The sequence below is a fragment of the Schistocerca piceifrons genome, chromosome 7 (genome assembly GCF_021461385.2).
Source record: "Schistocerca piceifrons isolate TAMUIC-IGC-003096 chromosome 7, iqSchPice1.1, whole genome shotgun sequence".
Taxonomy (NCBI): domain Eukaryota; kingdom Metazoa; phylum Arthropoda; class Insecta; order Orthoptera; family Acrididae; genus Schistocerca; species Schistocerca piceifrons.
Window position 1 is genome coordinate 402233184 of NC_060144.1, and position 144179 is coordinate 402377362.

The window sequence follows — 144179 nt, forward strand, 5'->3', positions numbered from 1 at the left end:
AGGCCAAGCACATTTCTGACATATCAGCATAGATGGTAGTGGGAACTTTCATCAACAGTTGGATTGCCAGATTCAGCCACCTGGCCTCCTTAATGTTGGACCAAGGTCGGCTCTTCCAATCTCAACAATTCAGTGACTTATGCCACCTAAGCAGACGCCACCGCTTCCACATAGCCACCTAGCATCATCAATCCAATGGCTTCGTGGAATGATAGCATTCAATGATGAAAGCTGCTCTCACGTGTCACTTAGAATCGAGGGTTGAGACCCGTCAATAGGTTCTTCTGGGCATTCACATGACACATAAAGATGACCTTGATGCATCACTCGCTGAAATGCTATATGGAAAGCCCCTACCTGCTGAATTTGTAGCACATGAAATGCGCTCCCCACAGACCAGGACTTATCAGACTTAGTTGCTCATGTGTGCACACATACACAAAATATCCATGTCCCACCACTTTCCTATTATTTGACACAATTAATGTTTATTCATAACGACCTGACCACATGTTCTCATGTGATGCTACAAATACATGCAATGAAACCCGCCCTACAACTGCCATACCAAGAACCATACTGAGCACTGAAATGCTATACAACACTTTTGATATTGAAATTACTGGAAAGCAAACAACAGTGTTGTGAACCAGCTTAAACTGGTGTGGACTTTAGCGGACCAGTCACAATAGGCACTCCCTGCCCCACCGCTTCCTATGCATCTGTCAGTCAATTTCCAAGTACGTGTGAATCTCCATGATTTTCTGCCTGAAGACATATCTGTCGCATTACTTGATACCGACCTCATGACTTGTGATTACCGCTAACCACACAAACAAGTGGTCGGGTGCAAGCACTGTCATACACAATTTCATGCACACCACTTCTGTCCCATCAGAAGTTGACATGGCAGGACTCACCTCCCATTTTTCAGCAGACAATACACTCATCATCACTGCCACAGCTTACACTGCTGCAGGCCCCACAGCACCTCTTATGGATGCAACAAAGCACAGTAATGCGACCAACATGCCTCACTCTTCAAATAACGGCACCGAGTCAGCAAGAATAAAAGATGCTGCCGAGACCATCCATATCTGCTAACGCTGCGAACTGTAATCCGTTAGTTGCACCCCCAGCGTCGTGCTTTGGGTGTGCCCTGCGGCCCTGGCTGTCTACATGTTTTGCATCGCATCCACTGTCACTCAGGCGCCTACATTACTTCTGACAGATGATGCCTCGCCGCAGCCTCTTCTCACGTGCTCCACACTACGGAAAAGGGGGGGGGGGGGACGTGGGGCTCTGTGACGGCGTAACATCTCTGACTGGAGAAAAGGAAGATTGCTGTTCTGGGAAGTAGTAAGAGTTAGTTTGTTCTGTACACTTGTAACGAATACACAAGTTATGTATATTGTACTCAGCGATAAATAGTGTGTAAATCATATCTCTATGGGGCGTCACTGTTTTGCTGATCTCCGTTACCGTATTTCCCACAGTTCTATGGAACGAAAACTGAATCTAATTTAATCTCGGATCTAAATCTGGAAGGTCGGATGTGAATTTGACCCATCACCCTCCCAGGTGCGAATCCAATGTTTTGACCACTGCGCCACATCATCGGTCCCAGATGCGGAGGAATGTTTATTGTTTACATTGGTGGTTTTATTACATAATATGAGGGCTTTTTAAATACATAAACTGGCACATCAATGACCCCATTTGAATATTTGTCTTTAAGTGACCTTAGCTTCATCTCTCTGTGTGACTTGTTGGAGAAAAATACATTTAAGAGTAGCATTTAAATAATTTGGGGGTAAATTTGATATGATATTCTTTCGTTTACAGGGTGGAATTTAAAAGCAATTTTAGCCATTCATTTGCTTCTTTCACTTTCCAAAACATTCTTAGTAACTTTTTGACACCCCAAATGACTTCTACAAGAAATCCATGTTTTCATTGCCTGTGAAAACAAGGCTGATTATTTTCGCATTCCCTTCCGTGATGTCAGTGGAAATCGATAATTTCGATTACGTGCGGAATTTCCTATCTTTGACGGACGTGATTTGTTGTTACTGCACATTGCACAACAACCATGTTCCTTGGCTGCAGAAAGTTGTTGATGTTTAATGCTTACAGGCAAGTTGGTGTAACATGACTGTAGTATTGCAGTGATGATTCATACATTGTGTCAGACGCTTGAGAAGGATTTTATAAATACAGCGTTCCCCCCTTAGAGTGCACGTACTTGGATGTTGGGTGTGCTGCTGTTCGATATTTGTTTGTGGCGTGTATCACCTTAGTGATGGAATTTCCGCATCTGGGTGAGCAGTGTTCTGAGCTGTCATGTAAGCAGTTAGGTATGTATGGTTTCAGAAATCTATACCTGATTTGTCACGACAGATATTTTCTCTCTGCAGTGTAGAAATGCTTTATTGCTGGTTTTTGTAAATTTCCATATTTTTTGTTTCATTGGTGTAAGCTATATGGATATCATTCACTCTGAAATGGGAAAACTAGAGTCGTAGAGTAATTAATGTTGAGTATCACAGCAGCTGAGAACGAAAAATTTTACTGAAAGCACCTTGAAGTGTGTTTCCAAAGTTTCCTACACTACTTGGTACAGAGTTTGCGTAGATAACATTTGTTAATATTTCTGATGATATGGGCTGTCACTAAATGTTTAAGTCGAAAAGTATGTGTCATTACCGATTACTCTCTCCATAATCTACAGAATATTTTTCAAGTTTGTCACGACTTTCTAGGAAAATAAAAAAGACTTCATTCAAACAGAAACAAACTTCCTTTAATAGTAGTTATAACAGATTAGACCACGGGCAGGTTGCGAGTTAAAATACAAAACTTAAGTTTCAAGAGATTATGTACTAACAACCTTTGAAACAAAGGGCACTGGTTCAAACGCACATTAGTGTACCAAATATACTGACGAAAATAGAAGTTGTTGCAAAATTGTTTGGAAATCAGCTTATAACTTGGTATGTTTACCACTACATTCTTTAAATGATCCTAATTACTTCCTTCTGTAATGTGAATGCACTATTTAAATATTTTAGTTTCCCCACACTGTCACTCCACACTGCAAGTACAGTTTAAAAAGTCCACGGTGAACTTTGCACAAAGAATTGATATGCTGTTCCATTTCAGTACATTATCCACTGTGAATTTTACTTATTCTGGCTTTGTGTCATCCGACCCACAGACTTCCCTATATTTCTGAATGCTTATGCGTAGTCTCTTTAGGGTTTATAATCCCAGTTCATTTTCCGTGAGCCATTGTGCTGTGATGTTTGCAAAAATATGTATTCTTCTTTTGAGTTGTTACACATTTTGATCACTGTTCATTACTGTCATTTCATCCGCATACAATATGTTCTTATCTTTCTCTTCAATATCTATATCACTCAAAAACAGATTAAAGAGCAATGTCCACATTACATAGCTATGGTTTCTGACTGGTATGAGCTCCCTTCAACAACAAATGATTAATTCTCAGCAAAATACGTCAATATAATTAATTCATTTTCTGCAAGTTTTCTTTTTAGCTGCTTAAGGCATAAAATTTAGGGTTTTGTCACAAAGTGATGGCTTCCTAAACCGGTAATTTTCAAAATTAGTGTCTCCATGAAATCTTAAACATCACTGACATGTCTCCAATGTGTGTCTGTCAGTATGCACCTATTGTCAGTATTACATTGTTTCTTAAGGTTCATAGTCTATAAAAGCCTCTACTTGTATTTTTCCTGGACATTCCTCACAACATTGCAGCATACAATCTTTTGATTCCAAACTGTGTACAGTTTTTTTTTTTTTTTCTCAAAACCAGAATTTTACATTTTGATGAATTGCACATACACATATTGAATGTGATCCAGAAGCACCAACTGTAGTGAGAAGTTCAGTTGATTTACATATTGCAATGAACATTTCTTTCAGGTTTCGAAGGAGCAGATGTTTCTGCTTGTGAATCCTTTTCCCATTTATTTTTACTGCAACACAATCATTTTAGCCTGGGCATAAACAAGAAAACTCATCATCTCAAAAAAAGAAAAAAGTGAGGACATTTTGTTTTAGCTTTTTCCATTTTTGGTTTTTCACGTGTTGCTAAAATCCCATCTTCTATCTTTAGTTTCTTAGACAGCTTCTCTGTTTTAGTAGATACAGCAAAATCTTTAGCTTTTTTTCCAGTAGTCCAGCTATTTGTTGCCAGGTTCAAAATTTGAACTTTGTTATAATTTCTTGAAGCCTGAAGCTTAAGTTCTTCAATTAAATTTTTGGCACTCTTCCTTTTGTATTTGAGCAGTATCTATTTGGCTCACACGAGCAACTGTAGCAATTACCTTAGTAATGCTACCTTGGGCTTTCAGAACTTTGCACTTTATATATCCCATCGAACCCATTTTGCTGATCCATTGAACCTTTAATGGTAACTCTCCAAGTGATGATAATGAAGTATTAGCAGTAGAGCAGGCATCAACAACGTCCATGTCTTCAGTGGGATGATTCTTTTTGGGCCACTTCTTGTCTACGTTTGATACAAATTTTCTGACCAGATTTAAAAACATTAGTCAGTAACTTCAACCTGTCAGACATTGTAGTGGTCACTGCTTGGTTATGTGTTTTTCTCTTACAAAATGGGTTGCAGCAAGTCTTCTACAGGAACTGAGATTTTGTCATCAACCAGGCATTATGGTATGGACAAATTTGGGCATCATCAGTAAAATCAAGACCTACATCATAAAAGCTCCTTGACCATTGGTAACATTTCCCTAACTGATTGCAGTTGACTTTTGTCATAATAGAATGGTGATGACTTACGACAGTCAGCTCCATGGTCCACCAAAGTAGCTTGGTGAAGGGGTCTCTTACTTCATTTTATACAATAGTTTATTAACCTATAACAAGCAATTTTTAAAGTTTATGAATATCCGGGTTTGAAGCATTGAAGTTTCAGTCTTGTTTGTAGGCCTATATAAAATATCCAAATTAGGCCATCAAAATATATTATTTTAGTGCTTATCTTCAGCTACAACAATGATTATTGATAATTCAGACACTTAGTACTCAACACCAAAGATTACACCTCACAGCAGACTGACACAGTGAAAATTGCCAATAATGCTATCACTGCTGCGAGGATAGAGCCTTAAAAAATACTGCTGCTTTATAGTGGCTATGGAAACTGAGTGTGACAATGTGTATATGCACCACCATGCATTGTAGGGTTAAAACATTCTGAACAACATAACATTCCACCATGATCGTCTAGATTTTATGACCTTATGAGCATTTGCTGAAGTTTTATTATATTTACATTCTATACTGTAAAATAATGTAAAACACTTATTAGCACAGTTAATTCCCTAAACTTGAGGCAAATCTTATACTATTAAGGCACTACAATTCCACATTTTTTTTTTTTATTTACAACTCCAAATTGTATTAATTAAATTTGATCCACACACAGATGTCATAGGTAGGATTAACCCTCTGAAGTTTTGGTGTGATTTGTTCATATGAAAAGTAGCAGTCAAACCTTTGCTCTCAATATAACTTGATGAATTTTTAGCCACTTTAGAGGCTTGTATCTATATTTAAGTGTGGCTAAATCACAAATTTTTGCCATGGTGTGGTTCAGCATAAAAAGTTGTCAATGTGTGTGAAAGCAAATGGCCAAATGTGTGCTAGAACTTGTATAAAAAAAAAAACCTAGCAAACTTGGCACATTTGCACCTTCATAAATGATGCATAGTTGAGTAGCCTCCCTAAAAATTCAACTGAAGATACTGCACTCAAATATGGTGTATAAGCATGAAAAACCATATAGAACCTTCACACCAAATTTCATTAGATTTGGAGATGGTCATGTGGAGACTCCTTTTAATATTGGTCCCTTTGATGTGGCATGACCCTTTTGGATTTTTGAGGTGGTGTGGTTTTAGTTTTATTTTTCATTGTATTTTTAGTTTTTTTGTATCAGTAGTTGCAGTTGACCAATATAGGTCAAGGGAAATGTCAGATTCCAATTTTGTAGTTATAGCTGTAGATGTTTTGGTGTTTTGATATCGTCAGCTGTGGTTGAGCTGTATAAATCAAGAGAAGTGTCTGATTCCTGTAGATTTTGTTGGTATAGCGGAATGTTGTATCCCCCCCCCCCCCCCCCCCCCAAGTTTTTGTAGCCATGTGTATGTAGTGACGTCATAGATGCTTAGAATAGCCATTTTCGCCATATTGATGACATCATGGGTCAAAGCAGACAGTTGGAATGTGTCAACTGAAATCAGACGAAGAAGTTTCAGTTCTGACACTACCAGTTAATCGGGACACTTGACATGCAAGACTCGTCAAAAGCGAGACACCATCTCATTGTAAAACACAAACATGCAGTAATTTTAAAGTGTGTTTGATAACAACTGGTCAAATTTACGCCTTAGGTGCTGCCGTTAACCACAGGAATCTTATATTCAACAACAAATAAATTTAAATTGAACCTAATAAATTCCCAGTGATGTCTAATGGCACTTGTGTGTTCAAAATGATGAACAAAACATGCAGCTTAAGGTAATTACCAATTAAATCAATCAGTGGTCACACACCAAAATCTGACAGCAAGGTATCCGATATTTAATGAACGCACATGCACTTAGACAAGACCTGAAAGCTTAACAGTTTACAAGAAATTTAAAAAGTGCTTTATTTTGAACCCATATGATTTAAATAAATGCAACTGCATTCGCATGTGAACTAGAGGACTCAGGCTGAGTAAGTGTAATGAGTGAACGGATGTTCAAGCAACATCTGAGTTAATAGCTAGGTGAGGTAAATGCCAACATCCAGTGCAAGCAATTCCACTTCACTGTATAAACAACAGTTAGGGCTTGCTCCACTCAAAGTTACTGCACCAAACAAAAGCAGCTCCCGTCAACACATCGGAAGCAAGTAGAATTAATCCACAAATTTCTCTTACAAATTGCACTGATCAGGCATTCAAACAAAGCACAAACTGGGAGTGTGTTGCAGAATTGTTTTATGAATCACAAAATATAAAACAGAACAGTTGTTAAAAACATAATTATGAAAACCAGAAATACCAAGGGAGGCTGAGTTGCACTGCATACAATTTAACTATCTAAAACATGCTTGTCCGGCCCCATAAAATCAGATGTACACCAGCCAGTAACACGTGGAGCAGAATACACAGCATCATTGGTTAACACCTCTAAAGAGATTGAAAGAATTGGTTGCACAGCAGACTTTCTTACACTAAGGCTACACTGTGCAACACAACATTGTTATTGACTGGGAAAGTTGCAGAATGTGCTCACCCAGAATAAAATCTGGCAGGCTGTTAGAAAATTGAAGTTGATGTCAATGTGAGAGCTGCTACCCCCTCCCCCCTTGAGGATTCCCTCTCTACTATCTGCTGCCCACATGAGCACTGTTATGGTGATAAATGGCAGGGGGCTTACTCCTCGTTCCACTCTGATCAGTCCAAGTCACCGTGGCCAGCACGCTTCATGTGCACCAGAAAGGATTGCGACTATGAACCAGAATATGAGGCCACTTGAACCAATACCAAATGAAATTGCAACCCCACTCCTGGCTCTGCTCTTCGACCAACTTCACAGTTCCACCACCGAACTTCAAGAGAGCAAGGCCCCTGCTGGCATGGCCGTCAGACCGCCAGTTATTCTCTTTGGCCAAAGATGAATACTGTTGAGAATGTGACATGACCTATCAATTTGGGGCATGGCTCATGTAGAGTTTCATTCCTAGTTTCCTTGCTTAATATTGTTTTTAAGATGTTAACATTTTGCTTCCTGATTTTGATTTCTTTGGTGGTTCATTTTGTTTCTGATACTATGTCATTACATCTGCAAAAGCAGATAAGCTCACATGTGACCAAATATTCCTGTTTAACTACATGTGACTCATAGTACAGGGTTGCCACAAGTTCTGGAAATCAGGGAATTTCAAATGTATCAGGGAAATTTGGGAAAAAAACTGGAAAAATATCATTTTTGGCTCAGTAGCATGAAATTGTTTGTTTACTGAGATGTCATGCTTCGAGGCAGGATGGCGTGAGGAGTGGTTTGTTTGGATGTGATTCTCAGAGCTTGTTGATGCAGCGGCCGAAGACAATGGTCGTGTGTACGAGTTGTGTCTGAGTGATTGTGTGAATGTGTGTGTGTGTGTGCTGGCGAGTTGCTACCTATCGTCATTAGTATTGATTCTCAAGAGTATTTGCACAAGTTATCTGTTGCATGGGTGATCATCGCAGTCTCATTTCATCAACATGGTGTCTGTGACACGTGAATTACTGGTTACATGATTGGACTTCCATGACAGGCCAAAACCACAGGCCATTTCTGCGAGTATCTCTAACGGATCAGGCCTGCCGATCTGAAGCCCATAGTTTCCCACTAATGTGCGGGCCCTGTCTGTCTCTATGAGGCATAATGCAGTGGATTTTCGTGGGTTACCCATGGACCCAGGACTGTTGTGCTCCTCGGCAGGCCAGAGGCCGTGGGCGATGGATTTCAGGAATTGCGACTGTCTCACCACAACTACGTTGTACAGTGCGGCGTTTTATAGGCTTTCTATGTATTCTAGTACATTTTGGCATTTCGAAAGTAGTTTATATATTAGAAAGTATGGACGACAAGAAGAAGAAAGTTGTGGCAGTCACTGGCAGATTGTACACTATGCACTCAATGCACTTCCTGAAAGAAAAATTACACAATACCTGTAGAATAATAGACATAACACATTGGGTTATAACCAACAATAACGAACATAGTAGAACCAACATTTTAATTGCGGTCACTTATGGTGTTGGTTTACCCAACTCTTCCCCACCTTATGACGACCCCAGCAAACAAAAAAAGGATGAGAGATATGTACATAGGAACATGGAACGTGCAGTGCCTATCCCAAGATGGAGCCCAACAGCAACTGCTAACACAAGCAAACAACTACGTTATAAATCTATTGGCTCTCCAGGAAATTAGGTGGAAGGGACGTGACACAATGCACTCGAGAAATTTCACAATCTTCTATAGTGGCGGGAGTATGAATACCTTTGATACAGCTTTTGTGGCCTTTAAAGGACTGAAGCATGCTGTAATGCACTTCGAACCAATCAACGAACCAATGTCCATATTAAGATTAAAGGGAAAAGTATTCAGCATAACGATTATAAATGTACATGTACCCACAGAGGAGGCAGATGAACAACAGAAAGATGAGTTTTATAGCAAAGTAGAGGAGTTGTACAATCAGGCTCCTAAACATGATGTTAAGATCTTAATATGAGACTTGAATGTAAAAGTAGGGAAAGAAGAGGCTTATCAGCCAACTATAGGAAGACATAGCTGCCATGAAATATTGAATGATAATGGAATTTGGGTTGTAGATTTTGCTATAAGTAAAAACATGACTCAGCAGTACATGGTTTCCACACAAAAATATACACAAAGAAACATGGATGTCACCAGATGGACAGAGTAGAAATCAGATAGACCATATATTGATTAACAGGAGGCACAGATCAGATGTAATGGATGTTAGGAGCCAATGTAGAGCTGACTGCAGTTCAGACCATAATCTAGTAAGAAGTAAGTACAGGCAAAGGATCTCACTATTGAGTAAACAAAAAGACCACAAACAGAAACGTTTTGACATTATAAAACTAATGTCAGAAGAAATACGGAGAGCATATCAGGCGAAAATAGAAGAGGGGATTAAGAACAATACTGACACATCAAATGAACATATAGAAATAATGTGGAAACAATGTAAGACTGCAATAATTGAGGCAGCTGAGGAGGTTTTGGGACATGTACGGGCTCAAAGGAAGGCAGATTGGTTTGATGAAGAATTTATGAGAAGAATTAAGGAGCGTAACGTAGCACGAATGAAATTATTTCAGAGAAGAACTAGAGCAAATCTGAATGAATATAATGAGAAGTGCCATGTAACTAAGAGGGTTTGCAGAAAGAAGAAAAGAGCACTAGAAAAGAAAAAAAATGGAAGGAAATGGAACAGCTAGGAGAAGAGAAGCAAGTATGTGAAATGTACCAAAAGATTAAAGAAAGAAAGTCTTAGTTTCAAGCCATAGAAAATTTATGTAGAAATAAATAAGGGAATTTGATAGGGGAGAGTAATAAGATACTTGACAGATGGGTAGAATACTTCCAAGAGTTACTGAACCCAGAAGTAGAAGGATTAGAACAAGAAGAACTGGTGGAAATAACTTATTATGGACAAAAGGTCTTAACACCAGAACTCACACTGGAGGAAGTGATACAAGCCACTAAGATCTTAAAAAGTAATAGGGCACTTGGAGCCGATCAGATCCAGGTGGAACTTCTCAAATATGGTGGGGAAGCATTGTGGAAAGCAATACATAAAGTAATACTGAACATCTGGCAGGAAGAGAGCATGCCAATGGAGTGGAAAATGGCTATTATGTGTGCCATACGTAAAAAAGGAGGTAAATTAAACTGACAGAATTACCGAGGAATATCCCTGCTAAATACTACATATAAAGTGTTCTCCAAGATCCTAAGTAGGAGGCTTACTCTCTATGTGGAAGAGAGAATTGGAGACTATCAGAGTGGCTTTAGAAGGAAAAGGTCAACAACTGACCAGATATTCACATTACACATGCTACTTGAAATATGTTATAAACACCAATTACACACACATCAGCTTGATATCGATTTTAAACAAGTCTATGATAGCATCTCAAGAGTGACATTGCAGAATGTGATGGAAGAGGCAGGAATACCGAAGAAGCTTGTTAAACTTACTATGGTGACCCTCAGTGAAACCAACTGTAAAGTAAAAATACAGGACGAAATCTCTAGAGAGTGGAAGTGAAGAAGGGACTGAGACAGGGTGACAATATCGCCTCACTGCTATTCAACCTGCCTAGAAAAAGTCATAAGTCAGATAGAGATAAATAGAGGAGGAACCACTTTTAAGTGTTCACTGCAGTACTTGGCCTTCGCAGATGATGTGGCATTACTCGCACGAAACACCGCTGTGCTAGCAGATGCCTATCAACAACTGGAGAGAGTTGCAAGGGAACTTGGCCTGGTAGTCAATGTCAAAAAGACCAAATATATGGCAATGACCAACCAGCGAAACCTAGCAAATCTCAGGATAGCCGACAAACAGTTTGGAAGGGTGAGAGACTTCAAATACCTCAGATCGACTATCACAGAGACAAATGACATCAGCTAGAATAGCAACAGGCAACAGATGCTACTTTGCCACACTACCCATGCTTAGCAGCTCACTTCTATCACGAAAATCTAAAATCCTTATTTACAAAACAATTATAATACCAGTAGTTATGTATGATGCTGAGACACGGGCCATGACTGCAAATGAGGAAAGGATCCTTAGCATTCGGGGGAGAAAGGTTCTGCGTAAAATATATGGCTCAATATACGATCAAGAAGGTTGGTGCATCTGTACGAATGCAGAAGAAGAACCTGTCATTGTCACTACCGTTAAAACAAGAAGACTGTGATGGGCAGGACACGTGGTCAGAATGGAGGAAAACAGAACATGTAAGAAGATTTTTGATGGCAGGGCTGGAGGCAGACAACAGAAGGGTCGTCCCAGAAAGAGATGGATGGACAGAATTGAAGACGTGAAAAAGCTGTGTGTCAGAGGATGGAGACGGAAAGCCATGGACCAGACGGAATGGCAGGATATTGTGATGCAGGCCAAGGCCCTCCAAGGGCTGTAGAACCGAATATTTGTAATAGTAGTAGTAGTAGTAGTAGTAGTAGTAGTTCCCCAACTTATACATTTCTTTCAGGCGGCCTACTTTTTCTGTGGTTATTTCTGATTGCAGTGAAGGTATTGCGACTCAAACAAAATTCGTAGGCTATTTTTGTCACCAAATGTGTTTTGCTTTATTGAAATGAAATAACATCATTGGTCCTAATGAAACATATATACCATTTGGCTTGCTTTCTCCATCTGAAAGCAGTTCATCACACAAGATGTTGATGTTGGTACTTAAGATGATGGCTCACACCTTTAGAAATACAGAAGTCCTTACATTTTTTGTCAGCTTATGTCTTTCCTTACCCTTGAGGTCCCAAAATTTGTCAGGGAAGATGCTAAAACTTGTCTGGAAATCAGGGGATTTCACTAGGGGAAACTTGTGGCAAACCTGTAGTTATATTAGAACTAATATTACTAATGTTGTTGTTGTCAATAATTGTCTGACTTCGAAAAGTCACCCTTGTTATACAGATATTTTTGTGACAATGTTATACTGTATTAACAGTTCTTCAAAATGTTGACTTGTCTTTGTTCCTTTTCCCATATCGGTACTGAAATCTCGACATATAATAAATATCTCTCCATATTCATTCGTATTAAGTTAGTTGTTCTGTACATACAAAACACTCTTATATGTCATCTGTCACAACACCAGTAATTTCAATCACTGTTCATTACCTATGGATAATCTCACACCTTCACTATTTGCAGTCTTTAGGAATTTTCCTGTTTTAATAGACATTGAAACTCCACAACTTCTGTGTTTAGAACTACAGATGTAAATGGAGAAGATATACTGCTTTATTGTCAGATTACCTATCTGACTTTGAGTTAGCCTATATTCAGTGATTATAAAATATATCTGCTTGTGTTTCACTTATAAATACTTCTATTTTTGTTCTAGGTTCTTGTTACCAATGTACTGGATGTTCTAGTGTAGTTTTTTTGTATAAGTTCCTTTTTGCTGACTCACATGTTTGGAGAGTGTATTCTGTAAGGCTTCCTGGTTTGGATGGTGCTTACATTTGGCTTTTTCAAGTAGAACATCTGATTTTTCATCCCATCAGGCCACACTAGTTTCCATTGTTTCTAATGCATTTGCAGACATCTGTAAATATTCTGCTGAGTGTTACAGACCCTAGCCTGTTTAAATGCAGAACATTCTTTCCTATGCAGTTCTCACATAGAAATTTGTTTTTGTTTATCAGGCAGAGGATACCAAATGATTGCTTAGGGCTTTTAACCCTAGGACGCCCAAGCATTTTGCATTTTTTTCTAACTTGGATGCCTAAGGGGGGGGGGGGGGTTCGGTGAGCCCACAGGTATTAAATAAGTTTACTGACGAAAAATTACAACTTTAAAAATGGTTTATGTATTTTAACTAAGGTATCGGTTTATAAATGTTGTTAATTGTTATAAATATTGGATTGAGTGAATAAAAATTGACATATTACAATACAAAATAAAGATGTGTTCATATACAATAGACTACTCTGAGTCCTCAACTTCAAGGCAAGAGACACTCTTCACAATTTTTTCTGAATGTGTGTTACACACATGTTTATGACAGTGTCCACAATACTATTTTGTTTTACTCAGATAGTTGTACTTCTGCTTCTTTGTTTTAGCTTCTCTTACAAAAATATGGCACTGACCTTTGCCTGCAAGAGGCTGACATGCTTCTGTTGCCACTTCTTTAATTTTCTTTTGTAGAATAGTATCCATTGATGGAACAATTTGGTTAGATAACCCTCTTGCATTGGCACTTCTTTCTTCTACCTGCAATTTCACTAGTTCCATCCCAGCTTGCAGAAGATAAAGTTTCCGTTTGTTGTGTTTCTTTTCATTCCATCTTGGATGTTGCTGGATGAATATGGTGGTTGCATTGATAGCACAAATGTCAATGAGAGAGTAAAATACAGATAGAGGCCATCTCTTTGTTCCGATCTTGCAGGTGTACAGCCGCGCCATTTGATCAATGGTATCAATTCCACCTTTAGTGGAATTATAATATGCATTTACCTTGGTTTTATTCTTTTCTCCTCCAACAGTGCCTTTATCTTGGTGCATTGTTGACAACATCAGTAAGTTTTTACGTGGTTTCGTTTTTGCTATGTAGGACACCGAAGTTACTGGAGGCCTACCTGTTGATGGGTCTGTAACAAGAACATTGATGAATATAGCTCTCGATTTGACGTATTCTTCCTTATGTCTGGAATATGCTTCCTGTTTGACTGGAGAGTTCCTACTGTAGTAGCTTTGTAGTCTTGGTATAACTCTTCCGCCAAATCCACCGATGTGTAGTATTGGTCTGTAGTAATATTTCGACCAGTATTTTTCACAGACGCTACCAGACGTTTGACGACAGCTGCTGAACCCCATTCTTCTTTCGACAAATTCTGAGCAGTACCTGCATAGGGTTCCATATTCAAGACGTATCTGTCAACTGCATCGGACATCATGCATATAAGGATGCCGTACTTGCCCGGTTTATCCTTCATAAATACTTTGAAGGGGCAGTGCCCTCTAAACAAGCTGAGCATTTCATCAATGGTGAGGTGGACCCCCGGTTTATACAGTGGTGGAAACCTATCATTCACTTTGTTGAAAACATCACGGATTGCTGTGAACTTGTCTGCTTCCCTTCTTAGCTGGCTGGTACTTTTGTCATCAAACCTTATGATTGCAATAAGTTCCTTGAAACGTTCTCATGCCATAATACCCTTGTAAAATGGCTGACCCATTAGGTCTGACCAAAGATCGTGTACACTGACAGAATTGTCCTTATTTGCCCCCATAAATATCAGGATTCCTATAAAGGCATACAATTCTTTCTCTTTAGTCAAATTAACATTTCGCCTAACTGCCTCTTCATTTGAATGTTATACTATAACATCTATGATGCCAGGCGTAAGAAGCAACTTCAAGGCTTCTCCAAGTGAATGGCAAACACCATCTGGAGTTACTCCTGCCTGCTCCCTTACTATATTGGCAACAGACCTCCGAGGAATTCTAGGGTGTGTGATTACGTACCTTCTTCCAGACTTGGCCACAATAACATCCTGATGGTCACTGCCTGAAGCTGCGCTATCTTCATCTTCTCTAACATCCACATCACTTTCCCGATCTGAATCATACTCCATAATACCATCCTCATGTTAACTTTCACTCCCCGAGTCAGAATCTTCATTTAATATTTCATTCAGAACACTTTCTAAAGACGAGTCACGTATTCTTTTAGTCATTTCTAAGTCTGGGTGGGGACAGTATGGAACTGCACTAACTCACTGCAAGTTTACAAGATAAATAACAGCTGACTGACATCAACAATCACTTCCTCTGAAAGTAAACCGATTGTTGTGAATATCAAGGAGACCAACCAACAAGAAACTAACTTGCATTGTTGTTGAGATGAGAAATACGAAATCCTACTAAGGGAAATTTTCTATAGCATGGAAGCCTAAGGGGGGGAGGGGGTGTTGTTGGACCCATAATAAGTTTATTTATTTTTTCTTTCAAAGCAGGAATTTTCTGTAAAATATATTGACACTAACGTTTCATAAAGTAGCCAACAAACAATAATTCAAAGGGAATATGTAGTATGAAAGTTCCTTGGGCAAAAGCAGGAGACATAAAAAAATTGTGGGTTCAGCGACGCCCCCCTCCCCCCCCCCCCCCCCCAGGCGTCCTAGGGTTACGTGAAATAAAAGCTTTTATAAAGACAGTTCTTCACTGATTTGGCCCATCTGTGGTGTAATGGATACTAAATCCAAATGTTTGTGTTTCAATCACATGTTGGTCCTATGATTTTTTTTCCCCACCTTATGACTTCTTTCACCTTTGGCAATGATTCATTGATAGGAAAAATGGCAATTTGCGCCATAAACTGGAGTCCTTGTTAAACTGTCTCCTCCATGGCTGTCTGGTTCAGTCACTTCAAAGACCAAAGGAATGCAAGGACATACCAAGTTCAATAGAACCGTGCTTAGTAAAATACTATAATATTCAAATCAACTTTCTCTTTCACAAAAAATTTACCTTTTTACAAATTAATGAAATGATTTATGTTGACCAAAGATTTTTGATATAAGGAGTCATACTCATTCTGTTAATTACATTGTCAAAGAAGATGAAGGAGCTTAAAAGGTTTAGGGCATCCTCCTGCTCTTCTGACGGGAAACTGTGCTCAAAGGCAGATAAACCAACAGTGGTCAAAAGCATGAGGTTTTATTATGGAAACCACTGCTCTAAAGGTGCATGAAGTGTAATTTGTCCGTAGAACACTTAGTCATCCAGGAATGGAAGACCACAACAGACTAGTCAAAAGGCTAATGACTTAAATGTGGAGAAATGATTGAAATGACATAAGTTAAAAGTAATGTACAAGCACACAGCAGAAGCTAAACAAACTCGTCAGAGGCAATGCAAATAAAGTGTTTATTTATCAAAATTACTTTAAGCTTTATAGAAGGCAGTACACTGAGGCCTACATGCTATAATAGCTGAAACTGGAAACTACTAGCTCAGTAGCTGTTTTTCATACATTCTTTCTCTGACCTCTGTGAGAGCTTTAAGTAGCCATACCAGCTTTTGTTTGTCTAGAAAAATGGTCTTTGTTGAGTACATGAACCAAGTCACTCAGCCAGTTACATTTATAATTGTTGTGACAGTGCCACGAGATTTAAAAGTGCCGCTACGTCAATACGCAAACACGGCGATAGAGGCGCTCCGCAGCTCGGCCGAGCGCGGGAGCGCCACCTGGCTATGAACGGTGCCGGCCGCATGTCATGGCACGGCAGTCGAATGACAGATACGGAGTTAGTAGCATGTAAACCGCTAGTGTTTCTACTTTTGTATATCCACACAATTTATTAGTGATTAAAGGTTATAACAATAATGTCACTTTGTCATCGTGTTGCTAATTCAGTATGAATTGAGACATCTAAAATCATTTTTTTTTTTTTAAATATTTGTGTAAACTCCATCTTAGCTCCATTGATAGTCAATAATTTTGCATGTTTCCTTTTTCAGTAGTGACTCATTTTATTTCACTTTAGAAGTTTAATAACCCAAAATTTTTTTGTGGAGCAGTCAACAAAAGCAATTTCCCTTAGATGTTTGTATGTGCTAACTGGTTTAGTTTTATAAGCTTAATTTATCTAACTACTTCTAGAATTGGCTGAAGAGAAACTGGTGTGAAATTATTTTTATTTGCACAGTGAAATAATTCATTACTATTTTGGAAAAGCTTATATAAAAGTGTTTATTTTGTTATTTTAATTTTCAGATTATCTGCCGTTGAAGTGTGATGCATGTGAAAAATTTTCTGGTAGGTTAACTTTCCTGACTTCTTTTTTTTAGATGATGTAAGAAAATATGTTATCTAATCTCCTATGTTAGTTTCACAATTAATTTGCACAGCAAAGAAAATAACAGTAATTTATAATTTTATTATGGAAAGATAAAACTATTTTTTGGATACTCCAGTATGCTAAATTCTTCTTAACCCAGGCACATCTTGCTATTGTTTAAATAGGATATTCTTTGGACATAAAGCTGGTTACTCTGACCGCTTTTATTGGATTTTGTCATGTCAGCACAATTTAGATTTGAGCTTGCTCTAACTTTTCCACTGTTTGGCACAAATATAATTTGTTTCATTCACTGGTTTTTTGCACTAATATTTCTTTCCCATTTTGGTACTTCTTTTTTCACCACAGCATGTATGTAAGGGCAGAGAATGGAAAGTTACATTTGATTGACTGTCCATATGTAATACAGATCAAACATCATGAGTCTGTTGTCTTGATCAGAAGGTAAAAAAAACTTTTGAATTCCAAATTTAGTGAAGAGTGTCATAGAATTTAGTAAAAGTGAAAGTAAACTCGTACGGCATGAATGGGTGGGAGGTCCTGAAGAGCAGGTTCAGCCACCTAATTGAAAGGTTTCCCCTATTCTCAGTGCCCACAGGCACCTTTCCATCACGAAGTATAAAGCTTTGTATGGAAGTGTATCTGTTAAGTGCTGATGACTGTAATGGTGTTGTGTAGGAGATGATGATAGAAGGGAGAGGGTGATACCTGTTGTCAAGACATAGCCTTAATAATGTGATCCATCATGTAAAATCATTGAAGGATCTGCCAAAACTGGCAGCAGTACTACATTTCTGTAGCTGTCTTGAAGCTGAAAATTTGCTTCGACACTTTGCAACATGTGCTATTGAAAAAATGTTTTATGCTTGAAGAATCGCTCTGGAAATTGTTAGCACAGTGTAATCTTGATATTGGATAGATGTTTGTGTAACCAAACAATGGTAAACCCTCCACTCCTTGCCCAGAAACATATCTCCCATGCCTTGTCTCCTGTCTCCTCAGCCATCTATAGTCTGTCTGTAAACTCAGAGCAAGGTTGGGGAAGTGGCCTTTCCCCGGAAGAACGCTGCCGTCGGCCTACAGGGGAACCCCAAAATGTGTTGCCCGTTAGCTGTCTAGCTGTGTAGATCGGCGTGCAGTGATATACGTCGTTTCTGTTCGTGGAATCTTAGTTGCCAGTGTCAGTCAGTTAAATTTGTATACTTAATGATATACTTCAATGTCTGAAAATGATGGATAATCGTCAAGCATTGCAAGAAAATGTGCAGAATACTAGGAAGAGGTAGGTATTTTGTGGAGAAACAAGAGTTCGATTGTCTCTAATGTTATTACACCGTGTATTAAAGAGGTGCCCAAAAAGAACTGTTGACTAATATTACCTGTCCCAATTAAAGGGCTACAATTTATACAAATGTCAGCCTCATCCAATAGGACGCATAAGGAATGAACGTAAAAATAAGCCGCATGGTTTAGTGGAATTGCCATGAAGGAAAACTAATAATCTTGGGAGGAAACCGATCGTTATAGACAGTTTCAAAATCACGTAAACCTTTGATGCTTATGGAACACTTAATCTCTATCTGGGTCTCTATTCAACTGACTCTGAGACATATTGCTTTAATATGTGTGCAATAGCTAGTCTAAACACTGCTGAAATTTTCTTCGAAACATGTACATTATTCTGTACTTCTAAGCAAAAACCTTGACATACGAGGTGCGTTCACATATTAATTTTTATTTTTTTGTAAGAGCTTTATTTGTTAATCTACAGCAATGTTATCCTCTTCAAAATATTCCCCATTGCATACTATACACTTGTGCCAGTGCTTTTTTCCAATTCCCGAAATCTTTAGGTACTGTTTCTTCGGGATAGTTTATAGGTCTCTTAACTGTGCATTTTTAATCTCATGCATGCTTGTAAAACTGCTGTCCGTTAAGGCCTGCTTTGAAATGTTTATACCACTTGTATGCCCTTGGTTCACTCATAACAGGCTCACCAAAAGCAATATTTAACATTTCTAAAAATTTCATACACTTTATTCCATTCCTATAACAAAATTTAAGACAGATTATCTAATCTGTTTTTTATGCAAAACAAATAATCCTTGATGCTACAAAAACACACACAACCTTTTTGACAGCTGACAACAGAGTAAATACCTAATATGCATAACATTGTACACATACTTTTGAGACGTGTTTACGAAGACAGTAACAAAGTAGTTTAGTGCCAATCGGACTAATACAACACACAAAATTATAAATTTCTGCTTGCTTTTTAAAAACTCTTCTTGTTGCAAAGTCCTTCAAAGAAAACTTCTACCTTTTAGTAGAAACACAAAGTAAGAACAAGCCTTAAATTCTACAGATTGATTGCCTTATATGGGGTTCATTTTATGAATAGCAATAGAGGAACATATAATACATTCACATGAACAGGCATTTGGTTCTATGTTTGTAGTATAATCCTGACTTCCATTCTTATCTTAATATATTTACTGTATAATGTTGTGTTTCGGAAGAAGCTATTGTTTTTTGTATTCCTTATGGTCTTAATGCATTTGTCTAAAAGTGAACGCAGCAGAGACGGTATCTGTACGTGGCATCACCACAGATTTAAAGCATGCGCTGAGGCAGCCTGTAGAAGTGCCTTGTGACGTAGCTGGGTTGGCAGAGTGGGGACTCACTCGCTCGCTCACTCACTCACTCACTCACTCTTCAGTTTACCGACAGACTATACCATCCCCTACATACCCCATTGATTGGCCGTCTCAGAGGACCCCCCCCCCCCCCCCCATTCCTGTAACTCAGTGTCACCTAAGACTGGAGCAACTGAATCTCATTCTCCACCACCAACAGAGTTTTGATGGTTCATCTTGCTCTAAATTGAAAAGTATCGTTCTCACCCCTCTCACAATGGTATTCTGTCACCAACCCAAACTACACAACATCCTTGCTCATCCCTATTCTACCTCTGCTCCCAACCAATTATGTCTCATACTCCGGCCCCACACATCCTGCCACTGCCAACTACTCCAGTCCTGTCACTGTCATTCTGTGGCACATCAAAGGTAGGACCACTTGCGAAAGCAGCCATTTAATATGTCAGTGTAGATGCGACTATGTGTGGCATGCTATATGGGTGTGACCCCTAGTAAATGGTCTTTCTGCTTGTTTGACCATTGCCAAATACCAAGAAAAACTGGACCACTCAGTTGCCATGCAGCATAGTGTGCCCTACTTCAGTGACTGCTTTACAGCCGGTGACAGCTGGACTTTTTCCACCAATGTTAACTTATCTTTCTGAACTGTGCAAGTGGGAGCTCTTCCTGCAATATTTTGTTTGTTTCTCCTGGCCTCAACATTTACAATTTCATGTCTTCCAACTGCCTCTGTTGGCCTTTCCTTGCTCCTGTTCCAGCCTCACATGTGCGTTTCATCTCCTCAGCACTCCTGCATAGTCCTTCCTTTTCTCTGCTTCTCTTCGTTCTCCTCCTTCCCCCCTTCCTACCCTCCAGCTCAGCCTCCCAATGCTGCACTTAGTGGCCCACTATCCTGACCCTGCCATGTTCCTGCACATTCTCACAGCCAGCAGTACAGCATCTTTCCACTCCTACCATGCTATCACTCCCCTTCCCTACCCATCACATCTTCTGTTTTTCACTAACCATCCCAAGATCACTACTAATCACAGCTGGGCCTCAGCCTTGTGTGTTTGTATATTTCCTTCTGATGCTCTTCCTGCGAAAATGAAGAGAGCAGAAAATGTGAGAAAGGTGTGGCGTACACTTCCTTTTCAATTTTGCAAATCCACACTGTGCCTCAGTCACATCTGAAGAAGATTTATCACTGGACACAACGAAACCTTTGCAGGCTCTTCGAAGTGATCCAGAGGATGCAACCAATCATGAGCCTTTGTTGGATGTCGTTTCACAAGGTCAGTGCACCTTTCCACAGGTCAGATAAACCACGAATCCTAGCTTTCGACAACTACCTAAAATCTTATGTTTAGTTCTTTACAAATTCCGATACCCAATTCCAACTGTGATTATAGGACTTGTACGTTATGAAACTTCCACAGTGATTAAAACTGTGTGCCACACTAGGACTGGAACCTGGGACCTGAGATTAGTTGGTAGAGTACTTTTGTGCAAGAGGCAAAGGTCCTTTGTTTTAGGTCCAATCTGGCATAGAGTTTAAGCTGCCAAGAAATTTAAAACCAGTGCACACTCCACTACAAAGTAAAATTTGTACTGGTACATTCATTGTTACATCACTTTGAAAGTAAATAGTGGCTCCGCAATCTTCTACTTAGACTGTTACTGGAGACTCGGTGTTTGTATTTAGGGAACTGAGAGGAATTGTACATGGGAATGCATGTGCATGTGGTCCTATTCTGTGGTGCAGTCCAATGTTCCCTCGTAATATCCTGACGCTGAGGTGGCAAGTGATGGTGTACGTTGCTTGGGAGGCAGTGAGCTGAGACAGCACATTCGCAGTATGCCGGTACTGTGTTGACAGCAGTGGGCAACCATTACTCTTGACTTTTTTTGGCACAGGGTGGTGGCTGCTGCTGTAAGAACATCAGGCCACATCATGTTCCAGGACTTGGAGTGTAGAGGTTTTCGGTTGATACCCTGATAATAGCAGAGATGGCTGATCCTTCACGTCATACTCCCAGCATGGCGGCAAAGTGTTCACTTGCCCTGGCACACAGGTGCTTAGGCAGCAGTTCATGTTCTGGCAGAGGTGCACGCGTCTGTGTCATTGACATGGCACAGAACAGCATAGGCTCAACATCACACAATTGCCCTGCCGTTCAGCTGCGTTTAGATACTGCTGCTCCATGCCGGTTTCATGGTAATGGCAGTGCTGGCTGGCCACGATGAATAGTCCGGAATGGGATGATGACCCAGTTGTTGTGCTCAGGCTGTAATACCCCCCAGCAGGCTGGCCCAGTTTTGGCACGTACAATTTGTCATTGCAGACGTGGTTGCGAAATGCTGGCCTAGCAGTCCACTAGCTAGTGCCTCACTTTGGCTGTGGTCTGATTTTGTCTAGGCACAGATTGCTGGTCTCATTTTTAACTTAACCTTTAACAGAGGTGAAATGAAGGTCTAATTGCTTGCAGATTAGGCATTGTCATCTAAGGCACAGGTTCCTACTCTGGCAACAGCTGTCCGTTGATGACAACACACAGTTTACACATTTGAGGGCAGTGTGTGGTTATGAAGGGTGACTTGGCATCTGTTGTGGATGGTAACACAGTGTCAGTGTAAATGCGTACTAAATTTTTGCATTTATTTTTACAGCTTGGGAAGGAACAATTAGTTTGTTCCTTAGGCTATCTTTTACACCCCAATCTCACAAATTCTTCAAGTTCACAGCATGTTATATTATTCTTACATATTTCTGGGCATTTATCCTTTTAAAAGTATTTTATTGTTTTATTTTTATTGTGCTTTATTATTATTTTATTTTACTAGTTAACTTAGTTGCTTTTAGGATTTACAAATTAGTGTGCAGCTACTGTTCATTGCTTTGTTTGCCATTATTTAAACTAAAAGAAAGTTGGTTGTGATAGTTTCTTTTAGTTAAATAGTGATCTTCCATATGTCTTTATTTTTGTTATACAAAAAACTTTCCATTGTTGTAATATTTGCACACTTCAGTTAGACATAATGTAAATATAGCTGAGCATTGCTAGGATCATAGCAGTTCTTTGCTGTGCATAAGCGTACCAGTCAGGTATCAGCACTTGGTACATAATTCGCACATGACATACTGTCCAGAAAACTGTTAACATCAGCTATTATTATAAACAAATTAATTAATATGAAATATATATTATGGACAATTTACTTCTATCATAAACATAGAACTTGAGAAGCTGGTGGAATGAAAATGTGATTTTAATTATGAAAAGAAGAGGAATGCGGTATTTGGATTTTGTCCATCAGAGGCTGTTGTTATGCTGGCAAATCAAATATATTCGGAGGTGATGTAAGAAAACTGGAAACAGTTTTCATTGAAATAACAGTTTGTAATTAGTGAGTGTAATTGTCAGTGTGTTAGATTTCTTTGAATGAATGGGGTGGTCGTAGAACTATGGATTCATATTTAAGAGCATATTCCAAATTACCATCTGATCATCATGATTTTGTTTTCCTGTGGTTCTCTAATGTCTTCAAGCAAGTAAGTGCAGGGATGCACATGAAATATTGCTCTGGTTCTGTGATATTGACTGAAGTAATACTCTTTGTACTACTTAGTCCGGCTATCCCCTTGTGGGTTCGGGGGTAAAAATAGGGCCCGCGGTATTCCTGCCTGTCATAAGAGGCAACTAAAAGGAGTCTCAAACGTTTCGGCTCTTATGTGATGGTCCCCTCTTGGGTTTGACCACCATATTTCAAAATTATTCCGAAGAGCGAGCCAATTGGGGAAGGGCATCTTACTTGGTGCATTCTGTCCATCGTGCATTGAGATCTTTAGCCAGCTTATTCGTCATTGCATTGCAGTCCCGCTTGCTCTCCATATCTTGGGAGGAACGACCGGCTGTGAATGACAGTGAGATGTATTCGCCCCGGTATCTAGTCTGTATGAGAGCTGATGAGGAACCTGTGTGTCCACGAAGCCTCAGTTCTTTGTAGAGCATTTAGAGTACAAGTTCGGGGAGGTGGAGGGCTTGTCAAAAATGCGGTCTGGGTCAGTCTTGATAAAAACAGCATCCTCTGCCCAGTCATGAGCATACTCGATTGTAAGAAGATGGGGGATGTTTCTGTTACTATCATGCCCCATAAAAACTTAAATATGGTCCAGGGCATTATCTTCCACAGGGACCTTCTTTACAGTCCGATGACGAGCTGCGTGCCAACTTAGAGCGACGAGGTGTGCATTTCATCCGGCAAATCCACTGGGGTCCGAGGGATAATCAGGTTGCCACCGGTGCCATCATCTTGGCCTTCGAGGGTGACACATTACCCGAGAAGGTGAAGGTGATGGTCTACTGCTGTGAGGTTAAGCCATATATCCCTCCCCCGATGTGGTGCTTCAAGTGTTGGAAGTTTGGCCATATGTCTTTCCGCTGTGCATCCAACCTCATATGTTGCGATTGTGGTCGTCCATCCCATCCCGATACTCCATGTGCCCCGCTTCCCATCTGTATCAACTGCGGAGAGCACCATCCCCCTTGCTCACTGGACAGAAGGAACGGAAAATAATGGAATACAAGACCCTGGACCGACTGACCTAAACTGAGGCTAAACGGAAATTTGAACAGCTTCATCCCGTGTGCATGACGTCATCTTATGCTGCCACTGTCACTCCTGTTACAGCTCCATCCGTTGCACCACGTACAGTCAGCTCTCAGAGCCAGAGGACCACACCTGCCCCCTTGATGGTGGGGGGCGCTTCCCTCCCTGCTGCTCCCGCACCACCTACCTCGGGAACTGCACCCCCTCAACCATTGGGGACACCAGTCCCGACTTCTAAGCCGGAGAAGCATAAGTCTTCTTTGGCTTCTCTCACTAGGAAGGGATCCCTTGGGTCACTCCCTTCCCAGGTTCCTACCAGTGGCAAACCAGACACCCGCCAGGGGCTGAAGAAGCCCCAGGTAGGTGGTCGTAGGGCTTTGCGGTCCTCTTCAGTCCCGGAGACTGAATCAAAGAAGCCCTCCCAGCAAGAGAAACCAAAGGAACAGCGTGAGAAATCAAAATCAAAGACCCCTAAGACCAAGGAAATTGCAGTGGCATCCATTCCACTGCTACCTACAAGCTCTGCATCTGAGGACATGATGGAGATTCTGGCGTCTGCTGAGGACCTAGATCTCACCGGTCCCTCAGACATGATGAATGTCGCTCCCATCGGTACTCAATCAGTGGCAGCAGGTGACCCAGCAGCGTAATCTGCCTCCTTGGTCCCTTCATGCCTTTCTCGGTCATGGACAATGTCATCCTCCAGTGGAACTGCAGCGGTTTTTTCCACCATCTTGCTGAGCTCCGCAACTTCTCAGCCTTCACCCTTTCCTCTGCATTGCTCTTGAGGAAACTTGGTTTTCGGCGATGCAAATCCCCGCCCTCCATGGCTATCGGGGTTATTACAAGAACCGGGCAGCTTATGGGAGGGTATCTGGTGGCGTCTGCATCTACATCCTTCACTCTCTTTACACCGAGGCTGTCCCTTTACAAGCACCTTTAGAGGCTGTGGCTGTTCAGGTGTGGACGCCTCAGGCTGTAACTGTCTACAGTCTCTATCTTCCACCGGATGGTGATGTCCCGCAGCATGTCCTAGCTGCACTGATACACCAATTGCCACCGCCTTTTTTGTTACTGGGCGACTTCAATGCCCATAACCCTCTGTGGGGTGGATCAGTGGCAACAGGCCGAGGCCGTGTTGTTGAGCAAGTATTGTCACAGCTCGACCTCCCTTTTAAATACTGGTGCCTTCACACATTTCATTGTGGCACATGGCACGTACTCAGCCATCGACCTTTTGATCTGCAGCCCTAGCCTACTACCATCTGTCCAGTGGAGTGTGCATGATGACTTGTGCGGTAGAGACCACTTTCCGATCTTTCTGTCATTGCCACAGTGTCACTTTTCTGGGCGCCCCGGCAGATGTGCTATGAGTAAGGCTGACTGGGACTTGTTCACCTCCATTGCCAATATTGAGGCTCTTACCAATGACGCCATTGATGTGCTGGTTCATCCGGTCGCCACCAGCATCGTTACTGCCGCAGAATCTGCTGTTCCCTGTTCTTCTGGGTCCCCTCAGCAGAGGACTGTGCCTTGGTGGTCACCCGAGATCGCCGAGGCGATTAAAGATTGCAGGCTGGCACTCCGGCGTCGCAAGTGGCATCCCTCATTGGAACACCTCATCGCCTTTAAACAGCTCCGTGCGCGAGCCCGCTGCCTCATTCGCCAATGCAAGCAGGAGTGCTGGGAAGGGTATATCTCCACCATTGGCCTCCGTACCTCTCCATCGCAGGTTTGGGCTAAGATTAGGCGATCCTATGGCTATTGGACCCCTGTCAGTGTACCTGCGCTTCACTGAATGGAGCAGTTTGTACTGACTCCGACACAATTGTAAACTACTTAGCGGAACATTTTGCTCAGAGTTCCGCTCCTGCGAATTACCCACTGACCTTCCGCTCCCTGAAAGAGTGGTTGGAACGTCGGAGCCTTGCATTTCACACACGCCGCCCTGAATCGTACAATGCTCCGTCCAGTGAGTGGGCTGCTTGCCGTGACACGGCTCCCGGGCCAGATCACATCCACTGTCAGATGCTCAGACACCTCTTGGTGGACTGCCAGTGACACCTCCTAGACCTTTTCAACCATATCTGGGTTGAGGGTGAGTTCCCATAGCAGTGGTGGGAAAGCATCATAATCCCAGTGTTGAATCCTGGCAAGAACCCACTGGAGGTGGACAGCTACCACCCTCACCAACATTGTTTGCCAGTTGCTTGAACGTATGGTGAGCTGGAGGCCGAGTTGTCTACTTGAGTCTCGGGGCCTTCTGGCTCCGTCTCAGGGTGGTTTCCATAAGGGCCGCTCTGCCACCGATAATCTGGTGTGCCTGGAGTCTGCCATCCATGTGGCCTTTGTCCGCCTTCAGCATCTGGTCGCCGTCTTTTTTGACATGCGGAAGGCATACGATATGACATGGCGACATCACATCCTCTCCACGCTTCAAGGTTGGGGTCTTTGGGGTTCGCTCCTGATTTTCATACAAAAATTTCTGGCGCTTCGTTCTTTCCGCGTGCAAGTTGCAGCCTCCCATAGTTCCTCTCGAGTTCCCAAGAATGGGGTACTGCAAGGATCTGTCTTATGTGTCTGCCTCTTTTTAATTGCAATTAATGGGCTGGTGGTTGGAACGTCTGTCTCAGCTTCCTTGTATGCTGACGACTGCTGCCTATACTTCAGCTCCTCTGTCATTGCAGCTGCTGAATGGCAGCTGCAGGGTGCTATCAGCAAGGTGCAGTCGTGGGCTGTAGTGCGTGGCTTCCAGTTTTCGGCTGCCAAGACCTGCGTTTGGCATTTCTTCTGGCGACGCACTGTTCACCCTGAGTCACGGCTTCATCTTGACAACCAAGCTCTTGCTGTGGTGGAGACACATTGGTTTTTGGGATTGGTTTTTGATACCCGGTTGACTTGGCTGCCTCATATTCGGCAGCTTAAACAAATGTGCTGGCAGCACCTTAACGCTCTTCATTGCTTGAGTCACACCAGCTGAGGTGCCGATCGGTCTACCCTTCTACAGCTGTACCAGGCGTTAATTCCATCTCGTCTAGATTATGGAAGCCTGCCTTATGGTTCGGCATCCCCTCCCACATTGCAGTTGCTGGACCCCATCCTTCAGTCGGATCTGACTTGCCACTGGAGCTTTCCAGACAAGCTCTGTCAACATCATACTTGTGGAGGCACGTGTCCTTCCATTGCGGTTCCAGCACCAACAATTACTGACTGCTTATGCTACACACGTTTGTAGCTTGCCTGGGCATCCCAATCATCATCTTCTGTTCCCTCAGTCGGTCGTCCATCTTCCAGAATGGCGGCTGCGGTGAGGAAGTACAATTGTGGTTCGCATCAGAGCTCTTCTCTCTGGGCTTGAGGTTTTCCCTCTTCCACCTCTTTTTTGAGCCCCTCTGCGTATACCCCCGTGGTGTGTGCCCTGCCCATGCCTTCGGCTCGATTTGGCACAGGGCCCGAAGGACTCAGTCCCTCCTGAGGCCCTCCACCATTGCTTTCTTTCAATCTTTGCCGTGTTTCAAGGCTCTGCCATTGTCTATAGTGATGGTGTAATGGTTGCTGCTCTTGTCAGTTATGCTCTTACTCTAGGGGATCATTATGAGCAATACTCATTGCCGGCTGGCTGCAGTGTTTTTAGTGCCAAGCTGCCTCCTCTCGCGCACTAGAGTATATCTGCTCTTGCTCAGGTGAGACCTTCGTTATCTGTAGTGACTCCCTGAGCAGTTTACCAGCTATCGACCAGTGTTTCCCTCATTCTCGCCTGGTGATGGCTATCCAGGAGACCCTCCAAACTCTTGCCTGTTGCGGCCACTCTGTGGTCTTTGTTTTGACCCCGGGGCGTGTAGGCATCCCGGGAAATGAATGTGTTGACACGCTGGCCAAACAGGCTGTCGGTGCACCAGCCTTGGAGATTGGCCTTTCGGAGAGCGACCTCTCAGGTCAGTTTTGTGGCAGAAGATACTTCGCACCTGGGGTGAAGAATGGTGCACCCTTCCTTCACCCAACAAACTTCAGGCCATCAAGGAGGCTACCGGTGCATGGCGCTCCCCCTTGCGGGTCTCTTGCAAGGACTCTGTTGTCCTGTGCCGGCTGCGCATTGGCCACACCTGGATGACACATAGCTATTTTTTGTGCCGCGAGGACCCACCTTTATCTTGCTGCGTTTCAGCTTTGATGGTGGCCCACTTCTTGTTGGACTGCCCGCTTTCAACTCTGCTCAGGCAGACGTTTGCGCTGCCTGATACGCTTCCTGCACTTTTATCAGATGACGTTGGGATGGCAGATTTAGTTTTGAGTTTTATTTGTGTAGGGGTTTTCTATCGTTTGATCTAAGTGTTTGTCCTTTTTTGTGTTGAGTCTGACCTTTGGCCTACGATTTTAGACTGGGGTTTTTAGTGCGTTTCTTGGTGGTTAGCTTTTCCTTTTTTTCTATGGTCGGCCAATCACTGTCACACTCGGTGTGATTTTAATTTCTATTTTCTGGTCTCTGTCTGTGTCTTTCTTGTCCTGTGTCGTCTCTGTCATCTCCCTTGTTCGTTTTTATTCTTTGTAGATGTTTTAAGTTCGTGGAAAAAGGGACCGATGGCCCTAGTAGTCTGGTCCCATCAATCCCATAAACCGACCTTAGTCTGGCTACACACAGATAGTACAAGTGCAGTGATGAGCAGTCCCTTACACAGTTTGGTTTTCATGTTCCATGCAAAAAACATGGATTTTAATGAACTTTATGATTTCAAGATCTTTATATAATCTGTCAAGTTCAAAATTATGTAGTCCATCCATGCTTCATCTTCATTAGTTGCCCCAAAGATTTTACACAACACCTTTCGTTCAAAAACATCTTACTAGCTCTTCACACAGTTGTCAGTGACCAGGCTTCTTAGCCATACGTTAATACTGGATGTATTAAAATTTTTATATGGCTGACACTTTGTTCTTCTGGACAGATTTCTGGACTTCTGAGTCCAGCCCATAAAGTCATTTATCAGCTGGGTGGATGCCCCACTTTATTTCCATCATAATATCATTCTGTGATGTTACCAGTGGACCCAGATAGACAAATTCAATAACAGATTCTATTTGCACTTGGTCAATTTCTAACAGTGTATTTAGTTCTAGTCGTATTATTCACATGTATTTGGTTTTATTGGTGTTCATCCTCAGTCCCATTCCTGTTGCTTCTACCATCAGTAGCCTATATGTTTATTTAGCAGCTAGTTCTGTTCTTGCAATAATATCTACATCAACTGCATAGGCCAGAAGCTGCACCATTCAGTTGTATATTGTGTTTGTTGTGTTGATTTGAGCTGTCCTTATTAGTTTCTCTAGTGCTATGTTAAAAAGCATACATGAGAGTGCATCCCCATGCCTCACACACAGTTAGTTCCAAAACTTAGTGTTAACTTTCCTTGTATCTGTACTTTACATACAACTTTTTCCTTAGTCAAAATTGTGAGGTGTATTAAATGTCGTGGTATGCCCAGTTCATTCATGGTATCAATAAGCTTATTACTTTTTGTGGTGTCATATGCTGCTTTAATATCAACAAATGTAATATGTTTTTCTATATTGTATTCCCTCAGGTTTTTTTTCCCCCTCCCAAATATCTGCCTCAGGTTGGATATTTGGTCAGTAGTTAATTACCAGATTTAAAGCCTGCCTGATATCTCTGTTGCTTTTTCTGCAAAAGATTTTACATGGGAGCAAAGCAGGTAGGAGAATATTCCATATGTGGTGTTCAGTAATGTAACTCCCCAGTAGTTTACACATTCCATGATGTCTCTCTTTTACGTGTAGCACATGTCACTCCAATCATCTGGGATGACTTTTTGCCTCCATATATTTTAGATCAGGGCATGCTTGCATCTAACAAGATTTTCTCCACCACATCAGCTGGCAGATTGTCATTGCCAGTTGATGTATTTTTGGCTAGTTTCTTTATTGCTAACCGAATCTCTTGCATTGAGGGCATCCCATTTTCCTCTTCTTTCACTTGTTTGTTTTCAGGTAGATCTCATACTTCAGCATTCTCTGAGAATAATAATTCTCTAAAGTACTCTGCCAAACAATGTAACACTCTTTCCTGTGATACTATTAGCTCACCATTCTGTCCTCTACATTGTGCTGTTTTTGGTTGAAATTCCTTTCTGAAATTATTGATGTTTCTGTAGAATTCCTTACATTCATTAGCGTTATTCAGTGTCCTGTTACTGTCATTCGAAGCTTCTCTTCCTTTTCCGTGCTTTCAGAATCCACTTTTCTGAACACTTTTTCTTGATAGCCAGTAAATCCACCTATTGCAGGCTTTTCCAGTCCCATCACAGACTTATTCCATCCAACCAGAGGCAGGAACATCTGTGAAAGCAGTTCTTTCATATACTAGCTCTACTGTGATGTCTACACAGCATTTTATATTGGCATAACCAGCAATCAGCTGGTCACTCAAAACGACTAAACATGTTGCTAAACACAATATGCCCAATTTCGACTGCTGCTTCAAAAATTATGTCTTCTGGAACCTTGCTACCCAAGATGAGCTACTCTCAATTATGTAGATTGAAATTGTCCATTAAACACATTCTGTGATCATGCAATCCTCCTGGCTTAGTGCCTGCTAGTCCCTGCCCCCCCCTCCCCCCACTTCTCCACTCCTGCCCCATGATCCATCCTGCATTCAAATGCTTCCCTCCCCAGTCTCCTCCTTCCTTTATCTCACTCTCCCAAAAAAGAACTCACCTGTGGAACATTCCTGTCTTTTACATCTGCTGTCTTACCTTTGCAGCTATCAGCCACTCTTCCTCAGTATTCCCTCCTGTTCACTGCTCCTTTCTTCTCTCTCCCACATCCCTTGACGCAACCCATTATCCCTGTTCAAGCCGCAGTGTGGCACGATGTTGTTGATTAGGGACAGTGTTGCTGTGTGTGTGTGTGTGTGTGTGTGTGTGTGTGTGTGTGTGTGTGTGTGTGTGTGAGGGGAGGGGGGGGGGGGAGATTGACGTGTTTGCATGTGTTCTGTAGCTCTGAAGAAGAATTCGTTGAATAGCTAGCAACATTGTCTTGTTTATGTTCCTCTCAGTGCTTTAATAACAGTTTGGTGAGTTGTTACCTTGTCTCCTTAAATTACTTAATCTACAACACTCATTAGTCTGCCGCTCATTGTCTCACGGTAGCGTTCTCACTTCCTGAGCACGGGTTGCTGGGTTTGATTCCTGGCAGGGTCAGGGATTTTCACCTGCCCCAAGATGACTGGGTGTTGTTGTGACGTCTTCATCATCATCATCATTCATCCCCATTATGTTCGGAGGAAGGCAACAGCAAACCACCTCCATTCTTGCCTAGTACAGCAGTGTGGGTCTCCCGCATTGTTTCCCTACGCTCTGTCAAGAAGCATGGGACTTAATTTCCATTTCCATGACACTCATTCATATATCTTACGAGCTAATACATGTTGTGTTTTGATTGTTTGCAGTAAAGATCATGTCTCGTATAACAGCCACAGCTGTCCTTCAGCGTATAAAAAAGATGTACAGGTGCCAGTGTGTCCACTGTGCAATGTACCTATACCTGTGAAACGAGGAGAACCGCCTGATATCACAGTTGGTGCGCACATTGACAGTGACTGTCAGTCTCACACTGCCAAAACTAGTAGAAAGGTGAGTCAGTGCCATACCTTTTATTAGACTTGAGTATATGTTCTTATTGTGGAGATGTCAGTTTGTAACCTTACCATGTGGGAGTTACGGAGTTAGGGAGTTATTTGTGATGAGACATTTATGTTCGACATGCTTGTACGCAGTGATCAGATTGTATGTCTTTTTGTATCCAGCATTAATACTTGTGCTGCTGTAGAGATATGGCATCTGATATGTTCATTGATAGGACAGTAGAAGGCAAGAGTAAATAAAATACATTAAATTTGCATGTACAAGACCAGGTGAGCTGAAATGGGAGGCCAGTGCTCATACAAGACATGTTCATATTGAGCTGTGGTTCAAAGCCTAGTTCTGTAAAGAAATTTATGTAGGTGGGAGATTCATACTGAAAATCTTGTGCATAGTAAAATAGTGTTAATGAGATACTGTTTAAACTGTGGTGTGGATTGTAATCACATTAGCATGAACATAATTCTTTCAGTTTTTTAAGAAAACCTCAGAACTGCATGTAAGTATTGGATTCACCATACCAAGAAATAGCTGACAACTAGCTGCAGCTGTCTGCATTCTGACAGCACGTTTTCCCTAGAGATTGGCTATCTAACATCACTTAAACTATCTATTTTTCTAATATTGTTTGCTGATATTTCCCCAAGAACTTTTTACATTTTTGGAAAAGCCGTGCTATGATCCAATAAAAATTTACTGAATTTTTGTGTTTCTCAAACATCTTAACTCCATTCAAGAAAATATCAAATTTATAATGTAATGGGAAATTAATGGCTGTCTACTGTTTCTGGAGTTGTTATTAGACATAAGGAAGATGGGTTTTTAGGGCATTGCATTTACTGTAAGCTCACCCATACTGATTATACTGGTAGGCACCTAGCTCTCATATCCTTTCGCAAACTATGAGTAATGTACTTAAAACTTTAGAACAGAGGGCTCACATAGCGTTCGATGCTGGCAGCCTACAGGGTGAACTGGTACACTTGGAAGAGATATTTAGATATTCTATTAAAATGGAAATGTTCTTAAAGGAAATGTTGTTCTAAGTATTCACTGCCTGGTACTCCACCATATGCCATCCATAATTGTCAACCTCCCCCCCTGAACCATGGACCTTGCCGTTGGTGGGGAGGCTTGCGTGCCTCAACGATACAGATAGCCGTACCGTAGGTGCAACCACAACAGAGAGGTATCTGTTGAGAGGCCAGACAAACGTGTGGTTCCTGAAGAGGGGCAGCAGCCTTTTCAGTAGTTGCAGGGGCAACAGTCTGGATGATTGACTGATCTGGCCTTGTAACACTAAACAAAATGGCCTTGCTGTTCTGGTACTGCGAACGGCTGAAAACAAGGGGAAACTACAACCGTAATTTTTCCCGAGGGCATGCAGCTTTACTGTATGATTAAATGATGATGACGTCCTCTTGGGTAAAATATTCCGGAGGTAAAATAGTCCCCCATTCAGATCTCCCGGCGGGGACTACTCAAGAGGATGTCGTTATCAGGAGAAAGAAAACTGGCGTTCTATGGATCAGAGCGTGGAATGTCAGATCCCTTAATCGGGCAGGTAGGTTAGAAAATTTAAAAAGGGAAATGGACAGGTTAAAGTTAGATATAGTGGGAATTAGTGAAGTTCGGTCGCAGGAGGAACAAGACTTTTGGTCAGCTGAATACAGGGTTATAAATACAAAATCAAATAGGGGTAATGCAGGAGTAGGTTTAATAATGAATAAAAAATAGGAGTACGGGTAAGCTACTACAAACAGCATAGTGAACGCATTATTGTGGCCAAGATAGATACAAAGCCCATGCCTACTACAGTAGTACAAGTTTATATGCCAACTAGCTCTGCAGATGACGAAGAAATTGGTGAAATGTATGATGAGATAAAAGAAGTTATTCAGGTAGTGAAGGGAGACGAAAATTTAATAGTCATGGGTGACTGGAATTCGAGAGTAGGGAAAGGGAGAGAAGGAAACACAGTAGGTGAATATGAATTGGGGCTAAGAAATGAAAGAGGAAGCCGCCTGGTAGAATTTTGCGCAGAGCATAACTTAATCATAGCTAATACTTGGTTCAAGAATCATGAAAGAAGGTTGTATACGTGGAAGAACCCTGGAGATACTAAAAGGTATGAGATAGATTATATAATGGTAAGACAGAGATTTAGGAACCAGATTTTAAATTGTAAGACATTTCCAGGAGCAGATGTGGACTCTGACCACAATCTATTGGTTATGAACTGTAGATTAAAACTGAAGAAACTGCACAAAGGTGGGAATTTAAGGAGATGGGACCTGGATAAACTGAAAGAACCAGAGGTTGTACAGTGTTTCAGGGAGAGCATAAGGGAACAATTGACAGGAATGAGGGAAAGAAATACAGTAGAAGAAGAATGGGTAGCTTTGAGGGATGAAATAGTGAAGGGAGCAGAGGATCAAATAGGTAAAAAGACGAGGGCTAGTAGAAACCCTTGGGTAACAGAAGAAATATTGATTTTAATTGATAAAAGGAGAAAATATAAAAATGCAGTAAATGAAGCAGGCAAAAAGGAATACAAACGTCTCAAAAATAAGATCGACAGGAAGTGCAAAATGGCTAAGCAGGGATGGCTAGAGGACAAATGTAAGGATGTAGAGGCTTATCTCATGAGAGGTAAGATAGATACTGCCTACAGGAAAATTAAAGAGACCTTTGGAGAAAAGAGAACCACTTGAATGAATACCAAGTGCTCAGGTGGAAAACTAGTTCTAAACAAAGAAGGGAAAGCAGAAAGGTGGAAGGAGTATATAGAGGGTCTATACAAGGGCGATGTACTTGAGGACAATATTATGGAAATGGAAGAGGATGTAGATGAAAATGAAATGGGAGATATGAAACTGCGTGAAGAGTTTGACAGAGCACTGAAAGACCTAAGCCGAAACAAGGCCCCCGGAGTAGACAACATTCCATTAGAACTACTGACAGCCTTGGGAGAGCCAGTCCTGACAAAACTCTACAATCTCGTGAGCAAGATGTATGAGACAGGCGAAATTCCCTCAGACTTCAAGAAGAATATAATAATTCCAATTCCAAAAAAAGCAGGTGTCGATAGATGTGAAAATTACCGAACTATCAGTTTAATAAGCCACGGCTGCAAAATACTAACACGAATTCTTTACAAACAAATGGAAAAACTGATAGAAGCCGACCTCGGGGAAGATCAGTTTGGATTCCGTAAAAATGTTGGAACACGTGAGGCAGTACTGACTCTACGACTTATCTTAGAAGAAAGATTAAGAAAAGGCAAACCTACATTTCTAGCATTTGTAGACTTAGAGAAAGCTTTTGACAATGTTGATTGGAATACTCTCTTTCAAATTCTAAAGGTGGCAGGGGTAAAATATAGGGAGCGAAAGGCTATTTACAGTTTGTACAGAAACCAGATAGCAGTTATAAGAGTCGAGTGGTATGAAAGGGAAGCAGTGGTTGGGAAGGGAGTGAGACAGGGTTGTAGCCTATCCCCGATGCTGTTCAATCTGTATATTGAGCAAGCAATAAAGGAAACAAAAGAAAAGTTACGAGTAGGTATTAAAATCCATGGAGAAGAAATAAAAACGTTGAGGTTCGCCGATGACATTGTAATTCTGTCAGACACAGCAAGGGACTTGGAAGAGCAGTTGAACGGAATGGACAGTGTCTTGAAAGGAGGATATAAGATGAACATCAACAAAAGCAAAACGAGGATAATGGAATGTAGTCGAATTAAGTCGGGTGATGCTGAGGGAATTAGATTAGGAAATGAGGCACTTAAAGTAGTAAAGGAGCTTTGCTATTTGTGGAGCAAAATAACTGATGATGGTCAAAGTAGAGAAGATATAAAATGTAGACTGGTAATGGCAAGGAAAGAGTTTCTGAAGAAGAGAAATTTGTTAACATCGAGTATAGATTTAAATGTCAGGAAGTCGTTTCTGAAAGTATTTGTATGGAGTGTAGCCATGTATGGAAGTGAAACGTGGACGATAAATAGTTTAGACAAGAAGAGAATAGAAGCTTTCGAAATGTGGTGCTACAGAAGAATGCTGAAGATTAGATGGGTAGATCACATAACTAATGAGGAGGTATTGAATAGAATTGGGGAGAAGAGGAGTTTGTGGCACAACTTGACCAGAAGAAGGGATCGGTTGGTAGGACATGTTCCGATACATCGAGGGATCACCAATTTAATATTTGAGGACAGCGTGGAGGGTAAAAATCGAAGAGGGAGACGAAGAGATGAATACACTAAGCAGATTCAGAAGAATGTAGGCTGCAGTAGGTACTGGGAGATGAAGAAGCTTGCACAGGATAGAGTAGCGTGGAGAGCTGCATCAAACCAGTCTCAGGACTGAAGACAACAACAACAACAACAACAACAACAACACAATTGTCAACCACATACTTTGTAAGAAGTGTGAATTTACTGACTCTGTACTTGCTTTGTTTTACTCTTAAATGCATAAAATTTTGACTGATGCTCTTGTTACTAACCTGTGTTATCTCTTGCACATGTGTATTTACTCCAAAATACTGTATAAAGTGATTTAAAAATTTTGCAGGCGATTCACGTTGAAAATGGATGTGAGATTGTTTGCTGAGCTATCATAACAAGAATTAATAATATCCTGGATGCACACCTGAAAGATGATAGAACATACTGAATGTTTGCTTCCAACTCTGCATAATAATAATAATAATATTCGTTATTATTATTATTAAGTGTATGAATGCTCTCTTTATGTGAAGATCAAACAATGGAAAAACCAGGATGGAATGTAACAATATTATGAAAAGGAAAGTTGACGAAGGCCTTATTGGCCGAAAGCTATATTTGTGACAGTTTTTTTGTTGTGCCTAGGTGCGACTCTGCATCTTTTTATGCAAAGAGTATTTCTTCCATCAGTCATTTGTTTGATCTGAGGAATGGGAAAAAAGTCTAACTGAATCTGGAGAACAGGCTGGCCACACAACTTGTTTGAACACTGGCTTGTGTTCTTTTGTCACTGCAGTGGCTGGCCAGTCTGTCAGCAGGTGCATCGTTCTTTAGCACAGTAATTTTAGTCATTTGCCTCCTCCAGTCCACAGTTCTGACTGCATTTTTGTCTCCATGTACAATGAAAACTACTGTTGTGTCTGATTTCTTGGACACTGGGGTGGCTTGTAATAATATAGTTAACTAGAATACGCTGAATAAGTAATAATGTATTAATTACAACAATACTTATCTTTGCTCACAAGCTGTGAAATTGCATACATGGACTTGTAATTCGGAAAACATTAAATGCACCACAATTTCTGAGTGGTGAATTGATAAAAGTTCAGGGTGGTCATACTGTGTCTTTACTACAGTCACTAGAAGACAAAAGTTTGTAGACATAGTTCTGATAGCGTTGGCTAGTAGGCGCTGTTCACAGGAGATGAAAATCTCTCTCTCCCTGGCAGTTGCCATGGGGCGTGGCATAGCGAGTGGGCAGCACAACACTTTACTCTGACAGAAACTTGCTGGAAGTGGGAAGGATCAGACTTCAAGCAGAACTTCCCTCCCGGCCTCTGGCGATGCTATTTCGTGGCAGAAGTGCGGCAATAGTGCTGCCACGAAACTACGGGAAGCATGACTTCTTCCTATCATCTCATTGACACCTTGTGACACTACTTTGCTGTGCAGTATATCTATGGTGCTCGATACTTCTTGCGCCACTCTCTATACTCGATGACACCACAGATACACATTTCGTTTTGTCACCTGCCAATGACAGAAAACTGTTGAATATTGTGTTTAAACTTTTCTAAACTTACTTGTAGTCTGGAGTCAACAAATGTGGCAATTGTGGTATCCTGATGATATGCAATTTTTTAACAAGATACATAGGTCTGAAAACACACACACACACACACACACACACACACACACACACACACATACACAATGGGCAGAGTAAATGTGATCAGTATAGATATTACAAAGAGTGCATGAGAGTTAAAAGTGCCATCAACTGTATAGAGTTCAAAATACACCTGTCAAAGAATGTTAAGATATAATTTTTTGACTATTGTTGATAGTTGACTGAATTGGGAACATCACGTGCTCCAAACTTTAAATTGGTTGTCATCAGCAGTACTTGCTTTAACGGTGATCTCTTGTCTTCGTAACTGCAGTATATCTAAGTCAGCATCCTCTGACTATTTTCACTCATGATGCGTAATAGGAAAATCTTGTAGGGCAATGTGCCAGTGTTTGTAAGGGGGAAGGAGACAACTTCATGGCTCAAAAAACAGTTATGGTCATCAGGGCCACCTGTAGATTTCATGGGCCCCTAGACAAACTTTTGTGAGGGTATGCAAGCTTTCTCAGCCCACATTGCTTAATTATAACAAATATTGATTCTTCAGTACATTGGTTTACAAATGAGCAGTAAATAAATGCTGCCTGCACTGTGAACTGTCAATAATTTATTTCTAATTGTATATACCGTATTTGAAAATACACAAAAATTAGTACTCACAGTAATAGAAGTAGTAGTAGTAGTAGTAGTAATAATAATAATAATAATAATAATAATAATGGCTACTGAACAAAACAAACCTAACTTATAACGAAAAAGCTTTCCAGCATACTTTGTCATCTTGATTTAAAGAGTTTATTTCAGACTGTCAGGGTCAGCTGAATGGTTTCATCTACATCTACATCTACGTCCATACTCCGCAAGCCACCTGACGGTGTGTGGCGGAGGGTACCTTCAGTACCTCTATCGGTTCTCCCTGCTATTCCAGTCTCGTATTGTTCGTGGAAAGAAGGACTGTCGGTATGCCTCTGTGTGGGCTCTAATCTCTCTGGTTTTATCCTCATGGTCTCTTCGCGAGATATACGTAGGAGGGAGCAATATACTGCTTGACTCTTCGGTGAAGGTATGTTCTCGAAACTTCAATAAAAGCCCGTACCGAGCTACTGAGCGTCTCTCCTGCAGAGTCTTCCACTGGAGTTTATCTATCATCTCCGTAACGCTTTCGCGATTACTAAATGATCCTGTAACGAAGCGCGCTGCTCTCCGTTGGATCTTCTCTATCTCTTCTATCAACCCTATCTGGTACGGATCCCACACTGCTGAGCAGTATTCAAGCAGTGGGCGAACAAGCGTACTGTAACCTACTTCCTTTGTTTTCGGGTTGCATTTCCTTAGGATTCTTCCAATGAATCTCAGTCTGGCATCTGCTTTACCGACGATCAACATTATATGATCATTCCATTTTAAATCACTCCTAATGCGTACTCCCAGATAATTTATGGTATTAACTGCTTCCAGTTGCTGACCTGCTATTTTGTAGCTAAATGATAAAGGATCTATCTTTCTGTATATTCGCAGCACATTACACTTGTCTACATTGAGATTCAATTGCCATTCCCTGCACCATGCGTCAATTCGCTGCAGATCCTCCTGCATTTCAATACAATTTTCCATTGTTACAACCTCTCGGTACACCACAGCATCATCTGCAAAAAGCCTCAGTGAACTTCCGATGTCATCCACCAGGTCATTTATGTATATTGTGAATAGCAACGGTCCTATGACACTCCCCTGCGGCACACCTGAAATCACTCTTACTTCGGAAGACTTCTCTCCATTGAGAATAACATGCTGCGTCCTGTTATCTAGGAACTCCTCAATCCAATCACACAATTGGTCTGATAGTCCATATGCTCTTACTTTGTTCATTAAACGACTGTGGGGAACTGTATCGAACGCCTTGCGGAAGTCAAGAAACACGGCATCTACCTGTGAACCCGTGTCTATGGCCCTCTGAGTCTCGTGGACGAATAGCGCGAGCTGGGTTTCACATGACCGTCTTTTTCGAAACCCATGCTGATTCCTACAGAGTAGATTTCTAGTCTCCAGAAAAGTCATTATACTCGAACACAATACGTGTTCCAAAATTCTGCAACTGATCGACGTTAGAGATATAGGTCTATAGTTCTGCACATCTGTTCAACGTCCCTTCTTGAAAACGGGGATGACCTGTGCCCTTTTCCAATCCTTTGGAACGCTACGCTCTTCTAGAGACCTACGGTACACCGCTGCAAGAAGGGGGGCAAGTTCCTTCGCGTACTCTGTGTAAAATTGAACTGGTATCCCATCAGGTCCAGAGGCCTTTCCTCTTTTGAGCGATTTTAATTGTTTCTCTATCCCTCTGTCGTCTATTTCGATATCTACCATTTTGTCATCTGTGCGACAATCTAGAGAAGGAACTACAGTGCAATCTTCCTCTGTGAAACAACTTTGGAAAAAGACATTTAGTATTTCGGCCTTTAGTCTGTCATCCTCTGTTTCAGTACCATTTTGGTCACAGAGTGTCTGGACATTTTGTTTTGATCCACCTACCGCTTTGACATAAGACCAAAATTTCTTAGGATTTTCTGCCAAGTCAGTACATAGAACTTTACTTTCGAATTCATTGAACGCCTCTCGCAAAGCCCTCCTCACACTACATTTCGCTTCGCGTAATTTTTGTTTGCCTGCAAGGCTTTGGCTATGTTTATGTTTGCTGTGAAGTTCCCTTTGCTTCCGCAGCAGTTTTCTAACTCGGTTGTTGTACCACGGTGGCTCTTTCCCATCTCTTACGATCTTGCTTGGCACATACTCATCTAACGCATAATGTACGACGGTTTTGAACTTCGTCCACTGATCCTCAACACTATCTGTACTTGAGACAAAACTTTTGTGTTGAGCCAACAGGTACTCTGAAATCTGCTTTTTGTCACTTTTTCTAAACAGAAAAATCTTCCTACCCTTTTTAATATTCCTATTTACGGCTGAAATCATCGATGCCATAACCGCTTTATGATCGCTGATTCCCTGTTCTGCGTTAACTTTTTCAAATAGTTCGGGTCTGTTTGTCACCAGAAGGTCTAATATGTTATCCCCACGAGTCGGTTCTCTGTTTAACTGCTCAAGGTAGTTTTCAGATAAAGCACTTAAAAAAATTTCACAGGATTCTTTGTCCCTGCCACCCGTTATGAACGTTTGAGTCTCCCAGTCTATATCTGGCAAATTAAAATCTCCACCCAGAACTATAACACTGAATCTTCCATTCTTGCAGGTGATACAGTTATTTTCTGTATCACTGAAGCTCATTTCAGGAGCAAATTCATGCTCTGTGATAACAGTGCTTGATGATTAAGTTCCTCTTAGCAGGCAGTAGATCATAAATGATTTTTTATGGATGCTAATTTATTAATTCTCTCTCACTGAAGCAACAGTCAGTGGTAGGGTAATGAAAGCCCTGAGTGCTGTGCAAAGTTCAGGAAACACAGTTTGTAATCTCAACTTATAAATTTCATTTAGAGGAAGAAATGGAAGCCCTTGGTTTTCTGTTGTCTTTGTAAAATGTGGAAAAGTAAGTGCACTCACTGACCTAAACATTTGTATTTCTGTGATAAGATTATCACTCAGATCATCAGGATAAGGTCTGATTAATTTCTTCATTGTATCATAATCATCCAAATTTGTATTTACTCTGAGAATAGATTCTAAAGTTACACAAATATTTCTTGTTCCTTCATACTGAGAATCCATCTTGCCTATGTCTACATCAAAAACCTCTTTTTGAAATTATAATAGAGGGAAACATTCCACGTGGGAAAAATATATCTAAAAAGAAAGATGATTTGAATTTTGCGTGTATGTTTGTGTTTGTTTGTGTGTCTATCGACCTGCCAGCGCTTCTTTTTGAAATTAATTTGATTCAGTTTGATCTGGGTGTGTGTCAGGTGCTCCATTACAATCCCAATCAGATTTATCAGAGGTAACCTTCCGCTTGCTTCCAGTCTTTTTTGAACATACTGCCTCAATGCCATTTTCAATTACCATATTTTAGCTCTGCTTAAGAATTCAGGCCAAGAGCTCATACATCCTAGTCGAAGGTAACATATGATACATGAGTGTAGCAATGAAGGTGATATGAAATTAAATTAAGGCCATGGCTCAGTTTCAAATGTGATCATATTGCATTATAGCTACTGCAGCCCACTGAGTGTCAGTTTGTATAAATTGACAGAGTGACAAGCTCAGTGGTGAATTTCAAGAAAACTTAAGAATTCCATCGACGACTGCAAAGCAGTATTAGGTGGCCAGTGCCCCAAGAAAAGTTGGTCTTGCTATAAAATCATTTTGTTAAGCTGATTTTTTTTTTAACTAACAAAAGCATTGCTAACAACATTGACCATACGTGCTTGTCGATCTCCCAGCACAGGCAGTGTGGCGAAAATTTCAGTCTTCTAAAAGATCAAAAATACATATAATACAGATATAATTTTTTCCCACAGGCCCCCCAAACATCCCCCTCCCTTCAAGATTTGGTGGGTTGCCCCCCCCCCTCCCCCGCCCCTATTATGGGCGGCCCTGTGGTCATGTGGGGCACATTCACTAACCCCATGCCATAATCTCTACAAACAACTAGGGGCGATAGCAACAATATCTCAATACATATATTCTCTTATGCATTTTGTCAATACTAACTCGGCTTAATATGTAAAAAATTGCTCACTTTGTGTCCATAACAGTAGAAGAAAAGGTGACTTCCCTCCTTGAACAGAATATTTGGTCCTCATGCAAAAGGGAGTCAAGTACACTGGTACTAAAATCTGCTTTTTAATATCTAATGCTCAAGAGGTATTTTGTTTTTGCTTAGAAATAAATTAAAAATACACCTGGTTGTCAACTCATTTTACATGATAGAAGAACTTGTCTGCAGGAATGAACAAATCCTGATACATGAACCCATCATCTGCTAATAGCATGTGAGAGAAAAGTTAATTAAATCAGTATTGAAATGGCCCAAATAAAAACTATGCTTAACAGTGTAGGAAAAGATAGATTGCTACTTACTGTAAAGATGATACATTAAGTTGCAGACAGACATAATTGAAAGACACTTACACATAAGCTTTCGGCTACAGTCTTCATAAGAAAAAGAAAGAGAAATACTTGCCATTCATTCGCACAAGCAAGCCCAACTTGTGCACACATGACCAACTCCGGCAGCTCTGACCAGAATGCTATCTGCAATCTTATCTTTTTCTACATTGTTGATATTCCAACCTGTAGTTTCCATTGTTTGAAAACTCTGTTTAATTATTTCTTTATTTTACGAGCACTCTAAGGTAACATTGCATCACCACACTTTTTGTAATGCTCTCTTTATTGCTAATGATGCAGTGTTGTCAGTACTGTTTATATTTTGTCATTTTGGTATTCATGTGTTAATCATTGATGTTATTAGAAGGACAAAAGTTTTTAATTTTACAGTCTTTTGTAGGTAATTATCTTTTTCTGTTGGTTCTCCTGCACACAACAGCAAACTTAATTAAGAAAGTCATGTTGGAAATTAATGAAATGAACTAAAGTTTCTGGTGTGTTTTGTAATTACAGGTCTTTGCTAACCGTTGCTCTGCTAAGGGCTGCAAGCAAAAAGAAGTTGTCCGTGTACAATGTGCAGAGTGTCGTCTGAATTTCTGTCTGAGGCACCGCCACCCAGTTGATCATAATTGTGAAGGTGCTGAAGCAGCTCGCAGGAGGAGAGCTGTGTAAGTAGTACTGTATACAAACTTCACCTACCAATATTGTTGAATAGTGGATACGGATCTCACAGTAAAACTGTGCACATGCATGCTATTTGATTTTTATTGGTGTATTCTTATATATGAACAAAACAAATCTGAAAGTGATCAGCTTCACTTGCAGTTTCTCATGAATATTGATGTAGGGAAATTGAAGTAGGCAAGTGTGAATGTTTAACTCTGATTTCAAAAGAAAATAATGTTCGTGTCTGTCTTTTGAATGGTAGTATATTAGAGAGAAGAGGCAGAGATGAAGAGTCACAGCAAAAGTAGATAAAAGGATGCGCATAAGCTAATATATGAGCCAAGAATTGCTGATTCCTTATTAAAGAAATTGTAGAATATTGTATGTGCAGTCATGCTTCTGACATTAGCTTATAAAAGAAGGAAGGATATAAGCTGATAGTTCTGTCTTTGCAGAGCTTGCTGTTGAGTTAAGATATGTAAAGAAAGAAGACATAAATATTTTTGCTCACATTACAAGTTCTGACACATGTATGTCAAATTTGTTGTCCAGACAGCCTCACTCTTCCTTGTTGGACTCCTGAAAAGTAGTATGCTGACGTATAAGTGCAATGCCAACACTGATCAATAACAAGTAATGAACTCTATCCATTAGCTCTGTAGTTGTCGTGGATACATAGAATACACAGTGTGAATTCTGTCAAAGGCAAGCATAATCATTTGCATTACCAAATAACGAGTTTTTGATCAGAGAGCCTGTAAAATATATATTAAACAATCTGAAAAGTAATTCCGAGAATAGTTACTTCTCTCCAAAAAAAATTTTCGTAGCAAAATATTGTATCCATTTGGCATTTTACTAAACTGCTTACCCTGCTGTGGCAACTACTGTGGACCAGTTGTATTTGAATCACAGCATCACTCTTGTATTGACCTAAGCACAGAAGCTATTCAGAATGACAGTGAGTAAATCAGTGTTTTGTAACAATGTAACAAAAACTGTTCGTATTGACTGAGTGGATTTGGTCTTGGTCATATTCAACTAAACTAATATTGTTAAACCATTTCAATGCTAATTGTATAATCTACCTCAACTACCTCAGTGCAAGGTGACCATTGAATCACATAAAAAAAAAAGACACATTCACCTTTTTTGTTGTGATTTAGTATTTGGCATCAGAATTTTTTGCTAACTAAAAATGTATTTTTTGTATCAACACTGCAGGAGAAGATAGATTTCTACTTACCATAAAGAAGACATGTTAAGTTCCAGAAAGGCACAAGTAAAAGACACTCACATAAGGCTTTTAGCCACAAACTTCTTTTTTGCTGAGGAAGGTTGTGGCGGAAAGCTTTGTGGGAGCGTCTTTTTTAATTGTGCCTGTGTGCAACTTAGTGTCTTCTTTTCGATGAGTAGCAATCTGTCATCTCCTACATTTGTGATGAAACAAGCTGGGATAATTTTACTTCCCCTTTTGTTTTGCCATCTCCCTCCTTAAATTCATTTTTTCAATTTGGACTAATTACCATTAACATGCATGTGTATAATCTGCATTTTCATAAAAGAGGAAGGTTGGCCCTCAGTTTTAAAGAATATAACACCAGATCTAATTTTGTGCTTAGTTTTATGTATGTAATTGGTTGTTAACTTCGAACAATGTATAGTTTCAGTACCCATTACTGTGACGATATATAAGAGCCCAATTTTTGGTCACAAGACAGTCAGTCTACGGCAGAGTTTCAGACGAGGAATCTGTGTTGGTTAGAACGACAACGACGCAGCAGCATAACAGTGAAATAAATGTTACACCAATAGGCCATGTGTTAAAGCAATGATTATTCCAAAAAAACTGTGAAATTATGTGGTTATGTTTTTACTGCTCATAGATGTTCAACAGTAAACTATTGTAGCAGTATGTGGACATTCACCTGCAAACCAGTAATGAGGCTTCTTGAAAGTTGAACAATAGTGCACTGCCCATATATAACTGTGTATTATTGGTGGGGTTGTGAAAAGTGAAAGTAAAAGATTGTGAAACGCAACTGTGCATCTGTCGGTACATCATTTACTGTAGACAGTAGTTGCACATACAACCCCTATTTTTTCAGCCAGTACGTCAACACTGAGGACAACAAATGAAGAAATAAAGCAGGCAGAAATGTTAAGCATTGCTGATATTCCTACCTGGAGTGTCCTCAGGAAGAGAGAGAGAGAGAGAGAGAGAGAGAGAGAGAGAGAGAGAGAGAGAGAGTGTGTGTGTGTGTGTGAGCGAGCTTTCGCTCTCTAATCTGGAATGAATATTCCTACTCGTATACCCAGCTTACTCCCTTTATGAAGCCATCACATTTTAATGATAAGTGCTGAATAATGCACAAAATATCCAATAATGACATCTGGGAAATGATATAAACTTTCACAAAAAACAGATTGAAAGTTATACTTACATTTATTTGAAAATGAAATGAAAATTAAAACCCCTACAGCCATCACTTTTGCATTCCATTTATTCAATGGCATCAGAAAGCAAGAGAACCAAAGAAATGTTCATCTATATGACAAGTAGTCATTGCAAGGGACGAGTCAGAGGATAGTGTCAACTATCATCAGAGTATCCGAAACAGGCAAAATGGTTAAAACAAAAATGTAAATATAATGTTTATGTCGTATACTAAGTAAGAAATGTTAAAGCAGGAAACATCAAGACAGTAACAAGGGCACACAATATGTGATATTTATCCAAAAAATATGTTTGAAGAACCAGATACAGAAACATAAATAAGTCATAATACATCACTGGGTAATTTCCAGATAAAGTGGACAAAATGAAACTTGGAATGTTTCCATATATTATTAATGAAATTAAAGTAGGACACCATCAGGGCATATGTATTTTTTGGCTTTGTCGACTGTCTTAGTGCTTCCTACCTTAACTTTTTGTATTTACTGCATGACATGTAGGGATATATTTGTGTGTGTTTCTGATATTGTACAAAATAGGTAATTTTCTGTAGTATATCCCCTGTATATGTTTTACTGTAACTGTTTTATATTTATTACAAGGGATGTGGATACATTCATATTTTCAGTTTATCCACCTCGTATTGATATTATCTTTTAGTGTATTATTTATATATTTCTTGGCATGTTAAGACAAAGGTTTTTGTTTATACCTGGTTCTTTGACACATTTTTGGACCCCCATGGGGGCCCGGGAGTTAGAATAGGCCCGAGATATTCCTGCCTGTCGTAAGAGGTGATTAAGAGGAGTCTCACACCTTTCAGCCTTTATGTGATGGTCCCCTATAGGGTTTGGTCTCTATTTTTCAAAATTTTCCCAAAGAGCGAGCCAGCTGGGGAAGGACGCCTTGCATGGTGCATCGTGTCCATTGTCCATTGAGATCTTTACCCCCCCTTCTCGTCGTGGTATTGCAGTCCGACTCACCTTCCATCTCTTGAGCAAGGACACCTTCCTAGGTGCGTTTTCCTCCACCCACTATGCAGTGTGGCTTTCTGTGCTGACGATGGCCATGGAATTCTTTGCACCTCATATCCAGCATGGTAGCCAGTCTGTTGCGGTGTGGCCGCCATGTACCCTGTTGGTTGTAGCCCCCTGATTACACAGGGATCGCTCTGCTGATGCCTGCACCGTTAATTCCCCACGTATGCCAAGGAGTAGATGCTCGTCACCCTGGGGCATTGGGACTCCCGGCAATGGCCATCCTGCCAGGTGGCCCTTGCTGTGGCTGAGTGGCACCCATTGAGAGGGCCCCTAATTGGAGTGGGTGACATCAGAGCAGATGACTCGCGATGAAGCGTACCATGTCATCACTTGCTGGTGATCAGACACCGGCAATCTCTAAGCGTTCCAAGTCACAATACATTGCAAGAAAGTGTGACCCTAAATCATTCCCCTCCCTGGCCACACCATGGGAGGAACGCCAGGCTAAGGATGGCAGCGAAACTTATTCATCCCGGTACCTCGTATGTACGAGAACTCATGGGGACTCCTTTGTTTTGATGAAGCCACAGTTTTTTGTAGAGCATTTAAAGGACAAGTTTGGGGAGATGGAGGGCTTGTCCAAAATGCACTCTGGGTCAGTCTCGATAAAAACAGCATCCACTCTCCAGTCACGGGCTTAAAACACTTGTAACAAATTGGGAGATGTTTCTGTTACCATCACGCCACATAAGAGTTTAAATATGGTCCAGGGTATTATATTCCTTAGGCACCTTCTTTTGCAGCCTGATGACAAGCTGCGCACCAATTTAGAGTGGCGAGGTATTCATTTTGTGCAGCGAGTCCATCGGGGTCCAAGGGATAAGGTTGCCACCGATGCCTTCATCTTGGGCTTCGAGAGTGACACCTTACCCAAGGAGGTCACGGTGATGGTCTACTGCTGTGATGTCATACCATATGTCCCTCCCTTGATGCGGTGCTTTATGTGCTGGAAGTTTGGCCATTTGTCTTCCCGCTGTACTTCCAGCATCACATGTCGAGATTGTGGATGTCCATCACATCCCAATATTCCATTTGCCCCACCTCTCATCTGTGTCAGCTATGGAGAGCATCAATCATCTTGATTGCCAGACTGCAGGATTTTACAGAAACAATTCCGTGTCCGGCCATCCTGATTTAGGTTTTCCGTGATTTCCATAAATCGTTCCAGGCAAATGCCGGGATGGTTCCTTCGTAAGGGCATGGCCGACTTCCTTCCCCATCCTTCCCTAGTCCTATGAGATGGTTAACCTCACAGTTTGGTCTCTTCTGCCGAACAACCAACGAACCTTTTGCAGAAAGAGAAGAAAATCATGGAATACAAGACCCTGGACCGACTGACCTACAGTGAGGCTAAGAGGAAATATGAGCACCTACATCCTGTGGCTTTGACCACCCCATATGCCGCCATTACGAGAACAGTTGGAGCCCCATCAGTTTTGTCAGGACCAGAAGTCTACACCTGCCCTCTTGCTTGTGTGTGTGTGTGTGTGGGGGGGGGGGGGGGGGGGCAATCCCCCCTGTTGCTCCCGCACCACGTACCTCGAGAGCACTGCTCTTCCAACCATCGGGGACATCAGTCCCCACTTCCCAGCCGGAGAAGTGTAAGTCTTCTTCGGCTCCTCCGTCAGGATGAGATCCCTTGGGTCACTCGCTTCCCAGGTTTCTGCTAGTGGGAAAGATGACACCCGCCAGTGGCTGAAGTGCCCAAAAGCAGCTGGTCATAGGGCTTCGCAATCCTCCTCAGTCCTGGTGACTGAATCAGTGAAGCCCTCCCAGCCAGAGAAATCCAAGGATCAGTGTGAAAAGTCCAAAAAGAAGACCCTTAAGACCAAGGAAATACGCAGTGGCACTCACACCACTGCTACTTACAAGCTCTGCATCTGGGGATGAGGTGGAGATTGTAGTGTCCGCTGAGGACCTAGATCTTGCCGGACCCTCAGATACAGTGGATATAGACTGCTCAGGCAATACAGCCGTGGCAGCAGGTGACCCTGTGTTCGATGCCTTCCCAGTCTCACGATGTCATCCTCCAGTGGAATTGTGGTGGTTTATTCCCACCACCTGGCTGAGCTACGGCAACTGGAAAGCTCTACACCTGCTTTCTGCATTGCCCTCCAGGAAACCTGGTTCCCGGCAATGTGGACCCCAGCCCTCCGCAGCTATAGGGGATTTTACAGGAACCGTGGCGACTTTAATGGTGAAGTTTGTGTTTATGTCCTAAACTCGATCTGTAGTGAACATCTGCCCCTTCAAAGCCATCTTAAGGTTGTGGCTCTCAGAATAAAGACGACGCAGGAAATAACTGTCTGCAATGTATATCTTCCTCCATTTGGTGCACTACCCCTAAATGTATTAGCTGCACTGGCTGATCGCATCCCTAAACCTTTCCTACATCTGGGAGATTCTAACACCCATAACCCCTTGTGGGGTGGCACCGTGCTTACTGTATCAGTTCGACCTTTGCCTCTTAAATACTGGGGCCGCCACACATTTCAGTGTGGCTCGTGGCAGTTACTCAGCCATTGATTTATCCATTTGCAGCCTAGGACTCTTCCCATCTATATCCACTGGAGAGCACATGATGACTTGTGTGGTAGTGACCACTTCTCCATCTTCCTGCCACTGCCCCGGCGTCAGGCCCATGGACGCTTGCCCAGATGGGCTTTAAACAAGGCAGACTGGGAAACTTTCACATCTGTGGTCACCATTGACTTTCCCCCACATGGTAACATCAATGTGATGGTCGAGCAGGTGACTACAACAATTAGAAAACGCAATCCCTCGCTCTTTAGGGTGCCCCCGGCGAAAGGCAGTCCCTTGGTGGTCACCGGAAGTCGCTGAGGCAATTAAGGATTGTTGGCAAGCTGTACAGCGGCATAAGCGGCACCCTTCCCTGGAGCACCTCATAGCCTTTAAGTGGCTCCGTGCCTGCATTCACCAGCTTATCAAAAGACGGAAGTGTGAAGGAGTATTGGGAGAGATACGTCTCGACCATTTGATGCCATATGTCACCTTGCCAAGTCTGGAAAAAGATCAGATGTCTTTTTGGGTACCAGACCCCCAACAGATGTCCCTGCTATTAACATCAATGGCGTGTTGTCTACCGATGCAAACGCAATTGCTGAGCACTATGCTTGAGCCTCTGCGTCGGAGAACTACCCCCCAGCCTTTCGCACCCTCAAACGCGGATAGAAAGGAAAGTCCTCTTGTTCGCTACACACCACAGTGAACCGTATAACGCCCCATTTACAGAGTGGGAGCTCCTCAGTGCCCTTGTACATTGCCCCGACCCAGCTCCTGGGCCTTATGAGATCCACAGTCAGATGATTAAACATCTCTCATCTGACTATAAGTGACATCTCATCATCATCTTCAACTGGATCTGGTGCGATGGTATCTTTCCATCGCAATGGTGGAAGAGCACCATCATTCTGGTGCTTAAACCCGGTAAAAACCTGCTTGATCCATCAGCTTCACCAATGTTCTTTGTAAGCTGCTGGAACATATGGTGTGTCGGCAGTTGGATTGGGTGCTGGAGTCGCGTGGCCTACTGGCTCTATGTCAGGGCGGCTTCCGCCAGCATTGCTCTACCACTGATAATCTTGTGTCCCTCGAGTCTGCCATCTGAACAGCCTCTTCGAGATGCTAACACATGGTTGCCGTCTTTTTTGATTTACGAAAAGTGTATGACACGACCTGGCGACATCATGTCCTTGCCACATAATACAAGTGGGGTCTCAGAGGCACGCTCCTGAATTTGATCCAAAATTTCCTGTCGCTTCGGTACTTTCCGTGTCCAAGTTGGTGCTTCCCATAATTTGCCCCCACATCCAGGAGAATGGGATCCCGCAGGGGTCTGTATTGAGTGTATCTCTATTTTTAGTGGCCATTAATGGTCTAGCAGCAGCTGTAGGGCCGTCTGTCTCACCATCTCTGTATGCAGATGACTTCTGCATTTCATTCTGCCCCACCAGTACTGGTGTTGCTGAGCGGTGCCTACTGGGAGCCATCCACAAGGCACAGTAATGGGCTCTAGCCCACAGTTTCCAGTTTTTGGCCATGAAGTCTTGTGTTTTGTACTTCTGTCAGCGTCGTACCGTTCATCTAAACCAGAACTTTATCTGAATGATGATCCACTCACTGTAGTGGACACACATCGATTCTTGGGACTGGTTTTCAATGCCTGGCTGACTTGGCTTCCTCACCTTTGTCAGCTTAAGCGGAAGTGCTGGCAGCACCTCAATACCTTCTGCTGCCTGAGCAACACCATCTGGGGTGCAGATCGCTGTATGCTGCTGCAGCTCTACAGAGCCCTTTTCAATTGAGCTTTGACTATGGAAATCTGGTTCATGGCTCGGCGGCACCCTCAGCATTGCGTTTACTCAATCCAGTGCATCACTGCGGCGTTCGCCTAGCGACAGGAGCTTTTAGGACGAGTCCGGTGACCAGCCTCCTAGTGGAGGCTGGAGTCTCTCCATTGCAGGTTAGGTGTGCGCAGTTGCTCTCCAGTTATGTTGTTCGTAGTTCTCCTGCACATCTGAATTACTATCTCCTTTTCCCGCCCATGGCGGTTCATCTCCCGCATCGGCAGCCCAGGTCAGGGCTTACAATTTCAGTTTGTGTGTGATCTCTTCTCTCCGAACTGGAGTCCTTGCCTTTACCACCTATACTTGAGGTCCATTCACGTACACCTGCATAGTGTACACCTAGGCCGCAGCTTCGCCTGGACCTTTCACATGGCTCTAAGTACTCAGTTAACCCTGCGGCTCTCCTATGTCACTTCCTCTTGATTCTCGACATGTACCGGGACCATGAAATGGTTTACACTAATGGCTTGATGGCTGATGGCCACGTTGGTTTTGCATATGTTCATGGAGGACATATAGAACAGCACTCTGTGCCAGATGGCTGCAGTGTTTTCACTGCAGAGCTGGTGGCCATATCTCGTGCTCTTGAGCATGTCTGCTCATGCCCAGGCGAGTAATTTGAGCAGCCTACAAGCTATCGACCAGTGCTACCCACGTCATTCTTTGGTAGCGACCGTCCAGGAGTCCATCTATGCCCCAGAATGGTCCAATCGTTCAGTGGTGTTTGCCTGGGCCCCAGGTCACGTCAGAATCCCAGGCAACAAACTTGCTGACAGCCTGGCCAAACAGGCTATGCAGAAACTGCTTATCGAGATCGGCTTCTCTGAAACTGACCTGCGTTCAGTATTACGCTGCAGGGCTTTGCGGCCTTGGGAGACGGAATGGTATAACCTCAGTACTCACAATGAGCTGCGTGCCATTAAGGAAACTACGAATGTGTGGAAGACACATTCGTAGTTGGCCATACATGGATGACGCATGGTTACCTCCTCCTTTGCGAGGACCCACCTCGGTGTTGCTGTGGCTCACAAATCTTTTGCTGACTGCCCACTTTTAGGCACACTGCGGCGGACTTTTAACTTTCCCAGCACCCTGCCTTCGGTGTTGGGCGACAATGCCTCAACAGCAGCTTTAGTTTTAAGTTTTATTCATGAGGGTGAGTTTTATCATTTGCTCTAAGTTTTAGCACATGTCGTTTGTCCCTGTGTGTCTGCCCTAGTGGTTTCAGGGTGGGGGTTTTAACGTGTTGCAGAGTCGCTGGGTTTTCCTGTTTATTCTCATGGTCAGCCAGCCATGATAACATACTTTCTTGTTTTAATTTCTACCTGTTTCTTGCATGTCTTTGTGGTGTTCTTGTCCCCTTTTGTCCATTTAAGTGTTTGTTGCCCTTCAGTCGTTCTTGTGGTTTTTCCTTTCATTCTGTTTTATGTTGTCTTATTGTCTTTTTCTCACCCTTGTGGCATTGTTTCCTTCAGAACAAGGGACCAGTGACCTCATAGTTTGGTCCCTTCCCCCCTCTTTTAAACAAACCAAACCAACCAACCATTTTTGGATACATACGTCATAACTGTCTGTTCTCGTTGCAATCTTGATGTCTTCCATCTCAACATTTCATATTTACTATGTGACATGTAGATATATAAGGGGCTTTCAGAAAGAAACAAGCTGGAGGCATAATTACAGAAACCAGTACCTGTATGTTAGAAGTATTGACCCTGGCTGTTGAGACACTTGTGCCACTGTGATAAAAGGCGGTGAATGGCTGTCTCATAAAATTCCCTGGGCTGAGATGTTAACCAGTTCCACACATAAAGCTGGATGTCACCATCCACACGAGTGCAGGAAAGGTTATGCTGACGTTCTGTAATTATGCCTCCGGCTTGTTTCTTTTTGAACACCCCTTATACAGGGTGGTCCATTGATACTGACCGGGCCAAATATCTCACAAAATAAGCATCAAACGAAAAAACTACAAAGAATGAAACTCATCTAGCTTGAAGGGGGGAACCAGATGGCACTATGGTTGCCCCGCTACATGGCGCTGCCATAGGTCAAACGGGTATCAATTGCGTTTCTTTTTTTTTAAATAGGAACCCCCATTTTTATTACATATTCGTGTAGTACGTAAAGAAACATGAATGTTTTAGTTGGACCACTAGTCACAAATGTATAAGTACGTGGCATTACATTAACATTCCGCCAGTGCAGACGATATTTGCTTCGTGTTAAAATGGACCGTTTACCAACTGCGGAAAAGGTCGATATCGTGTTGATGTATGGCTATTGTGATCAAAATGCCAAAGAGGTGTGTGCTGTGTATGCTGCTCGGTATCCTGGACGACATCATCCAAGTGTCCAGACCATTCGCCGGATAGTTATGTTATTTAAGGAAACACGAAGTTTTCAGCCACATGTGAAACATCAACCATGGCCTGCAACAAATGATGATGCCAAAGTAGGTGTTTTAGCTGCTGTCGCAGCTAATCCGCACATCAGTAGCAGACAAATTGCTCGAGAATCGGGAATCTCAAAAACGTCTGTGTTGAGAATGCTACATCAACATCGATTGCACCCGTACCATATTTCTATGCACCAGGAATTGCATGGCGACGACTTTGAACGTCGTGTACAGTTCTGCCACTAGGCACAAGAGAAACTACGGGACGATGACAGATTTTTTTGCATGCGTTCTATTTAGCGACAAAGCATCATTCACCAACAGCGGTAACGTAAACCGGCATAATATGCACTATCGGGCAACGGAAAATCCACGATGGCTTTGACAAGTGGAACATCAGTGACTTTGGTGGGTTAATGTATGGTGCGGCATTATGGGAGGAAGGATAATTGGCCCCCACTTTATCAATGGCAATCTAAATGCTGCAATGTATGCTGATTTCCTACGTAATGTTCTTCCGATGTTACAACACGATGTTTCACTGCATGACAGAATGGCAATGAACTTCTAACATGATGGATGTCCGGCACATAGCTCGCGAGCAGTTGAAGCGGTATTGAATAGCATATTTCATGACAGGTGGACTGGTCGTCGAAGCACCATACCATGGCCCGTACGTTCACCGGATCTGACGTACCCGGATTTCTTTCTGTGGGGAAAGTTGAATGATATTTGCTATCGTGATCCACCGATAACGCCTGACAACATACGTCAGCACATTGTCAATGCATGTGCAAACATTACAGAAGGCGAACTACTTGCTGTTGAGAGGAATGTCGTTACATGTATTGCCAAATGCATTGAGATTGACGGACATCATTTTGAGCATTTATTGGATTAATGTGGTATTTACAGGTAATCACGCTGTAACAGCATGCGTTCTCAGAAATGATAAGTTCACAAAGGTGCATGTATCACATTGGAACAACCGGAATAAGATGTTCAAATGTACCTACATTCTGTATTTCAATTTAAAAAACCTACCTGTTACCAACTGTTCGTCTTAAATTGTGAGCCATCCAGCACAAAGCGAAAAAAGTGGTCCAACTAAAACATTCATATTTCTTTATGTACTACATGAATATGTAATAAAAAATGGGGTTCCTATTTTTTTAAAAAAATGCAGTTGATATCCGTTTGACCTATAGCAGTGCCATCTAGCAAGCCAACCATTGAATATATCCTTTCATATACCTACCATACTCTGCAGATATTTACATACACTTTTGTAGGCTTAAATCAGGAATCTGTAATCTGTTGTGGCAACTAACTACCAACCAGTTTACCCGTAGATCACCCACTTATTGATCCTATTTTGGGTACTAGTACGTTTGTTAACTTGAGTGTAATTTTTTTTACACTTGGGCTTGCACATTGTGTGATGAAACACTGAAACTAGATGCATAAATAAATTAAATGCAAAAATGATGGCTGCAAGTGTTTCAGTTTTCATTTAACGTTGAACAGATAAAGTCCTAGTAACCATCCATTAAAAGGATGGACATACAAAGATTTATTACAAAAGGTGAAACTAGTGGCCCTGGATTAGGGCTGAGCAAATGAGATATACAAGTGTTACCAGGTTAGACACAGGTTCTGGAAATCATGGAATTTCAAACACATCAGGGAAATTTGGAAGATGAAGAAGAAGAAGAAGAAGAAGAAAAAGAAAAAAAAAAAAAAACACTGGAAAAATCAAAAATCTCATTTTTGTCTCAATAGATGAAATGGTTTGTTTATTGAGGTGTCGTGCATTTTCAGTGGTTGGGTGCAGCTGAGTACGTGCGCCGCTTCCCTGCTCCGTCATTACTATTGCCTCTCCCCTTGCTACCACTTCCCTCAGCTTGCAGTCAGTGCTGCCACCCTTCTTGCCACTAGCCTAGCAGCTACCGACAAGTGGCAGGGAGGCATGAGGATTAGTTTGTTTATATCTGATTCTCAGAGACTGTAGATGCAGTGGCAAGAGACGGAGGTCATGTGTGCTTGAGTTGTGTCTGAGTGGTTGTGTGAATGTGTGTGTTCTCTCATTTTTTTTTTTAGAAAATCTGTCGCTGAAATCTTAGTTGTGAGAGTGTGATTGTCTTTTCTATGTGCCTGTCTGCAGCTCAGCAAGCATATTTATGGTGAATTGCTATCTATTCCCATTATTATTGATTCTCAGAGTATTTGAGCAAGTTTTCTGTTACATGGATTGATCACCGCAGTCTCATTTCATCAACATGCTTTCTGCAGCTTGTGTATAGCTCGCCACACAAGTGGACTTCCGTGGCGGGCCAAAAATGCGGGCCATTTCTGCTGGTATCCATAATGGATCGGGCCTGCTGATCTGAAGCCGTTCAGTTCCCACTGAAGTGTAGGCCCTGCCTGTTGGATGTAGCCTTACTCATGTGCTCACAGGCAAGGTCTATTTGGGTGTGGCGTAATGCAGCTAATTTTCATAGTTTATCCACGGACCCAGGACTGTGGTGCTCCTCAGCAGGCCAGAGCTACAGTGATTTGGATCTTCCTTTCTGAATGATGCTCTTATATAGAGTGTGGGGGACACTGAAAGGCTTCCAGTGCCTCCCATGGCTCTCCCACTCTCTGGCAGTCATTACTCCATGCTCCATCCCACTAGCCACTCAAGCATTTCACATTTAAATCCTACATGCGCGCAGTAACAAGGCCCTTTTGTTGTTAACATTGTCCATGTTAAAGTCTCGTTTTTGGTAATAATGCACAAATAGTGAGACTAAAGTGGCAGAGGAGTAGTTCAGATCTTCAAAATGAAAATATAATGAGTCCTTACACTTTGTCTCACAGTGAGAAAAACTTTACTTTTTCATTAAAGCAGAAAGTGATACTCAGTGTTTATTTTGTATAATAGAATTATTGACTTTGAAGAAATATAATGTGATGTGATATTTGTAATGGCTTCATAATAAATTACTCATCAGTTACAATACTGAAAAAAGGAAAGCCAAAATTCTTTAGCTAATGCTGAACAGGGAGGAAAAAAAGTTGTGTGTAAATGGATGTCATTTAAAAAAAAGATTGTTATGGATGATGCATTATGTCATTTTATCCTCAAAATTTACCTCCAGCTTTTAACATATTCATAGGAGGAATATCAAACAACACATAAGAACACTGCAATGAACCTGAGCTATATTATAGCTTTTAAAATAAAAGCAGGATGACCTTTTGCCAATGGAAGATTTGGGAAGAAGTAATTTATAATACCACAAAAATTTCATTTCTGGCTTAAAATCCTCTTTTCAAAACCTTTCCACATTTGAGGTGAACAGTTTGTGGACTTAATGAAGAAATGAAGAAGAGAGTGGTAGTGCAGTCAAAATAACACTAAAAACCATTTTGTTTTTTTCTCTTTTTATTTAGACGAAAGTGCTGATGTAACTGGTAGTGGCCTACTTGACATGTTCATGAGGTGTTGATGTTGAGTTCAGCAGGATGAGATGTTGATGCCGAGTTCAACATGAAGTAGGAACTCTTTGGTATTTGACCCTTTTGCACAACCAACCATGGCAGATAAATTTTTTTTCTTGGAAAATGTAATGGAGAAGCCTAATGTTGGGAAAACTTTTCCTCAGTCGCAGCACATGGGGCTGCTACAATGATAGATCACAAGTCTGTTGCCATTGCTTTGGTGAGAAAAGAGTTGAAAAAAGCTGGTATCCAGCAGAAAATACCAGTTCACTGCATCGTATATCGTGTTGGTATATCAGCAAAATGTGCTCAAATAAATGGCACTGTGGACATAGTTGTAAAGACAATTAACATATTGATTGTCAGAATGCACAGTTTGTGGTGTTGACAGTTCGCAGCTCTAGTCTACAATGTGTTTAGAACTGCATACTCATGTGAAAGTGTATTTTCAAATGTGAAATTAACAAAATTAAACTCTACGGCCCATGTCAGTGACATTCATCCGACCATAGCAGTCCATTTGACGACCAGTACTTCCACTCCAAATATCAACATGTGAACTAAAAGCCATTTAAAATTTTGCTACATGCTGTAGAAATGTTGTTTTTTCCTTTTTTTTTGCCACTAGTAGGTGTGTAAGATTAAGTGTGTAAGATTAATTGAAATATGTTACCAGAATATATTGTGTGTGTTCTGCTTGTGACCATGAAATTTAAAATATGTTACAACATTTCAAAACGAAATGAACTAAAACTGTATGACGAAATAAGTACATTAGCATCTGTGGAGCCGTTTCCCGTGTGTATTGTGCTCTTACAGCAACTGAGCTGCCCACAGTGCCTGTGAGCTGCCAGGTGAGGAGCTCTTTACAGAAGCAGACAATGTGTTGTAAGGATAACTTCCATCTGTGTTGTTCAAAAAAGCTCATGGTGGAGGGGAGGAACCAAATGGCTTGGATAGTGAAGCAGCCATTGAAGTCTAGTGTGTTATGTTCAGTTGCATGTTGTGCCACAGGGTGGTCTACCTTGCTCTTGACCACAGTTTCTTGGTGGCCATACGTCCTGATGGACAACTGGTTGGTATTCATACCATATATACGAAGGTTGCCCAGAAAGTAATGCACCACATTTTTTTCTTCAACAGTTCTCTGTTGAACATAATGAGAATTACACACATGAAATAATGGTGTTTTATCTGCACATCCTATTCTTCCACGTTATCTCCATCCCGTTCTGTGGCCTTCCTCCAGCGCAAACAAGGGCTTGTATGCCCTGTCGGTACCAATCCTTTTCCTGGTGGCGGAGCCAGTGCTTCACTGTGTGAACTTCCTTTGCTGATGGATAGATGCAGTGCCAACTGTCAAGTCATAATGCATTGTCCTTGTGAATGACATCAGCTCTCTGCAACATGTCAGGTTTGACAGTCATGGAAGGTCTTCCCGATTGCTGCAAATCATGGAGCTCTGTCGACCGCCTTCTGATGACCTCACCCTCTGTGCCCAGCAACTAACTGTACTTCTATTGACAGGAGGTGCTCCATAGACTTCGAACAAGTGTTTGTGAATATTCCCTACAGTTTCTTTCTCTGCAGTGAGAAATTCAATGACGGCACATTCCTTCTAATGTATATCACCTACAGTTCCCATTTTGAAACTGTCCTGCAGCTGTCTGTCAGAAGTGACAGAAATTTGGCATGCTCACTCAGGAGACTTCAAATAATACACATGTAATGTTTTGCATTTGTAGCATTGTTTTCAGCTGAGAAAAAAATTGTGGTGCATTACTTTCTGGGCAACCCTCGTGTTTATATTGGTATTACTACCAACCAGCTGTCTACCAGAATGAATGGTCAATGCCAAACTGTGGCCAAGAGCAAAGTACACCACACTGTGGCACAACATGCAACTGAACACAACATGCTTGATTTCAATGGTTACATCACTACCTGAGCAATCTGGATCCTCCCCTCCACCACGAGCTTTTCTGAATATCGACTCCTCCCCATTCTTATCTACCGCCCTCTTTGCCACCCTCTTACACCCACCTTTCCCCACTCCACTCCGTTTTCCCCACCTTCCTGCCCCACTACCTCCTGACGCTGCGACTTTGCCAGACAGCGCTCCTCTCTCCCCCCACCCGTACACTGCTATCCCTTCTCCTTCCCGCCCCCTCCAGATTGCTGCTTCCATTCCACATGACAGCTGCATACTGGTCCGAGCTGCATGAGTTGGTGGTAATGGGTGCATAAGGTGTGGTTACTTGTGTGAATGAATGGTGTTGTGTCTCTCCTTTTCCTGACATTGGCTGTGGTTGAAAGCTTGTGTGTATGTGTCTTTTAAGTTTGCCTGTCTGCAATACATGTCATTCCTACATTGTTGACATTCTAACGTGGAGTTTCCATTGTTGAATAAGAAAGCAAATATATTTTAAGCCACTTATTTGAATTACCTGAAATTAAAAACTTATATTTAATGAGTGACAGTATTTTGTGTGCAATAAATGTAATGTAAAGTATATATGTCTATTTGGGGCGTACAGAAAAATTGTCATACATCATCATGATAGGATGTACACTTAAATGATAACCAAATAACTGATTGTTTCTAATTGTTGAACTTAAACCACTGAATATGTTTAATATAACATTTATAACTACATGATAGAAAACTGCCATAAGTTAAAAAAATGAATAAAAAACATGTTATAAATGATAATTGGCCACTTATTCACAAAACTGTATTAAGCTTGTTACAAAAATGCTTCGGTCTAGTCAATTTTGAGTCCCCTTCATCCATTTCTGTTGAAGGTTACATCTGCAGGTAATTATAAAAACTTGATGCTTTCTATTCGTAATATACTTCAGTGGTTTCTTATTGTCTTCTTTCCTTATTGTAATTGGTCCTTCCCCATAACATGCAACTGTTTCAGGAAACCCAGTGCTTGTTGGGAAAATATTCCTGGCTTTCGGTAATGCAAAGGCATTGAGGACTTCTGGTCCTTCGATATAGGACTAAGCAGCTATTAGCCTTTTCTTTTCTGAAATATCCTCATAGTACAGAAACTAATGAAAAACAAGTGACACTTTGTCCTGTTTTCTAGTGCCTCTTACCATTGCTCCAGCTGAGATGATCTTTTTGTGTAAAGGGATCCATCATGTTTTAAAATTCGCTATTTCATTTGTTTTTACTGTGTAAACTTCAAAGTGACCGAGGCTGCTAGATTTGGTGATGAGTGAAATATATTGATCTGGAATTAGTACTCACTTGCTTTTCATTACAGTTGCACTGATTAGGACCTTTCATACTTGGGCCCTCATGACAACAATAAAATGTACCTCCATCTGGTTTCATGTTGTGTATCTCAAAATTAAAAACACACTGCACATTAAAGAGCAATTAAGCTAATCTTTCTTTAATTTCATTTTATTTATTTTTTCCATCGGTGTTTGAAACTTCAAACTTAGAGCTGCCTGTCTTAAGTGGAATGGTTAAGCAAAGTTTTCAACAGAAATAACAGATTCCAGGCATGCCACATGTCTATTTCTAAAATATGACAACTCCTGGAGCTGTCCCCTATTAGAAATAATTACCTATTTAAATCTGCTCTGTACAAGCAGCAAGGCTGTGACGGTCTCGCATTTCAACCTTTTTTCTGATGGTAGCATTGGCTCCTCCAAGTTTTACATTTGTTTCTTGCCGAAAAGCTTCCTTCACACATTATACGACAGATGTTTGGTTTCCTTTCACAATCCATGTTGACCAATGAACTGAACTAAAAGCAAGATCAGTATGGATTGTAAAAGAAAACCAAACCTTTGTCCTTTAATACATAAAGGAGGGCTTTACGGGAAGACACAGACGAAGAACTTGCAAGAAATCTGTGCTATCATCTGACAATGGGCTCAGGCCTGAAACTAGTTATAGTTTAATAAAATCATTTCAAGAAAACTTGTGGCTGGTTGCAGTATTTCCTACAGTGTAATTAAATAACAGATTCAGTTACCTTCTAGAGTGATTAAACTTAATGCTTTTACATTAAATTCACAATTGAAATTACATACATAACTATGAAAATGATTTGTCGCTACTTTACAAAATAACAGTTCCATTAGTTGGAACAGGTAGCATCCGTCAATCTAGAAGTGGCAGCTCCTCTCCCTCGCCCATGCATGTGATATTTGTGTATGTATGTTTCAGATTGCTGAAAGTGTTAAAACAGTAAATTATTAAGTTAATGCAATACGAAGTATCTGAGCTATACTTAAAACAATATTACTTGTGCAGGGAGGCAGCTCTTGCTCGTCAGAATGGTCCAGGCTACAACAAGAATGTGTCCAGCTCCACAAACACACGAACAGCCACTGCTGCACAGTTGCAGGGTGGATTGGTAAGTTACGCATCAAACCATTTCTACAATTTTGTATCAGAAATGGCTTTAGCCTAATTGTTTCTTACATTCTGGAGTCTGCTGCCTTAGTATGCCATCTGGAGAGAGCTTGTTCTGCTCACTTGGTCATTTGCAGTCCTACTAGCCACAGGAATAATTTGTAATATATATTATTTATTGTAACTTCAGCTTTTATTATCACAAATCCTTCTTCATTAAAAACAGTGAAAAAGAAAAGTGTGCTTCATGTTCTGGAGTAGAGCCGAGTAGCTTAAAGTATTTCTGACCACAGTCAGAGTTGGCTTTCATTGAATTACATGCTCAACAAAAGTTTGGAATACTATTGTAAAATATAGTGTGTGATGCTAAAGGTCTCATTCACCTAGGGATTTCATGCATTATTCAGTTAGAGCCCACATACTGGATGGTATTTACTACTGTTATGCTTTGTGGCTGTTTCCCAGTCATGTAAACATAGTGCTGCTGCAGTGACACACCCAAGCAGTCCAATATCAACAACAGCTTCATTCAGTTTGTGTTCAGCATTGCAGGAACATGTCACATAGAGGCATACACCATCTTGATAGAGTCAGGATAGTGGCATTACTTTCAGCAGGTCATACACAGCAAGGTGTTGATGATCACTTACATGTCACTCAGTGTGGTGTGTCCAAGGTGTGGTGAAAGACAGGAAATGTGAACAATAGACTTCAGTGGTCATCTTCCTATGGCAACAGCAATTCAAGATCGTTTCCTCCAGCCGTCAGCTCACAGGAGCCTGACACCAACTGCCAAAGATATTGGATATGACATCTCTTGAGAATAACGGATTTGTATCTCAGACCAAACAGTGCGTAGAAGATTGCATCAGAATGGTCTTCCTTCCAGAAGACTAAGGAGAAGTTTTGCGCTGAACAAATGAAACTGACACAATTGAAGGACCTGGGCTTGTGCACAACAACATTGGACCATTGCAGAATGGAGTAAATGTCATGTTTGCTGATGAGACTGGGATTGGTTTATGACCAGACTCTAGACATGTTCAGGTTTGTAGAAGCACTAGGCAACACCAGGAATGGTGATATGTTCAGGAGGTCCATCCATTTGCAGGTGTAAGTGTAATGTTCTGGGTGGCAATAATGATGGGATGGTGGGCCCCTCTAAATCCCATCTACAGTAATGTAACTGCTCCTTAATAAAGCCAAGAGGTCCTAAAACACTTGTAAGGCCCTACAGGTGTGAAGTCAGTGACAACTTCATCCTAGTCAATGACAATGCAAGGCCAGACTGTGCTGTAGCAATTTCTTGGTATCTTCAAAGATGCGACATCAACTGAATGCATTGACCAGCACAGACCCCAGACGTGAATGCAACTGAGCATTTGCAGGACATGTTGAAGGTGGCTGTTGTACAGCATCCAAACCCACCTGACAATTTCTGGACCTCACTGGAGTTGTCATTGAGGAGCAGTACCTCATACTCCAAGATACACTTGATGATCTCATCCAGAGCATGCCTTGCCACTTAGAACAACTCATCCATGTGTGGGGAGGACATACTCACTACTAAAGACTGATAATCATCATCATTATCATCATGACATACATATTTTCACTGTCTTTGTTTTCAAGAAGTACATGTTTTCAAGAAGTGCACTTAGAAGAGAGCCTGCTTTGTTTGTAATGATTTTTTTTTGGTAACTAACTGAAATCAGTGTTGTTATCAGAAGGAGTTATGGTTATTTTGTTCATAAATTATTGTACAAACCTCAGTTGGTGTACTGTGAGAAGTCATTGTAGTAAACTCTGTGAGATTCCAAACATTTCTTGAGATGTGTGTATGGGTTTCGGCACTTTCTTTGAGTCTTAAAGAGATACTTTCCAGTACTATTAATTATTAATCATAGAAGGAAACTGGTCAGAATGTAATTAAGATTGAGACCATGTTTGAAGAAAGTATTTTCAAATGATTAATGTGACTTTTAAAGAACTAGAAATTTGTGATTATGTTAAAGGAACTATGTGTTGTTGACTTTCGTAAACTGGAAAGATAAGCCTGGTGATCTAGTGCTGAATTACATGACCATCTTACTAGTAGTAAAATGTAAAGGGAAAATAGTGAATTAGTTGTGATAATTTTTGTGTAGCAAGCTGTAGTTTTACAGAGGTGCCTAATAATAAAGCTCTAATACAAAGCAGCAGTTTTTGTTTTGACACACATTTCACTGTTGTGCAGATACTTGGAGGCCGAATTTATAATTTGTAAAAAGTCTTACATAATATATCTTAAAGACAAAACTGTGAGCTTATCACCCTGGCATGGAAGTGTAGGCAACTTGTGATGATTTTAGATAGTGTGCGTACTTGACCATAGAACTACGTTAATTTTTCAGGCAGCCACGTATTTTGGAACAGTGTGCGTCCTGATAGAAAAAGAAGTCATAAAACAAATACCACATGATTGAATTGAGAGACTATCATTGCAATCACATTTTTAGTATTTGAAAAGTGTATTGCTGAAGGTGAACCACTTTATGCAGTTACAGACAAAGAGTTTAACCATTATCACACAAACCTGAGAAAGTTGTGAAAAATTGTCCGCATACACATTGATGAGTTCATCAGAAACAATACTCACACTATAATAATAATTGTGGAGAAATTTTGTTCAGTTATATTACAAAAGTATCTGGTGCCATGACACTATTGTAAAATTTTGTGATTTTTCCTATACTTAAGTCCCAGATAAATATTTATTCTTATCAAATGAGGTGTAAATTTATAATGAATATACCCTATTTGCATCTAAATGACAACCAACAAAAATGACAAAACTGTTCCCTTTGTGACGAATCACATTTATAGGGGCTGCCTAATACACTCCCATTCATGCACGCATATACTACAAAAATACATAGAAAATGGACATAGAAAAATACTTTTGTAAGATAAAGTATGGTTTAAAAGATTTTATTTGCTTTAGTGAAAATTACTGTAATGGTTGCATCATGCATTATTGTTTGAAAAGAAAATAAATCTACCTTGTGATAATTATTTCATTTACTTAGTTTATCAAAGTACTGTTCACTGTTATAATGTAAAGACAACTTCACCACCACTTTTCAATAATAATCTTTTGACAAATTTGAAAACGAGTTGGTCTCTCTTGTAATTTCATAATTAAAAAAAAATGAATGAGGCACTTTACTCATCACAGCACTAATTATGAAAATGACTTGGTGTTATTGCCTTTTACTAACATTAACTGCCCTTCAGCACTGCATGTGATAAAATTGTAACAGTAACTGTAGATCTAAGACCTTCAACCTGTGAGTCAAACTAAAACTGAAATAGTGCTGGAATGCCTTGTCAGGTCAAATTTGAGTTAATGTCATCAGACACAAAATGACTTTTTAAAAAAAGTCACATTTAATAATCAAAACATTCAGTGGAAAGAGAGATTACCACTCATAAAAATTTAATACTTAATCTCAAATTCTCAGGAGGACCGACTTTCTATTGGCACAGAATAAAATTTCTGAATAGAGAGCAGAAGTATTATGATAGACACAGCTTTCCAATAGCAGTCAGTGTAAATTAGGTAATACCTCCTCACACTTGACATATCTTCCAGTAATCATTTTATTTTGTACATCATCTTATAATTTTACTGGGTAGTACAGGTTCGCATTTCAAGTGTGTTCATCCTTCACATGCGCCAATGAACACATTCACAGTCAAATCCTTGAGTTTCTCACCTGTTCTGCTGTACGCTGCACTCACAAATCTTCTCATACATTTGCATACTTTTATACAAAAAGTCAGTTTATACTTAGAGTATGTCCATCCATCTGGCGCATTGCTGATGCAGAAACTTTCATTGTCAAAAAGAACAACTCCTACAACAATGAAAATGAACACACAGAAAGTCACAGGGCGCAAAAATTGCACAGTGCAGCAAGTTCACTGCAAGCAGGAAGTGTTGTGGTGTGGGATGAAGGTTTGGCAACGTTGGGAGTGGGAAGCATGATACTGGCATGAAGTAGCTTGAACTTGCCATGTGGGTTTCCCTCGTACCACCTCCATCCTTGCTGTCAGTGCTATAGTAATTTTGGACAGACTACACGGACTCTTTAACTAAATGATTGAACACTACGTGAAATATTGGTGAAAAAAATTGATGAGTTGAAGGTGATATTTCTAACTCATTGCTGATGTTGTGCAAACAGCAAATAGCAAGCACTCACAAAATATTTAAATAGAACTAACTGCTGCCAGTAGTTAATACAACACACAAGATATGTACACAAGCAGAATCTACATAAATCATTGCACAGTGCACTACACTGCTAGACCGGAAACTGATTCAGAGTATACCTGTAGGGCAGTTGTAGCATTCTTCCTGGAACAACCACTCCCCCCCCCCCCCCCCCCCCCCTCTATGAAAATTGCTTGCTCTTCAGTTTATAGAATGATTACACCATGTTCTCTGTTGCATAATGAAAGAAATCATGCTTTTGAAAAGTAGCATTTTTTGTTAGTGACTGCAACTGTCTGGTACAGATCCATTTTTCTACCATTATTTGTAAGTTTCATTATGTTGTTCCTTATTAAAGTTGCTTGGAACTCTCTATTTTTGTTGCAGAGTGAAGATGAAGCTCTTGCACGTGCCATTGCCTTATCATTAGAAGATTCAGATGGCAGAAGACAACCAAACAGGCAACACACAGTACAACCAGCGAAGTGTGCTGTATCTTAGCAGTCATCAGCACTTTTTCTGTATTTACAGATCATCAATAACACAATCTATGAAGAAAGTTACTTCTAACTTGAGAGCACTGCATTGCTTAAGTTTCTCTTAAATTACATATAGCATGGGTTTTTAACAGACTGAAATTGATTCAGGGAGGAAGAAGTTTGCTTTTATAATCGTAATGACTTGTGCAACTGCAGAAAACTGCACAGCATTGTTTAACTTTAAGCTGTCTTCTTTCAGATGATTAAATAATTGTGACTTGTGTGACATAATAAGAATATGTGTAATTTGGGTTTATTGAGATCTACACTGACGGAGACATACTTGAACATGTTTCTTAGTAAATCAGTCATGCTTATTGTATCCAGTTTAAATGTGTGTTTCAAATATTTATTTAGCAAAAGTTGTGTCTTCGGAAATTTTTGTATTGGAGGCATTTTGCCTATTATGCACATAGCTTAATAAGCTTGGATGAGTTATGTAATGGAATCTGTTGTATGTGTGTCACTTTTTAAAAAAAATCCTTATTTTGTGTGTGCTGAGTATAGCCTTGCAGTTGCAGTTCTTATTGTATTTGAGTGTCAGTGAATATTCAGTATTCCACCTGTATAATTCAGTTGTTACAAGATATAGACTGCTGAAAAGTTACTCACTGAAAATTTTAGTCACTACAATACATTTAATGTGTGGTGTTATTGATCAAGTATGGGTGTAGTGAATCTTAAGTGCCACACAACAATAAATTGCAGTTCAATGTGGTGTATAAATGAAGCAATTAAAAGAAACAAGATTTAGTGGATCTACATCAATGGGCGATTAAATGACTTACTGTTAAAGATTATCTTTCATCCAGTTCATAACAAAATAAAGAAAAAATAACTGGTATTATTTGTTTACATGCACTCCAGTTGAAATAAACTGGAGAATGCTTTATATACTCTAAATTCCAAGTTGTATAATGTATGACATGTTTGTACCATGTGAAAATGAAATTTTGTGTGATGTCATTAAGTTCTGGGAATATACACGACATGTTCTGACACTTTAAAAAAAATTGTCTTATCTGTCATCTGTGATAAATACTCAGATGAAATAATACGTTAGTTGCCATGCTGTTACAGAGGGGCAGACCTCCTGTCTCAATTTTTTTTAATAGATCACTTAACTTACTGCCTTACATCAGAGATCATTGTCAGTTTTGAGAGCAGATGCTGAGTGATATGGTGCAATGTTAAGACACTGGTCTTTTACGTGACTGGGCAGCAGGTCAGATCCCCATCAAGTCATCCATGTTTAAGTTTTCCATGATTTCCCTCAATTGCTTAAAGTGAATGTTGGAATGGTTCCTATCTTTCCCTAATCTGAGCTTCTGCCCTGTCCACAATGACCCCATCATCAACAGGACATTAAACTATAACCTTTTTTCCTTTGAAAGCAGATTACCATATTTTTTGTTACAGTTTCGTATTAGACATTTAACTAAACTTCTTTATTATGAAGTAAATTAAATGCACTGAAACTAAATAAGTGAATCAATGAGATAGAAATCAGGGAAGTTGTAATGACATGAAATGATGTCAGTGACAATGAAAGTTTGAGTCAGGCCTAACAATTAAGACAACTGATGGTGAAAAGCAAGAAATGCGGGTTTGAGTCCCAATCTGGCACAGATTTTCAATGTTTGTTACAGCCATCACTTCTGTATTAGCCATGTAATAGTTCTTTCATGTTAAGTACGAGTGCAAAGAATTGTTATATTGTTTCAGAGGGAAAACAGTTGGCATTTTTTTCTGTTTTTGCTTGTATGTATTTAGTAACTAGTCTACTAAAAATATTTTAGTGTGATGTTATGGCTGTAATCTGCTGAACTTGTGCATTAAGAGTGGATATCTATTATGTACTGCTTATTTTTGTGAATTTCATTTGCAGACTTGTAATGTTTGACATAGCATTCATTACTCATGCCCCATGAAATGCCTTTCATATATCAGGTTTTGTAGAAGTGCATAAATTCTTAAACACTGTCCAGTCACATTAATGTGACAAACTATCAAAAGCCTAAATAACCATGTTTTGCAGTGCGGACTGCTGCAAGCTGTTCAGAGAGAGAGAGTCAGTGATGTTCTGGAAGGTACCAACACGTCCCACAGACTCTTGATTGGGTTAAACCAAAGGAGTTTGATGGCTGGGGGAGTATGTAGTTCATCCTGATGCTCTTCAAACCAGGCATGTACACCATGAGTTGTGTGACATGTTGCATTGTCCTGCTGGTAGATGCCAGCATACTGAGGAAAAACAAACTGCATATAAGGGTGGACATGGTATCCAAGGATAGATTCATACGTGTGTAGATCCATCGTGCTATCCACCTTGACGAGATCATCCAGGAAACGCCAGGAAAATATTTCCCAGACTATCATGCACTTTCCTCCAGCCAGGATCCTTCCAACAATTGTTGCACAATGTTAGCTTTCAGTTCTGTAGAGCATAAACAGTTATTCATCTGAGAAGGCCACCTGTCGCCACACAGTGGATGTCCAGTTCTGATATTGGTGTGTCAGTTCCAGCCTTTGTCACTGATGAACAGTAGTCAGCATGGGTGCATGAACCAGGCACCTGCTGCAGAGGCCCACATGCAGCAATGTTTGCTGAACGGGCATAGAGGAGACACTGTTGGGAGCTGCTTGGTTCAACTGTGCTTGGTTCAGTTGCTCAACAGTTGCATGTCTATTTGTGCGAAATGCTCCTACCCTTGGCTCAAAAGCCACCTGGGGAGTGGGAGAGCATGACAACTTAACTCATGCACAGCAGTCAAAGGGTTAACACGTGTAAATTGGCAATGGACATCAGTCATCAAATTTTTACACATAGTAAGTCACGCAAGTCACCCTTACCTTTTGTTTAGACTTAATTGTACTTTTTATTGATACATATTCACCATCCTTCTCTGTATTAAATAGCCATTTGTTTCAGAATTTCACAAAACATGTGCCTTTATAAACAGATATATTGTGTGTATGTATGACTGTCATACAAAGTGACAAGATATGCAGTCTTTGTACTTAAAATGCAATTTATTTAAATATGAAAATTTCTTGTGATTAGTTTCCATATGAGCAATTGTTTCTACTACTATAAACAGTCCTGTGTAGAATGAGAGGAGAAAATATGGAAGTTTTATGAATTTTATCCAGAGTGAGCTGAAATCGACTGAGGCTTTGGAAGAATAACAGTTGAGTGGACATTAAAATTGAACTGAATTTTATTTTAAAAAATGAGAGTTCACTTACAAAACCTAAAATGTTGCTTGTTCGAAATTGATATATATGTCTTGTACTCCTCAATTTAAACTGCTGCATGCAGCTTAGGTTCCTGTATCCAACTGAAAATTAATTATGTTCAATTTTTTGTAATTAGATCCCCCTCAGATCTGTTTGTATGGAATACCAACTGCCTGTTTTCTCTCTCTCTCTCTCTCTCTCTCTCTCTCTCTCTCTCTCTCTCTCTCTCTCTCTCTCTCTTTGTCATGAAGTATCTATTCAGTTTAGTATAAAACTGGAGATGTTCAGATTAGCTTTTTTCCCTTTGACTGTGATATGCATTGCACCAGTAAAACTTTCATTCCTCAAGATGATGCATTGAGTATATAGCTGAATAATGTGCAAATGCTAGTTTAAACAAATCATAATGTTGTTATTGTCTTTTTGAATCTTTGTAATTTTATACACTTGTAACTTTTTTCCATTTTAAAGTAAGTATTGTTATTGTATATTGTACTGTTTCAGAGTTTACAAATGCACTGTTAATGTTTGCTACATTGAATATTTTTGTAAAATTTTTAAATGTTAAATAAAATTTGGCATGTTACATATACTTTGCATCTTTTACTTTCTTCCAATAATAGAAGTTAAAATTTGTTAGGAGCTTATAATATTCAGAGTGTAGAATAGCAGCTACTCCTGTGAAAGGAAACCTGACTTTGTGTTATTTTGTTGGATGTCCAGTTGTGGACACACTTGAAATTATGTGTGGCTGTATTGCCCTGCAGGCAATTCCTAAGTTCCCATTTATGAAAATAATTTTTGAAAATATAATGTGATTGGATAGATAAAAAAATCTACTCATAAAGCCACAGGAGAATGAACACACAAATAAAGGTATTGAAATTATTTGCAAGCTTTCAGAGCCAGTGACTTCTTCTGGGAGCATCTTTGCAGTAGAAGGAAGAGGGGTGAAGGAGGAGGACTGGTGAGGTTTAGGAAATGGTGAGAGTTTGGAAAAGTTGCCCAGATCAGGGAAGACTTTTTCTCCATTTCGTAAATCTCACCAGCCCTTTTCTTCACCCCCCCCCTTCCTTCCCCAGAACCCTCCTGTCAGAAGAAGGAGCCACTGGTTCCGAAAGATTGCAAGTTTCAGTACCTTTGTGCGTGTGTTTTTCTGCAGCCACTTGAAGAGTAGAATTTTTATCTATCTGATTACATTATAAGCTCCTATTTAGCATGCTGCACAAATGAGTAATAGGACATTGCTAAAATTTCATCAGAGACTTACTCAGAGCTTCCTTTTGTGTTAATCTACTTCCTAACCTCGATAACCACTTTATTCCGTGGCCGTAAAAAATAAGCGTAGGATTTTGCCAACCATCAACAAAGATTAGCAAATGTGTCATCATACAGCGTTTTAAACAAAATTTTCATCTCGATGGACTACTTATTGATAGAAAGGATGCAGAATGTTATCATAGGTGTAGAGTCATCGACAGATGTTGAAGTAACTTCAGGTGTGCCCCAGAAAACTGGGTGGGGACCACTGCTATTTATGTTTTACGTGATGTGGCGAAAAGATCTGACAGTTTAAATTCACAACAACTCATTTCTTACACATTTTCATTGTGTCCTATCTGATGCCATTTCAGTTGCAAGGGGACTGTGATAATGCAAGCCCCAAGCATTTATTATGGAAAGTTTTTTTAAGTGAAGATTCTTGCACTACAAGTCAGTTTCAATTCCGCCATCACATCAGCGGCGATCAAAGATGATGTGTTTCATCCTGTAACACAATTTTTTTAATGAATAGGCAGCATCAAAGAATCAGGTTTATATTTAAACAGAAGTCAATAGATTGTCCATTGTCAGCCGGAACACCAGATAACATTCAGCGAGTAAAACACACACTGGGAACTGGCCCACATCAAGCAAACTGTAAATACAATTGTACAATGCATCTCTGATAGCAGTGCAAGACAAATATTTCATTACAATTTACACCAACAACCTTATAACCTTATTGGAAGGTAGGAGACGAGATACTGGCAGAACTAAAGCTGTGAGTACCGGGCGTGAGTCGTGCTTCGGTAGCTCAGATGGTAGAGCACTTGCCCGCGAAAGGCAAAGTCCCGAGTTCGAGTCTCGGTCGGGCACACAGTTTTAATCTGCCAGGAAGTTTCATATCAGCGCACACCCCGCTGCAGAGTGAAAATCTCATTCTGGAAACATCCCCCAGGCTGTGGCCAAGCCATGTCTCCGCTATATCCTTTCTTTCAGGAGTGCTAGTTCTGCAAGGTTCGCAGGAGAGCTTCTGTAAAGTTTGGAAGGTAGGAGACGAGATACTGGCAGAAGTAAAGCTGTGAGTACCGGGCGTGAGTCGTGCTTCGGTAGCTCAGATGGTAGAGCACTTGCCCGCGAAAGGCAAAGTCCCGAGTTCGAGTCTCGGTCGGGCACACAGTTTTAATCTGCCAGGAAGTTTCATATCAGCGCACACTCCGCTGCAGAGTGAAAATCTCATTCTGGAAACATCCCCCAGGCTGTGGCCAAGCCATGTCTCCGCTATATCCTTTCTTTCAGGAGTGCTAGTTCTGCAAGGTTCGCAGGAGAGCTTCTGTAAAGTTTGGAAGGTAGGAGACGAGATACTGGCAGAAGTAAAGCTGTGAGTACCGGGCGTGAGTCGTGCTTCGGTAGCTCAGATGGTAGAGCACTTGCCCGCGAAAGGCAAAGTCCCGAGTTCGAGTCTCGGTCGGGCACACAGTTTTAATCTGCCAGGAAGTTTCAAATCAGCGCACACTCCGCTGCAGAGTGAAAATCTCATTCTGGAAACATCCCCCAGGCTGTGGCCAAGCCATGTCTCCGCTATATCCTTTCTTTCAGGAGTGCTAGTTCTGCGAGGTTCGCAGGAGAGCTTCTGTAAAGTTTGGAAGGTAGGAGACGAGATACTGGCAGAAGTAAAGCTGTGAGTACCGGGCGTGAGTCGTGCTTCGGTAGCTCAGATGGTAGAGCACTTGCCCGCGAAAGGCAAAGTCCCGAGTTCGAGTCTCGGTCGGGCACACAGTTTTAATCTGCCAGGAAGTTTCATATCAGCGCACACTCCGCTGCAGAGTGAAAATCTCATTCTGGAAACATCCCCCAGGCTGTGGCCAAGCCATGTCTCCGCTATATCCTTTCTTTCAGGAGTGCTAGTTCTGCAAGGTTCACAGGAGAGCTTCTGTAAAGTTTGGAAGGTAGGAGACGAGATACTGGCAGAAGTAAAGCTGTGAGTACCGGGCGTGAGTCGTGCTTCGGTAGCTCAGATGGTAGAGCACTTGCCCGCGAAAGGCAAAGTCCCGAGTTCGAGTCTCGGTCGGGCACACAGTTTTAATCTGCCAGGAAGTTTCATATCAGCGCACACTCCGCTGCAGAGTGAAAATCTCATTCTGGAAACATCCCCCAGGCTGTGGCCAAGCCATGTCTCCGCTATATCCTTTCTTTCAGGAGTGCTAGTTCTGCAAGGTTCGCAGGAGAGCTTCTGTAAAGTTTGGAAGGTAGGAGACGAGATACTGGCAGAAGTAAAGCTGTGAGTACCGGGCGTGAGTCGTGCTTCGGTAGCTCAGATGGTAGAGCACTTGCCCGCGAAAGGCAAAGTCCCGAGTTCGAGTCTCGGTCGGGCACACAGTTTTAATCTGCCAGGAAGTTTCATATCAGCGCACACTCCGCTGCAGAGTGAAAATCTCATTCTGGAAACATCCCCCAGGCTGTGGCCAAGCCATGTCTCCGCTATATCCTTTCTTTCAGGAGTGCTAGTTCTGCAAGGTTCACAGGAGAGCTTCTGTAAAGTTTGGAAGGTAGGAGACGAGATACTGGCAGAAGTAAAGCTGTGAGTACCGGGCGTGAGTCGTGCTTCGGTAGCTCAGATGGTAGAGCACTTGCCCGCGAAAGGCAAAGTCCCGAGTTCGAGTCTCGGTCGGGCACACAGTTTTAATCTGCCAGGAAGTTTCATATCAGCGCACACTCCGCTGCAGAGTGAAAATCTCATTCTGGAAACCTTATAAAATGGCCATAAAAATTTGCTTGAACTGATGACAGTTAACTTTGTTCTCCCAGTGTTCAACAGAGCTCATTTCCATTTACCTAATTATTTTAACAGCAGCAGCTTCTACTCTTGGTCAGACAAAAGCTTTAAAGGCATGCATGAACATCCACTTCACAGTTATGGTGTTAGGATGTTGTGCTGAAGTGCTAATCATTTGCACATCCAAGCATGAAGTACACCTCACATCAACGTAATTTTTCTTGCAAGCCATATTCACATTATTACAATTGTAATGACTAGCAGTGTATGTTTTTACTTTGTTTCTTTAGTGCAGCAATGTGTGACAAAAATGTGAGGCACCCATAAGATGACAATGTAATTTTGTACAGGTACTTACTGTTAGTGTGTATGTAACTGATTGCAGCTGCAGTTGGGAGGGGTGTTATATAATACAGTAAGTTTAATGTGTGTATCTGACTGTGGCATCATACTGTCCAACAAAAGGTCCAATTTTAATGCTCTTCCTTTTTTAAAAAAAAAACTGGTTTAATCAGGATAGTCCTTAGCTATGTTCTATGAAAGTCTATTCAACCATTTACATTTCATCAGTAGATTATGTAAAAATGTTTTGCGCTATTATGTTCTATCAATATATGTTTATTTTTATTGTTGACCAAAATGATGATTGTCTTTTGAAGTGGTCCGTTCCAGTACCTACAAAGCAGAAAAAGGGTGATAGTGACTCAACTGTAAAACATAAACATATGACCTCATAGACATTTTTGTAGTTCTTTTTCAGGCCTAGAATACAATACTCCATCAAATGGTTTTACCATCATAGTTTATGCAGGCTACTTTCTTTCAACTTGATACCGTCAACAACACCTGCCTTCCGTGACTGCCCAATTGAGTTGCTGCACTTGGGTCACAAACTTCGTCAAACTTGTGGTTCAAAGAAGTGTGACTTAGTACACAATCATCAAACCACTGTAGGACATAGGCCTCTTAAGACAGATTAAGGTATGAAACTAAGTTTGTACATAATTTTGTTAAAATATTATATAAAATAAATAGGTAACACAATTTCTTAACAATTTTAAGCTAATTATAGATGGGTTGGTTTTTTATTTTACATAATAAGTAATAACTTCACTAGCTATTTTGAGGTGTGGTTGTGGGACACACAGGACTGGAAGAGATGACGCCAAACAGAAGAGGCTTATGCCCAGCAATAATGAAAGTATGCTGTTGTCAAAAGAACAGCTTCGTATTTTTTTCATTTACTTAGTGGTTCGCCGACATGACAGCTCTTGGATCAAAATATTACTACTTGTATTAAACTTGAAGCGGCAATACATTTTTTTTTTACTGTTTAGAGGTTTTTTTGTGTTGGGTTTTTAAAATTTTAATATAAGTTTTTTAGTGTTGTTAACAGGCGTGGTAAGATATGTAAGGGACGTGAACAGCATCAGATGCTGAGTGATCAGTGTGAAGGTCACAGAGATGCTGCATACTCATGTGGTACAGCATTATCAGCACCTGACAGAGTTTGAAAGATACCTCATTGTGGTCGAATCTTGCCATATCCATATTTGTGGGGCAATTTGAGACTGAAAATGAATTACATCTTGCTGATGTTCAGAACATATTACATAGGAATGGTGTTGAGATTAACCATGAGAAATCTCAACTGCAGAAAGGCGATGTCACCTTCCTTGACCATGCAGGTTTGGTGGGTGGCATCCATCCTACCTCTGACTGGGTGACTTCTTGGTGACAACTTCGTGTTGCACCGATTTCTTGGCATTATCAGCTTTTACAGATGCCCTTCAGGCTGCCCTCACTGATGCCCTTAAAGGCAAAAACACTTATGGCACCAGGAAGACTGCCTGGCTGGGAGACATGCATTGGGCTTTTGACACACTAGAGTCAGCTCTTTCTTATGCTCTCACTTTGGCCCTTCCTATCCCAGACGCTTTTTATCCATTACAACAGATGCAAGTGATTCATCAATAGGTTCAGCGTTACAACTTGTGGGTGGTACAACAGAGCCTTTAAAATTTTTTTCCAAGAAACTGACAGCCTCTCAGCACAAATTGTCCACATTTGACTGTGAATTACCAGCAGTCTTTGGAGTGGTACAATACTTTCGTGATGACACTGAGGGCTGCGAGTTCACCATCTGTACAGGTTACCATCCACTGGCAGATGCGATACAAAATCCAAGCTAGGATATACCTGCACAATGCTTATGCCACATGGACCTCTTCTGTCAATACTCCACCAATGTGCAGCAAATATGGGGTGAGACAGTGTCATCACAGACTATCTCTCCCACCTGAACTCTATAACCTCCCCAGCTTAAAGCAACATGGCGGCGAGTGAGTGACGTGCGGTAGCTTGGCTCGCAAGTTTACGTGAAATCTGGAGGTGTTTTAAGCAGTTAGGCTAATCTACATATAATAAAGCTGTATATCTACTGCCGAGTGTTGTATTTTACATCACATAGTGAGCACCAATTACAAGGATTCGCACTTAAAATGGAAAATCGCCGAACAACGCGCAGTGCAGCCAACGGCCAGGCCGGCGACAGCGCAGGCGTGGAGTCTACACCGGGAGCTGCAGCCGCCCCGCCCGGCATCGTTGACGTCGCTGCACTCGTGAAGGCTGAGGTGAGTGCCGCGCTGCAGGCTAAGGAGACGCTCGGGCTCGTTGTTCAAACCATCACTGATGCCGTCACTGCAGCAGTAACGGACAAAATACAGAAAACTCTGGAGGCGAATGCGAGTGAGATCCGTGCACTGGACACATCGTTAAAAGCAAGTGAGGAGAAAGTACGACTGCTCGAACAGAAATTGATCGAGAAGACGGACGAGCTCGAACAATATCAGAGACGCAATAATCTCAGACTGTTCGGCATTCCAGAGAGCAGCAGAGAAAATACAGATGAACTTGTGATAAACCTTGTCCAAGAAAAGCTAGGCGTGCAGGTGACTCTGAGTGACATTGACAGACGTCATAGAGTGGGTCGTAGATCGCCAGGTTCTACAAAACCAAGACCTATAATAGTGAAATTTATGTCATATAGGAAAAGATCTGAAGTCTTCAGAGCAAAGAAGAATCTCACGAAGTCGGGTCTGACAATACGCGAGGATCTGACCTCTGAAAGACTGAACATTCTGAAGAGCGCGATTTCGAAATTCGGGCTGCAGAACGTATGGACAAATGACGGCAGGATAATGGTTAAGACCGAAAATGGAAAGAAAACAATTTGCAGTGTAAATGAACTCGAAAGCCTGTGCTTTAGAAGCTAAATCATGTCTGATCTTGCTGCCACTAACCTGTATGTTTATATTGTTTACACTGACAACTATAGCTTAACTATTGTATTATCAAATTGTTCTTTTCTCTACAGAACTATTTTTTTGTCTCTAATTATTTTTTTCTCGTGTAGTTTTGTTATTATTTGTATTATCAACTTTTCGTTTCTCTACATAACTGTTTTCATCTTTAATTATTTTTCTCATGTAGTTTTGTTAATTACTACATAAGGTGGTCTCATTTCCATCCTTAATTGGCAACCCACCATCATACTTTGGTTGTTATCCTCATAAGTGCAATTAATATCACACTCTGTCGTAACGTGCAGATTACTCCCGTTGTGTTTAGCAAAATTCCTTCCCCTGCCAGCCCACGGCTACTTCCAGAACCGTTGCAGATCTCGCTGACCTTGGCCGCAGATCCCGTTGCCTCCCTGGGGACCCACCCCCTCCCCCTCCCGGCCGCTTTCACTGCACAAAACCGGAAGGACACTCCCTCACCCCCCCCCCCCCCCCTCCCTTCACACGCTTTCCGCATTCCTCATGCCAGACCCTCTTGTCACCGCTAACCACGACCCGCAAACGTCGGTCGGCAGCTTCCTCGGGCAATCAACACCCGAACGCACCAAGCTGCATATTGCACATGCAAATGTCCAGTCTCTGCCAGCTCACTTCGACGAGTTCAAATATATATTTCAAACTGCTGATATACACGTAATACTTTTGTCAGAGACTTGGCTCAAACCAAGTATTCCTACAACTTCCGTAAACCTGGATGGCTATATCTTTCTCAGGCACGACAGATGCAACAGACGAGGGGGCGGAGTAGGGGCGTACATACGCTCTGATTTGTCACCTACAGTACTACACACATCCGACAACAATGTAGATAAACAAGAGGAATATATGTTCATTGAGATCAAATCCCTTAACAGAAAGTGCTTAATATGTGTCCTTTACAAACCTCCTAAAGTAGGCGGGTTCGCCTGCTTCGAAAATGCCCTCTCTAGTCTCGAATTGTCATATGAACATGTAATTATAGCAGGTGACACTAACATTAATTTTCTGCGCAATAGTCCTTCCACTGGGAAATTCAAGAGAATGCTTTCTTCCTCAAATATGATGCTTCTTCAGCTGGCACCTACTCATCACACGACTACCAGCCACACTTTCATAGATATATTCGCAACGAAATCTCCAAACAGAATAATCCGCACCTCTCAAATATCTGCACCCGGCATGTCTGCCCATGACGTCATTTTCATGACGTATTCACTAGAATGTCCTAGAAAGAAACAAAAACTGTCTACATACCGAGACCTCAAACGCATAAATTTTCATGAACTCGAAAGTGAGGCACAAGAAATAGTTTGGGCGATGACCTCTACTCCCCTCACGGACATAAACGAAAAACTCCAGGATTTCACTAGCAAAATTACTCAACTATATGACAAATATGCTCCAATAAAGACCAGAAAAGTAAAAAGGCAACCTGCACCTTGGCTGACTGAAGAACTAAAAGAGCTCATGACTCTCAGAGACGCTGCACATCGAGCATACAAGATACACCCTACACCTGAAAATCATATTGTTTACAAGCAGAAACGAAACAAAGTCAGTCAAGCGGTGAGAAACGCTAAGCTCAGGCATGCCCGTACATTAGCTGACAATAGATGTAGACCAGCTATCCTGTGGAAAAATCTCCGCAGTCTCGGTTTAGGCAAAATAAAAGTTGCAGAAAATCTCATGGTCCCAGCTGAAGAACTAAACAGTTTCTTCACATTACCTACAACTACAATTGAACCGCAAAAAAAAAAAAACAGAGAATCATTGATTACTTCATGGGGATGAATGACTGTAGCAAAGAAAAATTCTATCTACAGCACGTCACTTGCAGTACTGTCAAGAAAGCCATAATGCGGATTAGATCAGCATCCACTGGACATGATGGCATCACCATCCAGATGGTAAAACTTATTATTGACCAACTACTGCCCTCTATAACAGACATTTTCAACGATCCATTAATCACAAGTGTTTTCCCTGAGGCCTGGAAACTGGGACAAATTAAGCCACTGCCTAAAAAGGACATCGCCATAGCATCCTCTGACTACCGACCCATCTGCCTTCTTCCTGCACTATCAAAGGCCTTAGAATATATAGTTCATGACCAGCTCTCCAACTACCTAACTACTAACAACCTACTAGACGAATACCAATCTGGTTTCCGTAAACATCGAAGCACAACATCCGCACTGATAAAGGTGACAGATGACCTGAAACTTGCCATGGGCAGACAAGAAGCGACTATCATTTGCTTCTTAGATTTCAGCAAAGCATTTGATACTGTCGACTTCGACATCTTACTAGCCAAACTTAGCGGTCTAAATTTCTCACCAAGTGCAGTGCAATGGTTTCGCTCATACATGACGTCTCGTCAGCAACGCATCCTGTCTGGAAATATAAAATCACAATGGTGGCAGGTAGTGTCTGGCGTTCCCTAAGGCTCAGTGTTAGGTCCTATACTCTTCTCTCTATGTCAATGATGTGTCATCGGTTCTGACCTATTGCAAATATCATATGTATGCTGATGACCTTCAGTTGTATCTAAGTGCGAAACCAAGCAATCCCAAGAAAGCTATTGAAAATTTCAATAATGACCTCGATGCACTGTCAAAATGGGCACAGGACATAGGTCTAAAACTAAACCCATCTAAAACCCAAGCGGTACTTGTTGGTCACTCTAAGCTCATTAGCCCAAAACATCGGGAATCCGTACCATCTCTTATCCTAAATGGAACAAATATTAACTTCTCTCCCTCAGCAAAGAGTTTGGGAGTTATAATAGATGAAAATCTAAATTGGACAGAGCATGTAACTGCAGTGTGTAAAAAAGCATCAGCATCCCTTCATGTCCTACAAAAATATAAAAAACTCTTCCCTTTCGATCTGAAAAAGAAATTAGTACAAACGCTTATACTCCCAATCATTGACTACTGTGATATTATCCTACAAGGCCTCTCTCAGGAAAATTCGCGACGTCTAGAACTGGTCATGAATGCCTGCGTCCGATATATCTGTGACGTTCGACTTTTTGATCACATTTCACCAGCATATGCAAAATTGTCCTGGCTGCGTGCAGACAAACGCAGAGATTTCCATACTCTCTGTGTCATCTACTGCCTTATAAATGTACACTGTCCCTCATATCTCTCCTCGTCCCTAACGCTCATGTCGGAACAACATGACAGAAACACACGTTCCCATTATAATAAAATCCTCTCTGTTCCACTGCATCGCTCAGTCACCTTCTCCAAGTCCTTTACAGTAGCAGGAACCCAACTATGGAATAACCTCCCTCGTTATGTTAGAGAACTTAAAAACATGTCCGGCTTCAAAAAACAGTTAATGACGTATCTACTTAAGCAACAGTAATGCCTTCCTCTGTACATGAATGCACTTCACCTCATTACTTCCCTCTTCCCCCCTCCTTAAATCTCCCTTCCCAAAAACTCGCTACACTAGTAAACATCTACTTTACACACCAAGATATTAATGTACATCTGCACAAATCTTCATTACTATTGCCAATTTTTCTCATGTTTATCATTATTATTTGATTTTTTACTGTTATTATTATTGCTTTTATCATGATCTGTTTGTATAGCACCTGTTGTAAAATACCGCCAGCATTTACTTTATTAGGTCTTAGTCATGTTTATCATTATCATTTGACTTTTTTTACTGTTATTATTATTGCTTTTATCATAATCTGCATGTATAACACCTGTTGTAAAATATTGCCAGCATTTACTTTATTAGGTCTTAGTCATGTTTATCATTATTATTTGACTTTTTTTTTACTGTTATTATTATTGCTTTTATCATAATCTGTATGTATAGCACCTGTTATAAAAATACTGCCGCATTTACTTTATTAGGTCTTAGTCACTACTCTTTATTCATATTGTCACTAGAGGAATCTAATTTTCTCATTTAAACTATTGTCATGTGGTAACTCTGATGTGTGAAATACTGCATGTGTGGAACACTGGTCCGATGTAAGAGAGGGCCTGATGGCCCTAATCTGATCAGGTTAAATAAATAAATAAATTAATTAATATGGATGAGCTTGCCAACCTCCAAGCAGATGACCCGGAGTTGTTGTAAATGCTTCAGGATTTGAACTGTGCTCAATGCTTGAGCAGTGCCTCGTCCTGCACTCCAAGTACATATTTTCTGTGACACTTCCACAGGCACACTCCACCCGATCATCCCCATCTTTCTCCATTGTGCAGTTTTTGACACCCTTCATGGCCTCGCCCATCCAGGGATTAAAGCTATGACTACCATCGTAATGGAGCACTTCATCTGGCTGGGATTGCAGGGAATGGACACGTGCTTGCGTACTGTTCCAAAGGACCAAAGTCAGTAGACATGCCCAGCCACCTCTCAGAATGTTTAGCATACTGAAGGGCAGGTTACAAGATGTGCACATGAACATGATTGTCCTCTATCCCTATCTGACTGATTCCTTTACATCCTATCTATTATTCTATTATTGATTGTAAGACATGGTGGGTTGAAGCTGTCCTACTCTATCAATGTGTGGATTGCTCAATTTGGTTGTCCTTCCACTGTTACCGTGGAACAGGGCTGCCAATTTGTATCAGCATTGTTCTTCTGCCTGTGCAGGCTCTGTGGGTTGGAGAAATTCCATATGACAGCACACCATCTTCAGAGTAACTGCTTCAGGGAGAGATGGCATCACACACTGAAGGTGGCACTCATGTGCCATGGTGGATCTTGATCCTCCGCACTCTACACCTGCATCTACATCTACACTCTGAAAACCACTGTGGGGTGCATGGCAGAGGTTATGTCTCATTGTACCAGTTGTTAAGGTTTCTTCCTGTTCCGTTCACATACGGAGCATGGGAACTCTTATGGATTCTAATTAGAGTGCACATAGTACATAAAGACAACCTCTCATTAGCAAAGGTCTTATATGATGAAGCCCATGTCCTACCCACTCAGGTTGTCAAGCCAGTGCCCATTCTAACCACGAATGAATGTCCAGAACTGGTTAAACAAGTGTGCAAATACAGTTTTAAAATACATTCCTCGCATATTCCTGCATAAAGACCTCAAACATTGTGACTATGTTATGATACGTAATGCCTCAGTTTGAGCCACAGTCCAACCTCCCTACTCTTGTCCACACAGAGCACTCAGTAAAGGACGAAACACCTTCAACATTCTCTGTAATGGGAAGAAGGAAGCAAGTGTCCCTCCCTCCCCCCCCCCCCCTCCCCTCCTCCGGTATGGATGACAGTTCTGATTCTACAATTTTTGGCCCCACTCTTCTGAGTGATTCCTCTAGGGATTCTTCACTGCCTGAGTGCACTGTCCCTTCCTCTGTGTGAGATTCTTTTCCTTTAGATAGGTCAGTGTTCCATGTCAATGTCTATGGTCTTACCATCAATGACCTGTCTATGGCCTTACCACCAATCACCTATCTATCAGAGTGTGCAATGGCACTGTCTTCATCTTCAACGTTCCTTCAGCCCCACCACAGGACACATCAGTGCACAGTGCACTTCAATGTCACCCCCCTCTTGCCACATTCGGTGTCCCCAACAATGCCAACATCAACTCTCTAACAGCATCTCTTTCAGGTGATGGCATCTTTTCAATCTACGTGCCTCTGTGCCTGCCATTGACCATTCTACCCCCGACTGTCAGAGACCATTTCTACTATTGCACGGGTTGCCGCGTAAGTCCTCCCTGATGGTTTCGAGACTTTGTCTTATCATTGACACTATTTCCAGCTCTGCACCTACCCCACCTCCACACTATCTTTGAGGGGGGGGGGGGGGGGGGGAGATGCTTTGTGGTGAGTGTGGACCATGCCAAAGCATAATTGCTGGTTTTGTATTCTCTATGCTGACTTCTTTGACTGGGGCCTATTTTCTTAGTAGTTTTTGCACCATGCCTTGTAAAGTTTCGTGTTGTATTGTGTTTTCATGGTGAATAAATCTACGCAATTGGTTATGTGGTTGGCTATTACTAGTGTAGTCTACATCACTAACACACATAGAAGGCCTCCTATTGTTACAATATACAAAGTTTGTAGTGTCAGGGCAAAGTGTAGCAAAAAGTGTGTACATATTCACACAGAAACAGTTATAAAATATCAGTCTTCATCTACCACACGAATAAAATATTTGCAAAATACTACTGTAGAATAACTACAGACACATTTCAACAATTAATAAAGTAATAAAAAAACCCATCAGCTGGTATAGCACAAAAGAATAGCAATCATATTATATTTGAACATAATGAAATATGAGCTTCACATATAACTACAGGAAAATGAAAAATTGAAAAAGAACGGATGGGCTTCAGAAAGTAAAAGTCCTACATTAAGATCGCGAGAAGAGTGGCACATTGTCAGGAGAGACTACATGATCCAGGTTTCCTGCAAACATAGTTCTGCAGCTGTATGGATAACAGATGCATCACAGTGTGTTTGCAGAATGGCATAGCAACCAGAAACATACGCCAGAGTTGAAGTACATGAAAAAAAAACATCTAAATTGGATCAGTGCATGGAGCAGTGAAACACATAACAGAAAACAACATTCACACTAGCTTTTGAGCACTAGCTCTTACATACTGAGTATGCGTTTGAGTGTGTGTGTGGTTGTGTGTGACTGTGTGTACTATTGCTATAAAAAGAGCTAGTGCTCAAAAGTTAGTGTGAATGCTGTTATGTGAATGGGTGCTACAGGTGAATGAGTGTCTTTCCATAATTTTATGTATTGCTCCATCCAGAAATTTCCATTATTGTTAAACAACTAAATCACTCAAAGCTGCACCACGAAATTATGGCGGTAAATGACCAAATGAAATGTCGTGTCCAGCAGTGTAGTGAAATGGTGCCAACAATTTAACCAAGGCTCCAGGGACATGGGTAATGCAGATCAAGAAGGAAGACCACCAATGCTGACCACAGACAACAATGTCAAGGCAGTCAAGGAATTGATTTGCAGCAATTGTAGTGAGACTATCAGGGACATTGCTTAGCAGAAGTGCATCTCAATAGGCAGTGATCATTTCATTGCCCCAGATCACCTGTAGTATTGAAAATTGTGCTCTACATCTACATACATACTTCAAAGGACACCATAAAGTGCATGGTGGAGGGTACTTCATACCACTGCTTTCCTATTCCACTTGCAAATATAGCAAGGGAAAAACGACTGTCTATATGTCTCCGCACGAGTCCTAATTTCTCTTATCTTGACTTTGCAGTCCTCATACAAAACATATGATGGCAGCAGTAGAATTGTTCGGCAATCAGCTGCATATGCTGGTGCTCACACTGCGTTCTGTGATTAATTTCACCTACACACAAAGGTGCAAGATCTATGTCATCTCTGAAATTCCTTGAGTATTTCTCTGTAGAAGGCAATGATTTCCTAAGCCATGTCATTATGGGCTATGAAACACAGGACCGTCATTTCCCACTTGCAACAAAGAGAGTGTCTATGGAATGGAAACACCTCCCAACTGCCATAAAAGAAATACAAAGTTGTTTCACTAGCAGGAAAGGTGATGGCCACCATTTTCTTTGACAGTGAAAGAGTTGCATATACAGTGTTCATGGAAAACAGCACAACTATTAATCCTGACTCTTACTGTCCAACACTAATGTTGCTGCACAACATCATAAAGAAGAAGAGTCGAAAATTAATCAAAGGTAGTGCTCTCCTATAAGACAATGCAACAGTCCACATGGTGCACATGACACAAACCTTGCTTCAGCATTTCTAAAGGGAGGTGTGATTTTTTTATCCTGTAACTTCATCAAAATAAAGATGGAATGCTAGGCTGCATTGTACCTTGAAAACAAATTGTTCTGAGATGGGATAAATCACAAAGGTTGCAGCGGGACTGAAAATAATCATATTTAGTTTTCCGTTAAGAGATGATTTGAAGAAACTCCTTACTGAAGCTGATTCTGCACATGGTTACCATTACTTTTCCTATTATGATGAAACCAGGTGCAGAGATTACTGTAGGAGAGTGATAAGTTGGGTGTTGGGCGACTGTGTTGAAATGCAGCATGATGTGGTGAAATACATTACAGTGCATAGCAAGAATAATCTGACTTTATATAACAAGCAATTTAGACTGCAGGTCTTAGAGGAAGGTTGCAAATATGCATATGACAGCATTCTGATGATGTGTAATTGTCACGTCACCAAATTTTTGCTTCCCTGTGAAATTAAACTGCTGAAACATCTAAGAAATTTATACAGACAATTAGTGATATTTAAGGTACATACTCAATAAATCGTAAGTCATTTTAACTCAATAGCAAGATTATTATTCATAATTAACTTAAAGCAATGAACATGGCAGTCTTACATGCTTCAAGACAGAAGAAAGAGAGTGAAGTAAGTAGGACTCTCAGGAACCTTCTTTGTTTCATATAAAAGAAGAACAAAATTATTCCTTCAACTCTAGCACATTGAGTTCAAGGATATACATGTCTCTCTGCATGGTACTTAATTAATAGGCAAAATTTAATTTGTTGTAGTGGTTTGTAAGCATCCACCAGACAGTCCACATCTTGCTCCATACAATTTCCATTTTTTAAAATATATATAAAAAAACAAAGATGATGTAACTTGCCAAACGAAAGTGTTGGTATGTTGATAGAGATACTAACAAACACAAACACACACAAAATTCAAGCTTTCGCAACCCACTGTTGCTTCATCAGGAAAGAGGGAAGGAGAGGGAAAGACGAAAGGATGTGGGTTTTAAGGGAGAGGGTAAGGAGTCATTCCAATCCTGGGAGCGGAAAGACTTACCTTAGGGAGAAAAAAAGACAGGTATACACTCGCGCACACACACACATATCTATCCGCACATATACAAACACAAGCAGACATATGTAAAGGCAAAGAGTTTGGGCAGAGATGTCAGTCGAGGCGGAAGTACAGAGGCAAAGATGTTGTTGAATGACAGGTGAGGTATGAGCAGCAGCAACTTGAAATTAGTGGAGGTTGAGGCCTGGTGGGTAACGGGAAGAGAGAATATATTGAAGGACAAGTTCCCATCTCTGGAGTTCTGATATGTCCTCTCTTCCCGTTACCCACCAGGCCTCAACCTCCGCTAATTTCAAGTTGCTGCTGCTCGTACCTCATCTGTCATTCAACAACATCTTTTCCTCTGTACTTCTGCCTCGACTGACATCTCTGACCAAACTCTTTGCCTTTACATATTTCTGCTTGTGTCTGTATATGTACGGATGGATATGTGTGTGTGTGCAAGTGTATACCTGTCCTTTTTTCTCCCTAAGGTAAGTCTTTCTGCTCCCGGGATTGGAATGATTCCTTACCCTCTCCCTTAAAACCCACATCCTTTCGTCTTTCCCTCTCCTTCCCTCTTTCCTGATGAAGCAACCGTGGGTTGCGAAAGCTTGAATTTTGTGTGTGTTTGTGTTTGTTAGTATCTCTATCAACATACCAACACTTTCGTTTGGTAAGTTACATCATCTTTGTTTTTAGATATATTTTTCCCACGTGGAGTGTTTCCGTCTATAAGCTGACAGAACATTTGTGGGGAAAGGGTTTTACCAACAGTGAGGATGTTTACACAAAATGAATTACTTTTGTTACATATAAATGTACAGTCCCTAAGAAACGAAGTCAGTGAACTACAGTACTGGCTGGAGGAAATTCAGTGTGGTACTCTCTGTGTGAATGAAGTTTAGATTAGAAGTGAGGAAATAAGCTTATTTGTACCATATGGTTACTCACTGGCAACAAGCTACTGTAGACCAAACAATGCCCATGGTGGAGTGTCCATTTATATCAACAAAAACTTGAATCTAAAACATTCAACCACAGACCTGACAAGCCTGTCTGTTGAAGGACTTTTTAAAGCATCTGCCTTGGTTATACACGCCCAGAAACTCATTATTGCAACAGTTCAGTGACCACCAGCTTCTGATGAGGAGATATTCATAGAAAAACTCTCTGAATTAATCTTACTGACTGCCAAATATAAGCAATATAAAACGTCTATCACAGGAGACATTAATATAGATGTAAGAGTAAAGAGAAAAACTGTGCTACACATCCTAAATATCTTAAGACCAGTTAATGAAATGAATGATCAGAATGGAGGCAAGCCTTGACAATATAATTAGCAATGTGTGTAGGAATGAAGTAGAGTGGGATACCATCAAACTAGGACTATCTGGCCATGATGGCATATGGCTCAAAATTGGAAATCTGACACTTGATGATACCAGGATGCTAACTACATATAGAGCTCTCAAGGAAGAGAAAACTGAAATAATGACAAATGAACTGAGTAGAATAGAACGGGCTAGAATACTAACCATTGACAAGGATATAAGTGAAAGCTTTTCTGCATTCATGTCCAATGTAAAAAAATACATTAGACAGTGACTGCCCTCTTATTACTGACAAGGGAACCTCCCCATCGCACCCCCTTCAGATTTAGTTATAAGTTGGCACAGTGGATAGGCCTTGATAAACTGAACACAGATCAATTGAGAAAACAGGAAGAAGTTGTGTGGAACTGTGAAAAAATAAGCAAAATATACAAACTGAGTAGTCAATGGGCCACATAAGCACCATAATGGACTATGTGAGAACAGGAGCGCCGTGGTCCCGTGGTAGCGTGAGCAGCTGGAGAACGAGAGGTCCTTGGTTCAAGTCTTCCCTCGACTGAAAATTTTACTTTCTTTATTTTTGCATAGTTATTATCTGTCCGTTCCTTCATTGACATCTCTGTTCACTGTAATAAGTTTAGTGTCTGTGTTTTGCGACCGCACCGCAAAACCGTGCGATTAGTAGACGAAAGGACGTGCCTCTCCAATGGGAACAGAAAACGTTTGTCACAAGGTCATAGGTCAACTGATTCCTCCACAGGAAAACACATCTGATATATTCTATACGACACTGGTGACGGCATGTGCGTCACATGACAGGAATATATTGTCGACCCACCTAACTTGTACACTTGGCGAATGGGTAAAAAGATTCTTCTACCTTGCCCGATTTAGGTTTTCTTGTGGATGTGATAATCACTCCCAAAAAAGTGATGAAAACATAAGAGTTTGTCACATAAACAGAAAAAAAAAAAAATAAACTTTTCACTCGATGGAAGATTTGAATCTAGGACCTTTCGTTCCGCAGCTGCTCACGTTACCACGAGACCACGGCGCTCCTGCATTCGTATCGTCCTTAATGTTGCCTATCTTCCCTTGAACTACTCAGTTTGTATATTTTGCTTATTTTTTCACAGTTCCACACAACTTCTTCCTGTTTTCTCAATTGATCTGTGTTCAGTTTTTCAAGGCCTATCCACTGTGCCAACTTATAACTACATCTGAGGGGGGTGCGATGGGGAGGTTCCCTTGTGAGAGATGTAACCCTAGCATACAAAAAAGTGGTACACCCCACACCTCAATAAAATCAGAATCCTTCTACTCACGCTGAAGGACAAAATTGAATACAGTCAAGAAAACAAGAATAGATGTATAAACTTAAGAAAAATAAACAAATCTGAAATTAAAGCAAAATGAAAGTTAATGAGGAGTATATTTTAAATTCTAAAAACAAATGTAAAGCTGCCTGGAACTTAGTTAAAAGTGAGATAAAGATGGGAAAGGAAGAAATCAGTAACCCAATTAATTGTATCACTCCAGAATGAGATTTTCACTCTGCAGTGGAGTGTGCGCTGATGTGAAACTTTCGTTCTGGAAACATCCCCAAGGCTGTGGCTAAGCCATGTCTCCGCAATATCCTTTCTTTCAGGAGTGCTAGTTCTGCAAGGTTTGCAGGAGAGCTTCTGTGAAGTTTGGAAGGTAGGAGACGAGATACTGGCAGAAGTAAAGCTGTGAGGACGGGGTGTGAGTCATGCTTGGGTAGCTCAGTTGGTAGAGCACTTGCCCGCGAAAGGCAAAGGTCCCGAGTTCGAGTCTCGGTCCGGCACACAGTTTTAATCTGCCAGGAAGTTTCAATTGTATTTCTCTCAATGAACACTTCATAAATTCAGTAAATGCCTATGTACCAAAAAGTGATGATTTAACTGATGTGGAAGGTTTTCTTTCGTAACCACAGAATAAAACAGATAAAAGATTTAACTGGAGTAGAATAACTGCTACAGATATAAATAACTCTGTAAACAAGCTGAATGACTCTAGAACTGAAGACTACTATGGATTCAGTAACTTTGTAATAAAGGCTATAATTAAGGAAATTAGATTTCCTTTACTCTAGCTTGCAAATAAAATCCTTGATGATGGTATTTTCACTGATTGCCTTAAAATTATGGTCACACTCCCCTTATACAAAAAGTGTGACAGAGAACTGCCAGATAACTATAGACCAACATCAACTGTCTCTATACTGGCCAAAATCATAGACAGCTGCTCAAACGCACACAGATTTACATGCATTTTGAGAGCAATAAATTACTTAATGACAGTCAGTTTCGATTTAGAACTAGTCAATCAACCATAAAAGACATTAAATGCCTGATAACTAAAATCCACAATGCATTTGAAAGGAAATTGACCACCTGTGCAACAATCATAGACTTAAGCAAACATTTGACTCAATATCACATGAGATAATTGTTAAAAAATTAGAATTTATGGTACAGCAGACAAACCACTTAATTTAAGTCATACCTAAATAACAGGTAACAGTTAGTGTACATGAACAATGAAAGGTCAGAACTAATGAAAATTAAGAGAGGAATTCCACAGGGCTCCGTTCTTGGACATTTCCTCTTTATTATATATGTGAATGACTTCTCAAACTGTATAGCCTGCAATAATGTTTTATATGCTGATGATATGACCATGATCTCCACAGGTGAGAGTATGCAAGAGGTGGTAAACAAAAATAATGAACTTTTTGAAAAATGTAGGGTGTGGTGTATTGCTAACCATTTATGTAAAAAAAAAAAGAAAAAAAAAAAAAAAAAAAGAGAGGAAATTTATTTTAACCCGAAGGTCCAGAAAGAAGAGAATCACAGTGTCAAATTATTGGGACTAAAAATTAACCAAAAGCTCTCATGGGATGACCATATAAGCTATGTGACAGGCAAACTTGCATGTGTGATATTCCTCCTGTATAAACTAAGAGATTCTGTCAGTAAAAGGTTATTGATGCTTTGCTACTATGCATTCTTCAGTCACAACTACAATGCGGGATTCAGTTGTGGGGTAATTCAACACGCACAAACTGTGTATTCAAATGAAAAAAAAAAAAAGCAATTAGATGTATACAAGGATTTGGTCCAAGAAGAACTGGTAAGGAGCACTTCAGCCTATTAAACATAATGACCCTCCCAAGTCTCTATATGTATAAATGCTTAATACATGTGAAAGAAAATATACAACAATTTACACAGAGAATGAATTTACATTTGCACAGCACTAGAAATAACTGAATGCTTGATATACCATATTCTAGGCTGTCACTGACACACAACAGTCACAAACACCTAAGCCTAAAGTTATATAATAAACTGCCACAATCAGTCAAAACCCTCACCCTCTTTCAATTTAAGGAGGTATTAGACACATGGTTTAAAAATAAAGCATACTACTCAATTGAAGAATACCTTGGAAGTAATTTGGAAGGAATGTATAAACAATGAAATAATATAACTATAATTAACTAAATGTGTAAAACTGTATAATTAATTCTTGAATATAAACTGTATAATGATTATTAGTGAAATCTTCTGATTAGTAAGAAGTTTATGTATTTTTTTATGTATTTATTATTTATGCATATGTAAAATGATGATGTATGTATATGTATGAGTATATATAATTTATAATGTAAAAATTAGTAACAACTATACTTTTATGAATATGTAAAATGTATTTTGATGAAGCCAACTGCATGATAAACATGCTGAATGGCTAATAAATAAACATATAAACATAGTGCTTCTTGAATGGCTCCGTAACTAAGGAGCAGATATCGTCATTGAGGAACTGAATGATTGGTTTATTGTTTTTAGAGACTTGGTGATTATGTAGGTAAATGATAACAGAATGTCATTTTGGAAATCGCAGAAACTGAACAGGTGCATCTAGATGAGTACAAATTAGTACCTTATTACTGCAGGCATAGTGTGAAGAAACAGAGGGGCTGTATACACTAAAAGTGGAATTAAGTCCCAGGACATATAACGAAAGAGTAATGCACTGAATAGATCTTTCATTAATGTACTGCAGCGATAGATCTTGAAACATAAAAGATAACAGTTCAGAAAATTTACAGGCCCCCAATCAGAAATATTTTAAACTCCATCAAACAAATAGAAAAGGAGTGCTAATAAGACTTAACTCTAAATGCCTTCAATCAGCTCTGTCCAAGATGAAATCAGTATTGTAGTCCACACACACACAATTATTTCCCTATAATTTCAAGTCATTGTATGTTTGTACTACAACATTGATTTCATCTTGGATAATATTGATTGTGGATGTTTAGATAACGAGTTTTGGTTTTTTCACCACAGTCAAATCCCAAAAAAGAATAGACTATAACACAACAGTTATTTTTTAAATCCAACATCCTTTTATGAAAAGATGTGAGCCCCACAAAAAGTGGTTTATCTGACCATGATGATCAAGTGGCAGGAATACATCCTCATCAAATAGATTTAGTTCTTACCCAACTATGAATCCATCTTTGCTTTATAATAGTTCAGGGATAATTACAGTGTAACCCGACAGAAACATTGGCTAATGTATGTGATCAAAGTTTCTTGTACTAGGGAGGCTCTAATCAGAACTACAAGCAATAGAGCAACATTCTGAGCTGTGTCATCAAAAAGGCGAAAACCATGTGTCATGTACAAAATATTCAAGCTTCTAAGGACCAAGCAAAGACAATTTGGAACATTATTAGGCAACAAATGAATAAATGTAGCACGGTAAAAACACAAATTATATTCAACTCACTGATGACAGTAGCAGTGAGATGGATGATGATCACTTGAAATAATTGGACACTAAATTCAATTAATTCTTCCTAGCAGTAGCTGAAAAAATAAAGTAAAAATGGACCATTGCAAGCCGATCCATTAGATTTACTTAAGAAGGACATTCCATACTCCACTGGCAGACTTCACTTTTGCCAGATGAACTATCAAAGAGTATTGTTAACTTCCATTTTTCAGATGCTTTTTTTTTTAAAATCCTCTGTGTATGTTATTACCATAAACCATCATGTGTAAGCTGAAACAAAGGAAAATCCAGGATAGAATAATGACAAAATCATGAAAAGGGTAGTTGCTACTCACCATGTAGCAGATACGCACAACAAGAAGACTGTCAAACAAAGCTTTCAGCCACACAGGCCTTCATACATATGCACCCTCATGCAAATGCAACTCACACACACATGACCACAGTCTCTGGCTGCCTAGGGCAGACTGCAAAAAGCAGTGCATGATGGAAGAAGCAAGTGGGTGGTGGGGGTAAGAAGGAGATTGGGGCAGTGATGGGGAGGGGTAGCTGGGTAGGAATGGGGGACAGTAAAGTGTTGCTTGTGGGAGCCTACAGGAATGAGGTGGGGAGAGGATAGGGCAGCTAGGTGCAGTTGGGAGCTTAGACAGAAGTTATATGGAGATTAGACTTGTCCCATACATCCTCTCACCACCTTCTACTACAATTCAGTCACAAGCATCACCTAACTTATCAAAGGCAGGGCTACCTGTTAAACCAGTCATGAATCTACAAGCTAAGCTCAAATCACTGTGCTGCATTCTGTGTGGTCATGACTACTGATAAACTGTCTGTCTGCATGAATGGCCACCGACAAATTGTGGCCAAGAAACAGCTGGAACATCCAGCTGCTGAGCATGCCGCACAACACAACATTCTTCATTTCAATGACCACTTCACAGCCTATGCCGTCTGGATTCTTCCCACCAACACCAATTTTTCTGAAATGTTTAGTTAGGAGCTCTCCCTTCAATGTACTCTACATGTCCATAACTCTCCTATCTTCAATCTCCATTAGTCATTGTCCGTTACCCATCTATCCCTTACTAGTTCCCACTCCACCACTCAGTTGCTTCTCCCATCATCCACTGCTGCTTGCAGTCTGACTTCAGCAGTCAGAGACTGTGGTCATGTGAGGGTGATTTACATTTGCATGAGTGTGTTGTGTGTGTATGTTGCGTAATTTTGATGAAGGCCTGTTTGGCCAAAAGCTTTGTTTCACAGTCATTTTGATATGCCTCTCTGTGACTCAGCATCTTCACTATATGGCGAATAGCAAACATCCTTTTCATAAAATTGTCATTGAGTGTAATCTGTACAAACAGACTTGTAATAGAGCTTCATTTACTGCACATGGTTACAAGTTATGGCCCCAGGCGCATAAGTCTGTTCTTCAGTGTAGTGGCAGAGTTGACGTTACTGGTGTACTGCTGGCATGGAACAATAGAACTATCTATGCATCAGTGTTTGAAGTTGTCTGGAGAGGACAATTGGGTGTTGTGGAATTTCCAGATGGAACTGATATTCAGAAGAATAGGCTTTTTAGATATTGTCAGTGGCATAGGCTATTAAATCTCCAAAAGAGAAAGATGCTGAGGAAAAAAGCACAGGAACTTATTGTCAGGCAGATGATGGTAGCACCATTGACTCATCGACTTTTATGTACAATGTTAGCTGGCATGTGAACTAAACTGACAACTGTTTATGAGAAGGAGTCCATGATGAGCATTCACTTACTTCAGCAAAAGTTTTTCTTGCTCCAATTTAGTGATGACTCATCAGTTACAGTTATATTGAAAGTACAAGAAATTAACTTTAAATTGAAGCAAGTGTGTGAACCCACATTTAGATAAAATTATAATAACTAAAGTGTTAATGTCATTGCCAGAGTGACGTAAACATTTCTGTTCAACATGGGAGTCCCTCTCCTTTGAGAAACAAAAACTTCCAGATTTCTTTTTGAAGAAGACAGAAACAATCATTCTGATCAGCAGGAGGTAATATTGGCCAGTGTAAGCAGGCAGAGTTTCTTTGTATTTAAATATGTCTACTTGTGTCTGTATATGTGTGGATGGATATGTGTGTGTGTGTGCGAGTGTATACCCGTCCTTTTTTCCCCCTAAGGTAAGTCTTTCCGCTCCCGGGATTGGAATGACTCCTTACCCTCTCCCTTAAAACCTACATCCTTTCGTCTTTCCCTCTCCTTCCCTCTTTCCTGATGAGGCAACAGTTTGTTGCGAAAGCTTGAATTTTGTGTGTATGTTTGTGTTTGTTTGTGTGTCTATTGACGTGCCAGCACTTTCGTTTGGTAAGATGACATATTGAGACGGATTTAAGGACATCATCAAAATGACATTTGAATTAATAGAAAAATGATTCAAATATACACTCATAAGCTAGCGTAACAGTAGAGCTTAACAGACTTTAAGGGTGGAGCTGGTTGGTGTTACAGGTTTATGAAGCGTCATGGGCTTAGCATGTGAACCAAAACCAAAATATCTCAGAAAACGCCACAGGAGTGTGAAGAGAAAATATTGCCTTTCCATCACTTTATTATCCAATGCTGGAAGAAAACCAATGTGGAACTAAGCCAGATATTGAATATGGATGAAACTCCTCTGATATATGATGTGCTGAGTAACAGAATTATTGCCATTGAAGATGCTAAAACTATAACTACACCCATCAAAAAAATTTTGTATCAGCTCGGTTCTGAGAGTTCCAGAACCTGTACAGAAAACTGGAATAGAGATCAACATAAACATCATTTCCACCCTTTTTATTGCTCATGCAAACCACACATTGCATGCTGTACCACCATACAGTGAGACCTTCAGAGGTGGTGGTCCACATTGCTGTACATACCAGTACCTCTAATACCTAGTAGCACATCCTCTTGCATTGATGCATGCCTGTATTCATTGTGGCATACTATCCACAAGTTCTTCAAGGTACTATTGGCCAGATTGGCCCACTCTTCAATGGTGATTTGGCATAGATCCCTCAGAGTGGTTGGTGGGTCACATCATCCATAAACAGCCCCTTTCAATCTATCCCAGGCATGTTCGATAGGGTTCATGTCTGGAGAACATGCTGGCCACTCTAGTCAAGTAATGTCATTATCCTGAAGGAAGTCATTCACAAGATGTACATGATGGGGGCACAAATTGTCATCCATAAAAATGAATGTCTCACCAATATGCTGCCGATATGGCTGCACTATCGGTCGGAGAATGGCATTCACATATCGTACAGCCATTACAGCGCCTTCCATGACCACCAGCGGTGTACATCAGCCCAACATAATGCCACCCCAAAACATCAGGGAACCTCCATCTTGCTGCACTCACTGGACAGTGTGTCTAAGGCGTTCAGCCTGACCGGGTTGCCTCCGAACACATCTCTGATGATTGTCTGGTTGGAAGCATATGTGACACTCATCGGGGAAGAGAATGTGATGCCAACCCTGAGTGGTCCATTCAGCATGCTGTTGGGCCCATCTGTACCACGCTGCATGGTGTCATGGTTGCAAAGATGGACCTCACCATGGACATCGGGAGAGAAGTTGTGCAACATGCATCCTATTGCGCACAGTTTGAGTCATAACACAACGTCCTGTGGCTGCACGAAAAGCATTATTCAACATAGTGCTGTTGCTGTCAGGGTTGCTCTGAGCCATAATCCATAGGTAGCGGTCATCCACTGCAGTAGTAGCCCTTGGGCGGCCTGAGCAAAGCATGTCATCGACAGTTCCTGTCTCTCTGTATCTCCTCCATGTCCGAACAACATCGCTTTGGTTCACTCCGAGACACTTACACACATCCCTTGTTGAGAGCCCTTATTGGCACAGAGTAACAATGCAGACACAACCAAACCATGGTATTGACAGTCTAGGAATGGTTGAACTACAGATAACAAGAGCCGTATGTCTCCTGGTACTGGAACTGATTGGCTGTCGGACCCCCTCCATCTAATAGGTGCTGCTCATGCATGGTTGTTTACACCTTTAGGTGGGTTGAGAAACATCTCTAAACAGTCAAAGGGATTGTGTCTGTGATACAATATCTACAGTCAATGTCTATCTTCAGAAGTTCTGGGAACCGAGTTGGTGCAAAACACTTTTGATGTGTGTATAAAAACAAGTGGACATAAAAAAATACACTACTCTATGGTCCTTTCATGTTGTGCTGACGGTACTAAACTTAATCCAATCATAATTTTCAAGTGCAAAAAATGACAAAATCTTCTAAAATACAGCCAGGTGTTGTTGTGCACATACATGACAAGGGTTGGATGGTTAAAGCTAGTATGAAATTATGTATTTATAGAGTGTGGAAGAGAAGGTGCTTTATTGAAGCAGAGATCTCTTCTTGTGCTAGAACAGTTTAGTAGTAATTTGAAAAATTCTGTGAAAGAGAAATTGAGACAGGGAAATAGAGAGCTTGCTATTATTTCTGGAGAACTTATTTCACAATTGCAACCTCATGATGTCTCAATAAATACACCATTTGAAGTGTATATGAGAGAAGGACTCAAGAGGACATCATTATCAGGAAAAAGAAACTGGCATTCTACGGAACGGAGCATGGAATGTCAGATCCCTTAATCGGGGAGGTAGGTTAGAAAATTTAAAAAGGGAAATGGATAGGTTAAAGTTAGATATAGTGGGAATTAGTGAAGTTCAGTGGCAGGAGGAACAAGACTTTTGGTCAGGTGAATACAGGGTTATAAATACAAAATAAAATAGGGGTAATGCAAGAGTAGGTTTAATAATGAATAAAAAAATAGGATGTGGGTAAACTACTACAAACAGCATAGTGAATGCATTATTGTGACCAAGATAGACACGAAGCCCATGCATACTACAGTAGTACAAGTTTATATGCCAACTAGCTCTGCAGATGATGAAGAAATTGATGAAATGTGTGATGAGATAAAAGAAATTATTCAGGTAGTGAAGGGAGACGAAAATTTAATAGTCATGAGTGACTGGAATTCGAGAATAGGAAAAGGGAGAGAAGGAAACATAGTAGGTGAATATGGATTGGGGCTAAGAAATGAAAGAGGAAGCCGCCTGGTAGTTTTTTGCACAGAGGATAACTTAATCATAGCTAACACTTGGTTCAAGAATCATGAAAGAAGGTTGTATACATGGAAGAATCCTGGAGATACTAGAAGGTATCAGATAGATTATATTATGGTAAGACAGAGATTTAGGAACCAGGTTTTAAATTGTAAGACATTTCCAGGGGCAGATATGGACTCTGACCACAATCTATTGGCTATGAACTGCAGATTAAAACTGAAGAAACTGCAAAAAGGTGGGAATTTAAGGAGATGGGACCTGGATAAACTGACTAAACCAGAGGTTATACAGAGCTTCAGGGAGAGCATAAGGGAACAAATGACAGGAATGGGGGAAAGAAATACAGTAGAAGCAGAATGGGTAGCTTTGAGGGATGAAGTAGTGAAGTCAGCAGAGGATCATCATCATCAGTTATCTGCTATATTAGCAGGTCCTTTGCCTCTCCATTTTCTGCAATCCATTGCTTCCTTCTTAAGGCTGCTGTATGTTGTGCCATCCATCATGTCATCCAGTATCTGGAATCTCTTCCTTCCTCACTTCCTTTTCCCTTCTACATAACCTTCTAAAACTGTTTTTATCAGTCCGTCATTCTTTCTTAATATATGCCCAATCCAATTTCTTTTTCTTCTCTTTATTATATCTAGTAACTGTCTTTTCTCTCCCACTCTTCTCAGTACCTCTTCATTTTTTACTCTGTCCATCCAACTTATTCTTTCCATCTTCCGCCATGTCCAGATCTCAAAAGCCTCCAGCATTTCTCTGCCTTTTTTCCTCATAGTCCATGTTTCAGTGCCATATAGAAGAACACTCCATACAAGACATTTTATGAGTCTCTTTCTGAGTTCTCTGTCCAGACCGCTGCTGAGGGGATTAGATTAGGAAATGAGACACTTAAAGTAGTAAAGGAGTTTTGCTATTTAGGGAGTAAAATAACTGATGGTGGTCGAAGTAGAGAGGATATAAAATGTAGACTGGCAATGGCAAGGAAATCGTTTCTGAAGAAGAGAAATTTGTTAACATCGAGTATAGATTTAAGTGTCAGAAAGTCGTTTCTGAAAGTATTTGTATGGAGTGTAGCCATGTATGGAAGTGAAACATGGATGATAACCAGTTTGGACAAGAAGAGAATAGAAGCTTTCGAAATGTGGTGCTACAGAAGAATGCTGAAGATAAGGTGGGTAGATCACGTAACTAATGAGGAGGTATTGAATAGGATTGGGGAGAAGAGAAGTTTGTGGCACAACTTGACTAGAAGAAGGGATCGGTTGGTAGGACATGTTTTGAGGCATCAAGGGATCACAAATTTAGCATTGGAGGGCAGCGTGGAGGGTAAAAATCGTAGAGGGAGACCAAGAGATCAATACACTAAGCAGATTCAGAAGGATGTAGGTTGCAGTAGGTACTGGGAGATGAAGAAGCTTGCACAGGATAGAGTGGCATGGAGAGCTGCATCAAACCAGTCTCAGGACTGAAGACCACAACAACAACAACAAGATGAACATCAACAAAAGCAAACCGAGGATAATGGAATGTAGTCGAATTAAGTCGGGTGATGCTGAGGGAATTAGATTAGGAAATGAGACACTTAAACTAGTAAAGGAGTTTTGCTATTTGGGGAGCAAAATAACTGATGATGGTCGAAGTAGAGAGGATATAATATGTAGACTGGCAATGGCTAGGAAAGCGTTTCTGAAGAAGAGAAATTTGTTAACATCGAATATAGATTTAAGTGTCAGGAAGTCATTTCTGAAAGTATTTGCCTGGAGTGTGGCCACGTATGGAAGTGAAACATGGACAATAAATAGTTTGGACAAGAAGAGAATAGAAGCTTTCGAAATGTGGTGCCACAGAATAATGCTGAAGATAAGGTGGGTAGATCACGTAACTAATGAGGAGGTATTGAATAGGATTGGGGAGAAGAGAAGTTTGTAGCACAACTTGACTAGAAGAAGGGATCGGTTGGTAGGACATGTTTTGAGGCATCAAGGGATCACAAATTTAGCATTGGAGGGCAGCATGGAGGTTAAAAATCGCAGAGGGAGACCAAGAGATGAACACACTAAGCAGATTCAGAAGGATATAGGTTGCAGTAAGTACTGGGAGATGAAGAAGCTTGCACAGGATAGGGTAGCATGGAGAGCTGCATCAAACCAGTCTCAGGACTGAAGACCACAACAACAACATGAGAGAAGAATGGAAGAAATGGATTATGGATGGAACCCAACATTAGTTCATGCCAAAGGGAGCTTTAAAACAACCTACAATCAAACAAGTGCATCAGTAGATAAAATAATTATGATTTAGAGTGAGAGAAGACATACTTGTTAAATCTTTCTAGAAGTTCAGCATAAATAACACTCTTGATGGCAGTGAAAACCATCTTAATTTGAAGAGGACAACAATAATGATGATGAAGAAGAAGAAAGTTCAGATGACAGTTTTCAAGGATTTTAAAGATCAGTTTGGTTTTACAAACTAAGAATTTCATTTATCTGGCTTTGAAGTCAAGTAATGAAAATGGTGAAAATGTTATTTTTTTTTAAATTGCTTTAAAATTAAGGTGCATCTTATAGTTCGTAGTGTCTTATAGTCCATAAAATAAGGTAACTATGGGTGACAGTAAATTATTTGATGTGACTGGATGTGATACTGTAGAATGATACGCACAGAACAGGGTAAATTTATAAAAACAGTACATGGTGGAATGCATCTTGTGCCTGAACTGGAATTCAAGCTGTTTTCAGCAAGAACTGTGTTGGACAAACATATGTGTTTAGTGTCAAACAAGGAACAATGTGAATTCTTGAACAGTAAAGGTGAAGTTTATGCATTATTCAGATATGTCAGTAAAACGTATCATATGTTGTTTTCCCTAAATGGAACACAACAGAACTGTCAGGGTTACTCTGAAGTGTTCAGCTAAAATGTACTCTGTAGTTGACAGTAATGACACTAATGAGCTTTCATTAGCCAGTTTTGATAGTGGTCTGGTAAATTTGTCTCAATGTGTTGAAAACTGCAGTGTTTGGCTTTAAAAAATTGTGCTATCAGAGCATAATGCATTTGAAAGAATTCTTGGCATGTAAAGAAGTGGACTTTGTTGATGAATTTGTCAATTGTGAAGAGCGTTTAGTGGATAAACAACATCACTTGCCTTTCCCTATCAGTTTGTCAAGATCTAATGCCCAAATTGAATTGGTTCGTGCAGTTCTCTGCAGACCAATGGAGATGCATTCACATGGAGGAGCAAGAATTTTTTGCTTTTGAAGGATGGCTACTCAAATTGTCACAAAGTATTCTTTATGAAACACAAGGATGAAATTAAAGGTTTGATCAAGAACTTTACTGCTGAAGCTGACAGAGAAACTGGTCTGAAACTTAAAGTTCTAAGGAATGATAATGGACTGGAGTTTATAAATACTGACTTTGGTACATTTTGAGTGAAAATGGCACAACCCATCCAAGAAGCACTGTGTACATAACACAGCAAAATAGAGGAGCTGAGAGAGAAATACTCACATTGGTTGAAGCTGCTTGTTTGATGACTTCAGGAATGTCCAAACATTTCTGAGCTGGAGCACTTAACATGGCAGCTTATGTACTAAATTGAACTGGTCCAAGTCCTGTCAGAGGTAAAACTCCATTTGAAGCCTTTTGTGGCAGAGAATTGCCCTTAAAAGATTTGAAAATATTTGGAGTTTATGTGTCTGTCCTTGCACCCAAAGTAAAAAGACAGAAACTAGGCCCCAAGATATTTTATTTATGGGTTATAATAATGATGTGAAGTGGTATAGAATATTTATACCTTCCACAAAGAAAACTGGGGTGCATTGAGATGTAGTTTTCTTGCTACTAGCAGTATCTGAATGGGTAACAAAAACTGATATTCCTATAATAGAATCAGATACTGCTTATTGTGATGAAGAGAATATAGATAAAATTTCAGAATAAGAGAGTCAGAGAGAAGAAATGAGGATTGGTGTTGTGGAAGAAAGTAGAAGTCATCTTAGAGAAGAATAAGATATCAGTGAAGACAGAGAAAACAGTGACATTTCTTTTGAGGATACAGAGACAGTATAGATGATGAGAATGAAAGAAAATACAATCTGAGACACAGGAGGAATATTCAGTACCTACATTACTTAGAGGATTATGACTGGGCTTGTTGACTGCAGTGAATGATGATGAGCACAGCACAGTAATGCAGAAAACTGGAAAGAGAGTTGCAAGCCCTGGAAGGAAATAATATATGAGATTATGTATGTAAGCCAAATTATTGTAATTTTACTGACAGAAAGTGGATTTTTAGATGAAAAAGAGATGAGGAAGGCAGTGAAGTTTCTTATAAAGCTCATCTTGTAGCTAAAGGTTTCCAACAAAGATTGACTTATTAAAAAATACACAGTCCAGCAGCAACATTAACATCATTGAGACTTTTTCTTGTTTTTTTGTAATAAGAATAACTTTCTCATCTATCAACTGGATGTTTGAAGTGCTTTTCCTGTGGAGAGATAGTTGGAGACTTTTATGTTACATTACCTGCTGGATGTTTCAATAACGTGAATGGTAAAGTTTGTAAACTTAAAAAGGTTCTGTAGGGTTTAAAGGACATATCCAAAAATTGAAATGTTTAATTCCACACAGTAATAAAGACATAAAATAGCCATAAAACATACTTACTTGTTTACATTGATGATACACTGATAGCTTCAACTTTCCAGAGCGAAATTGATAATTTAAAGCCGTTGTTAAGTGATACTTTTAATATGATGAATTTGGGTCTGATTAGGAACTATTTGGGAATGAAAACTGTTCAGAATTTAAGGTGGATACTATTATTAGAGAAGCTTGTTGGCTCATTAACTGTACTTTATGATTTTTTTTTTTCATTCTCTATCCTTATGGAATCAGGTGGATCACTGGAGAGCATTTCGCTCTATTGGGGTCTTTGCTTATGGAATGCTGTTTTGACACTTGAATTGGCACTTACAACTAGGGTTTGGGAAGGGGAGCTTATTTCTCCCAATTGGGATTTTATTTGGGGGTCAGCTTGAGGAAAACCTGCAAAACCCAGCCACAGCAGCTGGTGTTGCCACATAGCTTTGTTGTGGTTCCTTGGTGTGCTTCTTTGTGGTCCTCTTGGTTTGTTGTGGGGTTTCAACCAACTCATATGGTATACATCAGTTGTGTTGGTAATCCAGTCCATCTTCTTGAGTAAGTCAGTGCTTACCAGGGGACCCTGTCTGTTGACGTACTCAGTTGTCATCACTTCCTCGTTGACCATCATTGGTTGGGGAGGCATTTTTCTTCTGTGACCTTCCTTGGCCACAGACCTGTTGTCTCTCACATCTGGGTTGACTGTGCTTTCTGCTGGTGTGGTATCAGTTCCTCTCTTTAGGAGATTGTCACCACTCTGGTGTGAACATTGGTCTGGGCTGCTTGCATTTCAAGTTGTGGCTGCTGTTGGAAGGTCTCGCACAGCAATGGACATGCTGCCTCCAGCTCTACATGGAGCACTTTTTCAAAGCATGTTACAGATTCTTCCAGGGTTATGTTAATCCAGTTCTATTCTGAGCATGTACTACCTTCTGCCACTGCAGTGTCCTGGTCAGCAAGGCGGTGCGGTGCAGACAGCCTGTATTCTACTGTATGCGGGTGGTTTCCCACTCCTCCATGCTCACTGTTGGAGGGGGTAGTGAGCTTTGCAGGAGTGGGGCCTGCTATCTGATCATCACTGGTCTGCTTGGGATGTGAAGCCAAGGCTGTGCTGTCTACATCTCCTTCTGTGCCTCTTCTTTGCTTGATCAGTGTTTGAAGATCTCACTTTGTTTGATGCATTGGAGGTTTCACAGCCTGTAAAGATACTGCAGACACATCAATTTGTGACATGCAGCCCACTGCAGTGGATGCATGTCTGCTGTTATTCTTTGTTTCATGGACAAGCTTGGCTGGTGGGCTTGCCAGCTCACTTGAAGCACTTCTCTTGGTTGCTGTAATACTTAGCCATATGTCCCTCTTCTTGACGTCTGACGCATTGTGGCTTTATGCCTAGCTCCACTGGGAGAGGCTGCGCTGTGATGTTGAAGCCCATGAGCTTCGTAAGCTCATTGACTTCATCTGCTTTCTTTCTTCTTGGGATGTTTTTGATCTGCATCCATCACTAGGATGAACAATTGTGGTGTTCTTCTGTTGTTTTTATTGTGAAGTTTGATGGCTACACTGCCAAATCCAGCCCACAATAGCCCTTGGCAGACTGTGTCTTCACTGCAGATCTGTCACAGAGGGATGTGGTGGTCTTAGGCACTGTCTTCTTCTTTTGTTGTGGTTTCTTCTCTGGCACTGTGATGAGGTCAAATTTAGGCAGGGTCTGCATGACCTCGTAGACAAGCCAGCAGTCTACTCTCACCTCCAGAAGAGCACCATTGTAAACACACTTGATGTTGAATTCTCCTGTTGTGGCGTCCTTGAGTACACTCAGATAGTCCAGCCAGTCTCCATCTGTGTAGGGGTGTAGGATTGTGGTATCAGCACTTTGATGATTGGGAAGGCCTGCTTTGTGATTGGAGGATCACTAGTGCCATGTTGTTCTTCTTCATGGTCATGAGGGACATGGTCCGTTGTGTCAGAAGCTTCTTCCTCTTCAGAGCTGACACAAGTGTCAACTATGGGACATGGCTGTCAGGATTACCCAGTTAATCTTCCAAGACTGTATTCTCTGTCAAGTCCTCAGACACGTCATCAATGAGCCTCTGGTTACAGTCAGCTTTTTCTGCTTTCCACATCTTCCTTTGCCCATGGCACACACACACACACACACACACACACACACACACACACACACACACACACACATGACAATTTACCTTTGCTGTAACAACAGTGACACAACAAGTCTGCCTGGTGCATGCAGCCAATGAGTACAACTGCTCAGCCTTCACACAGTAGTAGCAGCAATCAACAATAATGATTCACATTCTATGACTGCTCCAGAGGAACTGGACAATGAGTACTTTATGAAGACGATGTGCCAGTAATAAGCCTTTACAAGAAACAACAGTTCCATCATATACTAAAGCATATAGATGTCAAAATTTCTTTTGTGAGGGATAAAGTGTTTGCTTCAAAAATTCTTTTAAAGCACATTAGCACAAATGATCAACAAGATGATGTTCTGACAAAGGCACTAGGTAAAATAAAACTTGAGAAATTTAGAGCCTTGTTAGGACTTGGTAGTACAAGTTCGAGGTGCTGTCTTTCACAAAAACTGAAAATGAGCCAGTGGGACTCACTTCAACTGTTTTGGAGAAATCTGTTTTGCCCAGTGTCAAGAGAAAACAAACACAAAAGGGTAGGGGTTTATTATTAATCATTGGCAGTTCAAATGTACAGTGAATGATGGCACGAGGTGCATGCCTCGGGGCCTTATTCAACATTTTGAAGAGGCTATTCCAGCAGCCACTGAGCGTACGGGGAGCAATCACCTGCAAATTGTGGTGCATGTGGGAACAAATAGTGCCTTTCATCTGGGCTCCAAGGTCATACTTTGGTCATTCCAGCAGCTGGCAAAGAAGGTTGAGAAGACCAGCCTTGTGCATGGAATTTCAATGAATATCACAATTTGCAGCATATCTACAAAAATGATCATGGCCCTTTGGTTCTGAATTGAGTGCAAGGACTGAACCAGAGACTTTGAAGGTTCCGTGGCATGCTAGATTGCAACTTCCTGGACTTGCGCCATATGGTCGAGAACTGTAGGGTCCCCCCCAAATGGGTCATGTGTGTGCTACACATCAGAGGGTGCTATTCAGGAAGCTGACTGTGTGTGGGAGGCACACAAGGGTTTTTTAGATTAGGTGACACTCCAATCAATCCAGGTAACAACAGCTGTAGGAAAACCAGAATTATAGGTGTAGTATCAATTGGTTCAAATGGCTCTAAGCACTATTGGACTTAACATCTGAGATCATCAGTCCCCTAGACTTAGAACTACTTAAATCTAACTAACCTAAGGACATCACACACATCCATGCCTGAGGCAGGATTCTAACCTGCGACCGTAGCAGCAGGGCGATTCCGGACTGAAGAGTCTAGAACTGCTCGGTCACAGCAGCCGGAGGTGTAGGATCAAAAGAAATATCTCCCACAGGTGAGAGCATTAAAATCCTAATGGTAAACTGCTGAAGCATTCATAACCAAGTGCCAGAGTTTGAAGCATTTATGAAAAGCAGTGAAACTCACTTAATACTACGTAAAGAAAGCTGGTTGATACCTGAAATTGATATCAGTGAGATTTTTGGGGAAATTTAATTGTATATTGAAAGGCTAGGCAAATGGGACATGGAGGAGGCATATTTGTTGCAGTAGACAAGAAACACAAATGCACCAAGATAGAAATTGAAGTGGCATGTGTGACTGTTTGGGCAAGTTTCAGTATCAGAGGTGGGCTTAAACTGATGACTGAATCCTTCTCTCACTCATCTCCTGATATAAGCAGAAACCTTAGAGATAACCACAGTTCAATTACATATAATGTGCCCAGTCATACTGCAATCATTAGTGGAAACTTAAATCATCCAGCAAATAATTGGAAAATTACAGTTTTGTTAGTGGTGAGCATCATAAGATATCCTGTGAAATTTTACTAAATGCCTTCTCTGAAAACTATCTAGAATAGATAGTTAGGAACTCCCACTCATGATGGCAATACACTGGATCTAATGGCAACAACTAGACCTGGCTTCTTTGAGGATGTCCACATTGAAAGTGAAATTAGCGACCATGACACAGTCGTGGCAAAAATGATTAACAAAGTACAACTAAAACGTGTGTGTGTGTGTGTGTGTGTGTGTGTGTGTGTGTTTGTGTGTGTGTGTCACTGGGCAGGAGCATACAGAGGAACTGTGGCTCAAGTTTAAAAGAATAGTTGACTATGCAATGGATAGACATGTACCCCATAGAACAGTTCATAATGGGAGGGAACCTCCATTTTACACAGTCACTGTAAAGAAACTTCTAAAGAGAAAGAGATTACAGCATAAGAAATGTAAAACAAAGCATAGGGCCATAGAAGGAGAGATGCTGAATGAAATACATTTGGCTGTCAAGAGAGCAATACATGAGTCCATCCATGGCTACCATAACAGATTATTGTCAAATGATCTTTCACAGCACCCAAAGAAATTCTGGTCATATGTAAAGGCTGCTAGTGGCACTGAAGTTAGTGTTCACTCCCTAGTGAGTGAGACAGAACTGAAATTGAGGTAGCAAAGCAAAAGTTGAAATGGTTAACTCCATTTTCAAATGTTCCTTTACAAAGGAAAAACTAGGAGAATTGATCAGATTTAATCCTTGCACTGAAAAGATGACTGAAATCAATGTTACTGTTAGTGGTGTTGAGGAACAGGTGAAATCATTAAAACCAAACAAACCTCCAAGGCCCGATGGAATCCCTCAGATTCTGTATAGAATTTGCAGTTGAGTTAGCTCCTCTTCTAACTATGATGTATCATAGATCCTTTGAACAAATGACTGCACCCAGTTCTTGGAAAAAGGCACAGGTCACACCTGGTTACAAGAATGGTAGTAGAAGTGACCCATAAAACTACCGACCAGTATCCTTAACATCAGTTTATTGTAGAATCTTAAAACATATTCTAAGCTGGAACATAATGAGGTATCTTGGACAGAATGACCTCATCAGTGCCAACCAACAAGGATTTCGAAAACATCGATCATGTGAAAACTATCTCACACATTTCCCACATGACATACTCAAAGCTCTGGATCAAAGTAGTCAGGTAACACAGTATTTCTTGATTTCTGAAAAGCATTTAACTCAGTACCACGCCTACACTTACTGTCAAAAAATGATCCTATGGCATATCAAGTGAAATTTGCAACTGGATTGAGGAATTTTTGGTAGGGAGGGCATAGCATGTTATCTTGGATAGAGAGTCATTGTCAGATGTAGAAATAACTTTGGGTGTGCCCCAGGAAAGTGTGTTGGGACCTTTGCTGTTCATATTGTATACTAATGACCTTGCAGACAATATTAACAGTGCAATCAGGCTTTTTGCAAATGATGCAGTTATCTATAATGAAGTACTATCTCAAAGAATCTGTGTAAACATTCAATCAGATCTTGATCAGATTTCAAAGTGGTGCAAAGAGTGGGAATTTGCTCTAAATTTTGAGAAATATAGAATTTTGCACTTCATAAAATGAAAAAACCCGAGGGGGAACCTGTTCCCCTACCGGGTGCGTCCCCAGGTGGCGGATAGGGGAAAGCTCTACAGATATGTAGGGTAGGTGGGAAATAAAATACCACCCGTGGACCAACACAGGACCAGAAATCCAAAGGCGACTGTCTCACATTGGGCGGTCTTTGGTCAGCGTCTGTTCCCCAGGTTAGGGGCGGCTGGGAAAAACCTCCAGGGCTAACAACCGTGGTTGTAAATTTGTGGCTCGAAGAGTCACCCCTTACATAATACTATCAATCATGGAAGAGTGTAATGTGAAACAAATTACCCCAGGTGGACAATCCACCGCACCAAGGTGCGCAAGCAGACTATCGGATTCTGGGGAGTCTGCAGCATTGCACAGAGATGAATCGGGACATGATAAGACATCAAGCAAATTGAAATGTAAAAAAACAAGTTACATAGCTACTTTCAATGTAAACTCTCTTTTAAAAACAGGAAAATTAAAACATCTTACAGATACCCTCAAACATCATAGAATACTCATAACATCACTACAAGAAACTCGATACATAGATGAAAACAATTTTGATTCCAGAGGTTTCAGAATATACAAAGGAAAGGTAGGCAAAAGAATAATGAAAACCACACCCCACCTCGGAACGGGCTTTATAATAGATAAAAGTATTTTAGACTCCATTATCAGCTTTCAATCACAATCGGAAAGACTCTCCACACTCACTTTTAAATCTGCTAATAGAGTATACACAATTGTGAATGCACATGCCCCCATAAATGAAGACAATAGGAAAAATAAGGAAAAGGTGGAACGTTTTTGGGAACAACTAGATGACGCGGTGCAAAAGATCCCAGACAAACACAACATCATACTTACGGGGGACTTCAATGCTCAAGTAGGAAAAGAGAAGAAATACAAAAATATTGTTGGAAACTACCCAGCGCACAATAGAACTAACCAAAATGGAGTCAGATTAGTAGAACTCTGCCAAGCGCATGGCTTGATCCTGAAATCCACAGCCTTTAAGAGACTACCCAGAAAACAGAAGACATGGACCTCACCAAACCCACACTTGGGTGAATTTCAACTTGATCATGTGGCGATAAAATGGAAACACCATACAGAAATACAAAATGTCAAAGTACTCAGAGGAGCAAACTTGGATTCTGATCACTATCTTTCTAAAATAAAACTCAAAATTATCCCCAAAAGGAAAGATAGAAACAGTAAACCCAAAAGCAGAAGATACGATCCAGAAAAGATAATGAATTCGAAGGAGTTTCCCCTCGCGACTCAAGATATAAGGAACCAAAATTGGGATCAAATGAAGGAAAGCCTACTAACCAAAGCTGAACAAATAGCACCTATAACCAAAATCAAAAAACACGCATGGTGGACAGAGGAATGTGACAAACTTATTGAGCAAAGAAAGAAAGCATGGCAACAGATGCAATCTCAGAAAAATGAATATAATAGGCAAAATTTCCTGAGTGTAAGAAAACTAGTGAGTAAAAACCTCAAAAGAATTAAAAAAGCACAAGAAGATCAACTCCTTTTGCAGATCAACGAAGACTTCAACAAAAACAAGACTAGGAGCTTTTACAGAAATTTTAAACAAAAAATAACCAAGTACAGCCCACCGACACTCCAATTACAAGATAAAAATGGTAATATTGCACACAACAACAGGGATAATTGCAAAATTTTGAGGGAATATTTCAGAAACCTTCTCAACTGTAAAGAACCAATTGAAAAAATGGATTTCAGCAACTCAACTTCAACAAGTCCTAACTCAGAACCACCCACCGTCGAGGAACTACAATCAATCATTTTGAATCTCAAAAACTATAAGGCTTCGGGAGAGAACCAAATTACAGCTGAACTGTGGAAAAATGTCAATAGAAATGCCATAGAATCTCTCCAAAACATATTTGAAGAAATATGGAAAACAGAAAGAATTCCGGATGAATGGAAGATGGCCCTCATTCACCCAATTCATAAGAGGGGATCCAGAACAGACCCCAACAATTACAGAGGGATTTCGCTCCTTGACGTAACATACAAAATACTGTCTAAAGTCCTTTTGAACAGAGCAGAACCCCAGCTAGATTGTCAACTTGGAGAATACCAGGCAGGCTTCAGAAAGGGAAGATCCTGCCCAGAACAAATTCTAAACCTCAAAAATCTTATGGCCTACCAAAAATCGAGAGCAAAAGCGTATGTCATCACATTCATTGACTTTCAAAAGGCGTACGACTCCATAGACAGGGAATCTCTAATCTCCATATTAAAAGAATTGAACCTAGACAATAAAACTACAAACCTAATTAGAGAAACCATCACCAACACATACTCCAAAATTAAATTTATGGGAGAACTCTCAGACCTATTTGAGATAAAAACTGGAGTACGACAAGGTGATGGACTCTCTCCATTGTTATTTAACTGTGCCCTAGAAAAAATAGGAAGAGAATGGAACAAGAAAATCAATAGTGGAATCCGACTAGGAACAAAAAACAAAGGCATCAAGGTTAATTGCCTAGCATTTGCAGATGATATGGCCCTACTAGCTGAAACATGGGAAGAAGCCAAAGAACAGATCCTCGAATTACAGAAACAAGCAGAGAAAATAGGCCTTAAAATTTCTTTTGAAAAAACCAAAATAATCACAAATATAAAAAAGCCAATGAAATATCTTAAAGTAAGAGACCAAAAGATCGAAATTGTTAAAGAATTCAAATATCTTGGTGAATGGATTAGCTGGAACGTCCTTGAGAAAAAAGCAATAGAATTAAGAAGAAACAAAGTTGAACTAGCCTTTCAGCTTACTAAAAATACTTATAATAAAAAGTCCCTCTCATGGAATTCAAAAATAAAACATTACAACACTGTCATTAAACCAGAAGCACTATATGCAGCTGAGACATTATCTATCACTAACCATGGCCCAATTGAAAGGCTAGAGATCAAAGAAAGAAAAATATTGAGAAAAATTTTAGGCCCCAAATTTCATAACGACAAACTAATTCATACCAAAAATGAAACACACTACAAAACCACAGAAAAACTTTCGGATACAATGAGGAAAAGAAGAATTGAGTTTTATGGGCACATTCTCAGAATGAACCCAAATAGACTTACAAAAAGAATGTTTGACTACTTCAGGAATAAAAAATCCAAACCAAATTGGTTTATCCAAACAGAGAAAGACTTAAGAGAACTACACATCACAGAAAAAATGCTCACAGACAGGACCGCAAAAATGATAAGCAAAGACAGAAAAGAGGGATTCCAGCTCCAAAATAGAAAGAAAAGAACGATTGTCATCTCTGATGAGGAAAGAAAAGCAAGATCAGAAAGAATGAAACAGTACTGGGCGAAAAGAAAGGCACAGAATACACAGAAGTGATTGATTCAACGTACCCCAAAGTTGGGTGAAACGAAGAAGAAGAAGAAGAAGAAGAAAATGAAAAAAAATGTAGTATCCTATGAATATAATATCAATGAGTCACAGTTGGAATTGGTCAACTCATACAAAAACCTGGGTAGGGATATGAAATGAAGTGATCACATAGGTTCAGCCATGGGTAAAGCAGATGGTAGACTTTGGTTTATTGGCAGAATACTGGGGAAGTGCAATCAGTCTACAAAGGAGGTTGCTTACTAATCAGTCATGCAACTGGATTTAGAATATTGCTCAAGTGTGTGGACCCATACCAAATAAGACCTACAGAGGATATTGAATGTATACAGAGAACGGGTAGCACAAATTTTCAAAGGTTTGTTGAATCCATGGGAGAGTGTCACAGAGATGCTGAAGGAACTGAACTGGACAGATGGAAACAATCCCAAGAAAGTCTAGTTACAAAGTTTCAAGAACTGGCTTTGAATGATCACCCTAGGAGTATACTACACTGTCTCTGTCACATAGGGACAATGGGGAATAGATTAGAAATAATTACTGCACACACAGAGGCATTCAGACAATCATTCTTTCCATGCTCCATAAGTGACTGGATCAGGAAGAAACATACACTCTGCCATGGATCTCATGGTGGTTTGCAAAATATAGATGTAGATGTAGACTTATTTAAAACTTGTCATTAATTTTTGTAATGCTGATGATCAGCACTTATGGAGAGTGTTGGTTGTAAAATGTTAATGCTCTGTTGGTTGAATTAACTTCCATTTTTCAGATGCTTTTATCTTCTGTGTGCTTTACTGTCATCTGCCATTGAGTAAGTTGTTATATATATTTTAAAAAATATTCTGTAAAAACAGATTTATAATAGAGCTTCATTTATGTGCCTGGTTACAACATTTGCAATAGGGAACCCTCATTTATAAAAGTGGAGATAAGCAAGTGGCCTTTGATTATAGATCCATCTCCCTCCTTGATATATTATCACAAGTTTTTGGGAAGGAAGTTTATTACAGAATATTGCACCACCTTTATGAGAATAACCTTACAAGAATGGCTCAGTTCTGCTTCCGTAAAGGCTTCTCTGCAGAGAAGGCAATAAATGCCTCACAAACTCCATCTTGTTTGAACTAAATAAGAAAAATTACCGGAACGAATGTATTACTCTGCAGCACAATATGCACTTTTGGCAATTTTCTGAGTTTGAGTGTCGGTCCTGCACACTTTTAATCTTGGCATTACAATTTAGGAAAGAAATACACATATTCTGCAAACTAGCCAAGGCCTTTGTGTAGATTACAAAATTTTGCTAGAAAAACTAGAATGATATGTTGTTAAAGGACCCCCCCCCCCCCTTTTCAATTGTAGCTCTATCTTAATAACAGAAGACAAAGGGTTATGTTAACAAATGATACAACAAGAATAAGAACAAATTTGGAGTGAAGAAACAATAAAAACTGTGTTTCATAAAGTTCATTGCCTGATCTGCTTTTGTTGTTTTTACTCATATGAATGATTTATGTGGAACACCGGAGAGCCTTTCAAAAACTTTCATGTTTACTGATAGTACAAGTATACTGATAAAGGACTTGACATATCCATATTAGACACAGTCAAGATAATAATGGAATGGGCTTACAAGTAATTCACAGTAAACAGATGAAATGTTTCTCTTACAAAGACGCATATTATGTAATGCCAGAGAAATAAAAATGACTTACACATATTGGAAGTACAACTCAGTATGCAGATACTGGATGGGACTTCATGAGTGAATTTCCTACATATCCAGATGAACAATAAACTGAAATTGTACCAGCATGTGAACCAGTTAACCAGGAAGCTACATTATGCTAGTTTTGTACTTAGAAATCTCACTGTTCTGACCAGCAGATGAAATTGCTAGAATACTGACCTATGGCATAATAAAGAACATTGAGATTTTTACACATAGATGCCAATACCTTTAGTCTTTAAAGGTATTTAGAATGAACTGTGAAATTCACAACCACACTACTAGAAGTAAAAATAATTTCCACATAGAGTGTCATTCCTTATCAAGGTTCTAAAACTGAATTTTATATTCAGGTCCAAAAGTCTGTATAAAGTTGCCATTAGACAGGAAACTGAATATCCCAGGCATTCAACAACAAAATGGAAGAGTACCTTAGCCAGTCTTTCTGTAATTTATCAGAACATTTGGGCTCAGGGATGTATATTCTGATTAACACTAATTTTCATTTGAAACTGGGTTCAACAGTCCCATTATACAGACAGGTATAGTAGTCTCTGAAACTAGGGGAGTCATATGCCTAGTATGAAGTACTAGATGAAAACAGCAGCTGATTAGTGTAACAGGTAGACAGCAGATTTTTTGCAAAGTAACTTTTCCTGTTCTAATACATCTAGACTCTAAAAGTAATTTCTATTATTAACAATGTGAGTATACTGTGCCAATTCAGTGATGCCATCTACATTCTGTATATAAGGTAGGATTACAAAGCAGATTTCTCATTCAAAAATTGCGTTTGAATGGTGTGTTTATTGTGAGAAGATTCTGTTATGCTTTGTGTAAGAAGGAGAAGGTTCTACTAGCATGTGTCAGCATTTGACAGCAGCAGGACCCCGGCTATCAAGACTGTGGTTTATCATTCTGTCATATTGCTGCTCACTTCGGAGGGAGTTCCATGACTGTTATGCAAATGTAGAATTGATGCATCTAAGAGGACCATACTCAATGCTGTGCAGGGTTTCAGCAGCCCTGTGCACTTAGTACCTAAGAGGACAGACATACTTTCCACTTGGCCATGCAGGACTGTATAGTCATATCATGTACCTTGAATCAGGAAATGAGCATGTATGCAACAAGACAAGTACCCACAATGACAGCGTAGTGACATCTGGAGCACCATGGGCTGTCAGCATGGCAACCTTTGTTGCAGCTTCCCTTGATGTGGCAGCAGAGAGATGAGCAGTGACAATGGTGCATCCAATGATGACACTGGATACAGAAATAGCATTGTGTTATCTATGCAGATGAGTCCCAGTTCTGTGTAATTCATCAAATATGTGCAACATTCCATAAGGTCAAATGTTGCCAGATTCTATTCATCATTGTCTTATTGGTGTGACTGTATCAGGTACACAATGCAACCACTCTGGTTCTCATAGCTGGTAGACTGGACAGCACGGGTTACATCTCTGATGTGTTAAGGCTGGTGATTGTGCCCTATCTTCAAGTCTTCATGATATCTTTCAACAAGATAATGTGAGACTCCATGTTGCCCATGCTGTTCTGATCTACCTCAATACAGAAGTACATTCTGCAAATCTCTCACCATTTGAAAACATCAGGCCATGGGTTGCTAAGAACCTGGGACAGCACCACTTGCCAACCACTGCAATTGATGAACTGCTGCACAGAGTTGGAGCACCATGGTATGTCATACCCATATTTGTCATCCAATTTCTGTTTGAATTGACGTCCATCTGGGTTAGAATCTGTGTTACTGCCAGAAGTGGCAGTTTTGTTTACTAAATTTTGCACTTTGTATACTCCAATTAAATTACAAAGTAATCTTGTATTATTCCTACTATCTATACTACCATATAAAGACAAGTTGTCATTTAACATTGTTACCAAAAAATGGACAATGTTATTGGCAAAAATCTGAGTGAGTTCTTGATCGATTTACTTCAGATTTTTATACAATGCTCTAATAAACATTCTATGTATTTTTAATACATATGGTACATAAATATGTAATCAAAATCTATACTATCTTATAATGACAAGTTATTGTTTAACATTGTCATAAAAGTCTTTAAAATTTTGTGACTGATTTACTTAAAATTTTCACACAATACTCCAATAAATGTTTGGACATACATAAGCTACAGATTTTCTTACTATACCTGGTATCTAAGTATATATTTACTACATAGTGGGGTAATATTGTTAACGGGAAACTCGTAATGGTCTTGACCAATTTACTTCAAATTTTTACATGATACTCTAAGTGTCCATACTGTCTGTGCAGGGTGGACTAGCACTCGTATAGTCCACCATCCAGTGGGGGGGGGGGGGGGGGGGGGCGGACTGGTCGACCTGCGCGCGTGAACTGGATGGGCACAGGAGATGTCGTTGCAGTACCGGCGGAGAGGGGGATGCGAATCTTGAGCATCCCGTCGGTGCTGAACGTTGCGGTTATGGCAGCCGTATCCACCCCATTTGGGATAGGGACTGTGTGCGGGATGGTGATGTGTGATGTGGGTGTGGACCCACGTGAAGTGTCCCCTATGCAGAAGATGAAGATGGATCCCTCGTGGAGCTGCAAGGAAAGCTCGTCGGGTTGGCACTCAGAGGCGTTGATTGCGATGCAAATTTCGTCAACAGTGGATGTAGGGTGCACTAGGGGGGGTGGGGGCGAAAAGTAACGTAGTTCAGGAGAAACATTGGAACACTCTGTGGAGGTATTGGGTACCAACACTTGGGACGGTGTAATGTCACACATAACATGAGGTTGAGCCTGAGGTTGTGGATTGTCACACTGTTTGGAACGAGGGTAGAATATCATTGTACGCAACCGCTGAGTTGCCCTCAGGTGTAGGCTCGGTGCACATACGATCATGGTGGGACGCAGGAGGGTGGGTGGTCTGTGTGGGATCGGGGTCGTCACCATCTGATGGAAGAACACTCGACTCGGGGGGGGGGGGGGAGGTGAGTTACAGATTCTTCGATCATCCAGGCTGGTTTCACGCGTTGGAGGGAAACTGTCTGCCAGTGACCACTGACGAGAATGTCCATAGTATTGTCCCTGCGAGCCACTACTCGATGTGGGCCAGAGTAGGATGGCTGTAATGCCGGTTTGACTGTGTCATCCCGTAACATAATGAACTCACAAGAGTCCAGTGCCGCATGTCTGAACACGCAAGGGCAGGTATGTGGCCGTGGAGGAGGCGTGCAGATCACGGCTATGTGTGTCCGGACCTGTTCAACTAGCATGGGGAGGTCGAACATATTGGCGATTGCTTCGTCATTGATGAACTCTGCGGGGAGGACTAGGGTCTCGCCATACAGGAGCTCTGTGAGTGACGCCTGGAGGTCTGTCTTGTAAGCCGTGTGTATTCCTAGCATAACCCAGGGAAGGGCATTGCACCACTCACCCCCGTGGCACATGAGTGCCGCTTTCAGCGTTCTGTGCCACCGATCGACCAGTCCATTGCTCTGGGGGTGGTAAGTCATAGTGCGGAATCTATCCACCCCACAGAGGGCGCAGAGTTTGTTAAACAGCAGGGATTCAAACTGTCTTCCCTGGTCGGTGGTGATGGATGTAGGACAGCCAAATTGACCTATCCAGGAGGATACAAATGCGCGTGCTACGGAATCTGCTGTGATGTCCTGCAGGGGGATTGCCTCCACGCAACGTGTAACGTGATCAATGCCGGACAGGATATACCTGAAACCATCCGACACAGGTAACGGTCCTACGAGATCCACACGTACATGACTGAAGCGGCCTTTCAGGATGTCGAATTTACCTAGACTGGGTTGTGTGTGCCTGCCGACTTTGCTGCACTGGAACTGTAAACAAGCACGAGCCCAAGTACGACAATTCCTCTTCACATCTGGCCACACAAAGCATTCTGTAACCAGGCGTGTAGTATCCTTAGCACCAGGATGTGCCAAGTTATGTAAAGTAGTGAACACTTGGCGACGCAGCACAGGGGGAACAATAGGCTGAGCGGTGCCCATGGATGTATCACACCACAGTGGCTTGGCCGAGCCCGGTAGGTTGCACGAAACGATCTGAAGGGAAGTATCTGGGTCCTGTCGGAGGTTGTGCAATTCAGTGTCACTGTCCTGTAAGTGGGGCAATTCATCGAAATTAATGGGGGATGAAATTGCAGTGATACATGATAGGTAGTCAGCCACCACATTTTCTGACCCTCGAATGTAACGGATGTCTGTTGTGTTTTGGCAAATTAAGTCCATTTGCCGGAACCTACGTGGGGGAAGGTCAGTAGCGGGGTTAAGGATAGCCTCCGCGAGGGGGCGGTGGTCCGTGAAAATTGTTATATTCCTTCCTTCAATGTCTGTGCAGAAATATTTTACAGCTTCATAAACTGCAAGCAATTCTCTATCGAATGCTAACCATTTACATTGAGCTGTAGATAATTTTTTGGAAAAAAACCGGAGTGGTTGAGTCGGGTCATTGACATGCTGTTGTAGGACTGCACCGATTGCGAAACCACTTGCATCCACTGTAATCGAGATGCAGGCATCTGGCAAAGGATGGGCGAGAGTGACACCACGTGCTAACGCTGATTTAAGGTCTTCAAAAGCTCTCACCATGTTGTCAGACCACGGTACTCGGCAACTGCCTGAGGTTTGTTTCCCGGCCAATGCATCAGTCAAAGGGGCTTGAATTGCTGCCGCCATTGGCAGGTTATGACGGTAGAAATTGACAGTTCCTAAAAACCGGCGTAATTCGCGAAACGACACTGGGAGGGTTAGCTCACGAATGCAGTCAACCCGCTCCTGCGGGGGGCATATACCATCCGAGGAGACTGTGTACCCCAGAAAAGTGACAGCGGTGCAGCGGAGTTGTGACTTGTCATTATTGATCTCGACTCCGTTACGTGTCAATAAGTCCTGTATCGTGGCCAGGTGGAGTTCATGTTCCCTGTCAGAGGGGGAGAAAATTAGTATGTCATCGAGGTATGCGTAGCAATATGTGCAGTTAAAAAGAAGTGAGTCTATAAAATGCTGCCAAGTTTGGGCCGCGTTTTTGAGACCATAAGGCTTGTAACAAAATTCGTACAGGCCAAAAGGTGTGATTACTGCTGTCTTTGGGATGTCACTCTGTTCCACTGGTATCTGTAAATATGCCTTGCGGCAGTCCAAGACACTGAAGATGCGTGCTCCGCTAAGTACTTGCGCAAAGTCTTGTATGTGAGGTATCGGGTAATTGTCTAATACCGTTCGCACGTTGAGGCAATGATAGTCGCCGCACAGGCACACAGTGCTGTCCTTTTTGGGAACTAAATGTATGGGGGAGGACCAATTACTGTCCGATGGGCGAACAATGCCTGTCCTTAGAAGTTTCTCCACTGCAGCTTTAGCAAGGTGTAGTTTATGTGGTGGCAGTCGGCACGCTTTATGGCGCACTGGAGGCCCATCTGTCATGACAATTTTGTGTGGCGTGCCATTTATGATGGCGTTCAGCTTGGGTGGCGAACTCATTTGGGGGCCATCGTGAACGGGAATTGGTAGCACACAAGAGTCACTAACCTGATGTGCCAGGGAAGCTGTCTGCTTTGGTGTCAACAAAGTTCCATGAGGTGCATCTCCGGTGTCAGGTGGTGGCGGCATTGGCAGGCGTTGTACGAGGCGTCGTGCCTCGGTGAGGGCTTGCGTAGCCGATGATCTGGCACAGTTCCGTTCGACGTTGTGAGCACGGAGATCGTTGACTGCATGGCGTTCGGGCTGGAGATGGGCGGTGAAAATTGTGAGGCTGTCCGCCAATGAAGAGCACTTGATGGGAGCTGTGTCCAGGTTGTCGGGCAGCCGAGGGGGAGGGGGGGCCAAAGAGGCGACTGAACATGCAATGTGCGTGGATGAGGCGTGGTGCAATAATGCGGCTGACTGAAGATCAGAAGACAGTCCGAAGTGGAAAAGGAAGTCGATGCCTAATACTGGATCTTCGACATCAGCCACGTAGAAGGACCAAGTGAACTGTTTACCAGGTATGAGTTCAATAGGTAACTTGGCCAAACCCTCGACACGAAGTGTCGACTTATTTGCTACTAGAAGGGACAGTTTGGTTGGTGCCGTGTCCTTTACAGAAAATGTGAGAGGTATGACACTAACGTCTGCTCCGGTATCGATGAGAAAATACCTGCACGAACCTACATCCAAGGCGTACAGACATCCTCATGGGGTGGGGGATCTGACAGAATGCAATGTCTGTGGGTGCCCCTGCCTGTATCCGCGGGCCACGGCACCTACTGCGGCCCACGTGCGGCGTTTGGGAATGCGCAGGGCAGACAGCAGTTGTGAACGGCGTCCCTGAAAGTGGTGTGAAACCAGCATATGTGTGAGTCGGCTGTACTCATCCCGCCAGCCGAAGCGTCAGGTGGGGGGAAGGCAGGGCGGGCAGGCGCTAGCCCGGTTGGGGTGGGGAGCGGCTGTTGCCGACCTGCTGGCGGTTCCCAGTCTTGGCCGCTAGGTGGCTGCTGTTCCGTGTGCTGTCTGCGATACGCACGTGCCCAGCCTCTACCGCCCGACGGTGGAAGTATACCCACAGGGTTACCAACCTCGGTGGTGTTAGACACTGTGCTGCGCGGGGGAAGGTGGCTGTGTCGAATAATGGCGTATGCCTGGTCCGCCAGCCGTAGTTTATCCTTGAGTGACGCTGCGGTATGTGGAAGCAAATGTAACTGTAGTTCTTGCGGCAGCTTCACCAACCACAATGCCCAGAGTGCTACGTTCGGCAGGATCTCGGTACCGACCTGTGCACACAAGCGTTGCCTCAGCTGTGAGGGTGTTCTGTCACCTAAAGTCTCATCGTAAATTATGTTGTGAATAGTATCGGCCAGCGGACGAGAGAGGTGTTCGATAAGTAATGCGCGAGCAGAGGCATATTTGTTGCTCTTAGGTGGGTTCAGCAATAAGTCACTGATGAGATCAGGGTGGTCGTGCAGGTGGTTCACTGTCATCCGCAATACTGTGTATGTCCAACACGTTGTCCACCAAGGTAAACCACGTCACTGGGTTGTCCGGTTGGAATGGCAGCAACTTCGGAAAACGGACGGGGGTCAGTGTTTGCAGGGCTGTAGGAGAGGCACGAAATGCACGGGGATTCTGTACGATGTGCACTGGTGCAAAATGTGCCTCAGTGGCAGGCGATGTGTTGTGTTGAACGTCCGTTAGCTGTGTAGGCAAGACGTGGTATCCAGTCCTTGTAGGCACGGAATCTGCACGGCCACACGACAAGCACGGTGCTGTAGGCGCGGGCGGGTCAACTGCCGGTGCAGCCGAAATCTCGAGCAGAGGCGCGAGATCGCGATTGAGCGCTGAGTGACGGGGCGGAACCACGGCAGGTGCGTTGCCCAAGGTGTGCTAATTGTGATAAGGAGGGGGGAGACTTATCCTGAGTCAGTAGTGGAAGTGTGTGACATCCAGGTGAGCGGTGTTGGCACTAATGATTTAGTGGTTGAAAGTGAAGCTGATACATTTCATTTAGAAGAGGTGGACATTATTTTTCATGTTGAAGTAATTGATCATGATCAGACCTATGGTGAGGCCCAGGAGAGTCAATGTGTCCCAGTTGACATTAGAGATATTTTGCATGAATGCCAGGACATTATAACCAGCATTGTGAGGTAAATAAGAGGATTATTGAATATTAGTAAGGGTGAGTCAGATTTCAGTTCAGATAGTTATATTATTGATCATTCTCAGCCAGATTTTGTGTGAATGCCAGGACATTAGAACACAGCATTTTGAGGTACATAAGAGGATTATTGAACATTTCAGAGATATTGGTAAGGACGAGTCAGATTTCAGGTCAGATATTTATTTTATTGATCATTCTCAGCCAGATTTTGCTTACAACACTAATTAGTGCACTTATTCAAGTCAAATTTGTGAGTCTCATCATGCATTAGAAGTTATCCATGACACAAGCACACATGTACCACTTTGCCCTGTACAGCTAAGAACCATCTGCAGAAAGATTAATGTTTTGAAGATAAAGAGGCTGATTTGCTTAGAGAAACTAACATCAACAAACAGCAGGATTTATGTGGTAGTCCTTACATTAAAACCACAGTTGGTGATTGACATTGTTATTGTTTGATTGACACAGGTAGTGCTATTTTTATTATTTCTGAAAAGTTCAGGGATGGAGTTAAGCAGAGTTCTGAGTACAATGAATTTCCTATAACAGGAGTTAGGATTAAAGGTGCTACAGGTAAGTTCAGTAATGCTGTAAACAAACAAGCTTTAATCACATTTCATGTTGACAATGCAGTTTTTGAGGAAGGATGCCTGGTGGTCAGTGATCTGAATGAGGAGATATTGCTAAGCATGGATTGGATATTGAAAAACAATGTAACATTTGACTGGGTGAAGTTTAGAGTAAATTTTTCTAATGCCAATACACATTTTTCTGGTTACACTAGGTTACACTTTAGAGCTGGTGACACATCTACAAATAAAATATATGGTTTTGACGTAGAAAGAGGCTATATAGATGATGATGATTTGTCAAATAAAGATACAACTGATAGAGATTTTGGTCAATTTGTTACTGACAAGGTAAAATAGACAGACAAGCTTCCTGGAGATGAGTAGTCATAAATGGCAGAAGTATTTAGATCCTATACAGATATGTTTAGTGAGAAACCAGCTAGAGTTAAGGGTTAAAGAGCACCAGCCTTTCTTTATAAAACCACATTCAGTTCCTGTTTTTAAAAGACAGGTTGTGGAGAGAGACTGAAGAATTGTTGACATACTCATAACAAGCAAAACCTGGAACAAGCATGTCAGTACAATCAAAGAACTAGCTAATAAGATTAGGCAGGGAAGTGTGACACTTAAGTTAGCTAAGTGTAAGTTTGATGTAAGAACTTTGAACTTTTTAGAACACAGCATTTGCAAAGAAGGAACATTACCTCATCAGACAAAATTAAAGCTATTGCTAAATTTCCTGAACCAAGAAATAAGAAGGAATTAAGATCATTTTTTGTACTATGCAATTTCTATCACAAATACATTAGGACTCAAGCTTTAAATGCACCTAGTTTATATCATTTTTTGCCAGTTACCTTTTCATGAGATCGAAAAACAACTTTGTAACAGCCAAATTTCACACAGACCTGATCTTACTTTACCATTTTGTCTTATGACTGATGGTAGTGACTGTGATTTTGGTGCTTACTTATTCCAGCAAAAGGAGGTAGACAGACAGGTGAAGCAGTGTGCAATAAGGTTTGCAAGCTGTAGTTTGTTAAAATTTGATAGAAGCTATACTGTAACAGAAAAGGAACTACTTTCCATTGTATAGGGATTCAAAAAGTTTAGAAATTATTTAACTGGACATAAAGCCATTGTTTTTACTGATCATAAAGCTTTATGCTATTTGCAAGAATATAAACTTTATCATAACAGGATAACACATTAGGCCTCATTCTTACAGCAGTTTGATTATACTATTTTACATATTAAGGGTATACAGAACTGTTTCAAATGCTTCGTCTAGTTTTCCAATAGGGAATGAGCAGGAAAATGTTGGAATACAGGATGATAAGAACTTCAAAATCATGTTTATCAAAGGTGTAAAAGGTGAAAAAGAAATAGTTGAGTTATGTGGACAGCCGAGGATACATCACAATCAGGATGATGGCCTTAAGTTAGTAAAGAGCTTACTTGGAAAAAACGGGTTATGAGAAAGTTGCACAGTTCTACCAGGTACACATGGGAATTCTGTTTAGAAGACTTAGACCTGATTCAGATCAGTGGTAAGTAGCTGGTCTAAACAACACATTGATTTAATTATTAAGTTTGTACATTGTGGCAGTATGAACCACACCCAGAAGTTGCAGGAAAATGTTTATTTTAATAATATCTCTAGAAGAGTAAAGTCTTATATTGCAACTTGTGACTGATGTCAAAGGGTAAAGGTGACAAAGCAACGTCATAAAGGATTCCTACATAGCATTATTCCTAAAGGTAAGTCTGAGTGCATTGGAGTCCTCTTCTGTGGTCAACTTCCTCGTTCAAGAGAGAGATACTCTTACATGTTTGTAGTTGTGGATTTGTTATCTAAATTAGTTAAGCTGTGTCCATTGAAGAAAGCCACTAGCCACAAGATGCTTCAATGTTTTGTCAATGGTTACTTTGCCAAAGTGGGTAACCAAAAGCATTCCTATCTGACAATGGCAGTCAACTTACATTCAATGTTTGGAAGCAGTTTGTTATAGATAAGAACATCAAACATAAACGCATTTCAGTTTATTCACCTTCTTGCAATCCAACACAGAGGTACATGAGAGAGATTGGACACCTTTATAGGACTTATTGTGCTAAGGACCAAACTAACTGGTATTATTGCATCAAAGCAGTTTGAGGACATCCTCGACCATTTACAGCACACCACTATTGGGTTTTCTCCATATGAAATTTATTACAATAAGAAGACTGCAAACCTTTTGTATGAATTAGTTAAGTTTTCTGGATGCTCTGAACTTTCACTTGATGAGAGAGGGGATAACGTGAGGAAAAATATGGAAGTCTATTATAATAAGAAAAAGTTAAGGCATGATAAAGATTTGAGGGTAACACAGAACAAAGATGGTGACCTGATATCAACCATAAGCTACGAGAAATCTAAAGCAATAAACAAAGAAATTAAGAAGTTTTTTGATATATACATTGGACCTTTTGAAATTTCTGATATACCACATCCTAATGATTATCAACTTATTTACCCAAGATCAATAAAAGTATTTGGTTTTGACAAATATTGTTCAGTTGAAACTGTACAATACTAATTAACTTGAACCCTCAGGGAAATGTTGACTCTTTGTGCATCATGCATGTTGCAAATGTGAGGTCCCTAGCTAGTGTGGCATTTGCCTCTACAGTTTTACGCATTAGTACCACATTCTTCTCACACAATATACACATTTACCTCATTAATCTGAATTATATATGCATTGAAAGATTGAAATTTGTTAATTGAAAAACAGTGAAGTAATATTTGAGTTGACTGCTTATACAGTGATTGTGAGATTTCATCATTACATGCACCCTCAGGGGGGTGCATGCGCAGTCTTTGAGCTTCATGCATGTTGCAAACACAAGGTCCCTAGCAAGTGTGGTATTTGCTTCTACAGTTTTACACATCGGTACCACATCCTTCTTACACACAAATGTACACATTTACCTTACTAAATTGATTGATTTATGCATTGAAAGATTGAAATTTTAAAACTGGAAAACAGTGAAGTGGTATTTGAGTTAATTGCTTATTTATTTATGCAGTGCCTGTGAGATTTCATCACATACCCTTTGTGCATCACATGTGTGACAAATGCAAGGTATTTTATTCTACAGTTTTACCCAACAGTACCACATTCCTTTGAACGAGATTACACAAATCGTTCCTTATGATGCTGGATACTATGAACTGTCAGTAGATCTGTGGAGGATTGGATAATTAAGCTTGCCTTATACTTGTTACACAATCACTGGGAATATACCCATATACATGAATATAACACTCCTGAGAGATACTTTTGCTTTGATAATGCTTATGATTGACACATGATTATTATGCTTTTACACTAATATGCCTTTATGCTTTTCACATACATGAATATGATGCCTTTGAATGACTATTATGATACCTATATTGACAGTCATTACACAACTGATACACTTTCATACACTTATTGGATGTTGCTTAAAGAAGGAGGTAATGCACAACATTTATTATTCTGTAGAGTTTGACGCAATTGTGCTTTGTGGTCTGACTCTATGAAGTATTTAATGGGATTCTGTTATTCTATTGAAGTCTTATGAAGAGGATATGAAGTTAATGGTTTTGCTTCTCTGACTGACTCCATCACTCTGCTGAGTGTTCAGTAGCATGTTCTCTGATTTGGCCTTTATGCTTTGTAGCTTCCTGCATTGTACTAGTGTGACAACAGAAAACTATACTTAATTGTTTCTGCATTGTCCTAGCATGATAACAGAAAAATTTACTTAATTGCTTTCTGCATTGTCCTAGAGTGACATCAGAAAAGTTACCTAATTATTCTTTGACTTGGCACTTATGCTTTGCAGCTTTCTGTTTTGTCCATGTGTGACAATGGATAATTTGCTTGGTTGCATTCTATTTTGTACAAGTGTGACAACAGATAAGTTACCTACTTGCATTACATTTTATTCTTTACTGACATTCTTTATCAATATTTATCCATGAATCTACGAACTTGGTCAGTTATATATGATATTTAACTCTCTAGAACTGGACACTTATATGTACTTTGCTCTTTCTTGTTTTCTTGTATTTGATGGTACGCTTGTCTTGCTTCAGTTTCTCCTGTTTCTAGCTTCGGTGCTCTTTCTTGTTTTCTTGTATTTGATGGTACTCTTGTCTTGCTTCAGTTTCTCCTGTTTCTAACTTCGGTGCGGGAAGCTTTTGAAATTTCGAACACATTCTGTTGGTTGATGAACCTTAGGCATTTGTTGACCAATCCTGTTCTGTATACCAGAGGTATGATTTAGGAAGATGGCATTTTGAGCTGATATTTGATGTGACATTCTTCAAATGAACTGATGATGATATCTCGAACTTATTGTTCCGTATACTTATATATATGCTTTTGCACTTCTTGACTTCTGGTATCTTGTTTTGTAATTTTGACTTTCATGTATGTATCTTATGCTATGTATTATGATTGTGATAGCGGTTTGGAACCTGATGTTCTGCCTTACCATTTTTTGATGTCTAGAATTTTGGTTTTCTTCTTGTGTAAACACACAGACTATTTAAGTTTGTTTTCAATTTTCAGTAGCATGTTAGGGGTAGTTTGTTTAAAACTCTTGTTGTGTTACCATGTGTATCTTATATTATACAGCCTATTATTCTACTTTGTTTGTTGCTGTAGGGCAATACTTACATATGGGTATCACCTTAATTGACATGGGGTGTGGTATTCAGGGAAATATATGGGGAATCTGTTTTCTGCAATCAGAACATGCTGTAAGTTTTCTTTTTTCTTTTATACTATGCCATCCATGTGATTATCACCCAACTGATTTACCTCTCTTCCTTATGCATATGTTTCTATCACTGGAATCCTTCTCATTATCTGTGTCATATGTTGACTTCAACTTAAGATTTCAGGAATGGTCCACAAAGCAAAACTGCAACTTGATTACCTTTGAATTGTTTATATTCATCTGATTTTTCGACCCACTTAGACTAAGTGCTAATATTTTAAGTTTCATGATTTCGCTTGACTAACAAAGTAGCTGATTAATTACATGCTAATTGAATGATATACTTGGCCAAGTTTAGGTCAAATAACTCACACGTTTTTTCAAACAATGGAAAATCCAGGATAGAATGTAACAATATTATGGAAAGGAAAGTTGCCACTCACCATATACCTGAGATGCTGTCACAGATGCACACAACAAAAAGACTGTCACAAATAGAGCTTTTGGCCAGTAAGGTCTTTGTCAACAATAGACAAAACACACACACACACACACACACACACACACACACACACACACACACACACACGACTGCAGTCTCAGGCAATTGAAACCACACTTCGAGGAGCAGCACCAGTGAATGATGGGAGTGGCAACTGGGTAGGGGTAAGGAGGAGGCTGGGGTGGGGAAGGGGAGGGATTGTAAGATAGGGGTGGAGGACACTGAAGTGCTGCAGGTTAGACGGAAGGCAAAGAAGATGGGGGGAGGGGTGGTGGTGGTAGCAGAAAAGAAGTAAAAAGACTGGGGTGATGGTGGAATGAGGACTGTGTAGTTCTGGAATGGGAACAGGGAAGGGGCTGGATGGATTAGGACAGTGACTAACGAAAGTTGAGGCCAGGAGGGTTATGGGAACATAGGATGTATTGTAGGGAAAGTTCTCAACTGCGCAGTTCAGAAAAGCTGGTGTTGGTGGGAAGGATCCATATGGCACAGGCTGTGAAGCAGTCATTGAAATGATGTCATGTTTGGTGGCGTGCTCAGCAACAGGGCGGTCCACTTGTTTCTTGACCCTGTCAGTGGCCATTCATGTGTACAGACAGCTTGTTGGTTGTCATGCCCACATAGAATGCATCACAGTGGTTGCAGTGTAGCTTGTAGATCACATGACTGGTTTCACAGGTAGCCCTGCCTTTGATGGGATAGTTGGTGTTGGTGATCAGACTTTAGTAAATGGTGGTGGGAGAATGTATGGGACAGGTCTGTATCTAGGTCTATTACAAGGGTGTGAGCCATGAGTTAAGGAGTTGGGAGCAGGAGTTGTGTAGGTTTGGTGGATAGCAGAATACCACTGTGGGAGGGATAGTGGGCAGGACATTTCTCATTTCAGGGCATGATGAGAGGCAGTTGAAACACTGGCGCAGAATGTAATTCAGTTGCTCCAGTCCTGGGTGGTACTGAGTTATGAGGGAATGCTCCTTTGAGGCCAGGTGGTGGGATTTCGGGGGTTGGTGTGAGACTGTAAAGATAAGGCAAGGGAGATTTGTTTTTGTAAAATGTTGGTAGGATAATTATGGCCTATGAGGGCTTCAGTGAGACCCTCGGTATATTTTGAGAGGGACCACTCGTCACTGCAGATGTGAAGACCATGGATGGCTAAGCTGTATAGAAGGGATTCCTTGGTGTGGAATGGGTGGCACCTGTTGAATTAGAGGAATTTCTGGTGGTTAGTAGGTTTGATATGGACGGGGGTACAGATGTGGCCATCTTTGAGGTAGAGGTCAACATCTAGGAAGGTGGCTAGTTGGGTTGAATAGGACCAAGTGAAGCACATGGGAAGAAGTCATTGAGGTTCTGGAGGTATGTGAATAGGGTGTCCTCATCCTTGATCCAGATCGCAAAGATGTCATCAATGAATCTGAACCAGGTGAGCGGTTTATGATTCTGGGTGTTTAGGAAGGATTCCTCTAGGTGGCTTGTGAATAGGTTGCCATAGGAAGGCTCCCATAGCCATACCCCAGATTTGTTTGTAGGTGTATTTTCTTATACTATAATATATATGAACTTATTGGATTCTAAGTACTATATGGAAAATTTAGAATTTAAAGCTAACTTTGCTGCTATGACATACAGCTTTTTTTCTAAAAATATTTATTTTGCCAGAAACTCTAAGATGATGCTGTGTATACTGTGATGCAAATTGAAGATGATTATACATATATTGAGACTGTACTCATATAACACAAATATGATAATTATGAACTATACACTTTATACTCAGTCATTATATATGATTTTTGATCTTACACTTTCATATATTGTTGGGTTAGGGTCGCACTTGAGGTGATAGGCAGGTGTCAGGCTGAGCAAGCACTTTGTCTCACAGGAATTTCCTGTTTGGACCATTGTGTGGTCAATGTTGGTCTACCTGTTTGCTTTCATGCTAGACTTGTCTACTGCCTTTGAAATTCTAAATATACAGGAGGACAAAAACCATCCAACTTTAGGATATTAATGTGACTTATAGTGGTGACTATGCTTATCTTTTGATATTATTTCTCATATGTATATTATTTCTGCTACATGTTTTGTCGAGTATTGTGGTGAAATGACCTATTTCAAGAACTATTTTCTGAAGTGAAAAATGAGTTGAATAGAAAATTGCTACCGTAAATGTACATAACTGACAGAAGCTTCTGTTTATTGTATGTGTTATCAGCCATTGGTATGGAAACTTCTACAGTGTGTGGTTTCAGGTACTGAAAAGACAATGTTGCCTGAAGTGCCACGTTGGACTGTAGAGGGTGGACATCCTACCACAAGAAATAACTTAAATAGGAAAATGAAATTTCAAAATGAATGTAAAAATGTATCTTGTATTACTTAAATAGGAATCCTATGTTATACATTTTGAACTTTGTTTTGATCCACATCTTGGGAGTATCTCATATTTGCTTTTAGGATGTTTTTTGAAATTGATACCTCATACCACTGTAAATTTTTATATTTTAAATTGTTTGTTTCTAAGGTGTTACACACTATTAATGCTATACCTTTATAATTTCATATGTTTTTGTGTTATATGTATTATCCATGATTTAAATTAATAGGGAAACATTCCACGTGGGAAAAATATATCTAAAAACAAAGATGATGTGACTTACCAAACGAAAGCGCTGGCACGTCGATAGACACACAAACAAACACAAACATACACACAAAATTCAAGCTTTCGCAACAAACTGTTGCCTCATCAGGAAAGAGGGAAGGAGAGGGAAGACGAAAGGATGTGGGTTTTAAGGGAGAGGGTAAGGAGTCATTCCAATCCCGGGAGCGGAAAGACTTACCTTAGGGGGAAAAAAGGACGGGTATACACTCGCACACACACACACATATCCATCCACACATATACAGACACAAGCAGACATATTTAAAGACAAAGAGTTTGGGCAGAGATGTCAGTCGAGGCAGAAGTGCAGAGGCAAAGATGTTGTTGAATGACAGGTGAGGTATGAGTGGCGGCAACTTGAAATTAGTGGAGATTGAGGCCTGGTGGATAACAGGAAGAGAGGATATATTGAAGAGCAAGTTCCCATCTTCGGAGTTTGGATAGGTTGGTGTTAGTGGGAAGTATCCAGATAACTCGGACAGTGTAACACTGTGCCAAGATGTGCTGGCCGTGCACCAAGGCATGTTTAGCCACAGGGTGATCCTCTTTACCAACAAACACTGTCTGCCTGTGTCCATTCATGCGAATGGACAGTTTGTTGCTGGTCATTCCCACATAGAATGCGTCACAGTGTAGGCAGGTCAGTTGGTAAATCACGTGGGTGCTTTCACACGTGGCTCTGCCTTTGATCCTGTACACCTTCCGGGTTACAGGACTGGAGTAGGTGGTGGTGGGAGGGTGCATGGGACAGGTTTTACACCGGGGGCGGTTACAAGGGTAGGATCCAGAGGGTAGGGAAGGTGGTTTGGGGATTTCATAGGGATGAACTAAGAGGTTACGAAGGTTAGGTGGACGGCGGAAACACACTCTTGGTGGAGTGGGGAGGATTTCATGAAGGATGGATCTCATTTCAGGGCAGGATTTGAGGAAGTCATATCCCTGCTGGAGAGCCACATTCAGAGTCTGATCCAGTCCCGGAAAGTATCCTGTCACAAGTGGGGCACTTTTGTGTTTCTTCTGTGGGGGGTTCTGGGTTTGAGAGGATGAGGAAGTGGCTCTGGTTATTTGCTTCTGTACCAGGTCGGGAGGGTAGTTGCGGGATGCGAAAGCTGTTTTCAGGTTGTTGGTGTAATGGTTCAGGGATTCCGGACTGGAGCAGATTCATTTGCCACGAAGACCTAGGCTGTAGGGAAGGGACTGTTTGATGTGGAATGGGTGGCAGCTGTCATAATGGAGGTACTGTTGCTTGTTGGTGTGTTTGATGTGGACGGACGTGTGAAGCTGGCCATTGGACAGGTGGAGGTCAACATCAAGGAAAGTGGCATGGGATTTGGAGTAGGACCAGGTGAATCTGATGGAACTATACTGTCATACTATACATTGGTTAAAGATTATGAATCATGTGGTAAGAATGTGTTACCATCACAAGTAAATGTGATGAATAGTGAGAGCAGGCAAGATGGTGCATAGACTTTGTGATGTTCGCCTGCTTTATTTCTTCATTGATGGTCATGGCTGAAAAATGGGGGGTGGAAGTTCAACACCGACTACTGTAAATGCTGTAGCCAACAGATTCACAGTTGTGTTTCTGTTCACAGCCCCCCAATATAAACAGTTAATATGGCCAGTCCACTATTGGTTAACTTTCGATAAGCCTCATTAGTATTTTGCAGGCAAACATAAGCATATTGCTACAACAGTTTACTGTTGTAGATCTATGAGCAGTACAACCCTAACCACACAGTTCAGTCTTTGAAATAAATTGAACAGACACTGTCATTGTTTTAACATGTGGCCTATTGGCGTTACACTTATTTCACAGTTGATGCATTGTTTTTGTTCTAACTAGCACAGGTTTCTTGTCTGAAAATCAGCCATGGACTGCCTGTTTTGGGACCAAAAATCGGGCCGTGATATATCACAATAATGTGTACTGAAACTATACATTGTGCGACGTTTAAGTTACAGAAATTACAATTAAAACATACTCATTCAATTAACTGACTATATCGAAAAATTCCTTCTTTTTAACAGTTTCTTCTACTACAAGGGTTAGGCCAAACTATTTGTTTAAATGATGAAATTAACAGATATAGTTATACAAACAATACTTTTGACAAGACTGGTCATTACTTTGGAATTAATTAAGGGCTGGCTTTGCTAAAATGTTTTCGAGTAGAACCAAATAAATACTTGAAGAATCATAGTGCTCTTTCTTCAAAATTTTTATAATTAGTACAGAATTTATATTAGTTTATAAGTCAACAATAGAATCTAAGTCATGAAACAATTACTGATATCACCCTATAACAAAAAATATTAACTAGGTATAATCAAAATAAATCAGAAAGTCAATTACATACATAAGACTAAGCACAGAGTTAGTCCTTGTAGTATTTTCTTTAAAACTGAGGGCCAACCTTTCTCTTATATGAAAATTCGGATTATATTCACATATGTGTCAGAAATGAAAAAAATGAATTTAAGGAGGCAGATGGCAAAACAAGAGAGGAAGTGAAAAGATACCAGCTTCCTTTGTTGCAACTTCTCACAGAAATGAAAACAGCAAATAAATGGCTGTGAATTGTGTTGCAACAAAGGAATTTAAGAGTCAAAACTTCCAAAATTGAATGCAACAGTCATAACAGGTGGTACTTGTGCAGAACAAATAGGTATGCACGTCTGGAGGTACCTTCCTTTCAACTCACTGTTGCAAACAGACATTACACAATGACCCAGATACACATTTGAATACAGTGAACATGCATCAGTTCATAATCTTGTGAAAAAAAAAAAAAAAAATGTGGCATGAGCGAGATTTGAACACACATCTCCCCCTTTGCAGTCCAACACACATTGTTATGTGCAGTATCACAGTGTGTACACGATGGGACAAAAAAGGAGTGTCTCCAAGTGACATGTAACATGAACACAATGGAAAACATCACTCAAGTACTTCAGTTATTGTTCATTTGAGATCGGCTGAGGCAAATGGGTGCTATTTGTAACAATGAGAATATAGTTGCAAGATAACAATGGAAAATGGGGCACTTGTACAATAATAGATTCTGGGTTATAATCATGCTTCATATTGGAAACATGTGCACAATGCCTCAGACTTCAAAGGTGGCACAACAGAATACTGATTCAAAGAATAGGTGCAACCTGCTCAGAAACAGAACACCATGTCTCTGTACTAGTGGGCTCCTGTATAAGCAACTTTATGTTGTCTTTCAAATTTTTAGTTTTGCCAAAGATATCTGACACCTTGCCTGAACAAATAATTGACCTCAGTACATGGAATTTGCCAAATCTACAACTTGCCACATGTACAACTTACTGATTTAGAGTTTTGGTCACCTGGAAATATCGACGTATTGCTAGGAGCAGAATTTTGTCTATATATTCAAAAGTCATGGACTAACTCCTTTGGAATTGATCATCCTGTGCTTCAGAGAGTCAGAATTAGGTTGGATGATATCAGGACAGTATAAAATGGTAGAGCATAGAAACTCATCATGGTGGACACTTGCGTCGTGCATTTTAAGAACCGACATGACATTCTTGAAGAAGTTCTGGGAAACATAATTAAATCATGCTATAATGTTAAAAGAAGAGTTACAATGCCAAGCACTCTTTGTGAAACACACAACAAAAGATTCCACTGTCCATTTTCTGTTTTGTGAAGGGCCAGGTCAGTATGGCAATTCTTTCTACCTTGCAGCAAAACATATTTCTTAGAGTGAAATTTTCACTCTACAGCGGAGTGTGCGCTGATATGAAACTTCCTGGCAGATTAAAACTGTGTGCCAGACCGAGACTCGAACTCGGGACCTTTGCCTTTTGCGGGCAAGTACTCTGCCATCTGAGCTACCCAAGCATGACTCACGCCCTGTTCTCACAGCTTTACTTCTGCCTGTACCTCGTCTCCTACCTTCCAAACTTTACAGAAGCTCTCCTGCAAACCTTGCACAGCTAGCACTCCTGAAAGAAAGGATATTGTGGAGACATAGCTTAGTCACAGCCTGGGGGATGTTTCTAGAATGAAATTTTCACTCCACAACGGAGTGTGTGCTGATATGAAACTTCCTGGCAGATTAAAGCTGTGTGCCGGACCGAGACTCTTATATCCTTTCTTTCAGAAGTTCTAGTTCTGCAAGGTTCACAGGAGAGTTTCTGTAAAGTCTGGAAGGTAGGAGACGAGGTACAGGCAGAAGTAAAGCTGTGAGGACAGGGTGTGAGTCATGCTTGGGTAGCTCAGGTGGCAGAGCACTTGCCCGCAAAAGGCAAAGGTCCTGAGTTCGAGTCTCGGTCCAGCACACAGGTTTAATCTGCCAGGAAGTTTCATGTTTCTTAGGTTGAACAGGAACTAGTGAGACAGTCAAAGCTTAAGTCATGTTACATAGTCTATAAGGGAGTATGAAGACTTAGGACATATGGAACCAGTAGTTACACTTGCTGCCATTTCATAATACATTCCATACCATGCTGTCCTTAAGGAAGCCAGCTCAGCTACCAAAAAAAGATTAGTTTTTGATGTTTGGTCAGAATGAGCACTAATTTGTCACTGAATAGTTTGTTAATGGTGAGATCAACCATTCAACATGGTATATGCTCCATAATATTATGGTAATGGCTGAAATAGGGAAGGTGTAGCGTCAAGTTCTGACAGTGGATGAAGTTCACACCCACCAACCAATATTGTAGAGGAGTGACAGATCTACACCACTGCAGGAATATCAATTAAAGAAAGTCACACATGGAATGGTTTGTGCTCCTTTTCTTGCAGTACAATATCTGTTACAATTACCTCATGAAGAGGGTGAAGGTAGCAAAGCAGCAAACATTCTTGCTAATGATTTCTATGTGGATGATTATATCTCACGTTGCAGTCAAAGTCCAACAAGCTCTCACGAAGCTGTTGAAAAAAGGTGGTTTCTCATTATGGAAATGGTGCAGCAACAGTGTGGATCTGCTCGAAAATATCCCCTCAGAGTTATGAGAAACACATGAGGAGATTACTCTGATATCCAGCAACTGATCAGTTTCAAATTATGAATAATGTCAAGTCAGCTGCTTCACAAAATGCATTGTGCTGTCTGTCATACCATCCATTTTTTATCCTATGGGATTAATCTGTCCCATTGTGATCACATTCAAGATCTTTTTGCAATGTCTGTGGCAGCATCAGTTAACATGCGATGAGTACTTGCTTCAAGATTTGAGTTGAATGTGGCAGGCACTATTCAGTGAAACTTGTATGATCTGACAATATTCATTTTGATCATAGAGTCATTATAGAAGGAATACCTGTCAGCATTCTACTGCATGGATTCTGTGATGCTTAAGAGGAGATCTATGACAGTTGTACATCTGTATGATCAACTAATCAGTATGGAGTCACATGTGTCAAACAATTAAGCTCCAAAATACAAGTATCTTCAGTGAAAGAGCTATCATTGCCTTGCTTCAAAATCTTTGTGCGCTGTCTTGCTTTCACGACTACTGAAACAAGTTGTTCACTCACTGTGTATAGAAACAGAAGGAACTTAACTATAGCTGACTCATCCACTGTACTGAAATGGTTGAAGTGTCCACCCACACAATAGAAGACATTTGTGGGGAATTGTGTTTCCAAGATACAGGAAATCACAGGAGCTGTGGTATGGAACCACGTATCTACAGTGGAAAACCCAATTGATCTAACATCATGAGGAATGTCACCAGCAGACCTGCAAGAAAACAGCTTGTGGTGGAAAGGAAAAGCTTGGCTCAAAGAAGACATCGCTTCATGGCCTGTGTCAGATACCTCTAACAGTTCTGCATCTCAGCAATTGCCAGAAGAAAAGACTAAAGGCCTTTATCACATCAGCAGAGTAAGCCTCGGAGTTGTCAAGATTGCAGCAGATAATAGCATACTGTCTCAGGTTTATTAATAACTGCAAGACTGCAAAGAAAACATGAGTAAATGCTGAATTGTCTTGCAATGAACTGAGAACATTTTGCTACACCGTGTCAGAACAGCACAAGAAGTCACGTATGCAACAGAAATCCCACATTTGCAGACCAACAAGCTAGTAGACAATAACAGCAAGCTCAGATCACTGGATGCTGTCCTTGATGACATGAGATTTCTGTGGGATGGAGATAGGCTACAAAATGCTGACCTGTCATAAGAGGAAAAGCATCAACTCATACTGCCATCTCACTGTAATTTTACAAGAGTAATTGTAAACGGTAAAAATCATCTTATTTCCCAAGCTTAATGTCAACTGAAAGCAATACTGGATATGTAATAGACAAAATGCAGTCTGGCATGTTCTGCTTCAGTGCTTGAATTGCCAGTAATTAAAGGCAAAGCCTGCACAACAGCTCATGGAGACTGCCAAAACCACGTGTTGCAGCTGTGAGGCCTTTCTTCATTTTTGAGATTGATTACACAGAACTGTTCTACATAAAAAAAATAGCACATTGGCAATCCAAATTAAAGGAAAAGTACTACTTTTCCCTATTTGTGTGCCTGTTGACACAAGCAGTGCATCTGGAGAGACTTGGCAACATGACTACTGCAGCATCCCTGTTGGTCCTTAAAGGATATGTATCATGGCAGGATAGATGCCAAAACCTATACAGTGACAATGGGACAAACTTTGTTGGAGCTAGTCAAGAACTTTGTGAGTTACAAGCTCCTATGAGCAGTCATTATCAGCAGGCATGGGTGAAAAACTTAATCCATGAAGAAGGCACTGATTGGCTCTTCATTCCTCCTGCATCACCACACTTTGGCGGAATATGGGAAGTGGGACTGAAGTCCTTAGATTGCTATTTGTAGTAAATGATTTGAACCACACATCCAACCTTCAAAGAGTTGATAAGCCTGACTTGTCAAATTGAGGCTTGCTTGAACTCTTGTCCTCTCGTGCCACTATCTTGAGATCCTACTGATCCCTAAGTCCTCACCTCATGCTGTTTTCTGACTGGAACCATAATCATAAGTATCCCTGTCAGATAAAGGTGCAGCCAATCTGAACTTGCTCATAAGCTGGGAGCTGCTGCAGCAGTATTCCAGCCGCGTGGGATTAGCCGAGCACTCTAAGGTGCTGCAGTCATGGACTGTGCGGCTGGTCCCGGTGGAGGTTTGAGTCCTCCCTCAGGCATGGGTGTGTGTGTTGGTCCTTAGGATAATTTAGGTTAAGTAGTGTATAAGCTTAGGGACTGATGACCTTAGCAGTTAAGTCCCATAAGATTTCACACAGACAGGATTCCAGGTCTTTTGGCAGTGCTTGTCTTCTTATAATCTGCAGCAGTGGGCCAAGTGGACAGTCCCCAGTCAGAATGAGCAACTTGGTGCATTGGCCATAGCAAAGGAAGATAACCTGCCACTGTTATGCTGGAAGTTGGCTACCATTGAAGGAGTACATCCTGTGCACAACGGAATGGTGTGAGTGGCCACCATTCATACACCCCAGGGATTTCCAGAGACCAATCTGCAAGTTATGTACTCTACCGAGTAAAGGGACACAAAAGTGAACAATGTATTTGTGTTTTTATCTTACATGTTTTCTTTTCTTTGTCCTATGTGTACCTTGCAGCAGACTCAGTGTATTTCATCATTTTCTATGTTTCAATGTTTTTTCTTTCTTTTTTTATGTGATTGTGATTTTCAGGTACCAGTTGCAAAATCAATGGACAGAATACCTAGTTGAAAGATTTACTGATATGTGTATTTACTTGTGTTTCATTCCATGATTTAGCAGAACTTGGGTTAATTATATTATTTTGGGAAGAAATTAATATTTCTTTGGTGTCCCATATATTTGGTTGCTACATTCAACTGAGTCACTGGAAATTGCTGCTCTCTGAGGAAACATTTGTACCTGGGGGACAATACACTACCACTCCAAGGAGCACATAACAATACTCTCACTGCAGCACACAGTACATGTGTGATTGGCTCAGGGTTGCTTGGCTGTCATTAGTGCATGGCCACATGCCCTGTAAAATGGTAAATATGTATGTTTTGAATTGTGAAACCCAATTTTGAATAATAAGTGATTACCTCAACTGTTGTCATTCATTACAATTCGAATGGATCTGAACCTTTATACAGTCTTCCTAAATTTATGTTCCTCTGGTACATTTGCCCTTTATATTTTTGTGTGTGATTGCTAACAGTGTGTGCTGCTCAGGTTTTAGCATTCAAGTTTGTTAGGGGGATAAATTGTAACGGCATGTGTTCCCTCCAAGACAGGTGGACAGAGCCACTGTCAACTGCAGGGTTGAAGATTTGTCCCACATTCCCAAACACTTATGCAGACTTTGGTGTTGCCATAGACAGATCAACTTACAAGTCAAAAATTAGTTGCAGCAAAATCTTTAAATCTGAGGCAGAACACGTGTTAAGCAGATAGCATAGACACTGATGGTATTGGAAAATTATTGCTGAAAGGAACTCTATAGTACAAAGTGAGATAAATATTAATTCAGAATATGAAGTATTCAGAGTGAAGATAGGAACCTGAAGTTACTGAATTTTTCTTACAAAGCTTGGAGAATATCTGGTGTAACTTTTCTACAATAATAATATCAGGATACTTCTACTTTCCAGCAAGTGGACATATGAATTTATTATTGGAAATGTTGTACTGAACTTGTTTTGAGGTCTATTTTGTGGTACTGGTTCAACAACAAATTATTGGTGGTAGAGTCTTAGATGACCTGGAAACAAAACATCCTGAGCTTTTCAATCCAGGAAACATATAGGAAGAAATTTTATGTCATAGACAAATTGATTCCTGAACTTGAAAGGAATTTTAGGAGTAGTAGCAAAACGTTTCTCCTTGCCAAATGTGACAAGGAATCTGATTTCCAATCATCTGTATAGCCAGCAACAGACATTTAACATTGTTGAAGGAAATGTGTAGCATGTGAGGCAACAACATTACTCATATTGTAGGGCACAAGACAGTTTTTTATGCACTGTACAAGACTGTGGTTGGGTGGAAGGATGTACTATGTACAGCAGCATAGTTAGTAAGGTACTAAGAACATGAGATTCATATGAGGCCAAAGCCTGCCTGCAGACAAAAGCTGAATAAAGAAAAAATGAGCATAAAAAAGCTGTGTGAGAAGTAGTTAGTGGTTTTCAGTGCTCAGGTGGCATATAACATACTACCTGAGTAGTGGCCCATACAGACACTTACTATCGTATATTCTGGCAAGTCTGTCTTGACTGTAATGCTATCATAATTTCAAGTCTTCTGCATATTTCATGGCAATGAGATCTTTATTTCAACTGCACAGAAAAGTGACTGTATTTTGAATGCTTTCATTTCCTGAATCTAATGTCACCAAATTTCTTATGTACTGCTTGAGAACACTTATGCTGGAAAATGGGAGTAGTAAACTAGCATAATAAACCTCCATACATCCATCTTCTGGTGGATATTGGCTTAATATCAGTTCCATCACTCACTGATCATACTGGTACTGTAACTGAAGATGATAAAAATTAAGGTCAACAAACCAAATTTTGAGTTCAGTGAAGTTTTCCCAACAGACTTAATATTCCATGCACGTTTACACCACAGAGTAAAATGCTTTAAAAATTGTGCAGGCTACTCACCCTGAGAATGGCTGAAAGGTTGTCAGCCAAAATATTGATACAAGAGTTAATAATACCCATGATGTATTCCTGAAGAAAAACTGGAACACTAAATTTTCTTTTTCAACATTATTTCACTGACACATATTGTACTACAGTTCTTCTTCTTGGTCCTCATATGGATAGAGAAACAACAGATGCAGAGAACACTGGTGCAGAATCAGGAAGTAATGAAAGTTATTTGGTAGAAGTAAGGCTGGTGGACATCATAAGATGTGTGTTACACTGATTACATTGGTCTACATTTCAAAACTTTTCTTTCTGAGGTCAAAGGTTTTTATGTGATTAGCCTATTAGGTATATAAACCATACAAGTACAGGAAAATTTTAAGTTTATTATCACAAAGTAGAATTATCTCCATATCATGTAGCTACATTAAATAAATGATATTCAAATAAATGCAGTTAACAATGATGAAAAGAGACTTCTAATTATCTGTGTTTTGTTTAAGAACTTGAAAGTGATGTTAGGGACACAGTCATAGATGGCAGCACTGTATACAGTGATGGAGGTGGCATCTCTGTAGGAGAGAGAGAGATGGGGATTGAGCTGGCCTTGCTTCTAGGCAAATTGTAGGCTAGACTGACTTGAACTCTGTGTGAAAGCAACAGTGTTACAAAATGAATTGAAAGTGCAAGTATCATCCTGAACAATTTTGCTACATTTCTGGTAAAGTCATCAGGCCACATAGGAAGTTAAAAATTACTCCTTTTATGAGGAAAATGTATCATGCGTATGTCAGAGTTAAAAACTGATGATGAGGACAAGCCGTTCACACCATATGTATGCTGCAAAATGTATGTTGAAGGTGTGCAGTGCTGGAGCAAAAAGAAGCAGAAGCATTTCAGTTTTGGTGTGCCTATGATTTGGAGGGAGAAAAGAGCTCATACTACTAGCTGTTATTTCTGCATGACAAATTTACAGGGTAAGTTAATGATTTTGATTTTGAACTTAATATGTCTCTTTATCAGCACCTTTTAAAAAAATTAAAATAAGTATCTTATTTGAATTAATTTAATGAATATATCTGCCTTTACTTTCAGGTTTGACAAAAAAAGCAAAAAGACAAAAATAGAACCTAAAATATTCAGATGTCCCATCTGCCATAAAACCAGTGCCTCCATGGACCAGGAATTTTGATTCCAACATCCCCTGGTAACCAGGTAACCAGAGTGACTTTTCTGGCCCAGATGATGAAGTATATGAAGAGAATTTTGGGGATACTGGTGACATATATAAAGCCCCTTCATATTCTTGCCCATCAAAACCCATAACCCAAGCTGAATTGAATGATGTGACATGAGATCTATGCTTATCCAAAGAATTTGCCCAGTTACTAGGATCACATCTTCATGACAACAGACTGTTAGCTCCCGGAACAACCTTCTATTGGTACGGTAATTGTGAAGAAGAGATTCAACAGTATTTCAGAATGGATGAAGAAGCTTCTCTGGTTTACAGTCATGAAACTGGCTGTCTCATTGAAACTTTGGGTTTGGGGATAATGTGTACCTCTTCTGAATGGTGGTTTTTCATAGATTCATCAAGCACGCATTTGAAAGATGCACTACTCCACATTTATAATGTGATTGCTTCTGTTCCAGAGGGTCATTCAGTATCATAAATGAAACCTACAGTGGTATGGAATGTTCATTAACTGCTCTGAAATAAGAACACCACAACTGGAAGATATGGGGGGACTTAAGGTATATTTTGAGCTTAATATACTGTATGTGTAAAGTGTTAGTTTTGTAAATATGTCATACTAGACACAGATAAACATTAATACTATCTGTTACAGGTTGTGGCCATACTGCCAGTCTACAAGATGGCTAAACCAAATATCCATGCTCCCTATGCCTATAGGGCAACCAGGCAGATAAGAAGCACTATACACACCACATCTGGGAAGCAAGCCTACCCTGACACCAGGTTCCCACAACATTAAGTCTTAGAAAGATCAGCTAATAAAATATTTGTGGACATAATCACTGGTTCCTAGCCAATTCTTTGTCACTAAACTTTGAAAAAAACACACTACATGCAGTTCAGAACTTGTAAGGGGTGTCCTGCACTATATGCCCAACATATGATGACAAACAGATAGAAGAAGTGGACAGTGTTAAATTCTTGGGATTACAGCTTGATAATAAATTCAACTGGAAGGAGCACACCACAGAACTGCTGAAGCATCCAGATAAATCTCTACTGGCAATGCGAAATCTGTCAGACATAGGGGATATAAAAATGAAAAAGCTGGTGTACTATGCTTACTTTCACTTAATAATGTCATATGGGATTGTTTTTTGGAGTAATTCATCAAGCCAAGCTAAAGTTTTCTGGGCACAAAAATGTGCAATAAGAGTTATATATGGTGAGAACTCTAGAACATCCGGCAAAGGCCTGTTTAGGGAACTAGGGACACTAACTACTGCTTCCCAATATATTTATTCCTTAATGAAATTTGTCATTAAAAATATATCACTTTTTCAAACCAACAGCTCAGTTCATGGAATCAATGTTAGAAATAAGAATAATCTTCACAAGGATTTAAAGTCACTTACTCTTGTACAAAAAGGTGTGCATTATTCAGGAATATATATTTTCAATAACTTGCCAGCAGCCATAAAAAAAGCTTAACATCCAATGAAATTCAGTTTAAGAGAAGCCTAAAGGATTTATTGGTGGCCAACTTCTTCTACTCCACTGACGAATTTCTCAGTAGAATCAAGTGATTTTTGTGTGTGTGTGTGTGTGTGTGTGTGTGTGTTTATTACCTTATAAATTAAAAAAAACATTTTTTTTATTAAATTTTAAATTCAGTGCATTAGTGTGATCATAGTAAATAAGTGTTGTAAAATAATCCTTTCATATCGTGTTCATTAAAAAAAAAAAAAGACAATCATTCCACTTGGGGCCTGTGGAAGGTAAATTAGCTTATTTGTCTTTGTTGTAAATATTTGTCATGTATTATTGTTTTTCTGAAATGTTATACGTCCTGGAGGACCTCCCCACTACAGACCAATTAGAATTAAAGTAAATCTAATCTAATCCTAAACTAGGTCACAAGCTCTCATGGATTCTCAGTAACTTCTACATCCGCTGCTGCACATTAAACATGATTTGTTGATGTCCTTTACAAAGGCAGTGAACAAAGAAAGTAGGGCTTTTTCTTTCTTAAAAAAGAAATTTCCACATCAGTGAATCCAAACTTAATGCAAGTATTTTTGATGGTGCTCAGATCAGGGAGCTCATGAGGCATCCGTAGTTTGATGAGAGTATGGAAGACACAGGGAGGAATGTCTGATTAGTATCAAAATCAATAATAAAAAACTTTCTTGTTAACTATAGGAACCCATGGTATGAAGATGCTGCCAAGGGATTTCTGCAAAACTGCCAGGTTCTTGGTGCTTGAACATCAATAAAGATGCATTTTCTCAGCTCACATATAGATTACTTCCCCACCAACTTTGAAGATTATAGTGAAGAGCATGGTGAGCATTTTCATAGAGATATTAGTGTGATGGATGAGGGGGTGCCAGGATGTGAACGTACTTGCAGACTATTGCTGCCCCAAGAGAGACATTCCATATGCAAAAAACATACAAAAGTCCTTAAAAACAGCCTGTCTTCCATTAAAAGACATTACTTTATGATCTGAATATAATAGAGGGAAACATTCCACGCGGGAAAAATATATTTAAGATGATGTGACTTACCATACGAAAGCGCTGGCAGGTCGATAGAAACACAAACAAACACATACATACACACAAAATTCTAGCTTTCGCAACCAATGGTTGCTTCGTCAGGAAAGAGGGAAGGAGAGGGAAAGACGAAAGGATGTGGGTTTTAAGGGAGAGGGTAAGGAGTCATTCCAATCCCGGGAGCGGAAAGACTTACCTTAGGGGTAAAAAGGACAGGTATACACTCGCACACACACACATATCCATCCGCACATACACAGACGCAAGCAGACATCCTTTCGTCTTTCCCTCTTTCCTGACGAAGCAACCATTGGTTGCGAAAGCTAGAATTTTGTGTGTATGTATGTGTTTGTTTGTTTTTCTATCAACCTGCCAGCGCTTTCGTATGGTAAGTCACATCATCTTTACATTATGATCTCACATACATAATTTAGACTTAATAGAAATGCATATTTTTATTCAATGCTACACAGAATAGTAAGACTTCCATTATGTCAAATTGAAGTGAAAAAAAGAACTTGAAATATTAAGACAGGTTGCCCTTGCAAATGATTGTGACCCAGATATAGTTAACTCCATACATAGCAAAATTAAAACGATCAAAAGGAGCAAGAAACAGTAGGTAAAACTGACATCCGTAAAGGATAAGTATGCCACTATGAAATATATAGGCAAAACATTAGATAAAATCGAACATCTGTTTCATAGAAAAGGAGTTAAAATTTCATTTAGGACTTTCGATAATTTAAAAAGACTAGTATGTCATAACTTGCTACGGAAAAAGTAATAAATATAGTAAATCGAGGGTCTACAAAATATCATGTCATGAAAACGAAAAAACTATATCGGACAGACAGGCAGGTCCTTTGACGCAAGGTTTAAAGAGCACACATAATAAGACAACAGTAGGCTTACATATGCAAGAGGAGGGTCATAATATTGGTAACATCAACAAACAGCTTCAAATTCTACATGAAGTTACAAAAAGTCAGCAATTAGACATTTTAGAACAACTGGAGATTTATGTTATGAGATGCAGAGAACCTGACAAACTCCTCAATGAACAGAATGAATTTGCAACAGATGCATACTTCAACATTTACGACGATCTGTTCACCTGAGCGAATCGTTTTTACTACACACGTGCTTCAGCTGAGGATGGAGCCTTCCGGCAATCGAGTATTGCACTGTCTCGTGTGGGCTGCAGCAGATGTCAACAACCTTTAAGGTGGAGGAGCATCCCATCCACCTGCAGCAGAGCACTACACTCGTTGTCCTGCCTGTGTCGTCCCTGCCGTACTAATGGAAAATGGCATAAACTGGCAATCGCTGGAAATACAGCGCCATCGGGTGTCAGTAATACACTCTACAAGTGATATTACTATTTTCTTCTATAGCAATGCTTTCTCCTTGTTCTGAAATGTTATTTCACTGATTTAATGATCTATTCTGTAATTTAAAATTTTATATACATTTGACCTAAGTATTAATAGTAAATTTGTCATATTTTAGGCTTTTGAAAAATAAAGGTTATCTTATAGAGGATGCACACATCTAGCGCAAAGAGGGTGAACAAAATTTAAAAAAAATTTATACCTATATAAGACAGTGTTTTATATTTTATAGCTAGTTGACAATGCATGAACCTGTGATCACTGTATGCCGCATATAGGTATGAACTATATGTATTTCACATAAATTCAGTTAGACTACTAATAAGCCTGGTTAAATATTGTACTTATTTTTAGGTTTTAATATAAATTTTCTTTTGTATTGTTTTAGAATCTGAAGATGGTCATCGTATGGCCGAAACTGGTTATGACTGTGTCATAAGAATGTCTATAAATAAACAAAAAAAATTTACCTGTAATAGACCTCAATGCAAGACCTGTCCCATACA

General features: G+C 40.6%; 1 protein-coding gene across 1 annotated transcript; it reads left to right on the top strand.

Annotated features, from left to right (window-relative positions):
- Positions 1 to 2061: 2061 nt before the first annotated feature.
- On the top strand, positions 2062 to 70356 carry LOC124804683 (AN1-type zinc finger protein 2A-like). The gene is made up of 7 exons (XM_047264932.1): positions 2062 to 2136; positions 2235 to 2357; positions 17111 to 17135; positions 31890 to 32097; positions 43545 to 43699; positions 61729 to 61831; positions 66476 to 70356. The coding sequence occupies exons 1-7, from the start codon at positions 2127 to 2129 to the stop codon at positions 66587 to 66589; spliced, it is 738 nt and encodes a 245-aa protein (XP_047120888.1). The 5' UTR covers positions 2062 to 2126; the 3' UTR covers positions 66590 to 70356.
- Positions 70357 to 144179: the final 73823 nt, after the last annotated feature.

Bases quoted from the DNA above. Each gene is read 5' to 3' on its own strand.
- LOC124804683 (XM_047264932.1), top strand. The intron at 32,098-43,544 runs GTGAGTCAGTGC...TTGTAATTACAG, and splicing joins CTGCCAAAACTAGTAGAAAG to GTCTTTGCTAACCGTTGCTC. The intron at 61,832-66,475 runs GTAAGTTACGCA...TTTTTGTTGCAG, and splicing joins CACAGTTGCAGGGTGGATTG to AGTGAAGATGAAGCTCTTGC.